Source organism: Capricornis sumatraensis, chromosome 19 (genome assembly GCF_032405125.1).
Source record: "Capricornis sumatraensis isolate serow.1 chromosome 19, serow.2, whole genome shotgun sequence".
Lineage (NCBI taxonomy): Eukaryota > Metazoa > Chordata > Mammalia > Artiodactyla > Bovidae > Capricornis > Capricornis sumatraensis.
In genome coordinates this window covers 32,552,125-32,695,903 of record NC_091087.1, presented here as the reverse complement: position 1 = coordinate 32,695,903, position 143,779 = coordinate 32,552,125, and the positions used below count along the sequence as shown (strand labels likewise).

The following is a 143,779-nucleotide window of genomic DNA, read 5'->3' as shown; positions in this document are numbered from 1 at the left end:
GGTAAGATTGCCATTTCAGGAGACTCGGGTTCCATCCCTGATCTGGGAAGATCCCACATGTCCTACAGCAACTGAGCCCGTGCGCCACAACTACTGAGCCTATGTTCTCGAGCCCATGTACTGCAACTACTGAGGCCTGTGCTCCCTAGAGCCCTTGCTCTGCAACAAGAGAAGCCACTGCAATGAGAAGTTCACGCATCGCTGCTATAGAGTGCAACTAGAAAAGAGCCTGCGCACCAACAAAGACCCAGCAAAGCCAAAAAATAAATAAAATTTTTAAAAGAGAGAGACCAATTTCCCCACCCACCCTTAATCACATTTGGGTGTCTGTCCAAAACAAACATGTTCCTGAGTACCTAGATTAACCATCTTTCTGTTGGGTGGATCTACTCTCATTTGACAGAGAGGTCTGGCAGTTATCTGGTTCTTTTGATCAGCACAGATAGCCATATTGATCAGGGTTCCTGGCTGCAAGCACAGAGACTGTGCATAGCTGATGAAACAGCAAAAGAGTTCATCAAAATGAACAAAGCATTGCTCTCTGCACTGTAGGGAAAGCTGAGCCCAGAGTCAAAAAATTTTAGACTAGGGATGAAAACCACACCACACAACTGTCCTATTGATGAAGCCTCCCTCACGGCTGCCACCTCCACTGTCCCAGGTGGACACTCCACTTTGCAGTCACCCCACCTTCAAAAGCCAGACAGCAGCATCTGCACTACAACGGCTTCCACCCAGAGCCTCCTCCTCACCTTCCTCTCTTTTGAATTAAAGCCTCAAGTAAATGAACCCGATAGGGCTTGCCAGGTGGCACTAGTGGCAAAGAATCCACCTGCCAAGGCAGAAGACACAGGAGATGCAGGTTCAGTCCCTGGATTGGGAAGATCCCCTGCAAAAGGGCGTGGCAACCCACTCTGGTATTCTTGCCTGGAGAATCCCATGGACAGAGGAACCTGGCAGACTACAGTGAAGCAACTTAGCATGCACACATGCAGATGAGCCTGATTAATATATATGAGGTCATGTGTGTGTGTCAGACAGCAACCAAGCCAGGGAAATAAGTTTTCAATGTTCTCCTTTAGGAAAGAAGATGGGACCTGTAAGCCTGGAAATTCTCTGAATGTAGCAAAATGGCTCAGAAGGTTGGAAGCATCCATAGAATCATGGAATATGGTCAATGCCCACTACAATCATCCAAATGCCTTTTTAGCCAAGATAAACACATCTGGAAATTTAAATGGATAGCTGCCAAAATTCTGTATCTATTGGAAGGACTGATGCTAAAGCTGAAGCTTCAATACTTTGGCCACCTGACGCAAGCATTCATGGGAAACGCCCTGATGCTGGGAAAGACTGAACGCAAAAGGAGTATACGGAGACAGAAGATGAGATGGTTGGGTGGCATCACTGATTCAACGGACATGAACTTGGGCAAACTCTGGGAGATAGTGAGGGACAGGAGGCCTGGCATGCTGCCATCCATGGAGTCACAAAGAGTTGGATACAACTTAGCGACTGAACAACAACAAGAGCTATAGAGATCAACTCTAAGAGGCCTATAGGGTATCTCAAGGATAAAAAAATTGAGACTAAGAAATCACTCTTCCTTCTTCCCCCAAATCTTATTAAGTTGACTGTGACTAAACCACCATTGAACGGACTCCATGATGAACAGGTTTTGCTTAGAACGAGTCTCTGCTCTTTACAAGACAATGAGACATCTCTTTCAGGCAGAGGATTTGAAACATTTTTGGCATTCAGGCCTCCATTTACATTTGGTACACCAGGTTGGTTATTTTTTTTAATTAATTAATTTGGCTGCATTGGGTCTTATTGTGGCACACAGAATCTTCACTGTGGTGCACAGAAGTGAATCTTCTCCAGTTGTGGTGCATGGGCTCAATAGTTAAGGCACGGGGGCTTAGTTGCTCTGGAGCATGTGGGATCTTGGTTCCACTGCCAGGGACGGAACCCACGTCCCCTTCATAGCAAGGCACATTCTGAAGCACTGGACAACCAGGGAAATCCAGGTTGGTTATTCTTAATGTGGTTGGTCACCTGACTTTGGATTGACCTCCTCTGGTTAGAGGGGGGGTCCCTTAAAGGCTGCTTTCTTTGTGCCTTCCCCCAACCCCTTATGAATACCAGGAGCTGCAGCTAAATCTCAATTTTGATTCTAGAACTTCATTTGATGAACTGGCTTTTCTTCAGCATATAGACAGGTCTTTCAATGCATTCACCAGGATGGTGGCAGGTGACAGATCAAGACTTCTCTCCTTGGGAGCCACGGTCACAACAGTAGCCACTGTAAGAGGGAACACTGTCTTTTAACCCATCCCACCCCTGACTACTGGCACCTCCACAGCCCTCCCCTGAAGTAGATTAAGTTAGGTTGATAATAGGTAACATTTGTCAATCCTCCTACAGAGACAATATTCAATATGAAAGAACGATGTGATTTGGAAAACGGTGGGTCTTCATTTGCATACCATGAGCCCTGAAGGTTCTTCTGGAGCATTCTAATCCAAGTTTGATAAGTAGGTTGAGCAAGAACAGACCAGATTCTAATTTCTACCTTGCCCTACCTCAATATCGCAAACACAAGATGAGGATGAACGAAGTCGTACATTTGATCATGTGGATCGGGCCTGGGCCACACAAATCTACTTATTTATTTTTCTTTTGCCCTTAAATTACTTTTATTTTTTAATTAATTCTTTTTGAAGTACAATTGCTTTATTTACAGTGTAACTTCCTGCTGTGCAGCAAAGTGAATCAGTTATACATATATATATGTGGTGGTGGTTTAGTTGCTAAGTTGTGTCCAATTCTTGCGACCGCGTGGACTGTAGCCTGCCAGGGTCTCTGTCCATGGGATTTCCCAGGCAAGAATACTGGAGTGGGTTGCCATTTTCCATCTCCAGGGGATCTTCCCAACCCAGGGTTCAAACCTGGGTCTCCAGCATTGCAGGCAGGTTCTTTACCACCTGAGCCACCAGGAAAGCCCTCAATTCATCCCACCCTAATTTGAAAACACAGTTAACAAAGACAGCAATCTCCTGTCTTTCCTCTTTTCTTCTCCATATTTTTAGCTGATCTGGCGTTTACCTCCATATTACAATAGAATAGATTTTCACCACTATTTCTTGATTAATCAGTTTATTGTGTGGTTCAGTCTTTGTTATATTAGATGAGGATGTGGCTGTCTGAAATCTCTCCCTTCCCTTCACCTTCCCCCAACATCCTGAGATAATCATCACACTAGTTCTGTGCGGTCGCACTCAGTTGTGTCGGACTCTTTGTGACCTCATGAACTGCAACCTGCCAGGCTTCTCTGTCTATGAAACTATCCCAGCTAGTATACTGGAGTGGGTTGCCATTTCCTACTCCAACAGTTCCTCTTTTGGTTACTTTTGTAAATGTGAGCAACAAATTAATGCTGTATTTCCTATTCCATCAAGTCCTTTTCCCTTTCCCAGAGCAGAGGCACAGTAACCCTTGCTTGCCTTCAGCTACTTTCCCCTCCCTCTGTATTTCTATTTTCATTTTAATACTGTTTTCTGGAGCATCCCGTTTGGAAACAAAAATTAAGTTGTCTTTGCTTGTCTGTAGGATTCAACTAAACGCTGACATTCAGTAAGCAGTGTTTGTATACTTGTGGTTCTGGGACTATTATTCACTGCTGAGTGAGAATTATTGCTCACTCTTTCACATCTATTTGCTTCTCCTGAAGTTTATAAGTTTATATTATGCTCTAGTCTCTATTACCAATATTTCCATTTTTCCCCCACAGGCTCCATAATATCACCTATTAAGCCACCCTTTTCCCCAGGAACCTCATTCACAGAACAGTCTGCACAACCACCCCCTGGCTTTTTCTTCATTGCTTTTCTGGGTCAATTTCCTAAGTTTCCTGAATCCCAGGCTTTTGCTTTCTTTGGTTTATTCCACATTCTCAAATAGCTTTCCCCACAAAAAAGTGGTGTAGAAGGTAACAGTTCAGGGTCTCTGATTGTCTGAAAATATCTTGATCCTATATTCTAATTTCAGTTTGGCTGGCTATACAATTTTAGGTTAAATTTTTTTTTTCCTTCAGCCAAAACAAGAAATCACAGGCTGAATGCAGAAGCTCATATGAGACTCCAGCTATCTTCTACCAAACTAGTCCTTATAAAGATTTCCCCAAATGTTATTTTTTATGAAAATGTTATTTCTGTGAACATATAATGGGTTTATTATTTGAAATGGATTAATACATTTTTATTCGTGTATAATTGCTTTACAATGTTGTGTTGTTTCTGCTGTACAACCCACAGCGAATCAGCTATATGTATATCTATATCCCCTCCCTCTTGAGCCCCCCCTCCCACCTCAGCCCCCATCCCACCCTCTAGATCAAGACAGCGCACCAAGCTGAGCTCCCTGTGTTACAGGGCAACTTCCCACTAGCTAGCTGTCTTATTCACGGTGGTGTACACATGTCAATGCTATGCTCTCAGTTCATCTTGCCCGCTCCCTCCTCCTCTGTCCACATGTCCATTCTCTGCATCTGTGTCTCTGCTCCTGCCCTGCAAACACATTCATCAGTACCATCTTTCCAAATTCCACATAAACGCATTCATATATGATATTTGTTTTTCTCTTTCTGACTTACTTCACTCTGTGTGACAAACCCTAGGTCCCTCCACATCTCTACAAATGTCCTAGTTTCATTCCTTTTTACGGCTGAGTAATATTCCATTGTGTATATATGTACAATATCTTCTTTATTCTTAAATGAATTAATACATTTAAAAAATTTAATAATAATTTCCCCTCAAAACTTGGAAGGCAGTGTTCCATTTGTCCAGAATCCAATGCTGCAGATGAGAAAGCCACTGTGAATCTAACTCTTGTTTTTCTTGAGATAACATGCATTATTTCCGGAGGTTTTAAGCTCTTCTTAGTGGCTTGATGTGTCGAAACAGTGTGGCTAGCTAGTGGCCTTTTTTCCTTGTTCTTACCACTCGCTGGTCTCTCTAATTAAAATATTTGTGCCCTCAGCTCAGGGAAATAATTCTGCATTACTTTTTATTATTTCTGTCTCTTTTCTCTGTTCTAGCTTCTAGAATTTCAATATTTCAGAATAATGACCCTCCTCAATCGATTCTCTCATTTTTTTTCTATTTGTCTTTTTATTCAGCTTTCTAAAGTATTTCTTCATATTTATCTTCCATCTCTTCTTTTGAACTTTATTTTGGCAATGTCTTTCTTAATTTCTAAGTGCTTTCTTTTTCCCTAGCCATTACTTTTTCATGGGATCCTGTTCTTGGTTAATGAATATGTCTTCTAGAGTCTCTACAGACACTAATTCAAGGCAAGTGGATTTTTTTTTTAATTTCTCTTTTGCCCACCCCCCCAAATTAATCTATTTTTTCCAGCATAATTTTTTCTGTTTATTTTGTCTGTCTCTTTCATGCTGGATGATTTCTTCAAATGCATGATGGTACCTGTTTTTCCTTCGTGTGCAAAGATGAAATAGTAAGAAGGCTGAGAGAGAGAGTTCTCTGTGCGTTCTGGTGGCCTTGTTAGCTTAGGGTAACAAGCAGGGAACCAGCTGGTGATCTACAACTGTGACTCCTACATGCCAGATGGGATGTTCTTGGCTCAGGGCCAGTTTCTTCAGAGAGAGTCCTCCAGTGTATTTTCTTTTTTTATGGTAGAAAGTGAGATTTCTTGAGTACACGGCAAGGGAGCAGTGGGAGAGACCAAGAGGGGGTCTGCTCTCAGGGGAGAGAAACTGCGCTTCTTTAATGGCCCATTCTGGTCATGCCTGGGTTAACGTTCCATCCATATGGTGGTTAGGGCTGGGCGTGTTGCTGTTCAATCTTCCTGGAATGCTGACTACTTCTGACTGCTGGTAATTTTCCATTCGGGAAGGGTGTGATTGTCTTATCTTGAAAGGACCTCCCCAGCCTAAGATGGCTGTTCTATTGTTGCATTCCACATTGCTTCCCTGAGAGATCAGCAAAGTCAAATCATCGACATCTCATGAGGACATCACCTTGGGCTCCCTTCTGCTGAGAAGGGGTGGTGTGGGATCCCAGTTTGCTAATCAACAATAGAACTAAGGGAGTGTGTGTGAATAGAAATTTTAGGAGGCCCGGTCAAGAGTATATTGGTTCCAGAGGTTGGAATCCTTGTTTTGTCATCATTCATAGCTTGATGGAATAAAGTCAGTTTTGTGGCAATTCATTTAAAGTAGCTGGAGATGTTGGCAGATCTGGGAGGACGGTCCTCAAGAGAGAATGGAGAGGGAAAAGGGATCTCACAGCACGCCTGGAATCAGCCAGGATACATTGCCGCTGCTGACTGGCATGGAAGGGAGCAGCCCCAAGGTTAGGGCCAAAGGACATAGCCACCTGATCAGTCAGGGATGGTCAGTGGGTGTTCAACCAGGTTTCAGATCTGCCAAAAGTCGCCTCTGCAAGGGTGTACAATCCCCACCTCCAGGGCTCTCAGACCATCGGCAGTGTTGAAGATGAGGAAAGATCATCTCCACGATGTATGTTAGGGCAACAGTGAGTTGAGTCCCATCCCAGAGGCCTTCGGGTCCCGCTGAGGAGTAGCCTCGACCAGGGACCTTTAATTGCCCTGAGTCTGTAGGCCAACTGATACCAAAAGCTCAGCTTCTCTGTGCATTGGTACAGAATCGAATCTCAGAGATAGAAATAGAAAAGAATAGCTTTGGGTGAAGTAAAAAAGAATAGCTTTATTACTCTGCCAGACAAAGGGGGACACAGTGGGCTCCTGCCTCAAAAAACCATGTGTCCCAACTTGGAGAAGATAGTGAGAAGTTTTATAGTAATTGTCCAAAGAGGGCAAAACTGGCTCGTGGACATTCTTCTGATGGGTTGGTGGTGAAGTAAGAAGGAGTCAGAATCATCAACCTTCAGGTCCGGGGTCTACATGCTTGTGGGCAGCATACCATCACTAATTGTTAACTTCTCCCACCTGGAGGGGTTTCAGTATCTGTAAAACAGCTCAAAGATATCGTTGTGTGTATCCTTTGATGGGAAACCAGGACCTTGCCCCACGGCTGCACTACTGTCTCTCTTGACTGTTTCTCCCTGGTCTTGCATCCCCTCTCTTCCCTGATTAACAGCTGCTTGAATCTGCCCAATGGAACTCAGAGAAGGTCATAGAGGCTGAATGAGGGCTGTTCCCTGTAATCCAAGAAATGGTGGGGGGAGCAGAGAAGGGCTTTGTGCTCTGTGTTGGAAGACAGATCAGAAAGGGAAGAGAGAGGAGAGAGATGCCTCCCATGTGCCACCAAAATGCCCTGGAGTGTGGCAATGGGGCTGGGGATGCAAGTGGTAAAAGAATTTGCCAAGTCAGAAGGAAAGGTAGAAAGCGAAATGTATCAAATACACTGCAAAAGAGAAGTGGGTAAGACAAAAGAAGGGGTCGGCCCCTCTGGTGTATTTCTTTTCCCCTGAAAGACAGACTCCTGGGTGCGTGTATACAGTCTGGGGGTGGGAAAAGGAGGATCAGCTCCTGTAAACAAAGATGTTCGCCCACTGAAGCCTCATCCTCCCTCCGCACCCCTGGTCCTCCTCTGCTCCCCATGAGCTCGGTGTTGACACCTCAGCTCTGAAAAGAGATGATACCAGGAGGTGGCACTCTTAACAGCTGACCGTCTTCATGCAGATTGTCTCTGCTCCATGAAAAATCGAGTCTCTACTTAAAGTAGCTTCTGTTGACGGTATAATGACTTTTATCAAAAGAAAAAAATAGATTCTATTCTGCCCCCTCTCCATCTCATTTTCTTCTCTTTATCCTGTTCCTCCTCCTCCTCATCCTCCTCCTCATTCCCTCTTTCTTCTCTGAGCCATAAGCTGGCCAAGAGCAACCATTGGCACTTGCTTCATTCCCTCTCGGGCCTTCAGAGATTGTTAAAAATAATAAACTCCCAGCTATGCTGAGTGTGGCACTTGTGTGCTCACAATCCATCAGGTGGCATCATTTAACACGGCAACAGCTTCATCATAATTACCAAAACCAAGGATTTTATTATACATCGAGTGTGCTACTGCCATATGGTTCTGAAAGACAAGACATTTCTCAGAAGAAAGACTAGCTCAGGAAATGTGACTGTTTAAAATTCCCCCACAGTATTATAGCTCTTTGAAGTTCCTTTGCTTCTTAACATGAGCTTCTGGCAACTTACTTCTCCTACTTGAGGATACATTTGGAATGCAATCCTTTATGTTCAGAACATTTCAACCTGCTCTCTCCAGTCTCTGGGTAGGCCTGTGACTTGGGGTCTGGGCCATGATCTGACATTAGTTCATTGCACAACCCAGCTTCTGAAATCTCCTTGCCATTTCTTCTCTGCTTTTTGTCTAAATGCCAACATCTCAGGGAAGCTCCTGGTGGCTCTCAGACAATAAAAAATCTGCTTGCCATGCAGGAGACCTGGGTTCAATCCCTGAGTCACGAAGATCCCCTGGAGAAGGGAATAGCTACCCACTCCAGTGTTCTTGCCTGGAGAATCCCATGGACAGAGGAGCCTGGCAGGCTACAGTTGGGTCGCAGAGTCAGACACCACTAAGCAACTAACACTCTTCCTTTCAGGGCAACTCAGTTCTCAATACCTCCCTTAGAAAAGCCTCACTGGCTTAAGTTTCTAGTCCCATGTCACAGAACACCAAGTTTCCCAAAGCTTCAGAAAAGATGCTCCTACCAGGAGACCTCCGGAAAGCTGGCAACTTGAGAAATCTGAAACCCTGAAATCTTGAGACTGTGTTAGATTAGATTTTGTTCAAAGATTTAATGTAATTCTATTCAGTACTTATAAAAGTCAGAATGGACCAACAGCTCAACATGCAAAGACTCTAGCTGAAATATCTGAGGGGCTTGGAGCCTAGGCAGAAAGCTTGAGCTCAGGAATACAGAAGTCTCTTTGAAAACTTTGGGCTCAGTGGTAAAGAATCCACCTACCAGTACAGGAGACACAGGAGACACGGGTTCAATCCCTGGGTCTGGAAGATCCCCTGGAAGAGGAAATGGCAACCCACTCCAGCATTCTTGCCTGGAGAATCCCACAGACAGAGGAGCCTGGCGGGCTACAGTTCATGGGGTCGCAGAGAGTTGGACGCGACTGAGCATACATGCACACTTTGAAAATATTGAGAAGGTAGTGCTAAATGGTGACCAAGGAAACAAGCAAACACATGCACTGGCCTCCCTTGCGAAGAGTCTACCATGTCCCAAGCACTGCTGGGGGTCCAGGAGCAAACAAGAAGATGACGCCGCTGCTCTTAAAGACCTTGCATTCCAATAGAGAGAGGTTAGGAACAGAAAGGAAGGAAAGAAGAGAAGGGAAATATCAGCTGGTGATAAAAGAAGCAGAATGGATTCTTGGGATACCCGAGAGCTTTCTGTCTGGACTTATCCCTGGATCTGTCTCAAGCAGTAGGCTGCTGTAGGTGAACTGAACACAGGTTTTCTGAAGTAACCTCTTTAAGGGACTCAGCCACAATACACAGAGATGCAGGTTGGTGCTGCAGAATGCCGAGGGTGTCACAGGCCACAATGTGAACAGCACCCCCTGGAGTTGTGACAGGTACCAAATGTTCCCTAACTCAAGTAATGTGTTGCAGGAATAGCATCTTAGGTCGAGGTGGAGCCAGAAATACTAGTGGATTCTTTGTTTCTCTAAAAAGGTAAAAGAGGGACTTCCATGATAGCCCAGTGGTGAAAAGTTCACCTTTCAATACAGGGGACGTGGGTTCTATCCCTGGTCAGGGAACTAAGATTTCTGCATGCTTCAGGGTAACTATGTCTGCGCTGCGTGGCAAGTATTGAGCCCATGTGCTCTGGAGCTCATGCTCCACACAACTAGAGAAGCCTGTGCACAGCAACAAAGACCCGGTGCAACCAGAATAAAAGTGTGCATCATTTTTCTAAAAAGGCACAAGAAAAGACCCTCCGTTATCATCTGGCCCAGAATGCAAGCTTCTCCTGAGGCTGATGTCGGAGGACCACTTCCAGGCTTGGCTCTAAGCAGAAGCCTCGTCCTCCCCGGGCAGAGTAAATGAAGGGAAAAAGCTGGATACGGTTTCCTCCTCCTTCTATAATTCCCCAGCACCATCCTCCAGAGCTTTTATCAAAACTTCATAACGATATCCTCCATGAGTGCGGTTTTAAAATGTTTGGTTCTGGTGGGCGTTGGGGAAATACAATTAAAAACAAATCTCCTCCCAACGAAGAAAACCTCTCCACCAAGGTAGCAAAGAAAGGAAACAATTTTATTATTGAATAAGCATGAAACCAGAATATGATGTGCCTCTCAGGCAATCCACTAGGAGATGGCAAAGGCAGAAAGGCATCTCCTGCTTTTATACAGCAGAGAAGATACAACCAATTACATCGATGGTCTCAAGGTAAACCATGACTAATCCACAAGTAAAAAGTCTTGGAAGAACCGTTGGTCACACGTAATTCATCTTAATTTAAGACACATTCACTTGGTAGTTGGGATAACCACTCGTGTTAGTTAACTGGCTTCATCCAAAGGAAAAATCAACTTCTTATACCTTTAGGATTGCTGGCAGTTTTGCAGCTTAGAGGCTCCTGCCCTCCCAGAGAAACAGGCAGATAAAGGCTCCATCTTTCTCAAGGCTGATGATTCAAAGAGATAGTTCCAGGGTCCTCGAGAAAGACACTCCTGGTCATAAAGCTGGCAAGAGGCTTATTTAGCTTTTAAAAAGATTTGCATTTATTTCAAAGAGACAGAGGAACAACTGACAATTACACGTTGATGAAGTCAGTGCCCTAAGAAAAGAGAAGGGGAAAGTCTCCTCTCGTTTTCAACAGAAAGGAGTGAGCCTCTTATTTTTCATTTGTATTTACCTTTACAAGCACAGAAGGAAGCAGCTGGCAAAACTTTGGTTTAAAATGGTTCTCTTATGTCTCTATATGTGGAATAAAAAAAAAGGTACAAAGGAATTTATCCACAAAACAGAAATAGAGTTATAGATGTAACAAATAAACTTATGGTTATGGAGGGGGCATTAAGGGAGGGAGGATAAACTGGAAGATTGGGATTGACATATACACACTACTATATAGAAAACAGATAACTAATAAGGACTTACTGTATAGCACAGGGAACTCTACTCATCACTCTCCAATGGGACTTCCCTGGCAGAACAGTGGCTAAAACTTCAACTTCCAATGCAGGGGGTGTGGGTTTGATCCCTGATCAGGATGCTGAGATCACACATGCCTCACAGCCAAAAAAAAACAAAAAACAAAAAACACCATAAAACAGAAGCAATGTTGTACTACGTTCAAAAAAAAACTTTTAAAATACGCTTAAAAAAAAGGAAAAAATATTCTTTACTGGCCTATATGGAAAAAGAAGCTAAGAAAAGAGTGGATATATGTATGTGTGTAACTGATTCACTTTGTTGAAAACCTGAAACTAACATAACATTATAAAACAATTATACCCTGACAACATTTTTCAAATGATTCTTTTAAAACTAAATTATGAAATGCTTCTAAGGGGGGAAAATCTTAATTTCTTAAAGAAGAATCTCAAGAGGAAAGGAAAGCCACACTCTTGGTGGTGTTAAGTCACTTTATGCAGAATGGTTTGCGCAGTTTTAAGCAACTTCGAAAGTCAGTGATGGCACAACAGCAGTTGCCATGGCAGCAAAAGTTAGTGTTATTCTCATCTACTTGATGATGAATCGTCTGGAGCTGCTTCTCAGTGCAGGAAGCCATGTTCTCTGTGTGGAGTTGTTAGTTTTTGCACCATCTAATGGGCAGGAATAGGCTGAGCGGACAGTATAGAAGTCAGGGTAGAAACTGGAGCAGACATAACATGAGATCTGAGCAGCCCTGAGTCAGAAATGAAAGAAGCTTTGGAAAGCAGAAGGCTTTGGTTTCCATCTCTCCAACCAGCCCTTGCTAAGCACTGGACTTGGGTTGGGATGAGGAGAGTGATGCTTACACAGAAACGTAGTAATTGTGTTAGGCGTACCACTGACTGAAACTGCCCGCCCCAGCCAGGTGCCATAGTAACCACTTGCACGAGTTATCTTACAACAGGACATCCTGGTTATGAATGAGGAATTGACAAGCTACCTATCACCACCCGGAAGAATTTGGGAAAGATCAAAAGGAGAAAGGAGACACCAGTCCATATGTCCTCGTAGAATCCTCCTCACTGGGAGCCATTTTGGCTGAGCGACGCGTGTGCCACCAGTAAGGACCCTGAGTCAGAGTGACTGGCCAGAGACAACCCAGAAACTCACCCCATCACCATAAAAGCCAAGACTGTGAGCCACATGGCAGAGCAGTCCTCCTGGGTCCCCTTACCTGCTGCCCTCCACCCGGGCGCCCCTTCCCGGTAAAGTCTCTTGCTTTGTCAGCAAGTGTCAGGAATTCCAAATCCTTGGGCAATTCATTCCTGAATAAAAGGCAAGAGCCCACTCTTGGGCCCTGGAAGGGGTCCCCCTTTCTGCAACAATCATTCCAATCCCTCAACGACTCAGCATTGTGCCCATTTCCCCTGAGGACATGAGGGTTTATGAAGGCGAAAGAGACAGGTCCAAGGTCACAGAGTTGGTAGCTGAGTGAGGAACAGAATCCAGGGTCTTGCTCTCAAAATGGGAGGAGCTGGCATACTGATGTGAGAGGAAATTCAGAGAAGAAACTTGTTTCCCTGGAGGAGGGAGTGGCTGATCTCAAAGTTAGGAGAAAGAATAGAATCAGTATTGTTGGTGATTTTAGGTTCACGCTACCTAGAGAGAGAAAGAGATGGATGGAAAAAAAGGGAGAAAGCCAAAGGCGTATGTAGGTGCTTCACGAGGATGGGGACTTTGTCGGTTTCATTTACTACTGGCCTTAGAGGAGGGCTGGGCACACAAATCTTCGATAAAAAGTGGCTGAATGAACACTAAAGGAATTCTTGCAACAACTGAAGGCTGAAGGAAGAACACAATAGGAGTTTAACTATGTGGATTTAGGGTCTCAGTGAAGACTAAGACATCACAGAATAAGAGCTATGAAGGACTGCCCAAGATTTATCCAAATAGATCATCTTCATGCAAGCTTTGGGAGGAATTCAGGCTAAGATACTTAAGGTCTGATGCATTTATGAAATAAAACTTACATTGTAAGTCACTTCTATGTTCCTTTCTTTTATTCATAAGAATCTGATTGATGAATGGCTACAACACCAAAACTCAGTATCTTGGTACTTGCCACATGCTCCAGTGGCTCAGACTCTGAGCTCCCAATGCAGGGGGCCTGGGTTTGATCCCTGGTCAGGGAACTAGATCCCATGTGCTGCAACTAAGAATTTGCATGCCGCAACTGAAAGATCCCATGTGCCACAACTAAGACCTGGCACAGCCAAATAAATAAGTTAATTAATATTTAAAACCTCAATATCTTCCCAAACTCCTCCCCAGCCCTGGGGCAAGTTGCTGCCATCCACTTTGCGGCTCTGTCATTGTTTACCCTGACCTGCCTCTGCACAGGGATGTTCTCAGGATCATTACATAGAGCAATGGCCCTGAAGCCAGGCAAGTTAGTGCTAGTTTGTTGCTGACAGATAGTTTTGTGTGGGACTTTGACATGTCTGGCTGTCTTAACAGCTAAGACCTCTCTGCTTGTTCCAGATGGTTGTTTTTCAATGTCTACAAAGTGAACAGCCTTAGAAGATAGAGACTGTGTTTCTCTCTGGAGCAAAGGGCAGGCATGTTTACTGACCATTAAAAGATGCTCAGGTTCCCTAAGTTCAGGGTTCCTGTCCATAAATGCGGGTGTTACTTTCTGTCACCTTGAACTTTTTACATCATCCTGTGGAAGCCAAAAAAAAAACAAAACCCACCCAAAACCAAACAAACAAAAGCCCCCACTGTCTCTCTTGGCTATTGCTAATACCATTAGTCCCCAAGTCCTTTCTCTGACCCAGGAGATTTGTGTCTTCTGCCACCATCTGTAGAACTCTGACAGGATATCATAGTAGCTTGCAAGATTTTGCTGTGTTTGTGCTTGCTTTAAATGAATACAACAGATTTGATTATATATATATATATATATATATATATATATATAATTCACAGGATATTACTGATTAGGAAATAATTTGTTTTTAAAGTGATTTTTTGTGGAAATTCCCTGGTGGTCCAGTGGTTATGACTCAACATGTTTCACTGCCTGGGTGAGGGATCAGTCCCTGGTCATGAAACTAAGATTCCACAAGCCATATGGCATGAGCAAAAAAATTTTTAAATAAATAAATAGATTCTTTGTGCTTTCAAAGTCACAATGTTAATGGCCATTTGAACATTTCTGTTATAAAATAAAGATTTTAAGAAATCTAAATTTAGCTTTATAGATGTGTGTGTTTACTGGAATCTTTTTGTACCTAAATTAAAGGCATGTCAACACATACTTCAGTTTGTGAATAAAATGCATGGACATTTGTTTTATCAAGTCTTTAAGGGACATGAACAAAGATGTTTAGTATGTGTGTGCATGCTCTTTGCTCAGTCATGTCTGACTCTTTTTGACCCCCTAAGACTGTAGCCTGCCAGGCTCCTCTGTCCATGGAGCTTATCAGACAAGAATGTTGGAGTGGGTTGCCATTTCCTTCTTCAGGGAATCTTCCTAACCCAGGGATCCAACCAGCATCTCCTGCATTAACAGGCAGATTCTTTACCTTCTAGCCACCAAGGAAGCCCCAAATGTTTAATACAGTGTTGTTTCAAGTGACCAGGGGTTGGAGAGCATCAAGGCATCCATCCCTGGCAGAATTAAAAGGTGGTAGGGGCAAATGAACATCATGGAATGTGCTATGCTAAGTCACTTCAGTCGTGTCTGACTCTGTGCAACCCCATAGATGGCAGCCTACCAGGCTCCCCCATCCCTGGGATTCTCCAGCAGTTACAATCAAGAGATCAGTGGTTCATATAACTATATAAATAGATCTTAGAAACATAGTGCCGAGTGAAAATAAGCAAGCAACAATGGGATTTATAACATAACACCAATAACAACACTTAAAAATAAATATCTACTGGGACTTCCTTGGTGGCCCAGTGGTTAAGAATCTGCCTTCCAATGCAGGGGATGCAGGTTCAATCCCTGGTTGGGGAACTAAGACTCCATATTCCATGGAGCAACTAGAGAAGCCCTCAAGAGAGCTCTCATGTTGCAACTAAGACCCAATGCAGCCAAATACATAAATATTTTAAAAATTGTTCTGCATCTGGTTTAAAAGCATATCTACCGAACAGTGCACATTTACAGGAACACATACATATAAACCAATACACATTAAATATATTAGAATGATCTTCTGTGGGGAAGAAGGTAATAAGAGTGGAGATGGAATAAAAAGGGGGTAAAAGGAAAAAAAGACTATTTTATAATAATTTTCCCATTTCTTTTTCCTTTATGTGTACTTCATATTTAAATTGTGCTTTTCCCCCTTCTAAATCAGGAAAAAAGCTTCCCACCCACACTATTCTAGGGAGAGAGATGAATATTCACCATCTAACTTTTGAAATTGACATTTATTTTGTGATTCAAGAAGAAAAGGTGGTGGGAATAAATAACTTTGGAATTTAATCCATAAAACTGGGAAAATAGGTTTTATTAATAAAATATGAACTGGGTACATTCATCAGTTAGGGGGATTTATTTTGTTGATGATCTTAATTTGGATGGGGAGAGATTTTCATTAGTAACTTTGCTCACTTTTATGGGAATTAAGATTTTTTTTTCGTGTACTGTGGGCATGCCTTCACCACTGGATGCAAAACCTGTTGCTTAGACATGATATTTGTGTTTGGTGGTGATTTTTGCATGCCAGTAGCAATGGAACCCGAATTTCCCTGGTGGCTCACACTGTAAAGAATCCACCTGCAATACAGGAGACCCGGGTTCGATCCCTGGATTGGGAAGATCCCCTGGAGAAGGGAATGGCAATCCACTCCAGCATTCTTGCCTGGAAAATTCCATGGACAGAGGAGCCTGGCGAGCTACAGTCCATGGGACCGCTAAGAGTTGGACATCACTGAGAGACTAACACTTTCACTTTCACAGCAATGGAACCCATGGAGCAATCCAACAGAACAATGAGCCCTAATACTGTGCCTCCTGAAGAGGTGAGGCCTCTAGCTCAGATGGGTTTGGGGAAAAATCTTGAACTGGCCTAAGACTCAAGGCTCCCTGTGGTCTCTCTAGGCCAGGCTCTCAGAATTGGGCATCCCATTCTCGCCCTCTGGTGAGAGGTCAATAGTCCAGAGTGAGGCAGGGAATTCACCATGAACAGGCTGGGACCTGGGACCCTTCACTGCAATGCTTGTAAACACAAAGAAACTATATTGGACTAAAAATAACTGTGTGCATGAGCAATTGGGGCAGACTCTGGACCTAAAGATACAAAGAGACCAAAAGACCTGACTGTCACTTTTGAAGCATGTATAAAGTCACTTCAGTTGTGTCCGACTCTTTGTGACAACATGGAGTGTAGCCCACCAGACTCCTCTGTACATAGGATTCTCCAGGCAAGAATACTGGAGTGGATTGCCATGCCCTCCTCCAGGGGGATCTTTGAGACCCAGGGATTGAAGAGCCTGGGGCAAAAGCAGGGTGGGCAAAGCACCTAAGCCACCCCTTTGGCCCAACCCCTGGACCCACTCTTACCCTCACTCCATATAAGGAACATGCTCACTGGCTCCTCAGGGAGTGAACAAAGGAACCTACTGTTTGTTCTCGCTCCCCTCTGCTGCGGCAGGGACCCCAGTAAAGTCTCCTCTCCTGACTCTTTTGTCTGACCTCTATCAATCTCTATTGATTGGGGAAGGCCAAGAACCCTGGTGTGTAATGACCACAGCGCCTGCTGAGACCTTCTGTGGCATCTCTGGGCAGCGCTGCAAGGCCACACCATCAGACCTGCTGCTAGAAGGCCTGGGGGGCCTTTCAGCAGGAGGACGCCCTTCCAGAGGGGATGCACTTACTTCTCAGACAGGCAGTGGTGGCTGCCCTAATGCCCCACTTCCTCCAACTAGCAGCTGAGTGTCTCTAGGTAAGCACCCCCTCGACTTACAGAGTCAGTACATTTCAGGAGTTGCAAAGACGCATATGGCAAGTGAGTGTGCAAGGTCTGAAATGCTACTTCAGTTACCTATTGAGGTGTGACTCCCCAAAACTTAGTGGCTTCAAATGACAACCATTTTTGTTTGCTTGAGGTTCTCAGGGTCAAGAATTCAGACAGAGCACAAGTCCTTCTGCTCAGGGACCATCCTGGCATGGGTGACAGGGCTGAATAGGAAGGTCCAAAAGGCCTCACTCCCCCGTCCAGGTGGTTTGTCTCCCTCTCCATGTGTTGGTTTCTTCATCTGACCTCTCTCCAGAGGATGGCTTAGACTTCCGTATGGCACTGCAACTGGGTAAGAAAAAGCGGGAGACAAAAGCATTTATTATCAAGCCTCTGCATCATGCTTGCTAGTGTCCCATTGGCTAAAGCAAGTCATGGAACCAAGCTCAGGATCAATGTGAGAAGAGACCACACCAAGATATGAGTACAGTAAGCCCCCTACATAGGGACCTTCAAGTTGCAGGCTTTCAAGGATGCAAATGCACCCAGAGAAAGGACAAAGAGAGACAAGAGGAAGAGGCAGCTGAAAAACCGAAGAGATTCACGACACAGGACATGGCAGGGGGGTTTTCTTTACTTGAGGAGGCACTGTTAGCTTTTGAGACACTAGACACAAATGTGGAACAGTACATGAAGTTTGCAGCAGCTGTTCAGAATGCAATCCAGCACTACCGTGCCATCTATGATGAGAGAAAAAAAAAAAGAGCTACCACCCAGACATCACTGAATCATTTTTTCAAGGGGGTAGAGAGAATTGTCTCCAATAAGGAACCAGAATCTGTGCCATCAACATCAGGCATGAGTGACACCTCAACTTGTCCTCTGTCTTCTATTGCTGATGATCCCTCAGCTCTACCAACTCCCACCTCCTCCATCAGTAACTCTTCTTGCCTGTTCACTCGATGCCATCCCCTATGTGCCAGTTGTTATACTATGCTATTTTACTTTTCAAAGTTGTACTATAAGATTGAAAATGTTTTATTTATTTTCTGTGTTTGATTCTTGCATATTATTTATGTGAAAAATGCAAGAAGATCAAACCAGTCAACCCTAAAGCAAATAATCCCTGAATATTCATTGGAAGGACTGATGCTGCAGCTGAAACTCCAATACTTTGGCCATCTGGTATGAAGAGCCAACTCACTGGAAAAGACCTTGATGCTAGGAAAGACTGAAGGCAAAAGGAGAAGGAAGCAAAAGAGGGTGAGATGGTTGGATGGCATCACCAACTCAATGGACCTGAGTTTGAGCAAACTCCGAGAGATACTAGAGGACAGAGGAGCCTGGCATGCTGTAGTCCATGGGGTTGCAAACAGTCAGACATGACTTAGTGACTGAACAATATGTGAAAAATATTATAAACCTATTACAGTACAGTACTATATAGCCAGTTGTGTTAATTGGGCACCCAGGTTAACTTTGTTGGACTTAGGAACAAATTGGACTTGTGAAGATGCTCTAGGACTGGAAGCTCTTTGATATTTAGGGGACTTACTATACTAGGAGGCATAGATCTTTGGCAGTCACCAAAGCACCAGTCTACCGCAAGTTCTAATTACAGCTCTTACAGCCAGGCAGGACAGCCTACAGGTACAACCAGAGGGTACTGTTTGTCATTCTAGAAAAGTCTAGAGTTCTATCAGCTGCTAAAGAGCTCAGCCAGGTTGTGGCATGTGGCTGTCAACAAGCCCCCTTGTGGCTGAACAAGCCCCCCAAGGAACTCAGTCACCAGTTCCATGAGTCTGGGATGGGATCTAGGCAGGAGAGTAGGAAATGGGAGGATGAATATACCAGCTTCCTAGCCCCTTCAGGAGAGCACCACGTCACCTCCCAGAAGTCCCTGGCAAGACTGAGCTCTGGTTGCCACAGTGTCATCTGCTCATTTAATAGTTCCCATCTTGTTTTGCTTCTCCACTTATCTATCAGGGCTTCCACCCAAATAAGCCACTGATACTCCAGTGGGGCCTCAGGATCTGCTTCTTGGAAATTCCAGGTTAAGACACTGAGGGTTGTGGACCACTGTGTGATCTCATTTCCAGCTGGAAAAGTCTGCAATGTGATCAGTGAAGTAGAGGTGTGGACTTGGTATCAGACAGGCATGGGTGTAAGCCCCCGCACCCCTGCTCACCAATTCTGTACAGAAAGCTTTCCTTCTCCAAGATGGCCACCAACAAGGCTTCTCGTCCCTGTGTCCACACACCATTCCTCTCATTAAGAGATGAAGTCTGTTTCTCCTCTCCTTGATTCTAGGCAGGCCCTATGACTTGCTTTACCTGGAGGGGGAAAAAAGTGATATTCCAGGACCTCTGAGCCCAGACCTTAAAAAGCCTGTAGCTTCTACTCTTTTGCCCTTTTGGAAGACAGCTGTCATGTAAAAGCCCTGCCACCCTGCTGGAAAAACTGGCCTGGAAAAAGAGGGGCCCGGCCAGTTCCCAGTTATTTCCAGGGGGTGGGTACTGGGAGCTTCTGAGATGTCCAGTTGAAAATGTTAAAAGGACAGTAAGATATAATTAACACTTTTGTATTTCTCTGAAGAACCAGGACCTTGCCTGGCACTTTGGCTTAAAAGCTGCGTTGTGCCATCGGAACAGCTCACAATTGTAAACGGGTAAGGCTGTATGCGTGTACTGGTACGCGCGTGTGTGGTGTGTGGGCTGAGTGTTTGAAACAGGCTGTGCAGTTTCCCGTGCCCTCACGGCCTCCCTCCTACAGACCAGGCCTCAGCCACACCTGCCCCCGCGATGCCCAGACTGCGAAACCATCAAGCCTCCAGCACCACCAGGACCTCCCTCTGCCAGCAGCTAATGTAACACTTGGGACCAACGCGGGAAGCCTTTGGAACCATCCCGGTGCTAGCTTCTCCTCTAATGCGACCGTGGCTCTCTTGGAGGAAGCCCTTCCCCGAGCCCCATGGAGGGGGTCGCTGCTCAACCTTGCATAAACGTCCCTCCACCTCAAGGTCTGGAGCTTGGGTCACTATGCTTCGTGGCTTAGCGTCGTCTGCTTCATCACACCACTGGGCCCAGTACAGACAACCAGAAGTGGTGAGTCTAAGCCAGTCACAGAGTTCCGGGTCTCTTGCTAGTGATTGGTGTAGAAGTGAACATGTGACTCAATTCTGGCCAATGAGATATGAGGGCAGGTCTGCTCAGGAGGTTCTGGGAAAGGATTCTTTGCTCCTTCTGGAAAGGAGACCCTGAAAGCTTTGGCTTATCTCTACTAATGATGGATGGCTGGCCTGGCTGATTTGTGGAGCTTCTTGCTGCCAGCATCTCAGAATTATGAGGGTCAACAATGACTAGAGGAAGCTGAGGCAGAGAGATAGGAGGAACCTTGGTGATATGATTATATTACTGAGTCCTATTAACCTGGAAGTGAAAGACCTTACCTGCCTCCTGAGAAACCTATACTCAGGTGAAGAAGCAACACTTAAAACCAGACATGGAACAACGCTAAGTCGCTTCAGTCATGTCTGACTCTTTGCAGCCTTATGGACTCGGAGTCCACCAGGCTCTTCTGTCCATGGGATTCTCCAGGCAAGGATACTGGAGTGGGTTGTCATGTCCTTCTCCCAACCCGGGGATGGAACCTGTTTCTTATCTCTTATGTCTCCTACATTGGCAGGCGAGTTCTTTACCACACGTTACCAATCAGTTCAGTTCAGTTCTGTCACAAGTCGTGTCCGACTCTTTGCGACCCCATGGACTGCAGCATGCCAGGCTTCCCTGTCCATCACCAACTCCCAAAACTTGCTCAAATTCATGTCCATTGAGTTAGTGATGTCATCCAACCATCTCACACTCTGTTGTCACCTTCTCCCACCTTCAATGTTTCCCAGCATCAGGGTCTTTTCCAGTGAGTCAGTTCTTCTCATCAGGTGACCAAAGTATTGGAGTTTCAGCTCCAGCATCTGTCCTTCCAATGAATATTAAGGACTGATTTCCTTTAAGATGGACTGGCTGGATCTCCTTGCAGTCCAAGGGACTCTCAAGAGTCTTTGCCAACACCACAGTTCAAAAGCATGAATTTTTCTGCACTCAGCTTTCTTTATAGTTCAACTCTCACATCCATACATGACTACTGGAAAAGCCATAGTTTTGACTAGATGGACTTTTGTTGGCAAAGTAATGTCCCTGATTTTTAATATGCTGTCTAGGTTGATCATAGCCATAATTTCATGGCTGCAGTCACCATCTGCAGTGATTTTAGAGCCCCAAAAAATAGTCTCTTGTTGTTTCCATTATTTCCCCATCTATTTGCCACAATGGACTGGTTCAAAATTGGGAAAGAAGTACATCAAGGGTGTATATTGTCACTCTGCTTATTTAACTTTTGCCAGGAGAAGTATCAACAACCTCAGATATGCAGATGATACCACTCTAAGGGCAGAAAGCAAAGAGGAACTAAAGAGCCTTTGATGAGGGTGAAAGAGGAGAGTGACAAGGCTGGCTTATAACTCAACATTAAAAAAAACTAAGACCATGGCATCCAGTCCCATCACATCATGGCAAATAGATGGGAAAATAGTGGAAATGGTGACAGATTTTCTTTTGTTAGGCTCTTGAATCACCGCAGATGGTGACTGCAACCGTGAAATTAAAAAACACTTTCTCCTTGGAAGGAAAGCTATGACAAACCTAGGCAGTATATTAAATAGCAAAGCCATCACTTTGTCGACAAAGGTGTGTATAGCAAAGCTATGTTTTTTCCAGTAGTCATGTATGGATGTGAGAGTTGTACCATAAAGGAAGGCTGAGCACCGAAGAATTGATGCTTTTGAACTGTAGTACTAGAGAAGACTCTTGAGAGTCTCTTGGACAGCTAGGAGATCCAGTTAGTCAATCCTGAAGGAAATCAACCCTGAATATTCATTGGAAGGACTGATGCTGAAGCTGAAACTCCAATACTTTGGCCACCTGATGCAAGGAACCAACTCACTGCTAAAGACCCTGATACTGGGAAAGACTGAAGGCAGGAGGAGAAGGGGCAACAGAGGATGAGATGGTTGGATGGCATCACCAGCTCAATGGACATGAGTTTGAGCAAACTCCAGGAGATGGTGAAGGACAAGGAAGCCTGGTGTGCTGCAGTCCATGGGGTTGCAAAGAGTAAGACAAGACTTAGCAACTGAACAATGAAAAAACAACATTAACCTGAAATCTCTTTTACTTCTGGATGTATAACACGAGGGTGTGTTGTTTGTTACCTCTAGTCACCCTGGTGAGGCAGCCCTAGGCTTCTTTCCCACCTCCAGGGGCGGCTTCCCTGGAGGCCTCCCCTGTGCACTCAGCCACCTGTGTCAATCCAGAGGGTCAGAGTCCCCCTGGGTGGCCTACTGCCAAAATCTGCCTTCCAGGTTGAATACTCACTGCAGAACAGGTGTGGGTTCAGGTTTTTGTGTCACCCCTTCCTCACTGTACTGCCCTGACTTGTCTATCATCATCCTCTCTGAGCTTCAGTTTGTCTGTCTGCAGAATGGGGGCAACACCTCTCCCACAGGGTTGGCAGGAGAATCAAATGCGACAGGCTTATTACACGGTCCAGGGTAGGAGTCTGTGCTCCATTCCTTCCTCGGTTCCTTCGCCATGATAGCTGCAGGCTCTCTCTCATCATTACAGTCCCTATCTTCCTGGAAGTCCCAGCGCCTGACTGTTTCATTGCCCCATGGACACACTGGTGGGCACCGGTGTTTAGAACGTGCACCTCACAGCGCTATGAGATTCCTGCCTAAGCTCGGCTCTGTTGTCCTCTCTGTTCAATTCCAACCTGACAGACCAGTGAGAGTTATCTGTTTGATCCTGTCGACAACCAAAATAGAAACTCCAATCCAGCTACCCTGGATACAGCTTTTCACTGTCTTTAGAAGACACAGGCAGTGATGGGCTCGCTTCAAGTTCTCTCTGGTAAAGGAAGGAGTCTCAGAAGCTAGATGTTGAGTCCCTCCATCCAGGTGTGTGGTGGCAGAAGGAGGCATGATAATAAACTGGGGGATGGGTGGAATGCCCCCCTTTGCCATGCAGAAAGCTGTTTGCTAGTCGCACCTGTACTGCACTCCAGCATATTTTGCTCAGATTAATGGGAGGCATCATTTAAGAAAAATCTACTCAGGGACTTCCCTGGTGGTCCAGTGCTTGGGAGTCCACCTTCCAGTGCAGGGGACATAGGTTCAATCCCTGGTCAGGAAACTAAGATCCCACAAGGGGCAGAGCAACTAGGCCCACTCACTGCAACTGCTGAGCCCACACATTCTAGAAGAACCACAACGAAGACCCTTCGTGCTGCAACTAGGACCTGACGCAGCCAAGGAAGTAATTTTTTTTAAAGTGTTAGGACGGCACATCCAACACTGCCAGAGCTCGAAGCCACTCTGCGAAGCTGAGATTGTTGTGTCCCTTTTGTGAATGAGGACATGGAAGCTGCAGAGAGGGTTAATAGTTTGTCCAAAATCACTCAGCTGCAGAGTGCCCGCCCCAAGCTCTGCTCACAACACCATACTGTCTCCACCTCAGTCACGGACATTTCTCATCCCTGCCTCCTGTCCCTGGCCTCCCTGGGTTCTGGCAGGCACATCTGGTTAAAGTGAAAGTCACTCAGTCATGTCCAGCTCTTTGCAACCTCATGGACTGTAACCTGCCAGGCTCCTCTGTCTATGGAATTCTCCAGGCAAAAATACTGGAGTGTTCTTTCCACTGCCATTCCATTTTCCAGGGGATCTTCCCAACCTAGAGATCAAACCGGCATCTTCTGCATTGCAGGCAGATTGTTGACCATCTGAACCACCAGGAAAGCCCAAGAGTACTGGAGTGGGTAGCCTATCCCTTCTCCAGATCTTCCCGACCCAGGAATCATATCAGGGGCTCCTGCGTTACAGGCAGATTCTTTACCAGTTGAGCTACCAGGGAAGCCCTGACCCCTTTGAGACACATCATTGTTAAACAGACTCAGGGAACAATGTACCAAGTGTTCCCAGGGGCCCCTGTGTCTGTGTTGACTGGGTCCCCACCTTGATGCCTACTTCTTAGTCTGACCTTTGCCCTGCTAAAAAAAAATCAGAAAGCATCTGGGACATACAAGCAGAGTCTTCCCCAGGCTACCTGTTGATCTCCATCAGCCAGTCACCATCCCTCAAGCCTTCTAACTGGCCTGTGCTTCTAACTGGCCTGTGCTTCCAATCACCCTGCCACAAGGATGGCATCCAGCACTGGGGCATGGGCCACTCCACTGTTTGGACCCTGGAGCTCAGGAAACCTTTCTGTCTTGTTTAAAGTCCCAGAATTCTGTTACCAGAGGTCCCCTTGAGAGGATCCTGCCTTTACTGATGTTTCTCTGTCGATATCCAGCCTCCAAATATAAAGGCAGAAACCATCGCTCTGCAAGAAACGATACTCACCTAGATTACTAATGGAAGAACGGTCTTTATCCATCTTGCCCACTCCTACACTGCAGAGAGGAGACCTAGGCCCAGAAAGAAGAGAAAGCACAGGGTCTCCTTGACCCAGAGTAAAATCTTGAACCCAAATCAGGCGGCAGCTATCGATTATCAGGACATCTATTTGTGATTAGCAACTGGAATGGTTTACAGAAGCTAATGCTATAAAAATGTGGGGCTAGAGCACTATGGCCAGACTGGGACTCACCGAGATAGATTTTTCACCACCTAAAAAAAGTACCCCTTCTTCAGGCAGACTTAGCTCCTCGCAAGGCAAAGGCCCAGCAACCAGACCAAGGACCAGATTTCAGGTCCTGCTTGCCCTCTCAGCTGAGCATATTTGTGCAGTGAAGCATCTGAACAACTGTACACGGCAGTCCTGCACATAGAACACTGAAGTTATTTGCTTAAGAGTCTGTTTCTTTTACCAGAATGAGGGCTTGAGAAGGGAGTTCTGTTTCATTAATCTTTGTATTGTTCCCCCTCTTGGCAAAAAGCCTGGCACACAGGGGCTCATGGAAGCTTGCTGAATTAATGAATGCATGAAAAAAAAATGAGTGGATAAATAAATGATTCACTCTCCCAACTTCACTACTTCCCTTTTTAAATATTCACTTAAGAAACTCTCATCTGTATCTTAGTTAACTTTCTATAAGTTTTAATAACATTCTCTGTATCGGGGTACCCATGCAACAGAGAAGCACCAACTTCTGCTTCTGTCCTCCTGACAGGAGCGCTAAGGAGATGGTTGGAAGTAACAACAGTTTTCTTATCTCCTTGGAGAAGGATCCAAGCTATTACTGGGATTTTATAGATGAGATCCCCACTGTTCTCCATAAACTCATGTGTTGGAGCTTCTGTCTCCCTGGTTCTGCATTGCTGACTGGCTGAGGTTATTCTGGGCATTTCTTCAAGTGTCACCGGTAACTTAGAACTCACCAGTGACAAGCTGGCAGATTCACTTACAGAATGCAGCTCTTGAAAACGACTAATGATGCTGCAAAGAGACAGGAGGCAGGAACCAGCAGTATTTGGTCTTCAGTTTAAGGCATAAATATCTGAAAATGAGAAATTCCTTGGAGCCAGCCTCCCAGATGGAACATTTAGTACTTGGGTTACATGAAGAGTCACAGTAGCCGAGAGGTCAGGGCAGAGATGCAGCACAGTGGGGGTGAGGTGTCAGGGGGCGGGGGGTGCTGGGCCCCCGGAAGAGTGAGTATCGCAGGGGGTGGGGTGGAGGGGGTCAAGGGCATGACCCAGTTGACTGTGAGTAGTGAGTGCTGAACTTTCTTCCATGCACTGTCCTGTAACCCTGCTGAGGTCAGAGCACAGTGCCAGGCACTGCAGGGAGGGTAGGGGAGGGTGGAGGGGACTTAGAATGTGGCATAATTTCAAAAATGAGCAAATCAGTGGTACTTTATAATACTGCAGGGCTTCCCTGGTGACTCAGAAGGTAAAGAATCCACCTACAATGCAGGTTCGACACCTGGGTTGGGAAGATTCCCTGGAGAAGGGAATGGCAATCCACCCTAGTATTCTTGCCTGGAGAAACCCATGGATGGAGGACCCTGGCCGACCACAGTCCAAAGGGTCGCAGAGTCAGATTCAACTGAAGTGATTGAGCACCATGATACTGCAGATTCATTTGAAAGAGAAAACCTCATAAAGTAGTATGAGAGGAATCTCCCCTTTCTCCTCTCCCAAGAGCCAGCAGGGCTGTCTTTGAGGTCTGCCCTCGAGCAATGGGGAGAGGCTTTTAATTTTTCAAGACTAGGCTCTGGGCGTGTACAGATGTGAGAGTTGGAGCAGAAAGGAGGCTGCGCACCAAAGAATTGATGCTTTTGAACTGTGATGCTAGAGAAGATTCTTGAGTCCCTTGGACAGCCAGGAGATCAAACCAGTCAATCCTAAAGGAAATCAACCCTTAATATTCATTGGAAAGACTGATGGCTGACGCTGAAGCTCCAGTCCTTTGGCTACCTTATGCGAAGGGCTGACACACTGGAAAAGACCCTGGTGCTGGGAAAGATTGAGGGTAGGAGGGGAAGGGGTCAACAGAGGATAAGATGGTGGGATGGTATCACCGACTCAATGGATATGAGTTTCAGCAGACTCTGGGAGATAGTTAAGGACAGGGAAAGCCTGGTGTGCTGTTGTCCATGGGGTTTCAGAGTCAGACACGACTGAGTGACTGAACAACAACAAAATATTTTGTTAGACTTATATCTAAGTGTATAGGCTTCCCTGATGGCTCCGTGGGTAAAGAATCTGTCAGCAAATGGCTTAGCAGGGAGTGCGCGTGCGTGCGCGGGCCGCGACTTGGGGGCTGCTCGAGCCATCTCTCCCCGCTCTTCCGCCGCATTAAAAAAAAAGAATCTGTCAGCAACGCAGGAGATGCAGGTTTGACCCCTGGGCCGGGAAGATTCCCCTGGAGCAGGAAATGGCAACCCAATCCAGGATTCTTGCCTGGAAAATCCCATGACAGAGGAGCTTGGCTGGCTTCAGTCCAAAGTGTCGCAAAGAGTCGGACACAACTGAGCACAGAGGTGTGTGTGTGTGTGTGTGTGTACACACACCTAAGTGTGACCTGTCTACTCAACTGGGCTAAGGGATGCTCAGATGGCCTGGGTGTGTCTGTGATGTTGTTTCTGGAAGAGATTAGCATTTCAATCAGCAGACTGAGCAAAGAGCATAGATTGCCCTCAGAAATGCTGGTAGGTATCATCCATCTGTGGAAGTCATGAATAGAACAGAAAGGTAGAGGAAAGATGAATTTTCCCTCTGTCTGAGCTTGGACATCTATCTTCTCTGCCCTTGCATACTGGTTCTTAGGCCTTCAGAATCAGACAGGGTCTTACACTGTTGACCACTGTTCCTCAGGGTTTGAATTCAGACTAAATTCTACCACCAGCTTTCTTGGTTCTGCAGACTAATACACTAAGCCTTTCTCTCTCTCTCTCTTTTTTTTTTTTTGCAATAGTAAATGACACTAGTTTTAATCTTGTTTTTCATGTATTTACTGCAATTTTATAGAAATGCAATTGATTTTTGTATATTGATCTTGTAACCTGTGACCTTGATGTACTCATTTATTAGTTCTAAGATTTTTTTCTCTTTGTAGATTCCTTGGGATAGTCCATGAGACCATCAAGTCATCTGCAAATAGGTATAGTTTTATTTTTACCTTTCTGACATATATCCATTCTATTTCCTTTTCTTGCCTTTGAGCTATGTAGGACTTCCAGTACTATGTTGAATTGTTCAAATAAGAGTTACTGCCAGTTCTGCCACTTCCCTGGTGGTCCAGTGATTAAGACTTCATCTTCCAATGCAGGGGGTGTGGGTTTGATCCCTGGTTGGGGAGCTAAGATCCCACATGCCTCTTGGCCAATATACAAAAATAATAAACAGTTTATTCTAGTGATGCAAGGTAGATTCAGTATTTGAAAGTCAATCAACCATATTAACAACCTATCATATCAATAATCCATCATATTAACATGCTAAGGAGAAAAATCAGGAAAAATTCACATTTTAATATCAACCAGTACCCCAAAAGCACTCATTTTAATGTATATTTGCCTTTATGACTTGCCCACCTATTGGAGAATTGTCAATAAAGAAATCCAGAGAGTTTGAATTTGAGATGTCAGAATCCTTTGACCCTCTTAGGTGACCATGGGGAAGGGTAAACGCTCTGCTAAAGACAAGATGGGCGGTGGGAAGATCTTTACATTCTGGACATAAAAACCCAGTGTCATTTTGGACTTGAGTCCCAGTGTCCATAGAGCTTGGAGGAAAGTGTTGGTTCTAAGAAGAAGCACAAAGCTCCCCTCTGCTCCTCAGTGCTCAGAATTGCTGTAATTCAGTCTCCTGCAAGAGAAAGTCCATGCTTTTATTTAGAAAGCCATGTACCAAATTCACAAAATTCCAAGGAAACATCAATAGAATTGGAAGGTTTGGATAGTCTGAAGCAAAAGTCTCTTATTTCCCACATGGACCTGCGACCAATGAACTAGCTGGTTGAAGACCAAGAGGTCCCAAGTCATAGGCAGACATCAACCAACCATGGCTAAGAAAAAACTCCTCACCACCAGATTCAACCTTCTTCTCTGACAGATGGCAGATAGCAACAGTGACCCAGAAAAAAATACGAATAGCCCCAAAGCTCAGACTTTGTTGTGATATGACTCTGGGTTCTGCCCTCAGGTTCATGCACAAAATGGCCTTTTGTGTACCTCTGTCATATCTGTCATCCAGGGCAGACAGAACATCCTTCTGTGAGCCTCAGAAATCCTGTCCCAGGGACCAAGAGTGTTTTTTCACAATATGTCACACCCACTGGATGTGAGGGAGGGACGTAGCAGGACAGCAATCAGCACCTACAGCAGAAACCCTGTGGAAACCCTGAAGTTGCTGTGTTTGGATGTGACCTGCCACACACTGGCATGTCATTCCAGGCAGTCAGTTCCCCTTTCTGAGCCCTAATTTCTTTACCTGTCGAGTAAAGGCTGGCAGGAAGAGGGATTTCCAAGAAACCCTGCATCATCAACAAGGGATGGTTCCAGCTTTGAAAATACTTATTTCTAATTTTTAATATTTATTTTCTTGGCTGTGCCATATCTTAGTCGAGGCATGCAGGATCTAGATCCCTAACCAGGAGTTGAACCCAGGCCCCTGCATTGGGAGCTCGGAGTCTTAGCTGCTGGACCACTAAGGAAGTCCCCAGGGATGGCTCCAGTTTGAGCCACACATGGCACATACAGAAGGCAAAGCCATTCTGTTCACATCCCTGGTACTGAAACAACTCTGGAAATGAGAGACACATGTCTACTGTGTTCTAGCCATAATCTTTTAGATTCATTTGTGATAGAGCTCATTCTATACCAACTTAGACTCTGAAGCTGACCTGGGGATTCATTTTCAGGCTCTGGGCCATGAAAAAAGGCTCCTCCTTCTTGCCCGTGTATTCCAGGAATTGTACAAAGTGTAAGGTTTGATGTATACACTACTATGTGTAAAACAGATAACTTGGGACTTCTCTTGCGGTCCAGTGGCTAAGACTCTGTGTTGCTAATGCAACACATTGGTTCAATCCCTGGGTTCAGTCCTTGGTCAAGGAACTAGATCCCACGTGCCACAACTAAAAGATCCTGCATGCTGCAACTAAGACTCAGTGCTGTCAAAATAAATAAAATATTTTTTTAAAAAACAGATGACTAATAATAGCCTACTGTAGAGCACAGGGAATGCTCAATGATCTACTCAGTGCACTGGGGTGAACTAAATGGGAAGAAAGTCCAAAAAAGAGGGGATATATATATACGTACAGCTGATTCACTTTGCTGTGCAGCAGAAACTAACGCAACATTGTGAAGCAACTATACTCCAATAAAAATTAATTTTAAAAATATTTCTTAAAAGTGTAAGATTTGGAAGGGTGGAGACATCCTAAAAAGTTATCAGGTGATCATCCAATTTGGTTGCCTCAGCTATAATGAGAAATTCCTTCCTTGGTTTTTCTTTCTTTATTTAAAATACGGAAAAGAGTCTGATGATACTAGATTGATTTTTAGATCCATCTGAATTCCACATCTTAAAATCCTCTGTTGGGACCTGACCTGAACCATGACAGGCTCGACAGGCCACACTGGGCCTAGGCCTCATGTTCTTGTAAGCATGAGTCATAATTCTAGGAAGCCCCACCAAGGTCCCTGAAGACACCAAGGTCCCTGATGATGCCAAGGTTAAGTCAATCACCACAATGACCCAAGGTTGAGTCAATCACCACACGCCAACTACACTACTGCTGAGACAAAAGACCACCGGTATATAAGCAGCTGTGATTCAGAGCTCCACTGCACTGGATGAGACTTGAGCCCTAGCTCGAGCTAGCAATAAACCCCTTTATGCTTTTGCATTGCTGTGGACGTCTTATTCTCTCAGTTTTGGGGACTCAGACACTGGGCATAACATTTGGGGGCTCGTCTGGGATTCCTTTTAACTGAGGGGAATAACACCCTCCCGGCAGAAGGGGTTCCTTAGCCTGAAAGAGGTCGACCTAGCCGGCATAAGGCCGAGGCCCAGCATCGTGCTGGGAAGGCAGCTGGCTCTGTAAGGGGATTAAACCTAGCCGGCATAAGGCCAAGGCCCGGCATCATGCTGGGAAGGCGGCTGGCTCTGTGGACACCTTGTTGGTTGACGGCATTGGACCTTGGGTGCACTGTAACCACGTGCGCTGTGCCACTCCGGAAAAACAGGAAAAGGCCCAGAGAGAATGGAAGGTGACATCACATCCCCAACCCTTTAAAGATGAAGCTCACCCGTCAACAGGACTCAGACAAATCACCCTGGACCCTCAGATAGAGGAGGATTCCTCTATATGATCAAAAGACAGGGGGGAATGTTGGGACCTGACCTGAGCCATGACAGGCTCAATGGGCCACACTGGGCCTAGGCCTCAGGTTCTTGTAAGCATGAGTCATAATTCTGGGAAGCCCCACCAAGGTCCCCGATGACACCAAGGTCCCCGATGACGCCAAGGTTAAGTCAATCACCACGATGACCCAAGGTTGACTCAATCACCACACGCCAACTACACTATTGCTGAGACAAAAGACCGCCTGTATATAAGCAGCTGTGATTCAGAGCTCGGGGCTCTCGTCAAGACTCCACTGCACTGGATGAGACTTGAGCCCTAGCTCGAGCTAGCAATAAACCCCTTTATGCTTTCGGATTGCTGTGGACATCTTCTTCTCTCAGTTTTGGGGACTCAGACACTGGGCATAACACTCTCTTATTTTAGACTCTGCACAAAGAGACCCCCCCAAAAATCTATACGGAATCTTGGGACAACAATTCTTCATCTAATAACTCAGTATAATCTCTCCTCCAGAACATTCTAGAACTGTGCCACACAAATAGATAAACTCTCTAAGTTGCTGAAGATTTGTCTCCTCTTTTAAGCACCACATGGTATTGACTGAAGCCATCTCTCAAACTTCTTTGCGTGTCCCTGTCTTATTTCTTTAGTAGAGTAACTTTTTTACTACAAAAAGTAGAAAATTCAGATTTAAGAAAAAAAGAATACTGAAGGGAAATGGAATCAAAATGAGAAGCAGAGCACATATGCCTCTTCCCCTCCCACTCCCCTAAAGTGATTCAAAAGATCAGATTAGCTGGGCCTGATTCCAATGAAGGGGGTGGGAAGTCTTTGACTTACTGTTCCTATTCCTCCACTGTCCATGGAATTCTCCAGGGAACAATGCTGGAGTGGGTCCACCATTCCCTTCTCCAGGGTATCTTCCTGACCTGGTAGCTCAGATAGTAAAGAAACTGCATGCAATGCAGGAGACTTGGGTTCGATTCTTGGGCTGGGAATATCCCCTGTGGAATATTAGAAAGGAATGGCTGGCTACCCACTCCAGTATTCTTGCCTTAGAGAATTTCGTGGATAGAGATACTTGGCAGGATACAGTCCATGCGGTCTCAAAGAGTGGGACACGACTGAGCAACCAGCACTTTCACATTACTTTTACACACTTTCTTATTCCTCTATGGTCATGAGTAAATCCTAGCCCTCTGTATGTCACAAAATTTATCAAGTTGCTAGATATTTGTCAAACTCCATACACTGTGAACAGAGCATGTATCTTCTTTCCCAGAAGCCTCAGAACAATCACCTAATTGACCACATGCAGGGCATGATGATGAGGCCAGATTTCAAAATAGTTGGTAAAGCAGTAAGAAACAGAAATCACTGGGATAAGAACAGACAGGGGAGGGTGGAATGAATTGAGAGGTACCTCATGCGAAGAGTTGACTCATTGGAAAAGACTCTGATGCTGGGAGGGATTGAGGGCAGGAGGAGAAGGGGACAACAGAGGAAGAGATGGCTGGATGGCATCACTGACTCGATGGACGTGAGTCTGAGTGAAGTCCGGGAGTTGGTAATGGACAGGGAGGCCTGGCGTGCTGCGATTCATGGGGTCGCAAAGAGTCGGACACGACTCAGCGACTGAACTGAACTGAACTGAACTGAATGACACACATACACTACCATGTGTAAAAGAGATGGTTAGTGGGAAGCTGCTGTATAGCACAAGGAGCTCAGCTCTGTGCTCTGTGATGACCTAGAGGGGTGGGGCGGGAGGCAAGAAAAGGATGTCCAAAAAGGAGGGGACATACATACATACATACAACTGATTCACTTTGCTGTACAGCAGAACTAATACTATATTGTAAAGCAACTATATCACAATTTAAAAAAAATAACGACAGAACAATAGGACAAAAAGCAGCATCTTGAAATAGTCCTAAGTATTGACAAGAATTTGATCCCTGATAAAGATGCTACTCCTCATCAGTGGTAGAATTTGGATTATTCAATCAAGGGTATTGGGACAACTTGCCAGCTCTTTTGGAAAAATTAATAATAAGCAAGGCCCCCAACCTCACTCTTAATGAATTAAAAGCATAAATAGAAAAAATAAAATTGAAAAAATGAAGGAGAAAATATGGGCACATATGTTTCAATCTTGAAGGAACTGGCACAAGAGGGCAGGAGATCTAAAATAAGAAACCATAAAGAAAAAGATATATTTATCTGCACCCAAGTTTTAAAATTTCTTACAACCCAAATAAAGACATATAAAATATATAGTTGTGAATGGATGCTCAGTCACTTCAGTTGTGTCTGACTCTTTGTGACCCCATGGACTATAACCCCCAGGCTCCTCTGTCCACAGGATTCTCCAGGCAAGAATACTGGAGTGTGTTGCCATGCTCTCCTCCAGGGGATCTTCCAAACCCACATCTCCTGCATTGCAGGCAGATTCTTACCACTGAGCTACTGGGGAAATCCCTGCAATATATAGATACATAGCATTAAAGACAAGCAACAAACTGTGGAGATTATTTGCAACACAGATTAAAACTGATGGTTAGTATCAATATCCAGGACTGACAAATAGATGGAGAAATGGATACTCTCATCTCTGTGGACAGCCATGTCAAGAATAAAAGCTCTCCTTGGAAATCTATTAATAGGTATTAATGTTTCAAATGGATGTTTCATTAACCTAGAAATTTCAGTTTTTAGGTTAAGAGAGGGAAATGTATCTACAAAGATACTAATTATATCATTATTCCAAAAGCTTAGAGAAGGGCATGGCAATCCACTTCAGTAGTCTTGCCTGGAGAATCCCATGGATACAGGAGCCTGGAGGGTTACAGTCCATGGGATTGCAAAAGAGTCAGACACAACTGAAGTGACTTGGCACAGAATGGCACGGCACGGCATTCCAAAACCTGTGATTTGAGACAACCCAAATGCCAAATCAAAGTATCTGTTGATTAAAATCTGTAGTAATATTTGATTAAAATTTGCAGTAATATTGAGACAAACCTGGAACCCTTTGCTGCAGTGCTTGCACCTGGACACACCTCTTCTCCAGCAACAAAATACAAAGAAACTGTATGGAACTAAAAATAACTGCATGCATGTGTAGTTGGGGCAAATTCTGGACCAAAAGAAACCAAAACCCCCAACTACCACTTTTGACGAGCCTGGAGCACAAGCAGGATACTGCATATGCCCCCTGTACATAGCACCACCTAAGGGGTGGGCAAACCACCTAAGCCACCCCTCCAGCCCAGTCCTGGACACAGCCCTACCCTCACCCCATATAAGGAACCAGCTTGTCCCCCAACCCATGCCAAGGAGCAAGCAAGGGAACCTGTTGTTTGTTCTCACCCTGCTCTCTCCCACTGCAGCAGGGACCTCGATAAAGCCTCACCTAAATCGCTTGTCTGGCCTCTAATCAATTTCTATTGATTAAGAAGGCCAAGAACCCTAGTCCATAATGATATGAAAATATGTCCTCACATGCTGTTAAGTAAAGAGAGATGATAAAATAGCATGTGTTTCAGAATCCCATTTTGGTAAATATGTTAGCAATGAGGAAAGTCAAGGACATTAAATAGAAAAGAAGAAAATCAATGGAGGAGTAATCTCTTTACTTTCTATATTGCCTTAATACTTTACAAAACGCCTGCATTACATTTATAGTCCAACAGTATAATAAAGCTATTCTCACTGGTTAGAAAGTAAAGGTATAAACCCCTCACATCTACATGTGGATCCTGGAGCAAAGCTAACAACCGAGCCCAAAGTTGGAGGAATGAATCCCCATTGGCAAAGCCTCTATTTCCAAAAGTCCTCTGACTTCAACATATTAAATTCATTTTTTTAGGTGATGTGAAAAGTACATTTCTTTTTCAGAGTATGTTGCCAAAAGACCAAGGTTTCTCTAAATGTTACACCTACACACCACACATACCTCTCATGTGTACCTCACACCACACTTAAACACACACACCCCAAAGACTCCCTCTCCCCATGGCCGAAAGGCAGGTCAGACCCACACAACTCCCAGGTCAACAAATGCCCACGCTGACCACTCTTCTGAAGCCCCGCAGAAATCTCCTCATGAAGACTTACTAGGATTTTGGACTAAGCAATGTCCATGTCACTAGCTAGTCATTTCTAAATGCAGATCTCAAACCCACCAAAATACTCCTTAATCCTCCTTATTGTTTCCTTATCTGCAGAGACCTCAGCCCAGAGAGCTGGAAGTTGGGAGACCCAGAGAGCAAGTCCTCTGCGATGAGCTGTAGTTGAGCAGTCAGGATCCCCATCATAGCGTCGCCCTACGAGATTCTTTGCAAATATTGCTTCCACTCTCCAGCCTCAGTTTCTCCATCTGTGAAACGGGGTTATTAACCCTTGTCCAAAAGCCTTATGGAGAGGATGGAATGAAACAAGGCAAAGCCCAGATGCACTTGTGAGGTCTTGTGGGCATCTTTTCCACCTATGGGGAAGAGTTGGTCTCTGGCCTGGTAGACAGCACACACCATAGCTAGACATGCTCATCTCTGCCTGCTATGGCAGGACATGCCTACCTGCTCCCGGGCACCCCCACCCCAACCCACACTGCAGCTGATGTTCTCCTTAAGCAGCTCCCCTGAGTGCCTTCCAATGGTCCTGAACTCTGGCTGGAGACCAGGAGGATGACCAGAGGACCCCTTTACAGGCTCTGCTCAGGTTTCTGCCAATGGAGATTAGAGAGAAAGCAGTGTGTTTGCAGCTCAGATGGACATAATTAAAGTGCTAGGGCTGCGGTCACCTACTCTCTCCCACATGACTACTTTGAGCCACATCCAGCCTTCCAGTGTGCCGTCCAGGTTTGGAATTCAGATACTATAGGTCTCTCTGGCCACAGCAGCCTCTAAGCAGACCCAATCTTTTTTTTTTTTTTTAATCAGAGTACAGTTGTTTTTGAATGTTGTGTTAGTTCAAAGTTTCAACGTTAGTTTCACTTTGTGGCTGTACCACAAAGTGAATCAGCCATAGGTATAGGTATACATATATCCCCTCCTCCTTGAACCTCCTTTCTATCCCCTTCCCATCCCACCCCTCTTGATCATCACAGAGCACCTAGCTGAGTTCCCCATGCAGTACAGCAGCTTCCCTCTAGCTATCTGTTTTACACACAGTAGTGTATATATGTCAATTCCAGTCTCCCAGTTAACCCCCCCTCCCCTTCCCCCACTGTCTCCACATGTCAAGCAGACCCAATCTTGGCTCTGGCCCACATGAGAGAGGCCCCCTTTTAGGATAAAGGCCAAACACTCTGCAACACAGCAACCAGTCATTCAACTCTACATAGCCAGTGGGGAGAGACCACCAAGTTCAAATCCTGCCCCTGCCACTATCCAGCTGAGTGACTCTGAACAAGTCACTCAACTACCCCGGGCCTCCATTTCCCTCTTCTGTACCACGGAGCTCATGAGGGGAGAGGGAAGGGGATGGACACTACTCCTAGAGCTGCGTGACAATTAAATGGCTTAGTCAGTCTGAAGCACTTAGAACAGTGCCCCTTCCCTCAAGTTCCCTTGGCCTCTGTATCAGGCTTCCTAAGAGATGAGTTTAGAGGAAGAGAGACTGGATTAAGAAACTCACTTCTGGAAACTCTGCTTTCACAAAGAAGGCAGAAGAGAAATAAAGGTGGTCACAGTGCAGGGACCTTCTTGGAAAAATCGAGACTAAAGGAAGAGTTTTAACCATCACCCTTCTTTGCTTTCATTATTCGTGAAGAAAAACCCTTCGAGTTCCCAAACCCGAGCGTGGGAACTGAGAGGCAAGAGTAAGGCTTACTCGGTCAGTTCCTCCCTCGGAATGGTCCCCATCTTAAAAAGGCAGGCTTTCGCCATTGTGCCCAGGACCGGGGCTGTTCCAATTTAGGTACGGCCGGGTGTCTCTCCGTGGATTTCCCGGGGCCTTCCCAGAGCTTATTCCCAGGCCCTTCCCTCTCTCCAGACCAGGGTGAGTGGGTGTGGGGTGTGTGGGGGGTGTGTGTGTGTGGTATGTGGATGTGTCTGTGTGTTGCGCGTGCAAGGGAGGGAGGTGGGGTGCCAGCAGATTCTCTACTGAAAAATGGTGCCCTTCCTTCCTTCCTCCCGAAGGCTGCGCTCCCGCCTGTCCCCGCTGCAAACAGGCCAGGCCGGGCTGAGGGGAGCCGCCCCCGGCCCTAGCCCGGCGGGTAACCTCTGCGGCAGACGACGGTGCGCGCGATTCCAGCTCCAGCGCCCCGGCTGCCCGGCGGCCGGCGCGCCCTCCCGGTGCAGCAGGCGGGCGCTGTGACGTTCCCGGATAAATGCCGTGTAACTGTGTAGGCGAATGCGAGCTAAAAATAAGAACGGAAAATCTATCATTAAGGTATCATTGCGCCAGCGCAGCTATTTGAAGGCTCCCATGGTCCTTGGCGCCTGCGTTTGAAGCCCGCCTTCAGGCTTTGGAGGGTATTTGCAGAAAACTGCCAACAGCGGCTCGCTAGCCAGACCTCGGGGCGCAGGGGTGGCGCCAGTAATTATGGCAACACTCAAAATAAATTAAAATAAGTGCTCACGTCCCCCCCTCCATATCTCCGCCTGTATTGTCCTCAGGTCGCTGGGGAAGCCACCAGAAGTAGGATTGGATGCTGAATGATGTGACCTGGTCGGTTACGCAAATATTAGAACTGAAAGCTCTTTCAGATCCATTTCGCCATCCACCTTCCTCCATCCACCTCGGAAAAGAAAAATAAAGTACCAGGAAGAAGCCTCTGGAGGAGAAAATGACAAATGGTACTTAACCCCAGGTCTACTGTGCGCTGCGGCGGGGCGCAAAGACGCCAGCTCCCAGGATGGCGAGCCTCTGGTGTTCCTTGGGTTAAACGAAAATTGATCTGATTTGTTAACACCCAAAGAGGAGAAGAGGAGATTGGGGGAGGGAGGACAGGATTTGTGTTTGTGCGTGTGCGCGTGTGTCCGGGGAGAAGGAGGAGGTGCCAAGGTGCAGCCTGCGCGCGGCTCTGCGCCTCGGCGGGCTGCGTGCGTGTGTCCCTGTCCGCGCTGCTGAAACGGGCTCTTCGAGGGATCAGCGTCACATGACTCCGCCTGCCCCTCGCCAGCGCGCAGCTCGCCAGTCCCTCCGTTTGCCCGGCGCCGGGGGAGGGTCGGGAGGCATCTCCAGGGCCTGGGGGCTCTGCGGAGTTGAGAAGAGGTTCTGGAGGGGAATGGTACATCTGGATTCCAGCAGCCGCGGCTCAGCGCCAGATCCTGGACTGTAGAGATTGGAGGGGGGAGGGGAGAGCGCGAAGGAGCGAGCGCCAGAGAGAAGCGGAGCACAGCGCGCACGGACCTGGGCTGCTGGGTTCCGCGCGAAGAAGATGTAAGCGCGTGGAGTCGAGCTGGCCTCCGAGCACCATGCAGAAGGGGATCCGGCTGAACGATGGCCACGTCGCGTCCCTGGGGCTGCTGGCGCGCAAGGATGGAACGCGCAAAGGCTACCTGAGCAAGCGGAGTTCGGACAACACAAAATGGCAAACCAAGTGGTTCGCGCTGCTGCAGAATCTGCTCTTCTACTTCGAGAGCGACTCGAGCTCGCGGCCCTCGGGGCTCTACCTGCTGGAGGGCTGCGTCTGCGATCGCGCGCCCTCCCCCAAGCCTACGCTCTCGGCCAAGGAGCCGCTGGAGAAACAGGTGAGGCCAGCGCCGGGGCCGCGGCCCTTGGGGCTCCGGGCCTTTCGCCGGCCGAAGGCGCCCGAACTTTAGTCCCTGTACTTTCGGCGCCCTCGGAGAGATGGGAGGGTTGGCCTAAGCGGGCTGTAACCCGCGGTGGCCAGAGGGTCCCCGGACTGCAGGCAGGGAGCGGGTGTGGGCTGCGGCTGTCCTGCACCCGGCGAGCTCGGCAGGAGGCGGGCACAGAGCGGGCGAGACGCGGAGATGCGGAGGGAGACGCGGTTTGGAGAGAGATGGGTGCCACAGGACAGACAGAAACAATGAATGTAGAAGCACATCCAGCCAAAAATGGTGCTCCCGCCCCGGAGAGCCCCGGACCAGGTAGCTGAATTTCCCCGCGCTTAGGCACGGAAAGGGTGAGACCGAGGCGTCCGCTCGCCACGGCCCGTACCTCACCGCGGCGGGAGCGAAGACGAGCCAAGTTAGGGACTGCGCGCAGGGGTCGATTCGGTGCCATCGACCGGTGGTGAACTCCCAGCCGTCTCCACGCCCAAGCAACAAACCGAAGGGTTCCGGGGACCCTTCTAACGCGCTGGGGCCGGATCTGGGGCCGGATCTGGGGCCGGGGCCGCTGCGGAGGCCGCGGGACAAGTGGGAGCATCTCTCACCCCCGCCCCCTGCGCCTCCGCCGCCGCCGCCGCCGCCGCAGTCGCGCCTCTAGCGCTGCCCTGGGGTTTCCGGAGTTGCGAGGCTGAAAGCCCAGGCCTGGATGGACCGGGGATCGGGGCGCCGTGGAGGTGAGCCTTTGGCGTGGGGGGATGGAGTAGGACCTGCGGCCGCCAAGTGAAAGCCGCAGACTGCCAGAGAGCGATTTTTATGCTTGCTGCGCTCTCCAAAGGCATCCATCCCGATGCCTCTGGGAAGGTAAAGTCAAAGATAGCGGATGCTAAAATGTCACCGCTGCGAGGGACCTGCGATCCGACGGAACTAACCAGCTGGTTACTGCCTGGATGAAGACTGGAGGCCAAAAGAGAGATTTGCTTGCCCAGTGTCATCTCAGGAGTTAAGGCCACCTTAAGGTTCTGAGAAGAAAACTAAGGGCTCGAAAGCCATTACTGCAGGCAAACTGGCAGTGATTGAATTGAATTAAATAAAAGCATCCTTGAAGTCGCCCTCCTGATGGTCCAAGACAGAGCTCTGAGCTCAGACCCTGCAGCATGTCTCTTCCTCTCCTGCCCACAGCCCATAGGTGTTGGGAGATGAATTGGGAGGCTGGGAAAGGTGGACAGGAATATTTGAGGATAGATCTCTGAGAATGATGTGCCACCTGCAGGTAGAGGCCCTCAGATGGCAAAGTGATGCAAAGAACGGGCAGCTCCTTAAGCTCAAGGCAAAAATGGGGCCTGGAAGACTCCCCTGGGAGAGGCAAACCCAGCCTGGGCCAGAGATGCTGTCTCAGCCCTTGACAACCTGCTCTTTGCCGGCGTTCCAGAACAGTACCAACATTTGCCGGCCAAAGTCCACCCATGGCCTGGAGTCCCAACTGGTGCCCATCCTCAACCTCTCATACCAGAGCACAGAGCTGAGCTCCCAGGCAGGCAGGGAGAAAGGGCTGGAGGAAACTGAGCTGCTATTGGGCTCATAGTGTCTGCTTTCAGCCCCTTGGACCAGAAACAGGCCTGAGATGATTCACAGCTCTGCAACTTCCCGTCTGTGTGACCTCAGTTAACACACTAAACTTCTCTGAGCCTCTGTTTTGTAATCTACAAACTGGAGGTAATAACACCTATCTTTCTGGGGTTTTGAGAACATGTATAATGTGTATGCAAGGATGCTCATGGTCCATTTTAGTTGGTGTTTTAGTTTGAATCTGAATGATACCCACCTGGCCTGGGAGTAGAGGCCTAACATAAAATGCTGAAGCTGAAAGGAACCTTGGAAAGATCGTACGACCCACTCCTCCCGTTTTACAGACAGGGAAACTTGGAGAGCAGATTGGGAAGAGAATTATCTACCTGATTCAGATTCAGTGGCAGAATTAAGACCTAGAATTCATCCAGTGTCTAAGAATTCCTAAAAATGCCCTCTTACATTGATTCTAAATCATTCGCCTTTGGGCTCAGGTGTTGAATCGTGCTAGCAGTGGATTATGGGAGGGATAGGAGTGCAAAGCCAATTGGTGGTGTCCTTGCGTGGTCCAAGCCATTTCCCAGAAGAGCAATGGTCAAGAGACCCTCCAGTATGGTCGTGAGAGTAGCCTTCCTGGCACAGGAGAACCAGAAGAGGGTTGAGAATAGTAGGTGGCCATCTGGTACTGTCCAGCTCAGGTGCAGATTTCTGTTAAAGATGTGTGCTTTGTCTTATACACTTCTATAGATGGTCCATTTGACTCCAGGCCAAGTTTGGCTGCTCCTTTGCACTGCATGTGTCTATAAAAATTTATAGCTCTTTGTTTTCTAAATCTGTGAGTAAAATTGATGGTGCCAGCAGCAAATCAGTGTTTCTCCTTGAATTGTAGTCCCTGTGACACCTACAGTGCACCAGCATGAGAGGCCCAGCTCCAAGCCATTCTGTGACTAGATTTGCCTTGCAAACCACAGGAAACCTTAATTCAAAACCAGCTGGGCATGTGGCAGAGAACCCACATGTGAGGGACCACAAAAAGGCTATCAGTTTGACTGGACTGGCCAGTATCTAGTGAAGGCTCAATTTTAGCAGAATGTCATTTTTATCCAGGTCTAAGCAGGCAGCAGAGAAGGACATGGCAACCCACTCCAGTACTCTTGCCTGGAAAATCCCATGGACGGAGGGGCCTGGTAGGCTACAGTCCATGGCATCTCGAAGAGTTGGACACAACTGAGAGACTTCACTTTCACTTTTCACTTTTATGCATTGGAGCAGGAATTGGCAACCCACTCCAATATTCTTTCCTAGAGAATCTCAGGGACAGAGGAGCCTGGTGGGCTGCCTTCTATGGGGTCCCACAGAGTCAGACACGACTTAGCAGCAGCAGCAGCAAGCAGCCAGCACGTCCACCTGGGAGGATCAGGGTTAGTTTCTCTAGAAATAGAAACCAAGTCATGGCTGGAAACTACCCCAGTGGCAGGGATGCGTGAGGAATGAAGCACACAGTAGGTGCTAAAAAGGTACTTATGATGCTGAACTTATTGGTGTATCCTTGTTAATTCCACACTCCATGCTTCAAGACTGACTGTACAGCAGTCCAGGCCCTGAGCTGTGCTGTAGGCCCAGGAAGCGTGGATGTCATAGTCCCCAACCCCCCAGGAAGATGAACACAGATAAAGATGTGTTAGAGCTGTATAGGCTGTGAAGATGCTCCAGTAGGATATGCAGGGGCTCTGGGAGTCCAGGCCAACCTAACATGATACACTGTCCTCTGGCTGCTTCTGCACTGGTCTGACTGCCTCTGGTGCAGCCCTAATGTCTTGGAGCCCTGACTTGGGATCCCAAAGCCTCATAAAGTCACAGGGGCTTAGCCATGCTCCCCTGCCGACCGGCAATTGCAAGCCCTCCCTACACATTGGCTGAGCCCTGCTTGCTCAGTCCTGACCCCCTTGCCTCTGACCCTATGGCCCACACACTGAAGACCAAGAGGCTCTGAACGTAAAATTTGGGTTCAGAAATTGACCCTGAGTGTTCCTTTTTTTAAGGTATTTTTTGTGTGGACCATTTTTAAAGTCTTCATTGAATTTGTTCCAATACTGCTTCTGTTTTATATTTTGGTCTTATGGCCACAAGCCATGTGGGAATCTTAGTTCCCCAACCAGGGATCGAAACCATACTCTTTGCATTGGAAGGTGAAGTCTTAACCACTGGACCACCTGGGAAGTCCCAACCCTGGGTGTTGTTGCTCTGCTTTGGCATGGAGTCACCCCACACTGGCTTTTTCTACTGTCATTCCCAGCTCTCTGAAACAGAGCTTCCAACCCCAACTTCTCAGGTATGGGCTTGACCAAACCAACCCCAGGACTCCCTTATCACCCAGCCAGGGAGGGTCAAAATGTAGACCCCAGGCTCTTCCTGATCCCTTCATCCAGAACCTCAACACTGATGTAGGCAGAGGGTCCAGAAGCTGGGGGTCCACAGTACCTGTTGTCCACCCGTGGGTGCCTTTCCCTGGAGACCAGATGAAGGCCCTCTCCTGGTCCTCATTTCTGGGTGGCCTGGTGTCTCCATGTTAAAGACAGCTGTAAGTCCATGAGCATGCAATCTCATCCGCACCACCGAGCAAGGTAGTGGCTGAAATGCTCTCTGGCTTTCTCTGCAGCGGCTCTGTCCTCACCACAAAGCCTGCCCTCCAATTGCTGTAGCTCATCCTGCCTCTCGGCCAATCAGAAAAGCACAAACCTGGATGCAGGGAAATACTGCATACTCTAAAAGCAACACCCCTCAGACAGAGGGATGTTACTGCACACACACACACGTGGGGCCAGCAGCTCAGCCTGCCATACTTGCACCTCTGGAAGGACCAGCAGGGCTGTCCCCTTCTCTGGCTCCAGACCAGGGCCGGGCCAGGAGATGTGGGGCCCCAGAGTTCACTGTGGAGGGGACTCATGTCCCCACCCTAGCCCCCAAATATTTCTAGCACTGACACGAGGTTGAAGAGCCTCAATAATTACACCTTTTGTGTGTATGTGTGTGTGTATTTGGTTGTGTCCAACTCTTTGCAACCCCATGGTTTACAGCCCACCAGTCTTCTCTGTCCATGAGATTTACCAGGCAAGAATCTGGAGTGGGTTGCCATTTCCTCCTCCAGGAATCTTCCTGACCCAGGGATCGAAGCTGAGTCTCCTGCACCTCCGGCACTGGCAGGTGGGTTCTTTACGAGTTTAGCCAGTGGGGAAGCCCTAGTGACACTGTAGCTGGGATATTTATTTGTGCAGTACACAATTTGGCTCTCACTGTCAGGCTGATACCCAGTCCTGTGAATACAGAAAAAAATGAAATTGATTCTCTGTCTTTAAAGCTCACCATGGAGTAGAGTGCACCGTAAACACCAAGTGCCAGAATTCTTCATACTCAGGACTCCAGACTCTTCCCATGCCTGCCTTGGGTCAGGAGCTCACAGTGTCAGGCTTGATATGTTAGACTTGCTCACATGGTCCCTCCTTGCCCCACACCAGTCCCTGGCCACATGGCAATCCTTGGGACTGAGCTTCTAGAAGGTAAACCTGACCATGTTCTAGGTCCCTGAGCATGTCACTGTCTTTCATTGCCTTTGGGAAAAAATGCAGGCTCTCCAGCATCACCCAAAGCACCCAGCAGGCTCCAGCCTCCGCCTGCCCTGCCAACCCTGCCCGACCCTCCCCTGCCCCTCGTTCCTCACCTGACCCTGCCTTCTCTTGCCCACCTCAAGGCCTCTGCAGAAGCTGCTCCCTATGCTTGGAATGATTCCCCACCCCCCCCGCCCCCAGGTTTAGTGACCAACTTCTCCTCCTTCAAAGATCTCCTTTTAGGTCTTAGCCTAAAAGTCATCTCCTGAGCCCCCCCACCCCCACCCTGTGGGAGCTAGAGGAGCCCCAGTTTCCCCATCACAGGCTTGCACAGCCCTCTGTCCTTCATCCACATGGCTTATCAGGCTAGGCTTACTTGATGTATTTAGCTGGTGGTTTGTGAAGGGTCTTCCTTCTCCCTATAGAATGTAAAGGCTGGAGGGCATGTCTTATATCCAGTCTCTTCCCCTCATCATCCTGACACCCCATGAGGTTATCCCTGAAAACTATTTTTGAGGTAACAAAACTAAGGCTCAGAGATGGTCAGTAACTTGTCCAAGATTACAGAGCGCATACTTGGCAAAGCTAACCTGTGAACCCAAGTCCATGCATGTGTGCAGTTGTGTCCAATTCTTTGTGACCCCATGCACTGTAGCCCACCAGATTCCTCTGTCCATTGGATTTCTCAGGCAAGAATACTGGACTGAGTTGCCATGCCCTCCTCCAAGGGATCTTGCCAATCAGGAATTGAACCCAAGTCTCCTGCATTGCAGGAGGATTCTTTACAGCTGAGCCTCCGGGGAAGCCCAAACGCAGGTCCATGTGACTCTAAAACCTGCGCTTTCCAACCACAAGCACAGCACAGAGACTGGGGCTGAGGGACTGCTTGAGTTTAGCATCCTCCGCCAAGAGAAATAAAGAACGAGAGAGAGAGAGAGAGAATTAACAGCAAGCAAAAGGATGGTGCTTTCTGGTGACATCTGGGAAGCAGCTTTTGTTTCTGTTGGGGTGGGAGACTTGCACCTTAAGTCCCAGTAGTTGGGAATAAGCCCCCCAAGGCAGGCATCCATACCCCATGGGCTCCCTGGCATCTGTGGGAGCCTGGAGCCAGCATGTGTATGCACAGAGCCAAGAACAGGACTCAGCCCCCTGGTGTTTATGCAGGAGAGTCGGTGACGCGTGCACTTGAGGGGGGCCCAGAACACTGCCAACGCCTAGACGCCTCCGGGAGGGCACCTGTCATGCTGGGAGCAGCTGCGAGCCTCGGACACCCCCGCTGCCCATCCCCTCCCTAGCTCAGAGAGGAAGGCGCAGCCCCCAAGCACATGGCTTCAATTCCCAGCTCATTCACTGAGGGGTTTGTCCACCCCCAGCAGTGACGTGGAATCGGGTAAAAGCCACATGGACTGACTTTGGATTCTGGCTCTGCCAGCTCCCAGCTTGGGAAGGTCTGCAAGCTCTCTGAGCCTCAGCGTCCGCATCCGTGACGTGGAGTCTGTAACTCAGCCTGCCCTGCCACTTGTTCTGAGTGTCATAGTGGGTGCTGTTTGTAAAGCCCTCGCATAGTACAGTTGCTGCTGTTGTTTAGTTGCTCAATCATGTCTGACTCTTTGCAGCCCCATGGACTGTAGCCCACCAGGCTCCTCTGTCTATGGGATTTTTCAGACAAAGGTGCTGGAGTGGGTTGCCATTTCCTTCTGCAGGGAATCTTCCTTATCTAGGGATTGAACCCGGGTCTCCTGCATTGCAGATGGATTCCTTACCACTGAGTCTCCGAGAAGTCCACCCCCACCCCCGCCAATAGCACAGTAGGTCCAATCAATACATTATAACTATTGTGGCTTCCCTGGTGGCTCAGACCATAAAGAATCTGCCTGCAACACAGGAGACCCAGGTTCAATCCCTGGGTTGGGAAGACCCCCTTGCAGAAGGAAATGGCAACCCACTCCAGTATTCCTGCCTGGAGAACCCCATGGACAGAGGACCCTGATGGGCTACAGTCCATGGGGTCACAAAGAGTCAGTCACGACTGAGCGACTAACACTTTTGCTTTCACTGTGGCTTCACCTTTCATGGTTATGACAGGCATTTCCTCCACAAAGCAAGGACCCAGATCTCCTGCGTCTCTGGAAGGTTTAAAGTGAACCAACACAGACCCTTGACCCTGGATATAAAAATAGGATGGTAAATCTTAACTCAGAGAACCTATGGGTTTCTGAGAAGGTCTGAGTGAGCATGCCCCTGAAAGAGGGACAGTGGCTGCAGAAGCCTCCTTCATCCATGATGGCCACACCATCACCCAGCCCTGTGGATTTCACCTCCTAAATCTCTCCCAGACCATCCTCTCTGGTCCCTCTCTTCCTCCAAGGCTCTAGTCCAGGCCACCATCATCCTGTCTGGACTTAGGTGCGGGCCTCCTAATGAGTGTACTAGTCAGCATGGGTGACGTCATGCTGCAGTAACAAACAAGCCCCCAGTTTCCAGGAACACAACAGAGACTTATTTCCTGCTCAGGCTTTAGGTCCCATATGGTTGGCAGGAGGACACTGCTCACTGTGACCGCTCAGGGACACAGCCGGACATAGATTCATCCTGACACCTGCCTCCACGGTCACCTCCACTGAGGGCGGGTATGTGGCCAAGCTCTCCCTGGCTCTTAAAGCTTCCCCCCGACACCCAGAAGTGGACTGCTCTGGCCACAGTTCAGGGTGACAAGGCAGGTCACGTGGCTTCAGTTCAGAGGTGGCAGGGACATGCAGACCTACCATGAAAGCAGGGCTCTAGAGGTTTTGGGAGAACCGTCTCCGTACATTCACTGCATCCCGCCACTTATGTGCCTCTCTGCAGCCAAAGCACTTTCCAAAACGCAGATCTAGTTGTCACACACACACACACACACACACACACACACACACACACACGAGTAGCTGAGAGAAAAGCAGAAGCGCCATCGTGATGGGTGTAATGACAGGAAGCAGAGATTGTGCCCAGCAATGTGTGCTCACACCTACAGGGGCATCTCTTCCCAGCCTGGGGGCGTCGGGGAGACTCCACCCAGAAAGGAGCAAGAAGGACAGTGAATGCGGCTTGCAGGGGAGGCAGAGCTGGCCTCTAAACCCCATGTGCAGGTTACAGAGCACAATGAGGGGCTGGCACAGGTCTCGATGATAGAACGGGCTGCTGTCAGCTCCAGGCTGCAGAGATCGAGGCAGGGGGAGGAGAGACAGGAGGAAAACCCATCGGGAGGCAGGAGGTCAGGTCGGAGAAGGCTGTCGAACGGAGCGGTCACAAAGGCCTGAATTTGGGGAGTGTGAGAACACTGAAGATTCCACCCTCTCTATTATGCGTCACCCTGCACTGTGCCCCTGAAACCATCCCTGGCTCCCACATGCCCTGGCCTGCACAACCTCTGGATCTTCCTACCTCCCAGGCTCGGTAGTGAGCCCGTGAAAGCTCCAGGTGGTCTCCATACCTTATCCTTCAGCCACCGCTCAGATAGAGCACCTTTGCAGCTGACGGCTTACAAAGTCCTTTCCATGCCTAGCGTTTCGTGCAACACCAAGGTAACCCTGCTGTTCCTGCAGTTGTATGTGGGGAAGAGCTCATCCTTGCTTGGATGAAGCTCAGATAGATGGAGCTCATCTCTCCACAAACACCTGAGTGTCTGTGTCATGCAAGACCCCGAGCCCTCACTGCTAATAAATGTCAGGCCTCCTGGTTCTGGGTTGTTAAGATCAGAGGACATCCAGGCCTCTGTTGTTAAATTCAGCAATTTATACTTAAAGACCACGTCTTACTAAACGAGCAAGGCTAATGCAGTTTCTTTCCCCTGAAAAAGAGAGAGAGAGAATTATTTTCAAGAAGATAATTCCCAGTTGAATTTTTATTTATTTTTCAAATTGAAAAATCTAACTGAGACCTTAAAATGAAATTAATTTTAGAAGTGTGAATGAATGAATTTTTAGCCGCTGTAGCTGGCATTCCAAAAACGAGTCTGGAAATTCAGACAGACTTGATTGACTTTTCCTCTGTCGGACTATATAAGTGAAATATAACCAGCTTTGTGGAATTGCCTCTTAGACTATTAGCCAAACTCAAGGAGTTAGTGAAATAGCTTGGAAGCACTAGTCAATCATGCAGCATCCTCTGCGTGCCTGTTAACCTTACCCCTAGCCTGCTGCTGCCCATCTACCCTTTCTCCCACAGTCGGTCTTCCCTGCCCTCCAGCTACACTGGTGGTCGCCTGGACTCCCCTCACCTCTCTGTCAGATCCACAGGCTTTGGGGAGCTTGGGGGAAGACTGGTGATCTGGATGGAGAGCCCATACAGTGTGGGCACAGGTGAGGAGAGGCAGGCATGTAATCACATCTGAGAGCTTCCTGGTAGCCTGGGCACAAAGGGCAACCAGCCAATTATGGAACACCCATTGCCTCCCAGAAAGTCACAGTGCAATTCGTCCAGTAGGAGCACTTGTATACTCCCAGGGGCTTACATATGGGAGACTGCTGAGGAGTGATGAGGACCTCAGGGGCAGAATCACTGCAGAAACAGAGGTTCACCCCACTTCAGTGGCTCCCTCTGGCTCTCAGGGCAGACTGGGCATGCTCACTGAAGATCACAGTCCATGAGGCTACAATGCTGAGGTCCAAAAGATAGTGTCCTGGTGACTAGACAATGCACGGGTCAGCTTGGAGAACCTGGAAAGGGGATGGTCAGTTAGGCACTCTCAAACAGCCACTGACTTTTATTTTAAAATTTTAGAATTGGTAATATATTCTTGACATTTAGAAGTTACAAAGACGTAAACAGTGACAATGCTGCTTCCCACTGCTAACCCTGGCAATCCAGTTCTCCTCCACAGAGAATTTTAATGTTACCGGTTGCTTATGCATTCTTCCAGAGAGATTATACATGCAAATATATGCAAAGGTATATAGATGTATGGCCATATATATGCATGTCTGTATAATTATACAAATGGCAACATACTGCAAGCACTATTCTACACATTTTTTTCAATATATTATGGAGATAGTTCTCTGTATTGATCGTCTTCATCCTTTTTTACAGCTGCATAGAAGGAATTTTTGCTTTGCTGAAAGAAGGAAAAAACTCCAGTCTGGATAGGTCTGTCTTTCACCTTCTGTCAAAAACCCAGTTAGAAATGACCTATGCACAAGGGTGTTTACTAATTTCAGGTCTGTTTATAAGAAAAAAAGACTATAAATTATCCAAAAGTCCCTCAAGAGAAGATTAGCTAAACAAACTGCAGCACATCCACAAAGTGGAATACGATGCAGGTATAAAAAAGGTGAGGACAGTAAATAGAGAGAACTATCTCCACAATATAGTCAGAAAAACACATGTAGAATAGTGTTTGCAGTATGTTACCCTTTGTATAATTATACATACATGCATATATATGGCCATGTATCTATATATCTTTGTGTATATAATCTTTCTGGTGTGGTAACCAGGCCCTAGGAGGACCATGACTTGAGAACTCAGAGACAGAGGTCAGTGAAATGAGGTTACTTAGAGCAGGGTATGTGGGAGGGCAGGTAGGGAGAAGGTCATGAAGTGGCTTCCAGCCTCCAAGTGGAGTCATGTCAAGTGAAGTAGAGGGTGTGAGTAGGCAGGGTCCTTTCTGGGTTGGTGTGAGAGTACCAGTGGCGCTGGTCAAGGCCAGTACTATTGAGTAGGACCATTTGGAACACACTGTACCTAGGGACACCCCTCTGTATGCCCCAGACACAAGGGTGGTACAGTCAGGGCAGGGAGGAAGCAGCCTGAAGAGCCATTCACTGTGCTACAGACATGGTGAGACAGGGCAGTGTGCAAGCCCGGAGGGGGCCTGGCCTGAGTTAGCAGGACCTCTTCTGTGAAAGCCAGAGAGCAGACGGACTTCCCCTGGGATCTCAATGGTGAGAGGTGGAAAGGGACCTCAGATGATGGGGAGCCTGAGTGGGTGGCCCCTTATTGAAGGAGAGGTGGTCTTCAGGCAGAGCACTGCACACACACACACACACACACACACACACACACACACACACGCTGATGAGGCCCCTTCAGGTCCACTCTAACACAGTCCTGTTTGCACTAGGATCTCTGCAGCATCAGGCAGAAAGAGCTGACTGAGGCACAGGGCCAACTGGGACCATGGTCCCAAAGATGGACCAGGAGGGAGGAGCCAGGGCCCATGGGGGAGAAGCTGACCGTACCTAGCCAGACCACTGGAGTGGACCTACCAAGAGGAAGGGATGGGGCTGACCAGGAATGATGGCCTCCATCCTGCCGCTGACTGCAGCCCACCTCCCTGTTGGAGGAGATAGCGAGCAGAGGCCCAGACAGGACAATAGGTCTGGTTTCTGATCAAGGAACATGAATCAGAGGGGATAAGACCAGAGGGAGTGGTTTACAAGTTGGGAGATGAGGAACCTTGGAAGCAGGCACAGCGGTAAGGATGGGAGAATGCACAGTTCCAGAGATATCCAAGGCGGAGAACTTGGTGACCCATTGAGTATCAGAAATGAGGAAGAAACAGGAGCTGAGGGTGTTGGAAACAATGCCCCAAATGGCTGATTGAGAGTAATCCTTTGATCTTAGTACAACTCTGACGCTTCAGTTTCTAAGCCTCTCCCATGCCTCTTGTGTGTGTACGTGTGCATATGCCTTGCTTATACAACAGCAATGTATTCCCTCATAGCTCTAGAGGCTAGAGGTCTGAGACCAAGATGCCTGCGGGGCCCTGGTCCCTCTGCAGTCTCTGGGGAAGAGCCTTTCCTTTCTTCTGCTGGCTCCTGATGGCTGCCAGCAATCCTTGGTGGTCCTTGATGTGTAGAGTCGTCTCTCCAGTCTCTGCCTCCCTCTTCACATGACTTCCTTCCCTGTATGTCTGTCCAGATTTCTCTCTTTTTATTAAAGCCTCTTCTTGTTATGACTTCATCTTCCCTTGCTTATATCTGTAAAGATCCTACTACAAATAAGGTCTTTTTTAAAAAAAAATTATTGGAGTAGAGTTGATTTACAATATTACGTTCGTTTCAGATGTACAGCAAAATGAATCAGCCGTACATATACATATATCCCCTTTCTGAGATTATTTTCCCATATAGGCCATTCCAGAGTATTGAGTAGAGTTCCCTGTGCTATACAGCAGGTTCTCATTAGTCATCTATTTAGACAGAGTAGTGGGTATATATCAATCCCAAACCCCCAATTTATCCCTCCCTCACCTTCCCCTGTTGTAACCGTAAGTTTGTTTTCTACATCTGTGACTCTACTTCTGTTTTGTCCATCCGTTCCTTTGTACCATTTTTTTTTTTTTTTACATAACACATATTCGCAAATAAGTTCTTGGTCACAAATTCTGACAGACATGAATGTTAGGAGGGCATGATTTGTGCCCAGCATGTGTATGCACAAGGTGTGGTTTTTCTAGTAGTTGGCCACTAACTAGTTGTTTTGATGGGGCTTCCCATGTGGCTCAGTGGTAAAAATTCTTCCTGCCAATGCAGAAAACTCTTCCATAGGTCAGGAAGATCCCCTGGAGGAGAAAATGGCAACCCCCTCCAGTATTCTTGCCTGAGAAATCCCATGGACAGAGGAGCCTGGCGGGCTACTGTCCATGGGGTCAGAAAGAGTCAGACATAACTGAGTGACTGAGCACACAGGTTGTTTAGACCCATCACTTGGGCCTGGCAAATGATTCGAGTGGTTTTAAGACCATTATCAAGCACTTCTATGAACCAGGAGCTTTCACAGCATCATATGTTTTGCACAGCCCTGTGAGATTTTTGATATCCTCCCCTTTTTGTGAAAGAGAAAACAGGTCCACAGAAATGAAGAGATATATTGAAGACACCAAGGATAAATAATATATAATAAATTTAAACCCAGGTGACTCTAAAGCCTAGCATGTGCCACAGCTCCAGAGTCCTGGAACACTAGTTTCATGGAATGTTGATCTTCCAAAAAATGAAAAGTGTTCCATGGTAGGATAAGTTCTGGAAGAAGTTCCTTCAGGGACTTCCCTGGTGCTCCAGTGGCTAGGACGCTACACCTCCAATGCAGGAGCCTGGATTTCAACCCCTGGTCAGGGAACTCTATCCTGCATGCCACAACTAAGAACTGATGCAGCCAAATAAATAAATATTTTTAAACAACATGCATCATTAAACATATTTAAGAGAAGTCCCTTCATTGCACGACTGCTCAGTGCCTTTATGAAGTGACCGGGCCTCCTCTCCCTAAAGAGAGATGAGCCTCATTAATGGAAAGCCATGGCCCACACCCTTCCAGACAACTCGCACACCTGAGAAGTGCAATGCCACCTGCTTTGTGGCGTTTGCTGTGCATCGATTAATTAGTGATCTGGGCTCCCATGCCGTGCTGACACATGCATTCAGCCACCCATTCAGCAAACGAAGGCCATTCCAGACCATTCCAAACCCAGGCAGGGACACGGTGCCAGGCTCTGGGGACATTCTTGGTCAGGAATCATTTGTTTGAAAGGAGCAGGAGCCCATTCAAAGCAGCTTAAGCAAAAAGGACTGCTCTTGGAATGGTTACTGTGGTAATTAATGGAACCCACGGAGCAAACCTGTGTCCCGGTCTCCAAGGCCTGGACCAGAACCATCTCTCTTCGCCCTGTCCTCCCCCACCCCCACTCTAGTTTCATGCTCTCCCATCTCCACTTCTCTCTGAGGCAGCTCTGCCTCCTCCTTTGTTGTTGGTACTTCGAGTTCAACACACACTGCTCATTAATTTGGTCTCTCCCTGTCATTGTTCCAAATAACTGAAAATTCCTGGATGGATGGCATGCATCTATGGTTGCTCCAGGGTGAGGGGCCCCAGGAGAATGTGGGGGGGTGAGTAGGGGAAAGAGTTGCTTCTTCTGCAGACACTGCTCCCTATTAGGGGTTCGCTGGGACCAACAGGCGGGCTTTGAAAAATATCGGTGCCTGAAGCCTATCCCCTCCCTGTTCCCTGCTCCCATGTTCTGGTTTAATGTGCCTAAAAACAGGGCTCGAGCATCCGTGTCGGCTTGGGTTCTCAGGTATCTCTATTGGGAGGCCCAGATCGGGACTCTGTGCTGTACAGCAAGTCCCCTACATACCAACTGTCAAGTTGTGAACTTTCAAAGATGTAAACGTGTGTTCGCATGTCCAGTCAATGAGTTAGTTCACGTGTCGGGCGTACCTTGTCACGTACGTGCATCCTCTCCAAACGGTTGTGCTTGTGTGCACTTTACTGTCCAGTACTATGTAGAGTACAGTAGTGCAGTGTCTTTTCTGCAAGCCCAGATGTCTGGAAGCAAGTGTAAAAGCAGCGGTGATGTAGCTGGTACTACTCTGCTTTTCAAGGTACTGCATTGTTAAGACTAAAACTGTTTTCTTTAATTTTTGTTTCTGTTTTTTGTATATTGCTTATGGGAAAAGTATTCTACACCTATTACAGTACAGTACTATGTAGCCGATAATGTTAGTTGGGTACTTAGACTAATTTTGTTCGACTCATGAACAAATTGAACTTATGATCGTGCTCTTGGAACAGGACTTGTTTGTATGTAGGGGACTTACTGTGATAGGAAAGACAATAAAAAGTCATTACAAGAGGATAATGGCTTTGATGGAGAAGCATAGGGCCTGGCACACCTGACAGTCCAGAGGGAGCAAGAAAGAGATCCTTTAAGACCTGAGTGTGAGAAGTGCCCACACCTTGCAGAAAGCACTAGGCATTGCGGGCTTCCGTGTTTGTCACTGATTACTACCATGAGATGGACAGTGTCTGGGTTTACAGTGGGGACGAAAAATACAGGCTGAATTCACAAATGAGAAATCACTCAGGTAGAGAGTTAAAGGTGGAGAGACCTTGATTTTGCATGATTGAGACCATTCATGCATAGTTGACCAAGGCAGGTGTCAGTGTCATGCCCACTTGCCAGGAAGCTTCCCAGCTGGCTCAGATGGTAAAGAATCCACCTGCAATGCAGGAGACCCAGGTTCAATCCCTGGGTCAGGAAGATCCTCTGGACAAGGGAATGGCAACCCAGTCCAGTATTCTTGCCTGGAGAATCCCATGGGTAAAGGAACCTAGCGGCCCTACAGTCCATGGGGTCACAGAGTTGGACCTGACTGAGCAACGAACACTTTCACTTTCCACTTGCCAGGGGGAGAGGCAGAGGCTGCCCAGAGTCCCTGGTTCTGAGCTGCACAGCCAAGCATGGACCCCACTGTTGAGACTTCCACCTGGCCCACCTTTTGTAGGATGACCAAAGGTCCTGGTGTGCTCAGGACTGCCTTGGTTTTAGCTCCAGAGTCCGCTGCTTGCAGAAGCGCCTCAGTTCAGTTCAGTTCAGTCACTCAGTCGTGTCCAACTCTCTGTGACCCCATGGACTGCAGCACACCAGACTTCCCTGTCCATCAGCAACTCCCAGAGCTTGCTCAAATTCATATCCATTGAGTCGGTGATGCCATCCAACCAGCTCATCCTCTGTTGTCCCCTTCTCCTCCTGCTTTCCCAGCATCAGAGTCTTTTCCAATGAGTCAGTTCTTCTCATCAGGTGGCCAAAGTATTGGAGTTTCAGCCTCAGCATCAGTCCTTCCAATGAATATTCAGGACTAATTTCTTTTAGGATGGACTAGTTTGATCTCCTTACATACAGTCCAAGGGATTCTCAAGAGTCTTCTCCAACACCACAATTCAAAAGCATCAGTTCTTTGGTGCTTAGCTTTCTTTGTAGTCCAACTCTCACATCCATACATGACTGCTGAAAAAACCATAGCTTTGACTAGATGGACCTTTGTTGGCAAAGTAATATCTCTGCTTTTTAGTATGCTGTCTATGTTGGTCATAGCTTTTCTTTCAAAGAGCAAGTGTCTTTTAATTTCATGGCTGCAATCACCATCTGCAGTGATTTTGGAACCCAAGAAAGTAAAGTCTGTCACTGTTTCCATTATTTCACCCTGTATTTGCCGTGAAGTGATGGGACTGGATGCCATGATCTTAGTTTTTTTAATGTTGAGTTTTAAGCCAATTTCTTCACTCTCTTCTTTCATCAAGAGGCTCTTTAGTTCCTCTTCACTTTCAGCAATAAGAGTGGTGTCATCTGCGTATCTGAAGTTATTGATATTTCTCCTAGCAATCCTGATTCCAGCTTGTGCTTCATCCAGCCCAGCATTTCGCATGATGTACTCTGCATATAAGTTAAATAAGCAAGGTGACAATATACAGCCTTGACGTACTCATCCCAATTTGGAACCAGTCTGTTGTTCCCTGTCCAGTTCTAACTGTTTCTTCTTGACCTGCATACAGATTTCTCAGGAGCCTGGTAAGGTGGTCTGGTATTCCCATCTCTTGAAGAATTTTCCACAGTTTGTTGTGATCTATAGTCCCAGCTCAACTAGGCTGTTTGGTCATTGCACCTGTCAGTGGTTTCCCCATGTTCTCCACATCCTGTGGAGGTACAGAAGCCCTCCCAGCCAGTTAGGATAGGCAGGAGGTAAGGGGGAGGCTAAGCAGAACCAGGGTCGCTGGTCATCCCTAGAAAATATGGATATTGATAGCATTTACCCAGAATGCCCAGAGACACCCCATCTGCCTTCTGGACTATAAGCCTGTGAGATCCTCAGGTGGTCACTGGCGGTGGAGCACTCTCCGGTTCTCTATGGTGGTTACAGAGCTCCAGGGAGCTTGGCTGGCCCAAACAAGGCCTTGACCCCAAGATCTGGAACCAAAGCAGGCCAGTGGGTCCCCCAATTCTGCCTAAGCCCAGACCCCTGTAGCAGGTCATAATTCTCTGGCATCAAGAAAGTCTGTCCCTAAACACCCAAACCAAGCAGAAAGGAGTTTAGGGAGGGGAGAGTGTGTCAGGGCCCGAGGACGTGTGTCTGGGCTTCCTGGGCAGGGTAGAGAAAGAAAGAGGAGCCCCTAACCCTGGAAGCAGCCAGTCACCAGCCTGAGCAAGAGGAGCGTGAGCAACTCAGGGAAGACAGGGGCTCCATATGTGGGCTGGTTTCTGCAGCTGGTGATGTAGCTGTGGCCAGATGATCTCACTTGCCATGTGGACAGAGGCTGGGAGAAGGGGCAGAGGGACTTGGAGGGGTAGAGAGGAGAGAGGCAGCAAGAGAGACACAGGGAGAAAGGGACAGAGAGGTGCAGAAGTTCAAAAGGAGACAAGAGACAGAAAACAATGGAAATAACAAGATTAGGTGACTTCCTTGGTGGTCCAGTGGTTAAGACTTTGCCCGCCAGTGTAGAGGGCATGGGCTCCATCCCTGGTTAGGGAATTAAGATCCTACTGCCTCGTGATAGTTCAGTTGCTAAGTCATATCTGACTCTTGTGACCTTATGGACTGTAGCCCCCCAGGCTCCTCTGTCCATGGGATTTCCCAGACAAGAATACTGGAGTGGGTTGCCATTTCCTCCTCCAGGGGATTTTCCCAACCCAGGGATTGAACTAGAGTCTCCTGCATCTCTGGCATTGGCAGGCAGGTTCTTTATCGCTGAGCCATAGTGCAGCTGAAAAAAAAAAAAAAAAAAGAACAAGATCAAAGAACCAGAGAGAAGGGGAGATGGTATTTTTCCTACTCCAAGAACCAAGAGGTAAGCTCCTCGGATGAGCCAAGCCAGAGGCAGCCCCACTCCCCATTGAGGATACAGTGATGGGAAACAGCCTCACCCTGGATCCTGAGGGCCATCATCAGGGCAGAGCTTCAGGCATACCAGGCCAGCCACTCTCAACCTGGCATCCTGTCTCTCGTGCACACCTGTGGGCAGCCCAGCCCAAGCGTTGCCATCCAGGGATGGGGGTGGAGTGGGGTGATGGCAACCAGCAGAGGATGGGAGGTCAGTCCTGAGCATCCTTTGAGGAGGAACCAGCCTGTTTCTTGCTATGCGGCAGTGCATCTACCCACGAGATGGGCAGTTGTTCCTTTGATGTTGCCCTGAGCTGCTGAAGTGGCTCAGGGCTGGACAGTCATCACATTTTTGCTCCAAAGTCCACAGCAACCCATACAGGCCAAGAAGTCACCTATTTTGGGAACTGCTTTGGTGGTCCAGTGGTTAAGACTCCACACTCCCAATGCAAGGGGCCTGAGTTCCATCCCTCATTCAGGGAACTAGATCTCACATGCCACAGCTGGAAAAAAAAATACTGTTGTGCTATAAGGAAGATTTGGCACAGTCAAATAAATAAATTGTTTAGTATCTGGCCTTCTCTGGTTTCTCAGATGGTAAAGAATCTGCCTACAATGCAGGAGACCTAGGTTCGATCACTGGATTGGGAAGATCCCCCTGGAGAAGGGAATGGCAACCCACTTCAGTATTCTTGCCTGGAGAATCCCATGAACAGAGGAGCCTGTAGTAAACTACAGTCCATGGGCTTACAAAGAGTTGGATACAACTGAACAACTAACACAACAAAGCATCTAAAACAGCCTTCTTTCTTAGCATCTTCCTGGAGACTCTGGCTCACCCATTCTCTCCCTGCGTGTGGGTTTTGTTCTTGCACAGCCGATTGCACTTCCTTTCTCAGGCTCTGTGTCCCTGTGTGCTTTTCCTTCTGTCTCTCTGTGTGCTTCCCTCCACTCTCCCTGTCCTTTGTCTCCGTTTCTGTGTATAGTCCCTCTTCCCTCATCTCCCAAGTCCAGCGTCCAGCAAAAGCTCATTTATTTGGCTGCCTGAAGTCAGGTGGGGTGATGACTCAGAATTGCCAGGTGGACGTTTTACTTTCCCTTAGTGAACACTTTCTACTAGTCAGTCAGGCAACGTGGTTGTACAGGCCAGCTGTCAGTGAAGAGGTTTACAAGCACAGAGGGAATGCTCCAGTCATCCGAAGCACTTACATTCCAGCCCGGGGCAGCCCCCAGTCCTGGCTCAGCTGGGCCGTTTCCTGGCTGGTGACCTTGGGCAAACCACAGTGCTTGCCTCCACTTCCTCCGGTAAGTGGAGGTGATCCATTTCACACCTGGGGTTGAGGTGATAATGTGTGCTGAGAACCTGGCCTGATGCCCAGGGCCTCCAATTTCCCCTTTATCTACAGCCAAGCGCCACCACCACCCCCAGCTGCCAGCACTGCAGGCCCTTTGGTTTCTGCCCTGAAGATGCTCTGCAAATTCTCCAGAGCTCACCATGGTATCCGTAGCCAGCTTCCTAGGAGATGTAGTGGGTCTTGCCTGCAGTTATGGCCATACGCACGTCCCTCCAGCCAGCGGGCCACTTCACCTGTATTCTAGCCGGTCGGTTATTCAGGGTCTAGGTGCTATCTCTAAGGAAGAGAGATGCAAGATGCTTGTGGGAGAAAGGTCCCTGGACCTGAACTAGAACAGCAGCAATGGGGACAGATGCCAGGCCACACAGTAGTGGGATGGACAGAGGGGTGAACTGGCAGCTCACGGTAGAGGGGGTGTGAGGAGCTGGGGAAGGGGCCTCTGGGAGCCCTGTCTCTGGTCTGAGGGACCGATAACTGAGTATCAGCAGCTGTCGAAAGCCAGAGGACTCTCCTAGAGACTGTCCTATGGAGTGAAGTCAGTCAGGAAGAGAAAAACAAATATCGTATCTTAACGCATATATGTGGAATCTAGAAAAATGGTACTAATGAAGCTATTTGCAGGGCAGAAATAGGCGGACGCAGAGAATGGGCTTGTGGACACAGGAAGGGACGGACAGGTTGCGATGAATTGAGAGAGTAGCCCTGACATGTATACCCTACATGTGTAAAACAGGCAGCTAGTGGGAAGCCGCCGCATAGCACAGGGAACTCAACTCTGTGCTCTGTGATGACCTAGGGGGTGGGATGGGGCGGGGTAGGAGGGAGGCCCAAGAGGGAGGGGACATATGTGTACAGAGAGCCGATTCATGTTGTTGTACAACAGAAACTAACACAACATTGTAAAGCAATTATATTCCAATAATAAATAAAATTTTAGATGTTTTTTCTTAAAAAAAAAACACAAAGCCAGATGTTTCTGAAGGCCAGACTCAACCTAGGGCTGGGGAGGAGAAGGGAGGTGGCCTTCCCAGCTTCCTTCCTCACGGTCAGCTGTCCAGCCGAGGTGAGGTGGCAGGGGCTTACAGTACACAGGGTGGCAGGTAGCCATCTGCTTATCCGTGAAGCAAGACGGGTTAGAAAGAAGGTTCTCTTTAAAAGTATTTATTATTATGTGGAGGATAATTGCTTTACAATATTGTGTTGGTTTCTGCCATCTATCAACATGAATCAGCCATAGGTATACACATGTCCCCTCCCTCTTGCACCTCCCTCCCAGTCCCACCCCATCCCAGCCCTCTAGCTTGTCACAGAGCACTGGGTTGAGCTCCCTGCGTCATACAGCAAATTCCCACCAACTGTCTGTTCTGTGTACGGTGATGCACATGTTCTGGTGCTACTCTCTCAAACTTTCCCACCCTCTCCTTTCCCTCCTCGTGTCCACAGTCTGTTCTCCAGGTGTGCGTCTCCACTGCTGACCTGCAGAAAGGTTCATCAGCACCGTCTTTCTAGATCCCATATATATGCATTAACATACGATATTTGTTTTCCACTTTCTGTCTTCACTCTGTATAACAGGCTCTAGGTTCATTCACTTCAGTAGAACTGACTCGTGTGTGTTCCTTTTTATGGCTGAGTGATATTCCCCTGTGTACATGTACCACAACTAGAAACAAGCTTCTGCTGGGAGGGAGGGGCCTCAGCCAAGCCCACCACCTGCTGCAGCTCTGAGTAGCCAGACTTGGGGGCCTCCACCAAGCCCAGCTGGCTCCTGCCCAGGGCGAGCAGCTCCGGGTCCCCGCATGGCTTCGGGGCGAAGGAAACTACGCCTGCCCTGGGAATTGGCCAGCGCCACGGATGAGTCCAGCCAGCTCTGACCATGCTGAGTTCCCCTGGGGATTCTCTAGGGACCCGGCAGCCCTGCTGAGCCCGTGTGGAGCTGAGAGGGCCTTGTTTCTGAGTTAGGACCCTGAGCCTCCCCTGGCCAGAAGTGCCTTCAGGTAGGGACCCTGCCTTTTCCATCCTTCACCCCAGCATCAAGCCCAAGATCTGAGTGGATGGTAGGTGCCTGGGGAAGGTGTTTTTCTGGCTCCCTTCCTTTCCAGCTATGGGACCTTGGGCAAGTGGCCTGACTTTTCTGCACCTCACATTCATCTGTGGTCAACAGATCACAAGACCTGTTCCACTTGGTGCACCTGGGAATACACAAGATCACAGGGTTCCCAGAGGCCGCTTCCGCAGCCCCTTCCACCCCCTCCATTGGCATTTCATCATATAGCCAGATCTCGAACCTGGAGCCTATTATACAGAGTGAAGTTAAGTCAGGCGTGTGTGAGCTCTCCACCCTGGGGATATGGGCAGCATGCTGGCTTGTCGCCTGCAGCTGCATGTGCCACCCGCTCTCTTCTCCAGGGAGCGCGGAGTGCCCACCGGAGCCTTCCCAATTCAGTAATGTGTGGCTGCAGCTGACATTTCATTCTACAGCCAGATCTGTTTCCTAGGAAACGAGTGAGAGACATTGACTGTGCAGCGCACACACACATGCACACACACACACCCCTGGCTGCCACCAAGAATGACAATGAACAGAAAGACAGTAATGTCAGCAGAAGCAAAAAAATAAGTTTATGCCCTTGTGCTGTTGCTCCCTGCTGCCCGGGCTGCAGGGGAGGGAGGGACGGGGACAGCACTCCTTGACACAAGACCACATCGTGGCCTGCGGGGCATCTTCTGGACAGGCAGGTTTGGGGGGCCCCCTCTGCACCTCGCAGCCTCTATCCTCCAGGGCCAGACCCAGGTGGCCTCTGCAGGTGGGGCCCCGATTCGTTGCTTGTGCGCCTTCTCTCTGGCCGAGTCTGCTCCCAGCTTCCCTCTCCACCCTGAAGCTGGCACCCTAGACGCCTGTCTGCAGCCAGAAAGACATGATCCTCCAGGCACACACAGTCTGCATGTCCACTCCCACCCTTGACTCCCTGACACCTGCCCTTTATCCTGCCGATGCCTCTCCAGTCTCTGGCATCCCACCCTCCTAAGGTGCTCAAGCCGGAGACCTGGGAGTGGTCCTTCCGCTCCGTTCCACCATGCAGGCCCCTCCTGCCACCCAGCCTCAGCTCTGGCATGCCATATTCCCACCCCTGGAACATGTTGTGCACTCTAGATGTCCATGCTCCCTCCATGTTCTTCCATCGACTGAAGTAAAACCTGGACAAACACCTCATCCTCCGGGAAGGCCTCCTGCTTTTCCTGGGCTGAATCAGCAGGTGACTTTCCCTGGACCCTTTTTTCTTACCTCCATGAGGATAATGATCATTGCACCGCATTAATGATATCAAACATGTGGGCTTACTAGATTTCCAGCATTCTAACAGCTTTACAGGCATTCGTTCATAGAATATTACGCTTGTGTGTCTATTGTTGGTGTCCTTGCTGCCCTGGCAGCTTGGAGAGCAGGCCCCCTGTGTGACCCAGCTCTAAGTCGGCCACCAGCTCCCAACATAGAGCTGGCTTCGGGTGAGCTCTGCTAGGGTCTGTCTGTTTCTTGCTCTACAGCCAAGACATAGTAGAATACACAGAATATTTTCGTGGAGTGAATGAAATGAATGCTGCGTTGAGTGGGTACCCAGTTGCCAGAGGGGATGCTCTCTTGGTGTGTTTCCTCTGCCTTTCTCCCAGCATATCTGGTGGTTTAAAACTGGCTTTTGTGCAGTCTGTTGGCAAAGAGGGTTTTGTGGGTTTTGCTTCCTTCTTACAATAACCTAAGCATAGGTTCTGTTACATTGTACAAAGCCTGCCTTAATCAGAGTTTGAAACTGCTGAATAGAATGGCATTCAGATGATCACAGATAATGAGTGCATGCCTAGCAGATGTGGCAGCAGAGTGTTTTGCAAAGCAGCCGGATGGATGACAGGAGACGCTGCTGGTTCCCTGCCCATCACCCTGGTAATCAGGGCTGTCTTCTTTTTCTTTGGGCAGCACTATTTCACGGTTAACTTCAGCCACGAGAACCAGAAAGCCTTGGAGCTGAGGACAGAGGACGCCAAGGACTGCGACGAGTGGGTGGCGGCCATCGCTCATGCCAGGTACACCTCAGCCACCCCAAGGTCCAGGCGGGAGACTGGGCCCCGTCCTGGGAAAACTCAAACCCTGGGAGGGGAAGACATGGAGAGGGAGCACATGGAGGGAACATGAAGCTATAAGAAGGGCATCTTGACAGGTCCACCCTTATAGACCCAGGGCTCTGATGTGCCTCTTGGGGATGCACAGGGAACCAAGCGCCCCGGAGGAACAGGAGGATGCCCTCCTGCCCCCAACCAGATGAGCTTCTTTTGTTATCCCAGGAGAACTGAGTCCAATTTGATTGGATTTAGGGTTTTATTACAGGACTTCCCAGGTGGCTCAGACGGTAAAGAAGCCACCCACAGTGCTGGAGACCCGGGTTCATCCCTGGTTCGGGAAGATCCCCTGGAGAAAGGAATGGCTACCCACTCCAGTATTCTTGCCTGGAGAATCCCATGGACAGAGAAGCCTGGTGGGCTATAGACCATGGGGTCGCAAAGAGTCAGACACAACTGAGTGACTAAGCACAAGGTTTTACGGTCACCAAAAGCTAAGACCACCTGAGTTCTAAACCGGATGCTGCAGGAATGTGCTGGTCCTGTCTTTTCTCTGGGCCTTGGTTTTCTCTATAGACTGAAATTCTCTGTGCTTGGATGTGCAGATTCTTAGCCGGCTCTTTCCCTCCTTCCCATCCATGTGTGCCCCTCTCTGGAAGGATTCACTGGGCCAGGCGGGTAGAAGAGCAGAAGGAGAGTGCATGCAACAGAGAAAACGGGGGCTTCAAACTGAACGGACTCTTCCTAGGTTTGGGGAAAATGATGGGCTTGGGGGCTGGGGTGTGGCCCCAGAGCTAACAATCCCCAGCAGGGCCTAGTACTTTCAGGGAGGATGGACACCCAGACTCACCCTTTCAAGCAGCAGACCTTTCTGGCTCCTCTTTGGAGCAGGGACCAAAAGCCTTATATAGACAAGAGCTCAGCAAATGTTGAGTGCAAGAATGCAAGGATGGATGGACAGAAGTTGGATGTTGAGTGTATGTGTGGGTGGTAAATGATGGATAAGTGGATAAATGAATAATAAATGAAAGATGGAGAAGTGGTGAAAGTGAAAGTCGTTCACTTTTACTTTCAAAAAGTCGTATCTGACTCTTTGAGACTCTATGGAATTCTCCAGGCCAGAATACTAGAGTGGATAGCTGTTCCCTTCTCTAGAGGATTTTCCCAACCCAGGGAACGAGCCCAGGTCTCCCACACTGTAGGCGGATTCTTTACCAGCTGAGCACCAGGGAAGCCCAGATAAGTGTTAGAAGTATATATAAAGGGGACTTCCCTGGTGGTTCGGTGGTTAAGGATCTACCTTGAAATGCAGGGGACATGGGTTTGATCCCCAGTTGGGGAACTAAGATCTCACACACAGAGGGGCAACTAAGCCTGCGAGCCAAACTAGAGAGTCTGTGTGCCACAGTGAAAGATTCCGAATGACCCAACGAAGATTCCTCCTGACACAGCTAAGACCTGACACAGCCAAAGAAATTAAAAAAAAAAAAAGACTGACAGTAGCAAATGGAGAGCGGGTGTGAAAGTGAAAGGGAAGTCGCTCAGTCGTGTCTGACTCTTTGCGACCCCATGGACTGTAGCCTGTCAGGCTCCTCTGTCCATGGGATTTTCCAGGCAAGAGTGCTGGAGTAGATTGCCATTTCCTTCTCCAGGGGATCTTCCCGACCCAGGAATCAAACCCAGGTCTCCCGCATTGGAGAGGGGATAGGGTAACTATAAATCACATGATGCTGGTGGGAGCATAAAAGTGGTTTAACCACTTTGAAAAATTGTTAGGCAGTTCCTTTAAAAGTGAAACATATACCTACTCTGTGACCCGGCAGTTCCACTTCCTAGTATTTATCTCGAGAGAAATAAAAAACATCCACAGAAAGTCTTGCATGCAAATTTCCTTAGCAGCTTTATGCACAATAGCCCCCAAACTAGAAATAGCTGAGGTGTCTATCAACAGGCAGATGTAGGAAAGAACCTTGATACATCCTTGTGATGGAATACCGCTCAACAATAAAAAGGAACCCACTGCAAATATGTGTAACAAAACAGATAGCCAGGATGTGGAGTGAAAGAGCCAGACACAAGATAGTACATGCTGTCTGATTCCTGTTACCTGAAATTCTAATAACACAGGCAGAACTAAGCTGTGGTGACAGAAATCCAGACAGCAGCTACTTCTGGGGTGTGGACTGATGAGGAGGGGCACGGGGGAATTCTGGGATGTTGGGGATTTTCTATATCTCAATCAGGGCATATGCATTTATCCACCTCAATCAAACTGTACATTTATGGTCTGTGCTTCCCATTCCCAAATTCCCCTCAAATTTGTAAAACAAATTATGTCTATTAGCGTGTTTTAGTTCTCTACTGCTGCAGAACAAATGACCACAAACTTAGCAGCTTAAAATCATACCCGTTTCTCTCAGTTCTGTGGTCAGAAGTCTGGACTGAGACTTGGCTGTGGTCTCTGCACAGAGGTCATGGGCTGAAATCAAGGAGTCAAACTTCTGACCTCAAAGTTCTGGAGATGTCTCTGCTTCCAAGCTCACTCCTATTGTTGGCAAGAGTCATTTTCTTATAGGACGCATCCCTGCTGGCTGGTGGGCAGGGAAGGCTCTCAGCTCCATCCTGTAGCACAGCAGTCTGGCATTCCATGCCATGTGGTCCCCTCCATCCTTGAGCCAACAGTGATTCACCAAATCATTCTCCAGCCCCAAATCTCTGACCACTCCTTCTGTGACCAGCCAGAGGAAGCTCTCCATTTTAAGAGGTTCATGTGGGGCCTTCTCCAGTGGTCCAGTGGTTAAGACACTGCCTTCTAATGCAAGGGATGTGGGTTTGATTCCTGGTCGGGGAGCTAAGATCTGACATGCCTCAGGGCTGCAACTAAGACCCAGTGCAGCCAAATAAATATTGCATAAATTAGATGAATAAATAAAATAAAGGCTCATGTGATTAGGTAAGGCCCACCTAGAGAATCTCCCTATCTTAAGGTCAGCTATGCCAAAGAGTGGGTGTCCCAGGTGACTCACTGGTAAAGAATCTGCCTGCTAGTACGGGAGGCATGTTTAGATCCCTGGGTCGGGAAGATCCCCTGGAGAAGGAAATGGCAACCCACTCCAGTATTCTTGCCTGGAGAATCCCATGGACGGAGGAGCCTGGCAGGCTATAGTCCATGGGGTTGCAAAGGGTTGGACACGACTGAGTGAGCAACACATTCACAGAGGAGCACCGTCTGACCCTTTTCTGAGGGAAAGTTTCATTTTCAAAGAGAATGGGAAGAGAGGTTGGAAGAAGAAAAAGGAGAGACCAGAAGTCCCAAACCAATGCTGACTCCTCCTTTCTTGCCAAGGCCACACTGGACTCGGACGCAGGCTTTTTTGCTTTGGGCCAGCACATTTAAGGGGAAGATAAAAACTAGCCGCTGAGGCTACAGTTAGGTTGTCTAAGAGATGTGGTCATTTTGGCCGGTGAGATACCTGCAGAGAGACAGTGAGCTGTCCCTGGCTGGTGTCGACCCAGAAGCTATGGCCACTCAGAAGCTCTTCAAGTCAGATGCTATGTGGATGGACAACCGTAGCACAGACTGAAGGGCTGAGAGAAGCCAGCAGGGTCCAGTCTGGCACTGAGCGTGCAGGTCTAGATGCGTTTGCAGAGGCATCTTTAATTTGTGGACCAGGTTGCCTGGCCCTAGGGTTTCCATGGTGGCCTGGAGGGCTACAGTCCGTGAGACCATAAAAAAGTCGGAGAGGACTGAGCGACTAACACTTTCACTTTGACACAACATGGTAGAAACAAGGTATGTACAAAAATAAGCACATAGTATAGGAACAGGGACAGCCACAATGTCCTCTGCCACTGTATGCATAGTAGCCTAGTATTATGGGATGCCTCTGGGCTATGTGTCTGTACAGCAATGTATAAAGTGCAACACCAAGTGTGGCTTGTGGTCTGGAGCTCAGTAAGGAGAACTAGATGGAAACCAGACGGCCACGTGGAGAGCGCAGACCCGACTCTTCAGGCACTTGGTACGATTCCAGCTCCAGCTTCGACGCTCAGTGACTAACTGTCAATCAGGGGGGCAAGTCACTTCCCCTCTCTGGCCCTCAGTTTCTTTGTTTATAAAATGAGACAGTTGGCCTTTCGTGATTCCTGAGTTTCCTCCCAGCTCTGAGAATCTGTGAGTCTATAAAGACGGTGCTGCACAGAAATGCAGATGGACCTAGAGTGTGTCATACAGAGTCAAGTAAGTCAGAAAGAGAAAAACAAATTTCATATAATATCACTTATGTGTGGAATCTGGGAAAATGGTGCTAATGAACTTATTTGCAAGGCAGAAAGCGAGTCACAGATATAGAGAGCAAACTTACGGACACCGAAGGGGCAGGAGCAGGGGAGGGACTGGGCGATTGGGATAGACACGTACACTCTACTGTGTGTGAGACAGATGACTGACGAGAGCCCGCTGGGCAGCACAGGGAGCTCAGCTCAGTGCTCTGCAGTGGCCTGAGAAGGAAGGGACTCCGAAAAGAGGGGATCTGTGTATACGTGCGGATGAATCACTTTGCTGTACAGCAGGAGCTAACACAACACGGGGAAGCAGCTAAACACCAATAACGCGTTTTTTTAAACAGAAAACTGGGGGAGGAGGAGGCAAGGGAGGCAGGCAGCGAAGACCGGGGAAGGGAAGAAAGGGAGGCAAAAACAGACCAAACCGTCCTGCCAGTAAGACTCCAGATCCCAGTTCTGAAGCACCACTAAGAACAAACTGATGAAGGCTCTGAATGTTCACACTGGTAGAGCAAGGAGGAGAGACCAGCGGTGTGAAAACGGAGTCCTTCCTGTTCTCGACTGCATTTCCTTTGCAAGTCAAGATAATTAAGCCTCTTGGGAAGTTGGGAAAACATTAACACCTGATATTCTAGTTTAAATTCATTATAAGAGATGTACCAAAGCCTTATTTTAACCAAAGAGTTCTCTCTTGTAGCTTGTCATTTACCTCTAGAAGGGGATGGGGGAGCAAGCATGGAGCTTGGATTTGAGGATCAGGTGTTTTCCTCTAGGCACAGGCTCCAGGTCCTCTGCCCACCCTCTGCCCCTGCCACCCCCCTGAGGAGAAGCTGCCAGCTTTTCCCGCCACCCCTCCCCGCCCCTTCAGAGCACCGCTGGGCAGAGCCTCCTTCTCTGACACCATCAAGGGACCAGTCTCTACTGCCCACCGCCTCCGTTACATAGCCCCTCTCCTAGAGCAAAGCTGTTTCCCTGCCCTCAGCCTCCTGGGATCCTCATCTCCATCCTGGGGGCTTGTAGGGAAGCAATTATTGTCCCATTTTGCCATGAGGGTCTCCCCCATAAGTTCTCCTGGACTTAAAGAACTTGTGTGAAGTGGCTTCTGAGTTTGTGACAAAAGCCACTGTCTCTAAGCAGGCACACCACTAACCAGCTGCATCCTGGGAACCTGGTAGGTCATGTCAGTAGATTCCAGACTGAACAGTGTACCCTCAATTTAAGTGGAAGGTCATTGGTGACCCCAGAGAGGCAGCCGGCTCCTGTGGGTGCAGTGCCCTACCTGCCCTCTCCCTCTGTCTGCAGCTACCGGACCCTGGCCACGGAGCACGAGGCGCTGATGCAAAAATACCTGCACCTGCTGCAGATCGTGGAGACCGAGAAGACGGTGGCCAAGCAGCTGCGGCAGCAGATCGAGGACGGGGAGGTGGAGATCGAGCGACTGAAGGCAGAGGTGACCGCAACCCCGGAAGCAGAGGAGGCTGGCCAGGGATCCCGGCCTCCAGCCTCACACCCGTGCTCCCCAGGTTCAGGGAGACACAGGGTGGGCAGGAGGGACCCACTCCCAGAAATAGCTGTGCCAGCCCCAAACTTAAAATCAGTGATGCTGGCCCAGTGGAAAGGTCGGGTGGTCAGATCTGGGTTCAAAGCCCACCTCTGCATCGTAACAGCTGCAACCTGAAGCAAGTCCCCCAGTCTCTCTGCACCTTTGTCTATGTTGTTGTTTAGTTGCTAAGTCGTGTCCAGCTCTTTGTGATCCCATGGACTGCAGCATACCAGGCTTCCCGGTCCTTCACTATCTCCTGGAGTTTGCTTAAACTCATGTCCTTTGAGACAAGGTTGCCATCCAACCATCTCATCCTCTGTCCTCCACCTCTCTTCCTGCCTTCAATCTTTCCCAGCATCAGGACCTTTTCCAGTGAGTCAGCTCTTTACATCAGGTGGCCAAAGTATTGGAGTTTCAGCTTCAGCATCAGTCCTTCCAATGAATATTCAGGGTTGATTTCCTTTAGGATTGACTGGTTTGATCTCCTTGCTGCCCAAGAGACTCTCAAGAGTCTTCTCCAGCACCACAGTTCGAAAGCATCAATTCTTCGGCACTCAACCTTCTTCCTGAAGAATAGGCTTTTTATCACTAGCTGACAAAGTTGTGAAGATCAAGTGATGTCACTGATTGGCACGCTCCTGGTTACTCTGCTGACAACCACATGGACTAAGGGGGCGGGTGTGGGGCCAGAGCGTGGCTGGTAAGTCCTCAGAGCGTGGGCTCAGGCTCAGCTCCAAGACAGTCCCTTCCTTCTGCCTGCCATGGCTGTCTGGAGGCTGATTAAGTCTTCTGAAACTTCTAGAACTAGTCTTCTAGGCTTGCTAGGTTAAGTCTTCTAGACCTTCACCACTCAAAGTGTGATATGGCCCATCAGAAATGCAGAACCTGGGGTCCCACACATATCCCGAGTCAGAACCTGCACTTTAACAGCGTCCCAGCAATTCTCATCTACCTGAGAGATGCTGACTCTCAGCCCTTAGATGCCCCTCGCCAGCTGTTCACACCTCCACACGATGATCTGATCACCTCTCACGGCCTCATCTCACCAGGAGGTCACAATGTGTGTGTTAATTGCTCAGTCATGTATGACTCTTTGTGACCCCCATGGACTGTAACCCACCAGGCTTATCTGTCCATGGGATTCTCTGGGCAAGAATACTGGACTGGGTTGCCATTCCTTTCTCCAGGGGATCCTCCTGACCCAGGGATCAAACCCCGGTCTCCCACATTGTGGGTAGATTCATTACCATCTGAGCCACCAGGGAAGCCCCCCAAAATGCAGGAGCATCAATTCTTCAGTGCTCAGCCTTTTTCATTGTCCAGCTCTCACATCCAAATATGACTACTGTAAAAAATCATAGCTTTGACTATACAGACCTTTGTAGGCTACAGTCCAGAGGGTCCCATAGAGTCGGACAAGACTGAGTGACTAAGCGCACATGCACAGGGAACTAGATCCCACATGTCCTTAGACAAGATCAAAAAACTTAAGAAAAAAAAAGGCAGGAAGAACTGAGCTGTGTGCCAGCTACCTGAAAAACAAGGAATTACAAAGGTCTTAGTAAAACCTTGGCGGGTAACAAAGAGGAAAACACCTGGGTTAATTCCACCATGAATGACTGCTCTGACTAAATGGATTCTGGACTAAAGACACTGCCTCTTGAGAAGGGAGCAGGATGGGGCAGAAGCTGATGCACTGTGTCTCAAAGTTGGGGTGGCAAGCGGGGTTTTCCTCTGATGGATCAAGGAAGCCAGACCACCGGTGGCGAGTGGGCAGGGTCCAGCAGAGACACCTGGCTTTGAGCCTGGTCAGGCAGCCGAAGCTAGACTCTAGTTGGTGAGGTGGGCGTGAGCCAAAGTCCCCACTCTGCGTGGCCTTCATCTACAAGGGTCGACTGAGCAGACCCTGGACGTCTAGCAAGCAAACTGAGGTCCAAAGCAGAACCATCTCCAGAAGAGACCCGCCAGGGTCAGAGAAAGGCTGCCTCCGTGGGCTCACCTGACCCTCGCTCCAGGCAGAGATGGGCCACAGCCCAGGACTTGTGCGGGGTCCCAGGCTTGCAACTCCCGCACTAGAGCTCTGTCCCCCACCCCGGACCTGATGATCCTTGAACAGAGGCTCCGCGGCTGCCAGTGGTGCTGTGCATGCAGCATAGCGCCTGACCTAATTGCATCTATTTTTTGCCCTGGTCCCTGCTGAGTGCATGTCCTGGAATGCCTCTTTCTGAGATAAGTGCCAGGTTTAAATACAGGACAGACACAGACACACACACATACAGCACACGCACACACACAACCCCCCATGCTAAAGAAAAAAAATGGTTCCACATGCAAAGCTCAAAAGTGGCAAAGAAAGCGGAAGGTGATAATAATCAGGTCAAATGTGGGGATTGACTGGGCATTCCTGCATCTCTTGGCTCTCTAAGAGCCTGCCTGTGCGTGTGTGTGTTCACATGTGTTCCTCAGCCCTTTAAAATACAGATCAAAGAACCAGCCTTTATTTCACTGTGCAGATGTTCCCAGAGAATCGAAAGAAAAGGTGGGGGGTGGGGGAGAAAGAAGAAAAGCCTGTGTCGGCGCTGAATATGTCTCAGTTAGATATTTTCAGCCGCTCTTCAAGCATAGGCTGGGGTAATTTTAGCAACCCGCGAGTGGAGAGCGGGTAACTGTTCCATTTTGCTTTCAGAGTGCTCAGTTCGCTCAATTGTGAGAGCCCATTCATTCTGCAGTTCAGCAAGTGGCCTTGAGGGGACAAAGCCATGTGCTCTGAAGAGGAGCGGAGGCTTTGTGGCAGTGTTTGTGGAGTCCCCTGGGCTGTGTGGGGCTCAGTGACTGTGGCATTTTCCTGTGATTGAGGTTTTTGTCGCTGCTGTGGTTCTGACCCTTCTCTAATTGACTTATTTCTGTCGCCAATGAATATCTGTCAGCCACCAACCCCATGCTAGGCACCTGGAACCCACGAATGAATGAAATGGTGTGGTCCTTCCCCCACAGATACCATAGTCATGTTGGAATACACAGGCAGTATCAGCATTTTCGGGCTTCCCACGTGGCACTAGTGGTAAAGAATCCGCCTGCCACTGCAGGAGACCAAGAGACACGGGTTCAATCCCTGGGTCGGGAAGATTCCCTGGAGAAGGAAATGGCAACCCACTCCAGTATTCTTGCCTGGAGAATCCCATTGACAGAGGAGCTTGGCGGGCTACAATCCATAGAGTTGCAAAGAGTTGGATATGACTGAACTGACTTAGTATGCATGCATGCCAGCATTTTCACGGGAAAGTTCAAAGCCCTGGGAACCCTAGTGAGGGATCCCCAGCAGAAACTTGCGGACTCTGGGATGGCATAAAGGAGCCCCACCAGGGAGGGTGCATGGCTAGCCTGTCCACCTGAGGAGTGCCTGAGGCCCCCGGCCACAGTGTGGCTTAAGGCACCTCTTCTGGGCGACACCGTGTTGGCTTTATTCTTGCAGCTGGGCAGACCTGTCTGATCCCAAATCTGGCAAATATAGATTCTTAGATCAGCTCCAACGCTCGTTTAAAGGGCTGTTCCATTTTTCTAGGCCAGCAGTTCCCAGGCTGTGTTCCAAAGAGAGCTCCAAGTCAGAGAAGTCCTTCAGGGTTGTCCCGGGAGGGGACAGGCAAGCCAGCAGTGCTTCCAACTGAAGTCCTGCTGGGGTTCCAGGACAGTTTTGTTTGAAAAACCAAAGGGACTACCCAAGTGTCCATTGATGGATGAATGGATCGCAAAATAGGGTTTGTACATACAATGGATGTCTTCCCTGGTGGCTCAGCAGTAAAAAATCCGCCTGTCAGTGCTTGAGAACAGTTGGATCCCTGGGTCAGAAAGATCCCCTGGAGAAGGAAATGGCAACCCACTCCAGTATTCTTGCCTAGAAAATCCCATGGATAGAGGAGCCTGGCAGACTACGGTCCATGGAGTTGCAAAGAGTCGGACACTACTAAGCAACTAACAACAATACAGTGGATATTACTCAGCCTTACAAAGGAAGGGAAGTCTGACACCTGGTCTGACATAGGGGAACCTTATGCTGGTGAAATAAGGCAGACACAGGTAGACAAATACCATCCGATTCCACTTAGCTAAGGCACCTAGAGACATCAGATTCACAGAAAGTAGAACAGTGGGTGCCAGGGGCTGGGGAGTTAGTGTTTAAATGGGGACAGAGTTGGGGAGGATGAGAAAGTTCTGGAGACAGATGGAGCAGATGGTTGCACAGCAGTGTGAATGAACTTGATGCTACTGAGCTGTGCACTTAAAACCGGTTAAAACAGTAAATTTTATGTTACATCTATTTTACCACAATAGAAATTCGAAGATAAAGGAACTGAAGGTTTAGGAAGTAAGGAAGATGATCACAGATTTGGACCAAAGCTCCCAGATTACAAAGGGATTGCCTGCAGCCCTGAGGGTGCCCCGCCCAGGGTCACTCAGAGTCAGATCCCGGCTGCCCTGGACCCTGGTGGACAGGTACCAGGTCCAGCGCTTACTCACAGATGTCTGGCTTGTAACCTCGGGCGGACAGGAGCTGCAGTACCTCTGGCCTCATGGAGTGTGTGGGAGGGCACCTGCCCACCACGCTCCGCCTGGTGGTACCTGGAGGGGTGGGGCTTCCGCCTGCTGCCGCAGCCCCCCCACCCCAGCAGCTGACCCATGTTTCTGTTGCAGATCGCATCTCTGCTCAAGGACAATGAGCGCATCCAGTCCACCCAAACCGTCACCCCCAACGACGAAGACAGTGACATCAAAAAAATCAAGAAGGTCTGTACCGTCCCTCAGGGCTGGCGAAGCTGCCCCGGTCCTCTTTAGAGAGCCCCACCCCCGGCACAGCCCCATGCCCACCTGCTGTCCCCCTGCTCCCAGTGTGGCCTTCCACTTCCACTCCAAAGGCAGAACCAATAGCCCTCATCTCCGACCGGCACCTCCTCAAGCCTTTTCTTCAGGCTGTCTCTGTGAGGTAGGGTCGTTCAGCCCATTTGATAGATAGGAAAACCCAGGCCCCAAAAGATGAAAGAGTGGATTGAGCCAGGGCAGGAGCCCAGGCTGTGAGACTCATAGCTGAGAGCTTTCCTCACGACGCTGGGCAGCCTCAGGGAGACCCCAGGCCACTCTTCCATCCTCCCAACCTTGCGTGCCTGCCCGTCGCGCCTCACCCCAGCCACTGTCCTGCAAACACTGCCTCTCCCAGCTGTACCCTTCAGTCCCCAGCAGGGGTCAGCGTGGGGAACCGACCTCTGTGACGCACCAGGGTTGGTCCAGCTGGTTTTACTCTGCTGGAGTCCAGGAGGGGTGGACATCTCAGGGGGTACCAGAATGCTGCCCAGTGGCAGGGATACTGACCAGCACCATGGGCCACCCTGTGCAGGGGAAGAACATGGTCTGTGTTTGCAGCTGGCCAGACTTGAAGCAGGGGAGCCTGACTCACCCTAAGAAAAACAAGCCAAACCAGAAAACTCTCCCTGTCAAGAGCATAAAAGGACCCCAGCACCATACAGACCAGAAGCTGCAAACTGGCTTCCCACAGGCCAAGTTCAGCCTCCCAGCGTGTTTGGGGTTTTTAGCCCATATTGTGATTTTCCCCCCTTTTTAATGTGTTGCCGGTGCTATAAACGCTAAACATTTCACATTAAAAAAAAAAAAAAAAGTCTGTATTTCTGGTTACTCAGAAATAGAAAGAGCTAACATCCCTTACGCACTTTCCATGTGCCAGACACTATTCTAGGAGATGTATGCAGATTAATCTCTTCCGAACTGAGAGCCCTCTGGAGTTTGATTATTGTCTGCATTTCACAGATGAGGGTACAGAAGCCCATAAGGGCAAAGTGACTTGCTCAGGTCACACACCCAGGTATTAGCAAAGCGACATTTAAACCCCGGCCACTGAGCTCCAGAGCCTTCATCTTCGGTCACTGGGACAGACCATCTCTTGGAAAAGCAGGAGGTCTCACAGCCCCAGGCCTGCCTCCTGCCCACAGTGTTTGCTGGCTCTAGGCCAGGTGCCTGCCCACCTATGATCCATAGGACCCCCTGGTACCCCATGGACATTGGGACTTGCCACCAGTGCCACCAGGGATCTGAACCAAGCCCTACCCACACAGGGATGCGTTGGCCTGCCTTCTCTTCCGTGGCCCCACTGGACTTCCCGCCCCATTTTGACAGCCATTCTGGTGGGAACATTTTGTTAAGTCCAGCTGAAATGCACTGTCCTCCTTTTATTGTCACCTTTCTGGGGCCTCTGAGCAAGCCCCTCCCACTTTATCCAGAGAGGCTTCCTATCTTCAGAGAGAGCTGTTGTGGCGAGGTCAAGCCGCTCCTCCCCACCTATGATCTACATCCAGGACTGCCCAGGGCAGACGGCCCTGGCCACAGGTCTGCACTCAGAAGGCCGCACTTGCTGTTCATGGACAGTGCCCTTTTCAGCTGAGAGGATTTTGATGAACACCTCAACAGGCAGCCCCTGGATCCCCAGGATCCCCTCTCCGACCCAGCACCATGCAGCACCTTTGTTCCTGGGGCCCTGGGCCCTCCCCGTGCAACCCCTGAGCTTGCCCACAACTCGGCAGCAGGAATGGTGAGGAGCCTTGACTGGAAGCATACAGATCTTCACAAAGTCCTCTGAGTCTGGGAATCAAGGCCCTTCCCAAGTTCTCGCCAAAACGAGGCCAAGCCAAGCAGCCCAACTCAAGTCACCATGTTCATTTCTCCCCGCAGAGGCAGAAGAGAGCCTCTGGCGCCTGCTGATGAGGTCCAAGCATGAGATGAACTCATCTGCCATATTCAGTTCAATGTGATAATCACCCTCTGTCCAGACAAGCTTAAACTGAAACTTCAGGGTTCTCAGGCCAGTCATTAGATGAGAAGTGTGAGCGCCACCTGGCACAGCGTGGCAGCTCTCTCTTCTCGAGGCCCCTCCCATGGTGGGGACTTGGAGCCACATTTTCCCTCCGTCTGGGGATGCTACCAGAGCAACCTGGGGGACCTGGTTTGAACATAGAGGTCTGGGGTGGGGCCTGGGGTCGGCATTTCTAACAGAATCTCAAGAGATGCTGAAGCTGCCTGTCTGGGGACCACACTTTGAGTCCGGCCATCATGTCCTTAGCTTCAGGGCACAGATGGAAAGTGAACATAGAGGGCCCCGAGGTCACGCCCAGCACCACGCAGGCAGGGACACCAGGCCTACCTTTGCCTGAGCTCTTTCCCTAAGCGCAGGGGATGACAGAGCCTTGGTCCTGGAAGGACCCAGGCAGCGGAGGCTGATGGGCGGCTCTCCCCCGGTCTCGGCGCCCAGGTGCAGAGCTTCCTGCGGGGCTGGCTATGCCGGCGCAAGTGGAAGACCATCATCCAGGACTACATCCGGTCGCCGCACGCAGACAGCATGCGCAAGAGGAACCAGGTGGTGTTCAGCATGCTGGAGGCCGAGGCCGAGTACGTGCAGCAGCTGCACATCCTGGTGAACAACTTCCTGCGCCCGCTGCGGATGGCCGCCAGCTCCAAGAAGCCCCCCATCACGCACGACGATGTCAGCAGCATCTTCCTGAACAGGTGAGCACCTGAACCTCAGTCCCTGCCCGCACCCATCCCCACCACCACCACCACCGCTGCCTCGGAGCACTTGGCCAAGGCAGGAGAGGGGAGCTTGGCTAGCAATGAACTTGACTGCAAGCTCTCCTCTAGTTCCCGCCAAGTGCGGAGGAGGAAACAGCCCAGAAAGGAAGGAGGCCGCCCGAGGTCTCGGGCCTAGAAGCCAGTGTTCTGACCCTTACCGGCAGGATACGGACAGAGGCGCACAGAGTAGATGTCTAAACTGAGGGGTTCAGCTGGGGCAATATCGGGAGACGTTTTTGATTGTCAGAACTTGGTGAGGGGGTTGTGGGAGGAGTTTGCAAGTAGCATCTAGTGGGTAGAGGTCAGAGATGATGCTCAACATCCTACAGTGCACAGAGCAGTTCCCCACTCCCCCGACCCCAGCAAAGAATTATTCCACCAGAAATAATGGTGCCAACACCCTGGTGGTCCAGTGGTTAAGACGCCGAGCTCCCACTGCAGGGGGTGCAGGTTTGATCCCCGCTAAGGGAGCTAAGATCCTATGCACCAGAAAAAAAATCAATCAATAAAAATAATCAAGCCAAGGTTAAGAAATCCTGGATTAAATGTTTCCTGTATTGAGAGATGGGTTCATTACCACTGGCACCATGTGGGACAGGAGTTGAATTAAATGTTTACAAGTTATAAATCAAGCTACAAAAAACCAAGCGTGTTCCATTCCTCTATCTTAATAGCATCGTCATAATGATCAAGAAACAGGTCTAAATTTTTAGAATTCTCAGGCTCATTAGAGTTCAGCTTTGTACCACGTTACCCACATACCATATAAAAGTGGTTCAGTTCAGTTCAGTCGCTCAGTCATGTCCAACTCTTTGGGACCCCACGAATTGCAGCACACTAGGCCTCCCTGTGCATCACCAACTCCCGGAGTTCACTCAGACTCACATCCATCGAGTCAATGATGCCATCCAGCCATCTCATCCTCTGTTGTCCCCTTCTCCTCCTGCCCCCAATCCCTCCCAGCATCAGTCTTTTCCAATAGTCAACTCTTTGCATGAGGTGCCCAAAGTACTGGAGTTTCAGCTTTAGCATCATTCCTTCCAAAGAAATCCCAGGACTGATCTTCAGAATGGACTGGTTGGATCTCCTTGCAGTCCAAGGGACTCTCAAGAGTCTTCTCCAACACCACAATTTAAAAGCATCAATTCTTCGGCGCTCAGCCTTCTTCACGGTCCAACTCTCACATCCATACATGACCACAGAAAAAACCATAGCCTTGAGTAGACGGACCTTAGTCGGCAAAGTAATGTCTCTGCTTTTGAATATGCTATCTAGGTTGGTCATAACTTTTGGTCTTTTAATTTCATGGGTGGGATCACCATCTGCAGTGATTTTGGAGCCCAAAAAAATAAAGTCTGGCACTGTTTCCACTCTTTCCCCATCTATTTCCCATGAACTGATGGGACCAGATGCCATGATCTTCATTTTCTGAATGTTGAGCTTTAAACCAACTTTTTCACTCTCCTCTTTCACTTTCATCAAGAGCCTTTTTAGTTCCTCTTCACTTTCTGCCATAAGGGTGGTGTCATCTGCATATCTGAGGTTATTGATATTTCTCCCAGCAATCTTGATTCCAGCTTGTGTTTCTTCCAGTCCAGTGTTTCTCATGATGTACTCTGCATATAAGTTAAATAAGCAGGGTTACTTTCCCAAATGGTGACCTTGGGTGTTTGTGTGAGGTTGGTAGTGCCTCAAAAGGCTGAGCTGACAGTTGCCCTTCTGCTGTCCACCTCTTTTGAAAAGGGCAGTCTTAGGAAGTGGCTTAAAGGAGCTTTGTGGTAGCCAATAAAATGGCGTAAACTAGGTAAAAGCAACAAAGATAAAAACATCAAGAGTGCTATTTACAAACGATTCTCATCTAGGAATTAAAGTAAATTATATGTGCTCCGGGTTATTCATTCGGCTGCACTTCCTTTAGCATAGTCATTGTTCAGTCACTTCACTAGTTCCAGCTAGTGTTCTGCAGAGGTGTTTGGGACCCAGGGTCACCTCCCCTAGGCCCTGCTCTGCCCCTTTACCTGCCAGGGTGCTGTAGCAAGTTTAAGGTCTTGTGTGTCACCCTGGAGGAGATGGGGAAGCCAGTGGACGCTGGTCTGATTCTAAGAGGTTGAGCTGAGATGATGAAAGTGGCTGGGAGAAGGACCAGGCTGACCTCATGGATGTGGAGGAGATGTCAGGGTACAGGGACACAATGGAGGTGGGAGCAGAAGGAGGGGAGTGGCTTCTAGCCTCAGACAACCTTGTAGAAACTGAATCACTGGGCCTTACAAAGTTGCTTTATTTTAATGTATTTGCTCGGCTGTGCCGGGTCTTAGCTGCAGTACGTGGGATCTTCCTCGTGACATTCAGGCCCTTAGCTGCAGCATGTGGGCTCTAGTTCCCCAACCAGGGATCGAACCTGGGCCCCTGAATTGCGAGCACAGAGTCGTAGCCGCTGGACCAGTTGGGAAGTCCTGAACATGACTGCCTTCTTATCGTTCACACCTCACTGCATGATCCTCTGTGTGCATGGGACAGTATAAGTGTCACTGTCTTAACCACTTTGCTTTGTTTGAGCAGAGACCAGTGTGATTGATTTTTTCATTAAAAAATAGCAGCACTTCACAGCTTCTGTGCATGACTGAATGTTCTGGACTGCCCTCACTGCATTAAGCTTTGCAGGGCCGGCTTCATGCCAGGCTCTCTGAGCACTTGGCCCGAGTGATTTCCGATCCTGGGAGATGCCCCATCAGGCTGGCATCAGAGCTCAGAGAGGTGATGGATAGGACGTGCTCAGGGTTCCAGTGGGCTGTGACTTTAATTCAGTTCCGTTTTACATCAAGGCCTCTGCTTGCCCCTGCTGCCCTATTAAATGATGGGCTGGATCTTTGCTTACCCCCATCCTCCTTTTCCCCAACGTGTGCTCATCACAACCCAGGTCTTGGCATGCACCGCCCCCACCCACTTCTGCGCTATTGAGAACTTTCTGTTGCGTGTGAGCCCAGCTCCTCTCTTGCTGGGTAAGTGCTGTGAATCTCTGGGGTCTCCCTGCCTTGGACCACAGCACAGAGGTCTGTGTGTACCACAGGCCAAGGGCAGAGGCTGCCAGCCCACTCACTAGAAGGCGTTTCTACACGTGACTTCCCCCTGGGTTTGCTTTCAGGCCAAAATGAATTCAGTGATTCAGCCACACTAGAAACCTGATGCTACTTTGGTGATTTCATTTGCCGGAGCTCCTTAAAAGAAGTCCTTAAGAAGAAAGAGGCTTCTCTCCAGGCTGGCAGATTCCTGGAGGGTGCTACGGAACGGGGAGGGGGTTAATTGTGTGCTTCTACAATAGCGGAGGGTGGAGGAGAGGGGAGGAGCAATCCTTGAAGTAAACACCTGCAGCAGGTTTTGTTTACCCAAGACAATGAGTGCAGAGACTTGGACTGTTTCCCTTTAATAAAAACATTGCCCAGCAACATGTGCTGGGAACCACAGGCATGGCCCCGTGATGAGAACATCCCGCCAGGGTGACAGATGGTTGGTACCTTGATGCCACTCTGATTGATTGGCAGTGGCTGGGAGTCCCGGGCTGAGAAGGATGGTGAGGCTCCATGGGGGAGTATGCTGCCATCCATTCGTCATGTCTGCATGGGCTGGGGAGTGAGGAGGGATGGGTAGAGGGCAGGGCAAGAGTGAAGAGGCCTGGTTCTGCCCTCCTCCTCCAGCCCAGCCCTGTGGATCTGAGAACGGCTTGGGTGAGTCACACTCCTTTCTGGGCTCAAGAAGGGAACCAGGAAAAATGAGTGCTTCCCAAGTAGACAGGTCGCTTCCTCTCCCTCAAATTCTCCCCACCCTATAACAGCTCTCTCCTACTCTTCCTTCATGTTTTTCTTGGATGTCTCTGACCACCCCATGCCCCTTGTTCCCACTGGCTTCTCTTCCCTAGTTGTGTGTTTCCAGGGCCCTCTTTTGTAGCATTCATCACACTTAAATAATGATTTCTTTTGTGTTAGATTCCCTGCTGCACTCTAAATAAGCTGTGGGGAGGGATACGGCCGTAGAATACAGTTGCCCTCGCTGTGCACTGCACAATTCAGGGACAGCATTCGCATAAACTAGGTCTCAGCAGAGTTCTGTCAAGGGCCAGATGGTAAATATTTTAGACCTTGCGGGTCAGATGGTCTCTGTCCGAAGCATGTGGACTTAGGCAATCCTAATGATCGGTTGAATGGGTGTGGCTATGTTACAGTAAACCTTTATTGATGGACGCTAAAATGGTAATTCCATAGAATTTTTACTTACCATAAAACACACTTTTGATTTTTTTCAACCATTTAAAATTATAAAAGTCCTTCTAAATGTGCAGGCTGTACAAAAACAAAAAGTGGGCCAGCATTCTGGATGGCAAGATTCCATGTCATAAATATGTCATTTCACCCAAGACATGCTATAAAGTTAGTATAATTGCAATTGAAGTTCAGCCTCACAGAGTGATTTTAAAGTCCATCTGAAGGAATAAATACATGTAAATTGATAATCATGTTCTGAAAAAGGAACAATGAAAGTAACATCTCCTACATTAATTAAAATATAGTATAGGCTTATAAATATATTAAAAGTAACAAAAACAGCCTGACACTATTGCCAGAACAGGCCAATAGACCATCAAAGTAAAATAGAAAGTTCAGAAACAGACTTACACATGTCTGAGAATTTAGTAACAATAAAGTCAGCTTTGAAAAGCAGGGGAAACAGCTGGAGTATTGGATAAATAAAATGGGGCAATTGGCTAGCCAAACTGAGAGAAAGATTACATTTATATCTTTTATTCCCACGCTACACCAAAGTAAACTGGAGTTAAGTATTTTTAAAATCATTTATTTATTTATTTTGGCTGCGCTAGGTGATGAGATGGCTGGATGGCACCACGGACTCGATGGACGCGAGTCTGAGTGAACTCCGGGAGATGGTGATGCACAGGGAGGCCTGGCGTGCTGCGATCCATGGGGTCGCAAAGAGTCGGACACGACTGAGCGACTGGACTGAACTGAACTGAGGTCTTCGTTGCTGCGTGGGCTTTCTCTAGTTGCAGCGAGCGGGGGCTGCTCTCTAGCTGTGGTGCTCAGGCTTCTCTTGTGGTGGCTTCTCTTGTTGAGGCTCCTGGGCTCTAGAGCACAGGCTCAGTAGTTGTGGCACATGGGCTTAGTTGCTCTGAAGCATGTGGAATCTTCCAGACCAAGGATCTAACCTGTGTCCCCTGCATGGCAGGTAGATTCTTAACCACTGGACCATGAAGGAAGTCCCCTAGTTAAGTGTTTATATGTAAAAAATAAAATACAGACGAGTGTGTATGCAGTCTAGGAGTGGGAAAAGACGTGCTCAAAGCAGAAAAAAAAAAAAGGATAGAAAGTGGTATACCTCATGGCAAAGTAGAAAAACTTTCAGTTCAGTTCAGTTCAGTCGCTCAGTCCTGTCCAACTCTTTGCGACCCCATGAATCGCAGCATGCCAGGCCTCCCTGTCCATCACCAACTCCTGGAGTTCACTCAGACTCACGTCCATCGAGTCAGTGATGCCATCCAGCCATCTCATCCTCTGTCGTCCCCTTCTACTCCTGCCCCCAATCCCTCCCAGCATCAGAGTCTTTTCCAATGAGTCAACTCTTTGCATGAGGTGGCCAAAGTACTGGAGTTTCAGCTTTAGCATCATTTCTTCCAAAGAAATCCCAGGGCTGATCTCCTTCAGAATGGACTGGTTGGATCTTCTTGCAGTCCAAGGGACTCTCAAGAGTCTTCTCCAACACCACAGTTCAAAAGCATCAATTCTTCAGTGCTCTGCCTTCTTCACAGTCTAACTCTCACAACCATACATGACTACTGGAAAAACCATAGCCTTGACTAGGCAGACCTTAGTTGGCAAAGTAATGTCTCTGCTTTTTAATATGCTACGACTGAATCTACTTAGCAGCAGTAGCAGGTTGGTCATAACTTTTCTTCCAAGGAGTAAGCGTCTTTTAATTTCATGGCTGAAAAACTTTAAAAGACACTAAACACAAAATCAGTGGAAAACAGCTGAGAAGAAAAAAGTCTGCAATGTAGATGTTCGATTTTACACTTAACATGAAGAGTTAGTTTAAATTAATAAAACTGAAAATAGTAAATGGACAGGACTTGGCAGTTCTCAAAAGAAGATGTTCAAATGGCCAATACAAAGGAAAAATGGAGCCTTCATCAACTGTATTTTTATAGTCCCAGTTTATCATATTCCTACTGTGCTACTCTACCAGTCCATGCCCTGTTGGAATCTAAGAGGGTGGGTTTCCTCCCTGGTGTTTCCTGCAGCCGTATAAGGGGGCTCCCTAGCAGTGGGGCCCTGAGTCTTGCTGTCAGTGCTTGGGGTCATTCATCACCGCCTGGCTCCTCAGGAAGCCCTGATAGTCTTTCTACCTCCACCCTCCCCCACCTCAGGGCCCACGTTCACCCCTCTGTGCACTGCCATGCACCCCAGACCCGTATCATTTGAATTTTCCAAAGGATCTTCCCATGTGGATGACTAAAACTCTTCAGATTGGCATAGTGCCTGTTTATCTGTTCAATAACTAGTCCAGGGGCCATGGACAGGCAGAGTTATCCTGGTCACAGGTGCATCTGTTGCAGACCCGCTGCCTGAAAACTGAAAATGACTTCAGCCATCAAATGGGGCCCCCAGTCCAGAAATCACTGTGTCACCACCCCTAGGGGCCTGTTCTCTTGGGACTTCAGGGAAATGACAGTTAATTCACGGTAACAACTGGACCACACTCAGGAATGAGAACTCGGCATGTTTCCACTACCTTGTTGTTCAGTAGCTCGGTGGTATCCCACTCTTTGCGACCCCCATGTACCACAGTAGGCCAGGCTTCCCTACCCTCTACTATCTCCAGGAACTTGCTCAAACTCATGTCCACTGAGTCAGTGATACCATCCAACCATCTCATCCTCTATCATTCTACTTTTGCCTTCAATCTTCCCCAGCATCAGGATCTTTTCCAGTGACACCTGTTAAAGGCCCCCTGGCCCCAGCCCTCCCTTCTGAATGTCCTGGGGTTGTGATCAGTACAGACTGCTCTGCAGAGCCCAGGCACTGTGTTCTGTTCTCTTACCACCACCCCCCTGCTCTCAGTTCCCTCACCCCTTTTTCTCTTGCAGTCTTTCCATCTTTTCTTTCCCTCTTCAGACAGTGTGTTTTCCCTGCAGAGTGGGGGTGCTCAGGGCATTCCAAACCCATCTGGGGTCCAGGAACCCCATGCTGCTCAGGCCTTCCGTGCACGTGAGGTCCAGGCCCTTCACTGGCCTCCTGTGCCTCGCAGCCCAGGGGCGACCCCCCAGCGCCTTCCATCCTTTGCTCTTGTCCTGAGAATGAGACCTCACGGCGGTGGGGGGTTGCCTTCAGGGCACAAACTGCTGAGAGAAGGGACAGCACCCAGTGACAGCACTCCAAGCTGGAAAACACCAGGGCCTCAGTGACCACCCAGGGCACTGGGAGAGCCTGGGGAGGGAGCAGAGAGTGTTGCCATGGAGGGGTGGTGATACGGCAGAGAAAGACAGAGAATGTTCCAGGGAGAGGGGAAGACAGGGCCCAGAGGCACAACTCCTGGGAGCTCACGCTTCCTCTCTGGGACTCATTTTCCCTTTGCATGAGTGGAGCGCACGTTAAAAAAAAAAAAAGAATTTTTTTTGGCTGCACCACAGGTGGGATCTAGTTCCCTGACCCAGGATTGAACCCCATGCCCCCTGCTTTGGAAGTGCGGAATCTTAACCACTGGACCACCAGGGACAAGTCCCCACACTTTGGCCTATTTGGTTCTTTTGCCTTGCCCTGTGATTCAAGGCAAGCCCAGACATGCTGGGGAGACCCCCAGGTCTTCAGGGTGTAGGAGCCAGGGTGATGAGCAGGAGCAAGGGAAGAACAGGAGGAGGGGGGGCCTACAGGATGGAGCAGAAATTGGCCCATCTCTTGGGTTCTCTGTGTTCTCACAGATTGGCTGTTCTCTGGAACCAGCCAGTTGGGGAGCAGTGGGCAGAGAAGAGGGGTACGGGAGTGGGGCCATGGCAAATGTGGCTGTCTGGGGAATGCTCTGAGACCTAATGAAACTATGTGCACCCCCAGCATTCCAGGTGATGACAAGGCAGGCACTTTAGAGACTCTGGGTTTCTGTCCTTTCCTCTTTTTTTTTTTTTTTTTTGCCCTTTTCTAATGTTTACTCAAAAAGGGGCTGGTGGAGAACTAGCATTTGCTGAGCATCACTCTGCTCCAGTAGATGCACAATACTTTCAGAAGAACCACATTTCACCCCCATGTTTTCCGTGGAAGGACCTGTGGTTCAGAGATGCTAGGCATCTTCCTCAGGGTCACACTGGTGGGAAGGGGCAAAAGGGAGCAGATCGAGCCTCCATCTGTGGGTCTCAAGCCCTAGCTCCTGTCATGTCCTCATAACATGAGGACTTTTCTTCTGAGTGGCTTTTCCTCTGAGTTCTTCAAAGCCCTAGCTTCCTCTAGGATCCCTCAGGGGCACCCTCAGCCAGCAGGGACTTGAGGGAGCCAGGGAAGCCAGCAGCCAGAGCACTACCCTTCTCAGCCAGCTTGACCGGCATTTGATTGCATGCTGAGAAGAGCCCTTCTGAATTGTACGCTCTGCCGTCACCATCCTGAAATACACTTTATTTGTTTTTTCAGCTGTGGTGGGTCTTCGTTACTGTACACAGGCTTTCTCTAGTTGCGATGAGTGAGGGCTGCTCTTCACTGAGGGTCACGGGCTTCTCATTGCAGTGGCTTCTATTGTTGTGCAGCACGGGCTGTGTGGCACGAAGGCTTCAGTAGTTGCGGCTCACGGGCTCTAGAGCACAGGCTCAGCAGTCGTGGTGCTCCGTGGCATGTGGAATCTTCCCCGACCTGGTGTCCCTTGCATTGCAAGGCGAATTCTTAACCACTGGACCACCAGGGAAGCCCCATCCTGAAATTTTTAACCATTTTGTTAACAAGGGGCTCGCTTATTTGTTTTGCATTATTCCCCACAAATTACATAGTCCATCCCACTGAACTGGTTTTCAGGTTAAGTCACCTGAGAAGATTTCCTTAACTTGTGGGAGGGGACGCTTGGAGGGACAGGATGTCCTGGCCTGAGCTTAACCCTGTGCTTTTTCTTGCAGCGAGACCATCATGTTTTTGCACCAGATCTTTTACCAAGGCCTGAAGGCCCGCATCTCCAGCTGGCCCACGCTGGTCTTGGGTGAGTAGCAGCCCTGGCAGGGGTCCTCTGTCCCTCCATCCCCACCCCACCTGGGAAGTCCATCTACAGTGGTCACCCCCCTCCAACCCCAGCTGGCAACACTTTTGTCCTTGCAGAATGTACCACAGGGGCCCTTTAAAAACTCCCAGAAACCCGCAGAGGGCTGAGAGGAGGAAAAACAAATTGGCAAAAGCTACATTTCTGGGAGGAAGTGATATATTTTTAGTTTATCTGTTTTTCCTTTTTAAAAATAAAATATATGTACCCGTTTGAGAAAATTCGAGAATCCAGAAAAGAAGGAAATGGTTAAAAATATCAGCCATAGTTCTGCTTCCCAAAGATAACTACTGTAAACACTTGGGTTTGTTTCCTTCCAATTCTTTTTTCTATGCATAGATCTTGGTGTTTTTTTCCCCATTTTACATAATTGCAAACATACTGAATATAGAATTTGAATCTTACTGTGGGGTTTTTTTTCTACTTAACATTATTGCATAAGCACTTTCTCAAGCTGAAGAATGCTTTTTGATGACTGTGTAGTGCTCCAGGGCCCTGTGAATCTGCCACCGTCTACTCAGACATCTCCCCCTTCTTGGCTCTTAAAGATGCTCTGCCTTTCTGCTGTTACTAGAAACAATCGTGTCTACGTGTGAGGTGGTCTCCATATTAGAGAGCAGTTCCCTGAGATAGGTGTCCAGAGGCTGAATGGCTGAAACAAGGGCGGTGGACTCCCCACTCTGTACTCACCATCACATTTCTCTCCAAGTCCTCACTCCTGAGAGTGATGTTTAGGAGTGCCTCTCGCATCTTGTCTCTCCCACCCTGGGTAGCATTTTCCTTCCACCTAATTCAACAGGAAAAGGTGAGTGTTGTGTCACTTCTGCTGTGGAGTCAAGGGAAAAGGCTCAGGAAGGTGAAGGGACCACTGAGAGAGGAGAGGCTTCCCTGCCCACAGGCCAGGAGACTTCCATGGGGAGTGAACACTATTTCTATTTTTCTCAGGTCAAATAGACCCATTTTCTCCAAGGTCAAAAGAAGAAGCAGGTGACTCAGTGGTAAAGAACAGGCCTGCCAATGCAGGAGACACAAGAGCCGTGGTTTGATCCTTGGGTCAGGAAGATCCCCTGGAAGAGGAAATGGCAACCTGCTCCTGTATTCTTGCCCGAAAAACTCCATGAACAGAGGAGCCTGGCAGGCTACAGCCCATAGGGTCACAAAGAGTTGGACACGACTTAACAACTAAGCAAACACACACACATACACTAGAAAGAAGAAAAAGGCTGTGCTTTCTGTCCTCGTAAGGATTGATGAGGTGATCCACTGGACAGGTGGATGCCTTGCATGAGAGCTCCCACTTAGAGTTTGTTACAAGGAAATTTTTTCCTTTTATTGAAGTATAGTTGACTTACAATATTGTCTTCATTTCAACTGTATAGCAAAGTGATTCAGTTATACCTGTATATATGTTCTTTTTGTAATATTCTTTTCCATTATGGTTATTACGGGTTATTGAATGTAGTTCATCATGCTATACACTGGATGTGTGCGTGCTCAGACTCTTGGCAACCCCATGGACTGTAGCCCTCCAGGCTCCTGTGTCCATGGGATTTTCCCAAGAAGAATACTGGAGTGGGTACCCATTTCCTCCTCCAGGGGATCTTCCCTACTCAAGGATCAGACCTGAGTCTCCTGTGTCTCCTGCCTTGGCAGGCAGCTTGTTTACCACTGAGCCACCAGGGAAGCCCTGTGCTATACAGTACCACCTTCTCGTTTATCCGTTCTACACGTAAAAACTTACAAATGCTAAACCCAAGCTCACACTCCATCCATCCCCCATCCCCCTCCCCCTTGGCAACCACAAATCTGTTCCCTAAGTCTGTGAGTCTGTTTCTGTTTTGTATATAAGTTCGTGTCATATTTAGATTCCACATATAAGTGATATCATATGGAGTTTGTCTTTCTCTGTCTGACTTACTTCACTTAGTATAATCATCACTAGCTGCATGGTCTTTCTCTTTAATGGGGTTAGTAAGCTGATGTTTGGAGAAGGCAATGGCACCCCACTCCAGTACTCTTGCCTGGAAAATCCCATGGACGGAGGAGCCTGGTGGGCAGCAGTCCATGGGGTTGCTAGGAGTCAGACACAACTGAGCAAATTCACTTTCACTTTTCACTTTCATGCACTGGAGAAGGAAATGGCAACCCACTTCAGTGTTCTTGCCTGGAGAATCCCAGGGACGGGGGAACCTGGTGGGCTGCCATCTCTGGGGTCGTATAGAGTCGGACACGACTGAAGCAACTTAGCAGCAGCAGCAGCAAGCTGATGTTTTAGAGCAATGGTCCCCAACCTTTTGGGTACCAGGGACTGATTTCATAGAAGGCAGTTTTTCCACGGACCAGGACTGGGGGAATGATTTCAAGATGTTTCAAGCACAGTACATTTATTGTGCACTTTATTTCTAATCTAACACTGCTACTGATCTGATAGGAGGTGCTGACCCGGAGGTTGGGGGACACCTGTTTTAAAGGTTCCATCCCATCCTATCAAGTGTTGAAGGGCAGGTTTGGGCTTTCGAGAGCTGGAAGGACGATGCTAGACACCCAGGAGGTTGAGACTGATGGGCCAGCAGGGGCTGCAGAGCTGGGAGGGCAGGGACAGGGGACCCACAGGTTAGGGGACAGAGACTCAGGAAAGCATGTCATGGGGTGGAAAGCCCTGGAACAAGGGAGTTGGGAAACCTGGTTCCAAGCCAGCTGCTGACTCACCCTGTGGCCTCTGACAGGTCCCAGTCACAGATGGGACACTCTGGGAGGGAGGCCACCTGGAGGAAGGAGGGCATTGGGGGGATGTAATTACAACAGAGGCCAAGGGCAACCCCACAGGCACTCTGGGACCCAGGTGGCCCCTCAGAGAGGTCCCCAGTCAAGGCAGGGGCTGGCCTTCATACCGCCTTCCCGTACTGTCATGGGCCCAGCTTGTGCAGGGCAGCTTCCTACAGTGGAGAGCAGTTCCCACGCAGGGAGGACCCAGCTGACAGCCACTGGGACTAGTGACAACCAGGGAAGAAGCACCTGTGTCCTAAAAGGTGCCCAGGGGGCACCCCACAGCACCCTCCACACCTGCTTTCTCTGGCCCTCTAGGTGTCAGACTAGATAGGGCTCTAAACCCTGTGGTTCTGATGTGATTGATCCCAGTGCCTGAGCCCTGCCTGTCTCTCCTAGGAGAGGGCGGTGGGGCCAGGGTCGGCTCCAAAGGCAGGGGGTTTCTCTGGGACCTCCCGGGCGGGGCTGGGGAGGCCGAGGGCCTGGGGGAGGGCGTCAGCCCCTCACCCCACACCGAGGGTGCCCCCGCTGCCCACTGAGCCCCGCCTCCTTGCAGCCGACCTGTTCGACATCCTGCTGCCCATGCTCAACATCTACCAGGAGTTCGTGCGCAACCACCAGTACAGCCTGCAGATCCTGGCGCACTGCAAGCAAAACCGCGACTTTGACAAGCTGCTCAAGCACTACGAGGCCAAGCCCGATTGCGAGGAGAGGACGCTGGAGACCTTCCTCACCTATCCCATGTTCCAGGTGCGCCACCCTGCCTGCCGCCCTACCAGGGTGCATGCGCACGTGGGTGGCTGGGCGGTGGGATCAGGAGGGGTGCGACCCGCAGAGAGCCAGGCCTGCAGGGCAAGCCAAGGGTGGGGGTGGAGGGGCTCGTCCCACCCAAGACCCTGGCTCCAAGTCTGAGATCAGAAGAGTCTGAGATCAGAAGTGCAATGGAGGTCCTTGGTGCTGAGAACCCCTGTCTCTGCTCCCCCATCCCTCTCCGGGGCTCTGTCTCTCCCCTGTCTCTCATTTCATCGCCACCTCTCTCCTGCCTTGCCTCCCTCCCCCCGCAGATCCCCAGGTACATCCTGACGCTGCACGAGCTCCTGGCGCACACCCCTCATGAGCACGTGGAACGCAACAGCCTGGACTATGCCAAGTCCAAACTGGAGGAGCTGTCCAGGTAAACCCTGCAGCGGGTCCCCACACCAGGGAACCCAGGTCCCCATATCATAGGGCAGACCCAGGCTTGAGGGTGCCCCCACCAGGAGTTCACTGAGCCCAAATGGCCAAAACTCACGTTTCTGCTTAAGATTTCGAGGGGTGGGGACCCACAGCCTGTCCCACCTGGAGGCAGAATCCCCAGGAGCAGTCTGAGGGGTTTACAGCTCCAGTCCAGGTGGGCACCGGCGAGATGGGATGGGTGGCTTGCTGTCCCTGGCACAGGTGGGGCCCAGCAAGGGCCTGGGCGGTCAGTGGGCCCATCTCCAGGACTTGCAGACACTCTCTGCCCATTTCCTTGGTTCTCCAGCACCGATGTGTCAACGCTTGTGGCTTTAGGAGCTCCATGGGGTCCCGAGTGTTGGGCCTTCATGTATCCCAGGCTCTGTTCAGCAGCAGGCAATGTCCGTGGGTGGACAGGCCATGGTTGGGTCATTGTCACAGGCCGAAGCCCCATAGTCAGGGCCTCCCCTGCTCTCCCTCAGTCCCTGGAGTGCAGTCTCTGCCCAGGCAGAAGCAGAGGGACCAGGGAGGAGGGATGCCACACCCAGGCAGTGGGGGAGGGATTCCCCATCTGTGGGGGCGGGGCGGCATGGAGGGGAGGAGCTTCAGACTCTAGCGTTTCCTGAAGAGGGAACCCACTAGAGTTTCTGATGGATGAGGTAAGAGGACAGAGAGAGAAAATGGGAGTCGAAAGGGAGTCTGAGCCTGAGCAGCCTAAAGGATGGCACTGCCACGATGCAAGGTGTAGAAGCCTCTGGAGGGGCAGGGTTGAAGGGGTCTGCTTCGCTTCATGGGAGCTTTATTTGTGGGGTGTTGGGCCTGAGACGGACGACAGCAGTGGAGATGACAAGGAGGGAGAGTCGGTGTTTGAGTCTGGAATTTAGGGAGGCGAGATGGAACAGGTCATCAGCTCAGACATGGTATTTAAAGTCACCAGCTGGGACTTCCCTGGCGGTCCAGAGATTAAGACTCTGCACTTCCACTGCAGGAGGTGTGGGTTCGATCCCTAGTCAAGGAACTAAGATCCTGCATACCAGGTGGTGCAGCCAAAATTTTTTTTTATTAAAGTCACAAGATTGATGAGATCACCAAGGGAGTGTGTTTAAGCAGGAATGAGGTATGAACCAAAGGCTGAGCCCTGGGGCATCCACCAGTGGAGGCCAAGAGGTGAGGAGGGGCCTTATAGTCAGAGACGGATGGGTCTGCAGGGTGTAGGGCTCAGCCACTAGCCCCGCTGGAGACCCGCCTACCACCCAGAGCCCTAAACAGCTTCCCGAGTTCAACAAGTGGAACTTGTTGGGCAGCTGAGCAGAGGGAGGACCAGTCTGGACTGGGCAGGGCACAGACCCCACAGTGAAGAATTCGGGAGAAGGTGTAAGCAGGGCGTGACTGCAGACTAACAGAACCGTTGTGGGGTGTGGACCCCAGTTCTCTTGGGCCCCAGGGAGTCAGTACAGTGTACTCTTCCCCGGGGAGAAGATGTGTACCCCCCACCCTGTGACTTCCTGGACCCTGCGGGATGCCCTGGCCCAGTGCAGGCAGGGGTACAGGAGGCACATGGGTGCTAGGGAACTTGGCCCAAGACCCCAGTCCCCTTTCCCCCCTGGTGCTGGGTGTACTGACTGCTCTTCCTTTGTCCCCCTGCCCGTCACCTGCACCTGGTCCTGAGCCCAGCCTGAGCAGCACAGAAGAGGGTTTTCCCAAGTGAGAGCAGCCCTTTCATCCTCCTCCCACCTTCCCTGGGGCCTGAGGAAAGCTGCAGCCTGACTAGAAGCCAGAAGATAACCAGCCTCTCCCTGGCCAGCCTCAGAGCCCTGCACCCCTCACCTCTGGGGGCCATTGTCCCACTTCCTCTCCTGAACCCCCTCACTCCTAGGCTCCAGGATAACCCAGCTCATCACTTCCAGTTCCCCCAGGAGCCACAGGCCCTGGAAACCCTAGGCCTCCTTCCCAGAGTCCACCATCTTCCCTAACCTAGGCACCCCCATCACAGACTGCAGCCTGCTGCTGCTGCTACTGCTAAGTCACTTCAGTCATGTCCGACTCTGTGCAACCCCATAGACGGCAGCCCACCAGGCTCCCCCGTCCCTGGGATTCTCCAGGCAAGAACACTGGAGTGGGTTGCCACTTCCTTCTCCAATGCATGAAAGTGAAAAGTGAAAGGGAAGTCGCTCAGTTGTGTCCGACTCTTAGCGACCCCATGGACTGCAAGCTACCAGGCTCTTCCGTCCATGGGATTTCCCAGGCAGGAGTACTGAAGTGGGGTGCCATTGCCTTCTCCAGACTGCAGCCTGAGTCTGCCATTTACCCTGAGCTGCTGCAATTTATACATGTCTAACAGCCATCCCCAGGTGGCTCAGGGGTAAAACAGCCCGCCTGCCAGGGCCAGAGACTTAGGAGACCCAAGTTCGATCCCTGGGTCCAGAAGACCCTTTGGATGAGAAAATGGCAACCGACTGCAGTATTCTTACCTGGAGATTTTCATGGACACAGGAGGCTGGCTTGCTACAGTTCACGGGGTCCCAAAGAGTCGGACACGACTTGTCAACTAAACAACAAAGATTTTTTTTTTTAATGTGGACCATTTTTTAAAGTCTTTATTGAATTTGTTACACTATTGCTTCTGTTTTATGTTTGGGTTTTTTATGCCGAGTCTGGCGGCACCTGGGATCTTAGCTCCCTGACCAGGGATCAAACCTGCATCCCCTGCATTGGATTGTGAAGTTTCAGCCATGGGACCACCAGGGAGTCCACCCCCTCACTTTGAGCACCTCTAGCCTCTTCAGCCAATCCCCCACCCTCTGCAAGAGAGAGGGTTCTGATTGCCTTGGGCTGCTTCCAAAAGTGAAGTACTTTTAGAGGCTGGAGGAAGGATGGCTACTTCCATCCACAGAACTTCCTGAAAGGTCCCTCCCTGGCCCATGCCCATGTGTTTTTCTGAAGAAAGCTAAGGCCTGGAAAGAGAAGGGTGTTGCTGGGAAGGTAGGGGTGGGATGGGTAGAAAACCAAAGTTTCTAAGGCAGAGACCGCATCTCGATGCCCCAGTCTGATAGCCGGCAAAAATGACGAGTTTTTATCATATATCACCTTTTTTTCACAATAACATTTTTGCAGCCCTGATAAGGGCAATGGTCACCACCTTTTATTCAAGCACCTGTCATTGCATAAGGTCAGCCCATGCAGTGCATTATTTTCCGTCCTCACCCCAACAGTTACAAATGGGAAGCTAAGTATTCCAGGAGTTGAGTAATGCGTTCAGTATCAATCACACTGATTCCCTGTTCACAGCTCCAGCTCCACCCATGTCATCTCTCATTGTTATGGGGTTTGAATTGGATCATGTCTACGAGAGAACTCTGTTAACCACTGAATACTCATCAGCTCTCTGAGTAGTTTTACTTGTGGAATTTCAGGCATCAACAAACAAAGAGGAGGCTTTGTGCTTTCCTTAGAGTAGGTGAGGTACTTTTTCCAGACCTCCTTCAAAATATATATATATATATATATATTCACTACTTTCCTAAGACTCCTGGAAACACATGGAGGGTCTTAGCAAAGTTGTTAACTCACTCCTACCTTTTCCCACCAATGCTGTTTTTAAAAAGCAGTTAAGTATTACCACCTCGTGGAGAGGAGCAGTGTTGCAGCTGTCAGAACCAGAACAGAAAGTTGCAAGTGTTCTTGGATGAAGGGGCAAACTGTCTTGCTTAAACCTCCTAGTCGTGCTGGAGCCTATAGAAATAAACTGCAGTCAGTCTTTCCTTGAGCCAACTGGATTGCCAGGTGCTCCAAAAATAAGTCATTCTGGAACCCAAACATTAAGGAAACCACCATATAAAGAGTGTGCAAGAGGGGAGAAGGAGGTGTGACAAATTGAGATAGTAGCATTGGCATATACACACTAGCACATCAGATAGCTAGTGGGAAGCTGCTGAATAGCACAGGGAGCTTAGCTCAGCGCTCTGTGATAATCTAGAGTGTGGGCTGGGGCAGTGGGAGAGAGGATCTAGAGGGAAGGGACATATATGTATGTGTATAGCTGATTCATCCAAATATTACTACTGGAAAAACCATAGCTTTGACTATACAGACCTTTGTCAGCAAAGTGATGTCTTTGCTTTTTCATATGCTGTTTAGGTTGGCCGTAGCTTTCCTTACAAGGAGCAAGTGTCTTTTCATTTCATGGCTGCAGTCACTGTCTGCAGTGATTTTGGAGCCTAAGAAAATAGTCTGTCACTGTTTCCACATTTTCGCCCTTCTATTTGGCATGACTCATTGGAAAAGACCCTGATGCTGAAAAGATTGAGGGCAGGATAAGAAGGGGGCAACAGAGGATGAGACAGTTGGATGGCATCATCGACTCAACGAACATGAGTTTGAGCAAACTCTGGGAGATAGAGGAGGACAGGGAAGCCTGGTGTTCTGCAGTCCATGGAATCTCAAAGAGTCGCATACAACTGAGCGACTGAACAACAACGACAAATAGCTGATTCAGATTATTATATCGCTAAAGCGACCGTACTCCAACTTCAAATTTTAATTAATCTTTTTAAAAGAACGTGCAGAGGGGAGAAACAAGCACATTTCCCCGAGGCAGGAGCTCTGCTGACTCTTCTCCATGTGGGTCAGACCATCTTCTCAGCCTCCCAGAGCTGTCGGAGAGTTAGAGGAGCCCGCCCCTGTAAAGTGCACACACACAGCGGGCTCTCCGTGTGTGTAGGCTCTCTCACCTTTGGTGACCACAAATTCTACCCAAGAATCTCTTCCCAGGTCCAGCCAGAGACCCAGCATTGCATCCTCCCTGGGAGGTGGGGGCCGCTGGTCTCTGACTGTTCATCCTCACAGGATAATGCACGATGAAGTCAGTGAGACCGAGAACATCCGGAAAAACCTGGCCATTGAACGCATGATCATTGAAGGCTGCGAGATCCTTCTGGATACCAGCCAGACCTTTGTGAGACAAGGTATGGCCTCTGCACCCTGCGTCCCCCACCCATTCCCAGCCAGGTAGGCCCCGGCAGCGGGAGTCAGGCCACACTTCGGGACACCACCAGTTGGCTCGGCTGCCACGTGCTAAAGCCTGCCGGCACGACTGCGGCATTTTCCGGGCCTGCCGGGGGAAATGCGACAGCTATATGTAGACGGCGGTGTCTATACATATAGATGCTGATATTGTCAGTTTTCACAGTTTCCTTGTCTCCAGGTGTAAACACAGTTTTTCCCAGATGGCCTTGGTTTGTCTACTGTATACCATCGTAAACACCGACATGTCCTTTGAGGGAGAGAATACCGGCTGGAGGATGAGGCCAGGCTCTGACTGGCCCCGTGAGTCACAAGCAGTTGCAGTGTCGAGGTGGCATCGGCGAGGGTCAGTCCCTCTGTCCTGTGCTTGGCCTCCTCGGCCTCTTGGGGAGGCCGTGATCACAGTGGTTCTGGGCGTGGTCCCCTCACTCTTGGGCTTCAGCTGACCTTGGGAACACTGTTGAGAGGCTCAGCCCTAGTGAGAAGGAGGGGTGAAGCTCTCTGGGGCCCAAGGGACTGACTTCCAACTTGGGGATGTTAGAGCCACAATGCCTTTAAGGTCAGCTGGTTCAGATTCGACAGCGTGTGGGAAATTCAGTGTCTGCTCTCATGCCCAGAGGTGATGCCTCAGGATGAACCTCAGCCTTCCTTCCTTCCTTCCTTCCTTCCTTCTAGTCCTGGAGGTCTCTGACTACATGAAAGGCTGGCCTGAGCAGCTGTCACTGGTCCCCTCTGCCCTTGGCCTGAACCCCCTCTACTGGGAGTTTGTTCTGAGCCCCTGGGTCCACCCTGGGACCTGCTGAGCCCAGAGCCAGCCTAGCCTGTGACCCACTCCCCTGAGCTGTGCTGTGCCCAAATTGAGGGGCTGAGCTGGACCTGGAGACCAGACGGGGAGCCTAGCAAGCCCTTTCTCATTTATTCTGTCTCACCACCCCCATGGATGCCGGCCCTATTCATGCCAGTCCAACTCAGGTCTCCAGGGATGCCCAGAGAGTAGAACCTGCCCCTCCCTCCAGAGCTGAATGTGCAAAGGAAAGGGGCTGAGGATACAGGGAAGGGGGTCCTTGCAGTGATGAATGTGGGCAGGAGGCAGAATGGTGGCCCAGAGCGGGACTAGGGAGAGTCCGGGAGGGCTTCCGGAGGAGGTGGGACGGGACTCTGCAGCAGAAGACGCTGTGATCAGTTGGTCACGTCTGCAGTGGCTGCATGCGGCAGCAGGGACTTAGTCTTATCAGTCTCTCTAGGCCACAGCCAGCTCCCCACTTCCTCAGTCTCCTGCCACCCCCAGGCCCCAGCCTAGCGCTGCATTCTCATCCTAGGGGCCATGTCCTTCAGGGATCCTTTTCTTTCTAAGGCCCTGGCCCTGGCTGGGTGGGTCAAAGTTCTGGCATGGAGCTTCTTTCGTCATCCCCTGCCCCCCCGAACCCCACCATGTGGCCCCGAGGAGGGGCTGGGGGGGTGTCTGAGTCAACTGTCTGCTACCCGGAGCCAGGGTCACCTTGTCCCACTGCCATGGCCACTGGCATCGCCACCCATGTGCAGCTTCAAAGCTGGCTCAGAGGCACAGTTCGTCCTGGGAGCTGGACTCTGGGTCTCTCCTCCGTCCACAGGGTCCCTCATCCAGGTGCCCATGTCTGAGAAGGGCAAGATCACCAGGGGGCGCCTGGGGTCCCTGTCCCTGAAGAAGGAGGGCGAGAGGCAGTGCTTCCTGTTTTCTAAGCACCTGATCATCTGCACCAGAGGCTCTGGCGGAAAGCTTCACCTGACCAAGGTAGGGATGCCCAGCGCTGGGGCGCTGCCGGGGCTGGAGATCAGACACTGCACTGACCGGGGGGCCCTGACCGACCCCGACCAGGGCCCAGACAGTGGGCAGGGGTGTCAGAGACGCTCAAGTGTACACACACACACGCTGACTGGTCCAACTGGAAGCTTGGAATGAGCAAACCATTCATGGGTTTTCTACTGGAGAAGTCATGGGAAACGGGAAAGTGAGTTCGAAGATGCCCAAAGGCGCCCCCACAGCTGGGAGCTGGGACAGCGGAGCCAGGGGGTTCAGAGAAGCTCTTTCTTAAATTTTTATTTCTTTATTTTTAATTTATGTATTTTTGACTGTGCTGGGTCTTCGTTGTTGAGAATGGGCTTTTCTCTAGTTTTGGTAAGTCGGGGCTGCTCTCTGGTTGCAGTGCCTGGGTTTCTCCTGCTGCAGAGCACAAACTCCAGGGCCCACAGGCTTCAGTAACTGCAGCATACGGGCTCAGCAGTTGTGACTTCTGGGGTCTAGAGCACAGGCTTAGTAGCTTTGGTGCACGGGCTTTATTGCTCCAAAGCACATACGATCTTCCTGGACCGGGGATTGAACCCGTGTCTCCTGCATTGGCAGGCAGGATTCTTTACCACTGGACTACCAGGAAAGTCCCCAGATAAGCCCTTAAAAGTCCCATGTGTGTATGTGAGGGGCCAGTGGAGGATGGTCACATCTGGCTGAGGCAGAGCAGCACCCAGAGCCTTTTTCTCATTTCCAACCAAAAAGGAGTTCAGACAGCCGTTCCTAACGCCTCTGGGCACTCACCGCCCCCCACCAGCACCCCAGGCAGAAGCTACCACTCCCCAACACAGCACATGGCTATCCCACTGCTGAGAGCTCAGAATTTGATCCCACTTCTGTCTCTTACACTGTGTGAGCCCAGACACTTCCCGTGCCGGTCCATACCTCACTTCCTCATCTGCTTTGAAATAAGGGTGGCTGTCCTCACCAGAGGCATGCACAGATGCAGGGAGGTGCCCACAGACCTGCTCTGGGAGCTGTGATGCCCCTGCCTCTGTAGCGACGGCCTCCCCAAACTGTGTTCATCCCCATGAAGGCTCGCTTCAGCAGATTTCAAGTCTGAACACGCTGTGGCCTGGAGAGGGCCAGAAGGAGCCCTTAATTAAAGTAGAACATCAGGGAAACCATTCTTCCAGACCCTGGATGCCTGGCCCGTAGCCTCCTGCAGCGCTAATAGATCAAGCAATGGCTTCAGGGAACCTACTGCTTATGTTAACATGTCGACAAATTAGTTGGTCGGCTGCATGGGGGGAAATTAATTTACAAACATGGAATACTCCAGTTTCAACCAAATTGTGTGTCGAGGAAAGCATTCATTATTTATTAGCTCTGGAATTTCTTTTAGGAAGATCTCTGTCCAGACTGGAGGAATGGTTCCTCCAGCAGGTGGGAGTCAGTAGGGGTGGTTTGGACCAGAGACTTGAAGGCAGCTTTTCAGTATGAAAGCACATGCCTTTGTGTTTGTTCATTTTATCTTATTTTGGTTTGAGGGGTTGTTTATTTATTTGTTTGAGTTTTAAAAGTCTCTTAGCATACTGGTAAAGGTGGAATCTGAGCACTACTCAAATTCTAGGCCTGCTCCTTACCCGTGGGTGACCTTACTAGGCCCCAGTTTGCATGCATACTCAGTCACTAAGTCATGTCTAATTCTTTGTAACCCCATGGACTGCAGCATACCAGGCTTCCCTGTCTTTCACTATCTCCTGGAGTTTGCTCAAACTCCTGTCCATTGGGTTGGTGATGCCATCCAACCATCTCAGCCTCTGTTGCCCCCTTCTCCTCCTGCCCTCAGTCCTTCCCAACATCGTGGTCTTTTCCGATGAGTTGGCTCTTCGCATCAGGTGGCCAAAATATTGGAACTTCAGCTTCAGCATCTGTCCTTCCAATGAATAGTCAGAGTTGATTTCCTTTAGGATTAACTTGTTTGATCTCCTTGCTGTCCAAGGGACTTTCAAGAGTCTTCTCCAGCACCACAGTTTGAAAGCATCAGTTCTTTGGCGCTCAGCCTTCTTCATGTCCAACTCTCACATCCCTGCATGACTATTGGAAAAACCATAGTTTTGACTAGATGGACGTTTATTAGCCTAGGATGAGGGATTTCAAACTTCTGCAGACTTGGGACTACCAGGTCGTGCCTCGGAGCTGCTGTGAGACAAGAAGCGAACATGCAAGCTCTCCATCCCCAGCCCAACCTTTACCCTTCTTCAAGGAAGGCATCTCTGAGCCAATCCCAATTGAGCTACTTCATTGGGCTTCTTTTTAACATTTAATTTTCTTTTAAGATTTTTTTTTATGTGGACCATTTTTAAAATCTTTACTGAATTTGTTACAGTATTGCTTCTGTCATGTACTAAGTCACTTCAGTTATGTCCAACTGTTTATGACCCCATGAACTGTAGCCTGCCACGTTCCTCTTTTCGTGGGGATTCTCCAGGCAAGACCACTGGAGTGGGTTGCCATTTCCTTCTCCAAGGGATCTTCCCAACCCAGGGTTTGAACCTGTGTCTCTTACGACTCCTGCATTGGCAGGCGGGTTCTTTACCATTAGCGCCACCTGTGTTTTGGTTTTTTGGCCAAGAGACATGTGGGATCTTAGCTCTCCGACCAGGGATTAACCCATACCCGCTGCATTGGAAGGTGAAGTCTTAACCACTGGACCACCAGAGAAGTCCCTGGGCTCCTTACATGAAGATAAAATTCTTCAACTTTAAAACCAGAATACCCACTTGGCTATGATGTGCACATACACGTGTCGCATGTCTGTCGCTTTTAGAGTCCCTCCTCACACTGACATTCTGGAACTCTGAACCTAGAGCATCTCCCCCGCCAATTCAAGGTGGCCCCGCTCTTTTCAGAATGGAGTCATATCCCTCATTGACTGCACCTTGCTGGAGGAGCCGGAGAGCACGGAGGAAGAAGGTGAGTGTGAGGCTGCCTGCAGGCCAGTGTGTCCACACACAGATCACACACTCTCACCCCGAGAGGTAGAGCCCAGGCTGTGGGAGGAGAGGAGGGTGCTGAAGTTCAGGGGTCATTGTCCTGGATCTGGAGAGGCTAGTCTAGGTCTTTAGAGAAGGAGCTCCCTGGCCCAGTGGGTGACCACCTCCACCCCCTTCCTGGTTCCTTCCAAGCTCCTTGGGCCCCTGGACTTGGTGCCCTTGGGTTTGGGGGTCCCACATGTCAGAGAGCACCCCTCATTAATGCATCCATATGGTGCATGCACCGTTGCTCATTGGACAGCCAGAAGATGCCAGGGAGGTGCCAGGCCCAGCCCTGTCCTCCAGTGCAAACAGATGGGGTGTTCAGGGACACACGTGCTTCCACCAGAGGGAGCGTAGGGAACCATCCCCTGCAGTGAGGCTGGAGGGACCAGGACCCAGGATGGGAAACAAGACTCAGGGAGAAGGGAGCATGTGAGAGGGACCTCAGCACACCAGAAGGGCCAGGTAGGGGGGCCCCAAGTGCCTGGAAAGCCTTGGCATGGGGCTGTCTGTGGATTTCTGTCTCCCGGGGAATCAGAATTGGGGGGTGGGCCTGTTATAAAGGGTTAAGGGGTGGGGTCACTGCTCTCTCTCGATTGGACCCAAGTTGCTCCTCGTCTCCCTGCTTCATGACTCCCCAGCGAGGCTCCGGATCCCTGCCCTGGGGGTACACCAGCTGGATGGGCCATCTCTGCCCTTCTCCAGATCAGGGCTCCATGGGCGGGGCTGTGTCTGAGGACCTCAGATTCTAGTCCTGGCTTGGTCTTAGGCTCAGGGTTTGCTGGGAGCTGGGAGCCTCATCCACACACACATACACACACGCATGCCGTGGTCAGCCCCAGGGAGCTGATCTCTGCACCCTTCATGACCCTCCACCCAGGGCAGAGCCAAGCAGCCCCCGCAAGGCAAGAATAAACCTATAGCAGTTCACCCGAGGCTCTTACCAGCATGATCGTCTTCAGTCTTGGCCACAGCCAGTCCAGACCCGAGTAGAAACATCAGTCCCCAAGCCCTTTTCCCTCCAAGTCCAGGAAAGGTAGAGACACAGCCCCAAGAACTTGACATGCAGACACCCCACTTCCGAGCAGCTGAACCCATCACATCCCCGGGTCACCACATGGAGTGGCAAGTAGAGCCCAGAGCTGTAGCAGGCCCTCCGTAACACTCAGGCCAGTGAATGCAGAGGCATTGGAAGGAGTCCCTGAACTGTGATCTTAGTCTTTCCAAATAAAGAGAGTTCAAGGAGCCCTACAGATTAAGAGCAGAAATAAAAATACCCAGGATTTACTTTGGCTTTGCGAACCTGTCAGCTGAGATAAATGTCCAGCCCAGTCCCTAACAGCTCAAGATCTAAGGTTCTGCACCTGGCCCCTGGATCACCTTGGCAGAGCAGGAAGTGAAGTGAAGTGAAAGTCACTCAGTCGTGTCCGACTCTTTGCGACCCCATGGACTATACAGTTCATGGAATTCTCCAGGCCAGAATACTGGAGTGGGTAGCCTTTCCCTTCTCCAGGGGATCTTCCTAACCCAGGGATGGAACCCAGGTCTCCCGCTTTGCAGACAGATTCTTTTCCAGCTGAGCCACAAGGGCAGCCCAGGATGCAGAGCAGAAGGCCTTGGCTTAACCCCTGCCCAGAAGTGGGGTGGGGTTGTCTTACGAAAGTCCTCCCTGGGGACCTCAGCCCCTCACTGGGGTTAGGAGAGCAGAGTCAACTGGGGAATCCTAAAAGCTATTCCGACACGGAATCAGAGCTGTCCCTGTGTGGCTGGAAGCTACTCTGTACTCTAGGTCTCAGTCCTACCATCTTTGAAATGGGGATTCCTCACCTTAAAAAAGAAAAAAAGAGTTCTGACTTAGAATATGAACTTACGGTCTCTGGGAGGAACAGGATTGTTAGGGACTTTGGGAAGGTCATGTACACACTGTTATATTTAAATGAATAACCAACAAGGACTTCCTGTATAGCACAGGGAACTCTGCTCAATGTTATGTGGCAGCCTGGATGGGAGGGGAGTTTGGGGGAAAATGGATATATGTATATGGATGGCTGAGTCCCTTTGCTAGTCACCTGTTGTTCATCGGCTATACTCCAATACAAAATAAAAAGCTTGAAGTTTGGGAAAAAATAAAAAGATACCAAGGCATGAATCCAGAAAAGACAAAAATATAGTTCTGAAGCTAGCAAGAGCCCGATGCCCTAGCGATGCCATGCCTTCACCACCAGGTGAGGCAGGCATCATGCAGTTGTTTTCCAACTCAAAAAAGGCCCGCACTCATCCTGCTAACTCTGTGTTTTGCAACTGGAAGCCAAAGGGTCCAGCCAAGATGTAGACCACTTGGATTTCAAGATCGGGGTGGAGCCAAAGGATTCACCACCCTTCACGGTCATCCTCGTGGCCTCGTCCAGACAGGAGAAGGCGGCGTGGACTAGTGACATCAGCCAGGTGAGCGGTATCACCTCTGCCTGAGGGCAGGTGGTCCCTTCCTTCGTGCCTGCGCTGTTTGGAGGAAGGGGCAGCTGCAGGGTCCTAATGGGAAAGATGCAGGTATCAACAGGGACAGCCCCATCCAAGGCTGAGCCCTGCTAGCTGTCTACTCCCCCTAGGCCTCTAGGCCTCCTGTCAGTGTGGGAGCCCGTTGCATCCAGAACATCCATAGGGCAGGTTTGAGAACCCCACGTTCCTGGGCTCCCTGTTGGTTCCCTGCATTTACTACATTCACGTCTCTGGTACAAGGCCTGGAACCTACACAAGAGCCCTGCAGTGGGCAGAGGACAGAGGAGGCTGGAGGCCCCACGGAGCTGGCCTTCAGGGAGAGAGAACCCAGATCACTGTGATCTGATCCTATCCTTGACGTTGGACCTCAGAGGTCACCCCGAGAATGGCCAGACTGAGACACTTTCACTTTCACAAACACCCCAGGGGAGTGGGTGTAGGAATCATTATCCCCATTTTGTAGATAGGGAGACTGAGGCCCAAGTAGCTCAAGTAAAGTCCCCAAAAGTTACTGAGCTGGGGACTTGACTTCTGGCCAGAATCCACAGGATGCTCTGTGTTGACCCTGCCCTTGCCTGGATGGTGCCCTTCGACCCTGTGTCAGGTGGGGGCATATGAACCCTCACTGAGCAGAGCCCCTGCCAGGCCTGGGTCTCAGCATGGAGACTGAGGCTCTGACTGAGAGCCCTCTCTCTGACTCCAGTGTGTGGATAACATCCGGTGCAACGGGCTGATGATGAACGCCTTTGAGGAGAACTCCAAGGTCACGGTGCCACAGATGATCAAGTAAGTGCCCGAGCCCCACGTGATCTGGGCCGAGCTCCAGAGACCGAAGGTCACACGGTGACCTCAGGGGGCTCGGGAGATGCTGAGTGGCACCTCTGGGGTGCTCTAGGCGTGTGTTTGTTCTGAGTTTACGTCTGTTTGGTTGATGGCTTTGGTCTAGTTTTTGTAGTTGTTTTTGTCTTGAAAATGTGTATTTTTGTATTGTTGTTCAGTCTTCCAACTCTTTGCAACCTTTATGGACTGCGGCACAGCAAGCTTCCCTGTCCTTCACCATCTCCCCAGGTTTGCTCAAACTCGTGTCGGTAATGCCATCCAACTATCTGATCCTCTGTCACCCTCTTCTCCTCCTGCCTCCAATCCTTCCCAGCATCAGGGTCTTTTCTAATGAGTCGGTTCTTCACATCACCTTGCCAAAGTATTGCAGCTTCAGCATCAGTCCTTCCAATGAATATGTAAGGTTGATCTCCTTGCAGTCCAAGGGACTCTCAAGAGTCTTCTCTAGCACCACAATTCAAAAACATCAATTCTTTGGCGCTCAGCCTTCTTTATAGTTCAACTCTAACATTCAATTAGGCTGTTTAAAATAGAATATCAGGAATGACACTTTATGCATTCTTTTTTTGTTTTTTTATGAAATGGCTTTTTTCTTTAATTATTTTTTTTTTATTTGGCTGCACCGGGTCTTAGTTGTGGCATGTGGAATCTAGTTCCCTGACTAGGGATTGAACCCAGGCCCCCTGCATTGGAAGTGAATAGTCTTAGCCACAGGACCACCAAGGAAGTCCTTATTTTTTTCTTGTTTTAATTTTTTCCCCAAACTTCTTTATTTTTTAATTGAAGGAAAATTGCTTCACAATATTATGTTGGCTTCTGCCATGCATCAAGTTCCCTATTTTTTAAATAGCTATTTTTCTTTGGTTTGAGCACCCCAGGGAGGAGGGACGAGGGGGTGTCCTCCTGCTGAACTCAGCTTCCTGAGCCCCGCTGGGCAGTGCAGCCCTAACCTGCACCAGGCCTGCTTCTCCTCCAGTGTCTGCTCACCTGACCCCACATGGCTTGCCCCACCACGGGTGGCCTGCTGGCCCTCTCACCTCCATCTGAATCTCTGAATCCCCAACCTGCTCTGTCTGCCTTACAGACACCAGGAGCCAGCTGACCCACCCCGGGGACAGTGTCCTGCCCAAAGCAAGCATCGGGGACCCACTGCCTCTTTGCCTCTTGAAGTATACACTCTGGGGAGCTGCAGACCATTGTGGAGCCAGTGTGTGAAAGGGACCCCCACATCCCCAGTTTCCACGGCAGGCCTGATGGAGCGAGCGTGCCAGCAGCTGGGGGCTAGCCAAGGCGGTGTGGTGTACACCAGGTGTTCTAAGCATCTGCATGACTTTATGAGGAGTTCTCCCCACCCCAGTGGGTTTCAGTGTATTCACAGTGTCGTGCTGCTGTCACCGCTAATTCCAGAATATTCCCATCATCCCCAAAAGAAACCCCATGGGTATTTGTAGTCATTCCAGTTCCCCCCTGTTTCTATCCCCTAGCAACCACTAACCTACTTTCTGTGTCTGTAGATTTGGCCATTCTGGACAGCTCATAGAAATGAAATCTTGCAACATGTGGACTTTTGTGACAGGGTTCTTTCACCTGGCATGTTTTCAGAAGTCATCCATGTTGCAGTGTAGAGCAGCATTTCATTCCTTTTGATGGCTGAATAATATTCCATTGTATGGACAAACCACATTCTGTGCATCCTTTCATCAGTTGATGGACATTTGGGTTGTTTCCACTTTTCCACAATTATGAGTAATGTTGCTCTGAATATTCGTGTCCAAATCTGCTTTGTGAACAGATTTTCTTCATAGCTTTTGAACTTGGTAGCACATTATTCACTAATTTATTTATTTATATTTCGTTTTGGCTACACTGGGCCTTCACTGCTGCACTCCGGCTTTTTCTAGTTGCAGCGAGCAGGGGCTACTCTCTAGTTGGGGTGTGCAAGCGTCTCATTGCGATGGCTTCTCTTGTTGCAAAGCACAGACTCTAGGTACTTATGGGGTCAGCAGTTGTGGCGCACAGGCTCAGTTGCCCCATGGCATGAAAGACCTTCCCGGACCAGGGATCAAACCTGTGTCCCCTGCATTGGCACGCAGATCCTTAACCACTGGACCACCAGGAAAGTGCAAGCAGTATATTATTTTTAAGTTTGTTGTATTTTATCTAGTGCTTCTAGGAGTTTTATAATGTCAGGTCATCAGGCATGATTGGGAAAAAGAAGTTGTAGCCCATTCTTTCACAACTTCAGTCTTCCAAAGCTTTCCTTGTTCTCATCATAAGCCACTGCATCCTTGATTACCGGTGTGTTGGGGAGACAGTGATGGGTGGGCTGTGGCCCAGCCCTCAGGGAGCGCGTGGCCTGGCTGGGGAGACAGCCATTGACTCAGGCACCTTCAGACCCAAGTCCCTCCTCTCTCCTCCCTCCTCAGGTCCGACGCTTCCTTGTATTGCGACGACGTGGACATTCGCTTCAGCAAAACCATGAACTCCTGCAAAGTGCTGCAGATCCGGTACGCCAGCGTGGAGCGGCTCCTGGAGCGACTGACCGACCTGCGCTTCCTGAGCATCGACTTCCTCAACACCTTCCTACACTCTTACCGGGTCTTCACCACCGCCGTTGTGGTCCTGGACAAGCTCATCACCATCTACAGAAAGCCCATCAGTGCCATCCCCGCCAGGTGGGCAGGCTCCTCCGCACCCCCCACCTGACCCCCCCACCTCAGGCTGATCCACAGACCTCCTGGGCCCTGGGGGAAACTGAGCTCAGCCTCAGGCTGGAACCTGAGGGGCAGATATGAGCACTGTCCCAGGAACGAGCCTGCCCTCTGCAAAGACGTGGGAGAGGGCTGGCCTGCCTGACGCTGCTGCTCGGCCCCAGCTTTCTCCTCCTGCCCTCTGAGCTCCAGAGGTGGGGTAGAGTTTGGGGGTCACCATGTTGAATCCTCCCTAACCTCGCCCCTTGGCCACCTCCTTGAACCTAGGGCCCTCCCTTCTCCCCACCTTCCCCACTGAAGAAAGGAAAAAAAACAAAGGGTGGACTCAAGGAAAGAAGGGGGGAGGGTGGGAGGAAAGTCCGAGAAAGGCAGAATCTTATCCCTTTTCTGCTTAGACCTACGGCATCTTGCTGTAAAGAGAGGCTGTAGCCCCTTTTTGCACACTTGGGGTGGTTCCGCCTTTGGAGGGCACGCACCCAAGTGGATGGAAAGGACACTGGGTTTAGAGTCAGGAGACATCAGAGGAGTCATTTCTTGTCTCTGAGCCCCAGCTTCCTTGTCCATAAACTGTGTGGACCTGGGTGAGTTCAGAGCGTGTAGGTGACACCAGGCCCCTGCGGGGGACAAAGGGAACTTTCTTAGAAGCCTGCAGGTCAGGGGGATCCACAGGATGTCAGGTCAGCTGCTGCTGCTGACCAGAGGGAGGTGAAGAGGGAGCTTCAGGCAGACCCTCTGCCCCACCAAAGCCCATGCCCCAGCCCCAGAGCAGGACACTTGGGCCTATAGAAACCTGGCTGCTGGCCATTGAACCACATGGCCCCTCTGGCATGGCCTCCTCTCAGACCCGCCTGCTCAGAGGACCCACCCAGAATCAAGGATCATGAAGATGAAGGAGCCACCACTGCCCTGTTGAGCCCCACCAGAGACAGAGGACTTCTGCGGCCTGGGCAGGCAGTCAGGCTCCACTGAGCTGACCGTCTGTTTTCATCCCCCACCCCACCCCACCCCTGCAGGTCACTGGAGCTCTTGTTTGCCAGCGGCCAGAACAACAAGCTCCTGTACGGGGACCCCCCCAAGTCCCCGCGTGCCACTCGCAAGTTCTCCTCGCCGCCACCCCTGTCCATCACCAAGACGTCATCGCCCAGCCGCCGGCGGAAGCTCTCCCTGAACATCCCCATCATCACGGGTGGCAAGGCCCTTGACCTGGCCGCGCTCAGCTGCAGCTCCAACGGCTACACCAGCATGTACTCAGCCATGTCGCCCTTTGGCAAAGCCACACTGGACACCAGCAAGCTCTACGTGTCCAGCAGCTTTGCCAACAAGATCCCAGATGAGGCTGACACTGCCACCGAGAAGTCCGAAGAGCCCTTTGCCCTCAGCAAGCAGAGTGAGTGGATGCCCCCAGGCTCAACGGCCACGGAGGCTGGCTAGCCCCGCCAGGCTCCCTCGGAGCAGGAGGGGCAGGCTGAGGGGGTCCATCCAGATTACGGTGGTCATGCAGAAGCTGGGTTGGGGAGAGGCAGACAGAGACACCAAGGAAGGTGGCTGACTGTCCCCCCCATCATCAGGTGTCCCATCGCCCTGGTAACCGCTCCCTCCTGCATCCTTGTATCTGTCCACCTCTGCAGCAGACATGCCCTGGGCCGGGCCTCGGTCAGGGCCTGCGAGAAAAGAGGGCAGCAGACCTGGCTCCCGCCCCCAGGATTCACAGTGTGGCTGAGGAGCAGGGCTAGACACGGAAACAGGACTCTTGATACGTGTTGTGTTGGAGGGATGCTCAAGAGACCCTGGGGAGAGTCAGAGAAGGCCTCCTGGAGGGCCTGTCAGACCTAGCTGTGTCTAGAGGAAGGGAGAACATTCTAGACCAGCGGAATGGAGTGGGCGAGACTAAGGGGCGAGGAGGGGTGTCATGTGTTCAGGGAACAGCGTGAAGCGCAGCACACCTGCGACGCTGGGTGTGGAGACGACAGCTACAGGTGATGGCGGCCAGGCTGGGCCCTCCCTGCTCTCAGAAACCCGACCATCCCAGGACGGTGTCCCTTTGGAGGGTTGTCTGGCTCTGTCTGGGGTTAGGTCAGCCCACATCCTGGGTGACACCAGCCTTGCAGTGGTTAGCATACATATGCCTGCACATGCGCACACGCGCACATACTCAACCCTGGGCTGGACAGAAGCCCCAGCCTTCAAGGAGCAGGCCTGGGAAAAAAACTTACGATGGCTGGAATTTCTCTCCTCTGAGTTGAGAAGCGGGGGAGGCAGGGGAACCTCCAACAGAGGGCATGGCTGGGAAGGGGTGAAGCCCTCAGGACCTTCATACCAGGTGACATTTACTGTGGCACGTGCAGTAAACGGGATGCACACGGCTGAAAGTCAGCTACCAAAGTGACAGCCTACCACAGAGCCCCAGAGGCCATCCTGCAGGAGCAAAGGGCAGAGTCCTAGCCAGGAAACACGGCAAGTAAACGTCATTTGGTTTCTGAGGTGGAATCCTAGAATACAAAGGGGACATTGGGTAGAAACTAAGGAAATCTGAATAAAGCATGGATTTTAGCTGGAAAAAATGACTAGGGACTTCCCTAGGGGTCCAGGGATTAAGACTCTGTGCTTCCAATGCAGAGGACCTGGTTTTGATCCCTGGTTGGGAAACTAGGACCTCGAGTGCCACATGGTGAGGCCAAAAATATTAAATCTTTTTTAAAAAGTCAGTGATTATTTGAGAAGTATCAAATTGTTTCCTTCTTTCCTTCCAGGCTCAGAAGTCTCCATGAGGGAAGAGTCAGACAATGATCAAAACCAGAGTGACGATGGTGACACTGAGACATCCCCCACCAAATCTCCAACAACACCAAAATCAGTCAAAAGCAAAAACTCCTCAGGTACGGCTCACCAGCCCAGAACTGCAAATAGATTCCAGATGTTGTGTGAGATGCAGGTCGGGGAGGGCGGCAGGTGAGGCTAAGGGAGACCAGTGGATGTCACGCCTTGTGTTTTATGAGGGACTCCTCAGTGCAGGAACCCGGCTGCACTTCCCAGGCCAGGGGCGACTCTGGGAGCTACAGCGCTGGCTGGGAAATCCTGCTCTTCCTCTTGGAGTCCCTCCACTGACCTCAGACAAGGCTGTGTAACCCACCGCGCCCAGGTGGGCAGGAAGGCCTGTCTTTTGGCTTCATTTATGGAAGTTCCTGGTTTCCCTGGTGACTCAAGACGGTAAAGAATCCTCCTGCAATGCAAGAGACCTGGGTTCAATCCCTGGGTCAGGAAGATCCCCTGGAGAAGGGAATGGCTACCCACTCCAGTATTCTCGCCTGGAGAGAATTCCATGGACAGAGGAGCCTGACAGGTTGCAGTCCACGGGGTCGTAAAGAGTCAGGCACGACTGAGTGACTCTCACTCATTCCCTCATTAGGGTCGTAAAGAGTCAGGCACGACTGAGTGACTCTCACTCATTCCCTCATTAAATTTGTTGCAATATTTCTTCTATGTTTTGGTTTTTTGGCCCTGAGGCATGTGGGAGCTTAGCTCTCTGACCAAGGATCAAACCAGCACCCCCTGCACTGGACGGTGAAGTCCTAACCAACTGGACACCAGGGAAGACCCAGAAGGTGTTTCTTGAGCTGCTGCTACACGTCAGGCTCTGTGTTGGCTCTTTAATCATGTGACACCTTGCAACGGGGCCAGGTCCTTCCTGTTTTTCATTTAAGGGTAGAGTCTCTGGGAGGTTGTGATGATGCTGGGCCCAAGTCTCAGACTCAAGATCCAGGAGGGCTCTCAGGGGGCCATCTGGGTCTCTGATTCCCGTAAAGCACCTCCCCACACATGAGAGATGGCGGGGGGGGGGTGGGGGGGGGCTCTGAGGAACCCAGAGGTGAGGCATGAGCTCAAAGAAGCTCCTTGTGTCTCCAGCTGTCTCCTCGAGCCCCCTGCTCCCACATGTAAAGTGCAGCCTGAACCCCAAACTCCCCAATTTCCCAGGAGACCCAGTAAGTCTCAGGGTCACCCACCAGCAGAGAGAGACTGCCAGGATATCACACGGAAGCAGAACTCACAGACAGCCAAGTTCCAGAAATAAGCCTTGAGTTTTAAAATCAATCATTTGCTCCTCAATGCATAAGGACTCGTACTTTGTCCTAAGAATGGATTGCTCTCCAGAGATTTCTCCAAGATGAAGCTAAAGGTTTCTGGAGTGAGATTCTACTAATATTATTGCTAAAAAAAATAATGATTGTAATTGCACTGATATTCCATGGCATATATGTGTTGTTGTTCAGTCACTAAGTCTTGCCTGACTCCTTGCGACCCATGGACTGTACCCCACTGGGCTTCTCTGTCCCTGGGATTTCCCAGGCAAGAATATTGGAGTGAGTTACCATTTCCTCCTCCAGGACATCTTCCTGACCCAGGGATCAAACTTGCGTTTGCTACATTGGCAGGCAGATTGTTTACCACTGAGCCAACAGGGAAGTCTATGGGCATATACATATATATATATATATGTATCTTTTCACATATATATATCTTTTCATGTATATATATATATATCTTTTCACACGATGCTAAATACTTTCATCTGTGTTAACTCCTTTAATCTTTACATCCACCTTTTGAAGCAGGTATTATCCCGAGATTACATAGACTCAGAGAGGTTAGGTAATTTGCCCAAGGCTACACAGCTAGCAAGTGGGATGAGGACTTGGACTGCGGTGCTCTTTCCACCCCCACCATGATGCCAGGGAGCCCGTCAGTGTGAGTTAACCACGTCAGACTTTGCACAGGTTATGTGTTCATTCCAAATAGACAAAAAGGGTAAGAAAATACACGAAGCTGTCCCTAAGTAGACCTTGGCCCAGCGGGGCCTACAAGGTAAAAGGTTTGGGGCTGCAAAGAGATGCAAAGGGTGGCTGGACTTTCTCCAGAAGCAGGAGGGCTGGTGGGACCTTCTCATCTCAGCAGGAGAAGCAGAAAGAGGCAGACAGAGGCTTTCTCTGCCCTGAGGCAGCCCTGGGGTGACACAGGGTGGCATGGGTGTGTCCCTCCTCGGGGACCAGAGCAGGAGACCAGACCTTATGCCCACCGCCTGACCAGCCCTGGTTGCAGTGAATGCAGCCTGCCTGTCCAGAGGCCTTTCTAGCCTTGAGATCCATGGTTTCCTGAGCCGAAGGCTGGACCAGTGAAGGCTGAGGCTTGATCCCCTGCTCCCCACAGAGTTCCCCCTCTTCTCCTACAATAATGGAGTGGTCATGACCTCCTGCCGCGAGCTGGACAGTAACCGCAGCGCCCTGTCAGCAGCCTCTGCCTTCGCGATAGCCACTGCGGGTGCCAACGAGGGCACCCCGAACAAGGAGAAGTACCGGAGGATGTCCTTGGCCAGTGCAGGTACCGGGTTGGCTCACCAGCTTGATGATAGCACCACCCCAGGGGCTTGTCCCCCTTCTGATATGGAGTGCCTGCTGCCCCAGGCTCTGGCAGTGCTGAGCCTCCTGCCTGGGGGCCCCTTCCTCCCCACCCACCTGCTCTGCGACTTGGCAGACCTCTGCTTGGAGTCAAGCCCACTGCCTGACGGATGCTTGGCCACCTGCTCTGCCTCCCACTTTCATGGTGGAGTAGAGGCCACCAGAATCCTCCAGCGGCCCCTGAAAGCTGCAGAGGTCCGGGAGAAGCGGGCCTGTGAGGACTGTGTCCACAGGAAGTTGAGCCATCCAGACTCCTTGGTCAGAACCTGGGCTGGTTGTCAGATATTTCCTCACCCCCCACCCAGAGCACCCCCGTCCTTCCCCTGGCTCCCCCAGATCTGGGGTTTCTTATCCTCACTACCCTTTCCCCTCTCTGTCACCTGTGTGCCAGGCTTCCCCCCTGACCAGAGGAACGGAGACAAAGAATTTGTGATTCGCAGAGCAGCCACCAACCGCGTCCTGAACGTGCTCCGACACTGGGTGTCCAAGCATTCTCAGGTAGGTGGGACCCCCAGGGACGCCCCGCAATCCAGGCGAGCTGCTGGGGACCCAAGATCACTGACCCAGACTAGCTGCCCTGATATTCTCAGGAGGGCCCGCTCAGATCCCCTACAAGGGGACCTAGGACGTTCTAGGGGATAAGGGGCCTCTGTTCTCCACCTCTGTCTACATCAAGGCTACCTCCCAGGGCCTGGCCTAGGGCTGCAGCAATCAAGGGATGCTCCTTGACCTTGCAGCACCTTTCACCTCCAGGTCAGTCGGCTCCACTGGTGCCTGGCAGGCAGCTGGGGAAGAGGGAGATGAGGCAGGAAGACTGAGTGGGCAGAGCCTGCATCCTCCTGCCCAGCACCTCAGGGCAGCTGGAACAGTAGCCAGAGCCACCCTCCTGTCTTCCCTGCAGGACTTTGAGACCAACGATGAGCTCAAATGCAAGGTCATCAGCTTCCTGGAGGAGGTCATGCATGACCCAGAGCTCCTGACCCAGGAGCGGAAGGCTGCGGCCAACATCATCAGGTGGGGGCTGGGGAAGGCCTGCTGGACGAGGGCCCTCCCCAGACCAGAGGACCGCCTCAGGCGGTTGCTCTGGGAGGATCTCAGAGCCCTGGGCAGCCTGGGGGCTGGTCAACACCCCTTCAACCAGGATCTGGAGTGGCTTGTCCATGTGTGTCCTTCTCTCCACCTGCCCACCTCAGACCTAGAGACAAAAAGGGTGCCTGCTTCCCCATCCACACTCACTGCTGATACCCATTTACTCCACGCCAACCTGTGTGATAGCCACTAGTGATGTATGGGTGTTAAATCTAAATTAATTAAATAGGGACTTCCTTGGTGGTCCAGTGGCTAAGACTGGGGGGTGGCCAATGCAGGGGGCCCAAGTTTGATCCCTAGTCGGGGAACTAGATCCCACATGCCAAAACTAAAGATCCCACATGCCTCAACTAAGACCTGGCTCAGCCAAATAAATAAAAGTAAATATTTAAGATTAAATACAATTTAAACTCTAGTTCCTGAGTCACATGAGCCACAGGGAGCTGGTGCCTCCACAGGGAGCAGCTTAAAGAACACTCCAGATTCCACTAAATGGGAAGTAAATCCCGAAAAGGGGGGATATATGTATGCATATAGCAGATTCACTTTGCTGTACAGCAGAAAGTAACACAACTGTATCCCAATAAAATTTTTAAATTAAAAAAAAATCTAAAATACAAATTTTTTTTTAAAGAACATTACTGTCACGGAGGAGGGCTTTGTCCAATTGCACTGGCGAGCCTGTCTCGTGCTCCAGGGAATATGGTCGAATTGAATTAAATTGTCCCCAGACCTATCCTATTTCCTCCTGTCCCAGACTGGGCCTCTCCTGGCAGAGGTCAGAGGTCAGGTGGCACATATCCAAGCCCTGCTGGCTGAGTGATGTTCTGTGTGACCTCGGGCAAGTCCTGTCTGTGAACCTCATTTTTCCTCCTCTGTAAAATGGGTGAACAACACCCACTTCCAGGGCTGTGGTGAGATCACCTCTGCAGGTCTCAGGGGTGTCAGATGCAGGCCCTGGTCCACCCACCGCTCACCCCTGCTGACTCAGGCTGCCCTCTGGCCCTGCCCAGGTGCCTGGATTCAGGGTCAGGCCACCCGACCTCACTTCCTGTCCAGCTTCAGCTTTCCCTCTCTGCCCCGTGGTCACAGTCTCTGACCCAGACTTGCATCTACTTTCTGGCCGACAACCCAGTCTCCAGGCTTCCTCCAGCCAGACCATCCAATTTGCTTTCCTGAGGCCTGGGCTACAGGCCCATAATTCCTGCAGGCTCCACATCCTAGCATCGCTTCCAGACCACCCTCCCTGCTGTACCCACTGCCTAGACACACACACACACACATACACACACACAGTCGGCCCCCAGGTCCTCTGTGCCTTTCCTCCTCGTCCCAGGAGACATGCAGGACTATGCCAGGACCCTAGGCCTATGGGTCAAGTCAGGTCAAATGACCTTCGGACAGGGAGCTTGTTCAGACTGCTGCTGGATGCAGGGAGTCAAGCGGGCTCTGGTGTGGATGGTGGACCCGGAGAGCCCCAGCTGTGGGTCTACTTCCTTGGAGGGAGAGTGTGGGTGGCTCAGGCAGGCCCTATGGCCTCCGGACTGTCCCCCAGCCCCGGTCTGGCTCTTTGGCCCCGTCCTCAGAACTCACGATCGCTGTCAGAATGAGGGCTCAGCATGTTGGCCTGACGCAGGAGCTCTGCCCTCATCCCCACCGCTGCTTAGGACCCACTGCTCAGGACCCACTACTCAGTCGCTGTGAATAGCCTCCCACCTCTGGGTCTTTGACCACCACCTTGCTGCTTTCCCCTGTTCCCCCTGTCTGGAAAGCTCCCCAGCACCTCTGGCTTCTCTGATGCTCCAGCCTAAAGCTCCTTCCACTCATTCGTCCCATCACCCCACCGGCTGGTGCATCGGCCACATGCCAAGCCCAGCCCCAGGTACCTGAGCTACAGGGACAGAAGGGACATCAGCCTGTTTTCAGAGGCTCCTGGTGGATCTGGAGGAGTGGACCAGGCACAGACATGGCTGTTCCCAGCTGGGGAGCCTGGGGCTGAGACCACAGGAAGCCTAGGGACTGAGGGAGCCCCAGGGGGGGGCCTCACCCAGCCAGGAGGGTCAGGGAGCTGAATCATTGAAGACATCAATGACAAGAAAGGGGCAAGGGGGCTCCTGGCCCCGGAAATGGCAGAGCAGAGACAGAGAGCAAGGTGGGTTGTGTGCGGCGGTGGGGAGGGGACTGCCCGAAGGCAAGGGGTGTCACCAGCTGCTCGGGGCTCATCACTCCCTCTCACCCCCCAGGACTCTGACCCAGGACGACCCAGGTGACAACCAGATCACACTGGAGGAGATCACACAGATGGTGAGCCGGGCCTGCCCTCTCGCTCGCTGGCCAAGTCTGTCCTTCCCTGGCCACCTGGCTCCCAGGATCCCACTCCCAAGACCCCCCAGTGGAGCTCAGTCATCCCCTGTATTGGTTCTTGGAGCTCCCCTAACAAAGAGCCCCAGAATGGGGCACTTAAAACAGCAGAGTTTTAATCTCGCACAGTTCTGGAGGCCGGAAGTCTGGAATTGAGGTGTTGCTGGGCCCATGCTCCGTCCAGAGGTTCCATGGGAGGGTCTTCCTGGGCCTCTTCCGCGTCTGGTGGCCCTGGGCATTCCCGGGCTCATAACAGAGGATCTCCAGTCTCTGCCTCGGTTGTCACATGGCCATCTCCTCCCCGGCTATCTCCACGTCCTCTTCCCTCTGTGTGTGTTGGCCCTATGTCCAAATTTCCCCTTCTTAGAAAGACACCGAGATGGTTAGATAGCATCACCAACTCAACGGACATGAACTTAAGCAAAGTTCAAGTTCATGGAGATAGTAGCAGACTGGGAAGCCTGGTGTGCTGCATACAGTTCATGGGGTCTTAAAGAGTCAGGCTTCCCTGGTGGCTCAGACAGTAAAGCGTCTGTCTGCAATTCAGGAGTCCCGGGTTCAATCCCTGGTTTGGGAAGATCCCCTGGAGAAAGAAATGGCAGCCCACTCCAGTATTCTTGCCTGGAAAATCCCATGGACGGCGGAGCCTGGTAGGCTACCGTCCATGGGGTGGCAAAGAGTCGGACAGGACTGAGCGACTACACTTTCACTTTCAAAGAGTCAGACATGACTGAGCAACTGAACGACAACAATAACAACATACTGGATGAGGGCCCACTCTAGTGACCCCGTCTTACCTGAGTACATCTCTGAAGGCCTTATATCCAATAAGTTCACGGTCACAGGTCCCAGGGTTGAGGACTTCAGCATACAGTATGTCCCCTACATACAAACGAGTTCTGTGAGCATGCTCGTAAGTCCAACTTGTTCGTGAATCCAACGAAGTCAGCCTAGGTACCCAACTAACACAGTCAGCTATATAGTACTGTACCGTCATAGGTTTATAATACTTTTCACACAAATGATACCTAAGAAACAAATTCAAAATTAAAGAAAACCATTTTAATCTTACAGTATAGTACCTTGACGAGTACAGTAGTACCAGCTTCCTCACCTCTGCTTCTTCAGTTGCTTCTGGACATCCTGGACTTGAAATAAAGACACTGCACTGCTATCCTCTATATAGGACTGTACGGTAAATACAGCACAAGCACTTGTAGAGGATGCGTGCACGTGACAGTACACGCCAGACACGTGAACTCACTCACACGACCGGACACGCGAACACATGTTCACCTTTGAAAGTTCACAGCTTGAAGGTTCATATGTAGGGGACTTACCATATCTTTTGGGGAGGGAGATTCAACTGATAACACCAACTCTTCTGTTTTCTTCATCTTCTGCTTTCACATCTCCGCTAACCAGCCCCTACTGTCTCTGCTCACACTGTCCCCGGAAGGAGGAGGGTAAGAAGTCAGGCCTGGGGTGGACAGGCTCCGCACTGTGTGCTAGAGTCTTAAGAACTCTTCTCAACAGTGCTGTGGATCTGTATCTTTATCCCCATCTTCCAGAAGAGGCAGCTGAGGCAGGGGGAGGTGGAGTGACCTAAGCCGGGGCACGGTAGGTGGCCACCTGCCTGGCAGTGAGGGGACCCCGGGCAGAGCTCGAGGCAGGGTTCCTTGCAGTGGAAGGGATGATGGTCTGTGTGCTTCCAGGGCCTGGCTGGGCCCCCTCTGGGCCCCTGTTGCCCATCGCTGTGACCAAGGAAGCTCAGGGCCACCTTTGACCTCCCCGGAGGTGGAGGCCCGCTCGTCAGACTGAGTGATATCCAGCCTGTTCAGAGCAGCCAGTGGGAAGGCTCAGGCCTCTGAGTCCTGGACCCACGGCTTCCCTCCCGTCCCCGCTCCGACTCTTAGAGCGGGTTCTCCTGGCCCTGGGGGTGGGGGCAGCCATCCGTGGGGCAGCTGGCGCCCTGCCTGCACCCCAACCCCAAGAGCAGTGCTGCAGGGCTGTGCCCCAGGCACCCGCCCAGGGATCCCAGCCAGGCCGCTCAGGGAAGCAGCCACACTGCTCGTGTTTCCCAATAGGGGCCTGACCGGAACGTTCACCCGTCAAGAGCCTGAGGGCCCTCGTTCCAACTTCATGTGTAGCCAAGTCTGTTCTAGAACAAAGGGCTGCCCCCCCACCCAGCTGTGCCCCCAGCTCCCCGCCCAACCCTGACATGGTTCCCAGAATCTGAGGGCCTGCGTGGGGCACGTCTAGTCTGGAGGAGGCCCCAGGGCCCTCCAGAGAGCAGAGGGGCTTCTTGTGACGATGCGCACAGGCCTCTGCTCCAGGCCTCGCCCCTCCCCGGGGCTGGCCAGCTCCTCCTAGGCAGCGCGCCTCCCAGCCAGGCCCCTTCCTCAGGTGTCCATGCCCTGGGCACCCACCCCAGCTCACGGCCTCACCCCAGGACAGGCCTGGGCCTTCAGGGTGGGCTGTGCTGGTTGCCTGTCGCCTCTGCTTCAGAGGCTGCAGGCTCCTCATCATGAGGGTCCTGAGCATCCAAGGTGGCCCATGCCACTTTCATCCCCATGTCTCCACTGCCTTCCTGAGAACTGTCATTCCTGATAGCATTGTGTCCTCACACCCAGTCTCCTGTATCTGGACTTCTGCACAGACCGTGCCTGGCCCAGGGCAACTCTGTTGGGGGCAGTACATTGATGCCCACCACCTGCACACACCCCACACACATATGTACACATCCACACCACACACGCATGTACACACCACACACATGTACACAGCACTCATGGCACACGCACACACACACCATGCACACATACACATCACACACGTGTACACACCACACCATGTACATTCCACACACACCATGCACACACACGTACACACCACACACATATACATACAACATCACACACACCACACACAGGCTGCAGTAGGAGCTCTTTCCTCCGCTTACCCACATTCTGTGCCTGCTCTGAGCCTGTGCCTGGAGCTCCTGAAGCCTGGACTGTGTTTTCTGGTCTTTTCATCTCACAAGGATCTACCTGGGCGGTTCTCAATGACCATTTGCTGAGAAGTAGGCGAGAAGACTCCATCCAGGATGGAGGCTTGTTCCCCTGACACGGGGTCACCCCCACTTTCCTTGTCATTAGTGCAACTGGCTGGGCCCTCTGGGTGAGATAGCTAGCTGTCTCCTCCTATACAGCCCAGTCAGCACCCAGGAGGGGAGCAGGGGCATCCGTGTTCCTGACTCTCCTCCCATGAGAGCCCAGTTACCCTTTCCGGATCCAGATTTTCCCAGAGGCCTCTGGGCTGCAGGCCTTCTCTTGTCTGATCCCAGCCATGGGGACATTGCTTCCTGAGAGTGCTTCCTGAAGATTTCCCCGGTCAAGGGCTTGAGGAGTGGTCACCTTTAAATGTGGTGTCCATGGTGGCCCTAGGGCAGGGACTTGTACCTGGGATGACGGCAAACAGCTGTGTTGCAGACACGGGTCAGAGGTACAGGAGGTCATTGCACCTGTGAGTCCTCCCCTAAAGAAATTTAAAAGGAAGTTCTGTGAAGCAGGTGTGGAAAGGCAGGACCCGAAGGGAGAAACAGGTTCCAGCCTGAATCAGACGGCCCGGGCTCTGTCCCCATCAACCTGGCTGAGTGCCTTGGGCTAGTCATTAACCTCCAGACACCTCTGTGGTCTCACCCGTGTGTTGGCGTAAGGATGACCTCATGAGTGACTGAAGTGCAGCACAGGCCTGCAGACACACACACACACACACACACACACACGCACATACACACACACACACACACACACACACACACACACACACACGGGGCACAGCAGATGATGGTTCCCAGCTCCCACCGTCCCTTGCTGGCCAGTCTCCCAGGGTGGTGGGGGGCCCTCCCCAGTCACGCCTCACCCTCCCACTTACCAGAATCGAGAAGGATGTTCCCTCTAGGAAGGGGCCCCAAAGCCAGAAGGGGCCCCTCGCGGGCCTGACTGGGACCTTGCTCCTCTCAGGCTGAAGGCGTGAAGGCTGAGCCCTTTGAAAACCACTCGGCCCTGGAGATTGCAGAGCAACTGACCCTGCTGGACCACCTCGTCTTCAAGAAGATCCCTTATGAGTGAGTGGGCATGGGTTCCAGCCCCCACCTTCCTCCTCAGGCACCATCACAGCTGAGTCCCCCTCCTGAAGCATGTGCATTATATTTCCAGAGCTGCATGGTTGATGCTCCACAGAGAGAAGCATAAGTGCATGTGCCGGCAGGGATGATGAAGGATTCCTGTCCCTTCCTGTCCCCAGGCTCCCTCCTTCCCTACCAGCTGCACCTGTGCACGCACGCACACATGCACACACGCACAGACACACATGCACATGCACACGCACACACACACTTGGATACACACACAATTTTCCAGAAGCATCTCTAGCTCTGTGCTCCTTTTCTGGAGGTCTAGAAAGAGTATGTGTTCACATACGTGCACGTATGTACATAGGAGCAAATGCGTGCACATGCATGTGTATGTGTGTATCCATGTGCAGGAATGGACTCTGGGGACAGCTCTGGCCTTTGAAGAAGCCCCAAGGCCTGATCAATACCTCCTCTGGCCTGTAGTCAGTCACCCCCAGGTAGACTGTACCACCTACATAATTTGTATCTCCTTTTCTTCATCTGACCCTATGCCAAAATGGTATCTGCGAACACCATTTTTAATAAGTACACTGTATTCCCTGGCAGTGCACCAAGCCATGAGGCTGTTTTCAGATTTCACTTTTTTTTTTTTTAGATTTCACTTTTATACTTACAGGTGGGGGTCAGAAAGCCTCCTCATAACTAAATATGTCTCTGGGTTTCTGACAAGTGTCCCAGAATAGTTTCTAAAATTGGAGTCACCAATTCTGAGGTCATAAATCATCTCAGGACTCCGGATCTCTGCCTTCTAGAAAGGTAGCCCCACCGGACACACACGGAGGCCCCCACTGACACAGATGCTGCCCCAGCTGGTTGTGGAGTGTCAGCCTTTTATACAGCTGCCACATCTCCCAGGTGTAGAGACAGTAGTTATTCTGGGTAGTAGTTACTGCTCACTCTTGCCCATGGAACTCTTTCACGGTCACTGTCAAATAAGAAGCTTGTCCTGGAGGCCTGGACAGCCTGTGGTCCTGTGAAGTCGCCATTCCCAGAACACGCTGTGGCATGGCTTGCAGGCACCTTTATCCATCTGTCTGGCCCTTTCTGTGGCCTTCTGTCCTTCCTGTTCTGCAGACCAACTTCTGCAATGTGACTCTAAAATGGAGGATTTCTCAGCACCAAATCTCAGTTTGGCCTCTCCTTGACCCTGTAAGAAGAGTATTGTCATTGTTCCCATTTCACAGATGAGGAAACTGAGGCCCCAAGGGCTTACCCAAAGCCACACAGCTGGTACGGGGCACAGCTAGACCTGACCCCAGGTCCCCTCCTCTCAAAGGCTTTGCAGAAAGTTACTCCCCAGTAATGACCACTTCAAAAAGCAGAGAACTCAGAAGAGAAATCAGTAGGAACAAACCTAACCCCACCCACTCTGGGTTTCTCCCTTACTTCCTACAGGGAGTTCTTCGGACAAGGGTGGATGAAACTGGAAAAGAATGAGAGGACCCCTTATATCATGAAAACCACTAAGCATTTCAATGATGTGAGTATAGGGGTGGGGGATGCAGTGCCTTTTTCTGCAGGTTTCTCTTTGGTGGGACCCTCAGAACAGTCTGTACACCTGCTAGATCCATAGCACCTGGTTCCTCTCTGGGCCTGTGAATTATATGCAAAATAATTTCTTTCAAAGTTCACACCCATTCTAAAAGATGGGGTTGTCATCGCACTTTAGATATGAAGACACCAAGACTCTGAAGGGCAAATGCCTGAGGTCTCTGACCCGTGTCTGGTAGCTCATGGCCTTCCTCCACTGCAAAGCCCCAGTTCTGGGGAAAATATCCCTTCCTGATTTCCCCACATCTGCACTAGTTCCAGCGCTTGCAACCATAGGGACTCGTCCACTCCTGGCCTCGTGACAACCTCAAGGGTGTTTGCACTTAGCTTCTTCATTCCTTTGCATTTAATCATCAACACAAGAGTCTTTGATAGCTGGAAGTGGGAGCACATGATCCCACTTGTCCTGACTGCCTGGTCAAAGCCACATGACGCCAACCACAGCCAGGGGCGGACCCTCATCCTGGGAGGAAACAGACAATGCAGGCTTCGGAGCTTGGAGAAGGAGCCCTGTCAGGAACACAGCTGCAGAGTGGAGAACAGCATGTGCAGCAGGAGAGAGGACGTGATGAAGTGGGCGGGGCCCTCAGGAAACACATACAAGGCCTGAGTCTGACCACACCTGACCCACAACTCTAACCACAGCAGGAGGCAGCAAAAAAGTCCCTCTCCACCCCCCACCCTCCCCCGCTGTGTGCCCAGGACTCAAGTAAGTAAAGGATGAGACTATGGAGTGAGCATTTATTACATGTTGACCACGTGCCAGGACTGTGCTCAGGGTTTCATCAGCCTCATCTTCTTATTCTCTGTTATGGATGAAGAAACCAAGGCTTGAGGAGGTTAAATTTCATCCCCAGTCATCAGCAGGAGAGCCCACTTTGAACCCACACAATCCACCTCCGGAGGACTGCCCTCATCACTACCTGGCGTGTGGCCATCTCTGTTAAAAATTCACCTTTTTTTCAGGTGCACAGAATGGGCGCCCCTTTGGTGGTGATAATCATGGCCTGAAACTCTGTTTCTTAATCTCTCCCTGACACAGGGTTTGGTTTGCTTTTGTCTTTGCTGGGTTCCAGCCCTATTGGCTTTAATTCTTTGTCTTACCTTTTAAAACAAATCTTCCTTTAAATTTTTTAAATTTTAATTGATTTATTTGTTTTGGCCTCATTGGGTCTTGGTTGCTGCACCCTGGCTTTCTCTAGTTGCAGTGAGAATGAGGGCTACTCTTTGTAGCGGTGCGCAGGCTTCTCTTGTTGCAGAGCACCAGCTCTAGAGCTTGGACTCAGTAGTTGTGGCGCATGGCCTTCTTTGCCCAGTGGCATGTGGGCTCTTTCCAGACCAGAGATCAAACCTGTGTCCCCTGCATTGGCAGCCAGATTCTCAACCACTGGACCACCAGGGAAGTCTTCTTGGTCTTGGTGAATGGTACTGGCTGGGATCTCCAAGATCAGGGCTGAAACTGGTGTGAGTCAAATGAAGTGCTCAGCGACAAATTTAAGGAACTGCTCACCTTCAGGTGCATGCACTTGCACTCTGGGTACCTCTAGACCTGACCCCCAGACCACAGTATTCAACAGAAATGGTGATAGTGAATCTTGTTCTTGGTTTTAATCTCTATCAGTGTTAGTCATCCAGTCATGTCCAACTCTTTGCCACCCCATGGACTGTAGCCCGCCAGGCTCCTCCATCCACGGAATTCTCCAGGCAAGAATACTGGAGTGGGTAGCCATTTCCTTCTCCAGGAGATCTTCCTGACCCAGGGATTGAACCCGGGTCTGCCACATTCTTTACTGTCTGAACCACCTTAAAGAGTGCTTCTAACATTTCTCCACTTAGGATAGAATTTGTTTGTTTTTCAAGTTAAGGAAATTCTTTTTCTTATTCCTTGTTTGCTAATAATGGTTTTTACCATAAATAAGTATTGCATTTTATCAACTTTCTTCTGCATCTATTGAGATGGTCATATGGCTTTTCTCCTTTCAATCTATTGATGTGATGAATGACAGTTATAGATTTTTCTCTAATAGTCAACATCCTTGCATTCCATGGACAAATCTAACATATTCATGTTATATTAAACAAAAGGATGTGTACTTTTTCCTTCTTCTAAAATTATCTGTATCTGGTGTTGGTATCAAGATTATACTAGCTTCATAGAATAAACTAGCAAGTTTTCCTTCATTCTCTCTTCTCTGGAAAATTTGACTAATCTATTCCTTTTTAAAAAAATTGTATAATGTGTAAAACTGTTTTGAATTCAGTATTTTCTTTATGGAAAAAAATTTCCATTTAATTAAGGCTCATATGTGTGCTATTTTGTGCTATCATTCCTTCCTGATTCATTTCAGTAGTTTTCCATTCTTACATCATTTGATAACTCATTCTTCTTTATGTACATCCTTTAAAAATTTTTCTAAAGAAGACTATTTCTGGGTGGTAAAGCCCTATAATTTATACTCATCTGTAAGTGTCCTCTTTATTTTTTAATAACAAGTCGTGTTTTTTGTCCTTTTTATTTTGAAATGATGGTAGACTCAAAGGAAATGCAGAGAAATGTACAGGCAAGGCTAGTATTTCCTGCTGCCCCAGTTCCTTGCAGTTCTAGTTCTCTGATGTTTGAGCTCCAGCTTCCACTACCTCCCCAACCCCTGGCTGCTCCAAGTCCAGCCCGCATTTAGTTTGTTTGTGTATATGTGATTATTTGCTTTGTAGGCAGGGTAGAGGAGTCCTTGGATATGTGAATGAGACAAGGGTTGCCCCAAAGTGTTGTCTTCTCCAAGCTTCAGTTGTATGGTGGGAGATTCCCTGAGACCTTCACTCTTCTTAACTGTTCTTCCAGATAAACTTTAGAATCACTTTGTCAGACTTTCAAGATAACTCCCATTGCATGTTTTATTAGATTGCATTGAACATGCTTGTTAGTTTTGAAAAAAGGCATATTTACATTCCCATTTTGAACTCTAATCCTTTTCTTTCTTAATCCTCTTATTACCTTTGATGATTTTATTTTTCATGGAGCATCCTACATAGTTCCCATTAAAGTTTCCAGGTAATTTATAGATTCCCAGTGGTATTTTGAAGGTGATATCTTTTTCATTGTATTTTCTAATTAATACTGATGTTCAGTCACTCAGTGGTGTCCAACTCTTTGTGACACCAAGGACTGCTGCACTTCAGGCTTCCCTGACCTCTACTCTCCCAGAGTTTGCTCAAACTCATGTCCATTGTGTCAGTGATACCATCCAAACATCTCATCCTCTGCTGGCCCTTTCTCCTTCTGCTGTCAATCTTTTCCCCATATCAGGGTCTTTTCTAGTAAGTCAGTTCTTCACATAAGGTGGCCAAAGTGTTGGAGTTTCAGCTTCAGCATCAGTCCTTCCAATGTCAGGGTTGATTTTCTTTGGGATTGACTGGTTTGATCTCCTTTCTGTCCAAGGGACTCTCAAGAGTCTTCTCCAGCACAATTTGAAATCATCAGTTCTTCAGCACTCAGCCTTCTTTATGGTCCAACTCTCATGACTACTGGAAAAACCATAGCTTTGACTATACAGACCTTTGTCCGCAAAGTGATATCTCTGCTTTTTAATATGCTGTCTAGGTTTGTCATAGCTTTATTTACAAGAAGCAAGCATCTATTAATCTCATGACTGCAGTCACCATCTGCAGTGATTTTGGAGCCCAATTTGGTATTGCTACTATATTTTTAAAAGTTATATTTGTATACTGAATCTTTAACCAGCTACGCTGATGAGCTCTGTTGGTTATTCTAGCAGTTTTCCAATTCATTCTTCTGGGAATTTTCAAATGATCATTTCATCTGCAGATAATGGTGATTTATCATCTTTACAGTACTTATTCCCTTTACTTTTTTTTCTTGTCCTATTGCACGGACTTAAAGATCAGTAACTTGATCGCTTCAGAAATCGTCCGCAACGAGGACATCAATGCGAGGGTGAGCACCATCGAGAAGTGGGTGGCCGTGGCCGACATATGCCGATGCTTACACAACTACAACGCTGTTTTGGAGATCACCTCGTCCATGAACCGGAGCGCAATCTTCCGGCTGAAAAAGACGTGGCTCAAAGTCTCTAAGCAGGTACCAGCAGGAAGCTAGGCTGGGCTGGGGCTGGGGCAGGGAGACCAGAGGGCCACCATCCATAGGTGGATGAAGGACAGGGTGAGGGCCAACACTTCAGGTAAACTAGAGGACCTCTTCTCCTGTTTCACCTGAGACCAGATATCAGGCCCACAGTGTGGCACCAGCACCCTGTGGGACACCAGTACCTCAGAGTGGGACATATGACAGTAATTGTTGCTCCCAACACTCTTCTCCTTGAGTTGGGACAAAGGAGTGGTGCCTTTTGGGGGATCTCAGTCCAAACCTGCAGGTTACCAACATGGTAATCAGATGATCCTACAAGTCCTCTCCTCAGACTTTGATTTTGCAGCCCTTCTGGCCCCCAGAGAGTTAACTTGTCCCTGTTACCATTAGACAGTTGCTGATCTTATATATGAACTTAACAGTTATTCACTCAGAACCTGATTCTGAAAAGCCATAAGGCAGAGTCTTCCTCAGGAATAGAGCTCTATGCCCTGGGGTCATGAGGAGACAGCTCTCCTGAGAGGAGGCATTTGGGCCACCTCCTGGGTGCACTGGATGTCCCTGAAAGCTAGACAGGGACCACCAGGGGTCAGGGGATGCCTCCAAAGGCATCAGTAATATAGTGTCTGGTCTTATAGCCAGCTGAGCTGTGTGGGGCCCAGGGTCTCCAAGGAGCCTGCTTCATCTGGGCCATTCTGAACTGGCATGCTGTGTCCCCTCTTGGTTCTGTTCATCACCCACTCCTCACTACTCTTCTCATGCCAATGACAGCTCATGATTCCATGCCCCAGGGAGGCAGCAGGTCCATAAATCCCTCTTCTTTGGATAAACAGCCAGACTCAGGGTATCCTGGGACATCTCTGCTGCCTTTCCACTGCCAACCAGTCAGTCCACCTCCAGATGACAGCAGGACAGCAGAGCACCCCTACCATCTGCACCGCACCCAGTGAGACTGGGCCACTTGCTTCTTAGCACACAGGGATGCCGGGCTCAGGACAAAAGCTAGAAGATGCCTCTCTTGCGAGTGGAAGCGCAGGGGCTGGCAGTGCAGGAGCTCAGGGCAGCAGGCCACATCAGCCCACATGTGGCACATGACCTCGTGATTTCTTGGAGTCTGAGGTTGAGCGAGGCTACTGTAGAACCCGCGGGTCACTTAGGCTGTTCAGTCTGTCAAGGGTCAAACATGGCTATGGGCAGAGTCCGAGTGACCTATTTCAGGTCAGCATCTTTCTTCTTCTTCCCTGTTCCATCAGAATGATGTCATCTTTTCCAGAGGCCCTCTGACCAGGTTTTGTTTTCCCATCCCACTGGGGGTTTGGGAATTTTTTGGCTTTATTCTCTACATCACCCTTGTCATAGAGCTGGGAGGGAATTGCCTAGACCATCCTAAAGTCTTCCATTCTCTTAGGAGAGTGCAACTTGAGGGCAGTCAGAGGGCAAGGTGTGTGATCTGGCCTGCCTCCAGGATGTCATTCAAGACCTAGGGCCAGCCAGTGTGTGTAAGTGCTCAATTGTGTCCGACTCTTTGAGACCCGTGGACTGTAGCCCACCAGGCTCCTATGTCCATGAAATTCTTCAGGCAAGAATTCTGGAGTGTGTTGCCATGCCCTCCTCCAAGGCATCTTCCCAACCCAGGGATCAAACCTGCATCTCTTACATCCCCTGCTTTGGCAGGTGCGTTCTTTACCACTAGCACCAAAAAGGGCTGAGCACCATAAAACTGATGCTTTCAAATTGTGGTGCTGGAGAAGACTCTTGAGAGTCCCTTGGACAGCAAAGAGATCAAACCAGTCAATCTTAAAGGAAATCAACCCTGAATATTCATTGGGAGGACTGATGCTGAAGCTGAAGTTCCAATACTTTGGCCACCTGATGTGAAGAGCTCACTTATTGGAGAAGCCTCTGATGCTGGGAGAGACTGAGGGCAGGAGAAGGGGGCAGCAGAGGATGAGATGATTAGGTAGCATCAATGACTCAATGGACGTGAGAAACTCCAGGAGATAGTGGAGGACACAGGAGCCTGGCATGCTGCAGTCCATGGGGTTGCAAAGAGTCAGACACAGCTTAGCAACTGAAAAAGAATGAAAATGAGCATGGTGATGCCTCACCTGGAGCTATGTGTGTGTGTAACTGCTGTGTCACCCACAATTCTAGACTATCTGAATGAGCATTGCCCTTAAGGAACATCTGGACCCACCCTTCCATTTTCTGGATGTGCATTGAGTGTGAACTTGCCTATGGATGTATTGAGTATGAAGGCAACAGAGCCCACCAAGGGCTCTGACCCTCAGTCCCCACATCTGGCCTCAGCTGCAGCATCTCATTTCTCTGCAGGTGGAGGGGAAAGAAGAGGAAGTGAGGGCACAGCTCTGGAAAGAGGCCAAGTGGAGGAGGGTAGCTGGGAGCCTGGGGTGGAGGTTGGCCTGGGCATCTGAGAGCAGCCATCTGGAAAGCAGAATCATCCACCCTTGGCCTGGTGGGGCTTCTTCCTATGCTAGGAAGCATGTGGCTCTTTCATCAGACCCAGAATACATTTTTGCTTTGAGCAGGGTTGGTCCAAACCAGGCGACCACATTTATAATTGACATGGAGGGACCAGCATGGAGGGACTGTGTTTTGCCATTCTTTCTCCTTGAAGAGCACACACTGATCTCTTCTTCCATCCGAATGAAGACTTGGCTTGTTGTTTTCTGTGGGTAGGTTTCTCATATAAAAATTAATCCTATGGTGCATGGCAGGTCTCTGGCCCGATTTCTCAACCATGTTCTGGATCTTGAGGCTTGGTGCTGGAAAGGAAGTCACTACTCATCTCATCATTTTATAAATGAGGGTGCTGAGGAGCTCTGAAGTGAGGGACTTTCCCCAGGTCGTGCGGGGGGGAAGCAGCACAAAGCCAGGCTCAACCCAGGACACGCTCCGCAGCACCCACCTGGACCCTTAAGACAAACACCAGCCACCTGAGTGGCTCCACCTAATGTGTGGGTGGGGCCTGCCTTGGTCGTTTGGCAGAGAGGACCCTCTGCTGCAGACTTTACTCTTTTCCATCAAGGTCTTTTCTTCTTTGATGATAAGTTTATTCACCATTTTTTTTCTTGATTCTTAAATTCATGCACTAAGTCATTTCACTCATCTGACTCTGCAACCCTATAGACTGTAGCCCACCAGGCTCCTCTGTCCATGGGATTCTCCAGGCAAGAATACTGGAGTGGGTTGCCATGCCCTTCTCCAGGGGATCTTCCCTACCCAGGAACCGAACCCAAGTTTCTTATGTCTCCTGCATTGGCAGGCAGGTTCTTTACCACTAGTGCCACCTGGGAAGCCCATTAAATTTGGGTGGTGCCCCTGATATATAAAAGTGAAGGTGTGAGGAGATGGTCACATCATTTGGGTACAGTGATGAGAAAGGTCATGATGGTGAAACATCAGTGATGCCCTGTTCTGGGTCCAACTCTCTGGAGTTACCCATCACATCGTTCCCAACAGCCCAGGTCTCAGGACCCCAGTGTTTGGACCCTCCTGGCCCCACCCACAGTTTCTGAAAGATGTATGAGCATGGGCACACAAAGCAAAGATCCTTGTCCACCTCCTCACAAGTTCAGGGTCAAGTTGCTAGACCCAGGAAGTCCCCGAACCCACCTGCCCCATTTCAAGATGGAACAAGGCCCCGGAGTGTGGGCCAGAGCCGTGGGCTTTGACCTGTGCTGTGTGCTAGTAAATGCTTCTAATTCCTTCCAGACTAAAGCTTTGATTGACAAGCTCCAAAAGCTTGTGTCATCAGAGGGCAGATTTAAGAATCTGAGAGAAGCTCTGAAAAAGTAAGTTGTGTGTCATTTTGTCACCATTCTTTTTTAAATCATAGAATTGCATTGCAGAGGCTTTCATGTGCCTCACGTGGCCGGAGCAGGAGGCCTGTCTGTCTGTCTGTCCATCTGTCTGCCCACAAGACCAATCCCTACGCATCCCCAGACCCCCAGGGCAGGTCAGCTTTGTCCTCCATCATCTCCCAAAGAAAATTCATGGTGTTGGGGCATTTCCAGAGAGAGACCCAGGAATAGTCTTGAGAAGTGTGGTAGGTGTGATGGCAATTATAGAGGTGCAGGATTCCTTGATTCCAAAATGCACGTTTTATTTTATATTTTACTATTTCTGATGTCAGGCTACATCTCATAGTCAATGCGTTTATTTCATATGGTTGCATTTTCTTTTTGTACTTGGTAATTAGTCATCAAAACAAGAGTGCATTTTACAGATAACGGCATCTTGGAATCAAACAAATACGATTTTACCAGTAATTGACACTTGACAGTTTGCAAAGTTGGTGACTTCCCTGGCCCCGTTAACACTGCCCAGGAGGTGAACCTTCTCAGCCTCGGTCCTCTTGTCCTTTTGTTGTTTTTAAGTCGCTCAGGCATGTCTGACTCTTTTTGACCCCGTGGACTGTAGCCCACTAGTCTCCTCTGTTCATGAGATTTCCCAGGCAAGAATACTGGGTTTCTGTTTCCTTCTCCAGGGGATCTTCCCGACCCAGGTACTAAACCCCCATCTCCTGCATTGACAGGCAGGTTCTTTTACTTTTTTCCCCCAGTCTTGGGGCATGTGGAATATTAGTTTCCTGACCAGGAATCAAACCCACACCACCTGCAGTGGAAGCGTGGATTCTTAACCACTTGACCACCAAGGAAGTCCCTAGACCAGGATAGTTTTTGTGGTGAGGGCTGTCCTGTGCATGAAAGAATGCAAACATCCCTGGCCTCTACGCATGGGACCAGTGCCCCCGTCCCCCCCACCCCCACCGAGTTATGAGGACCAGGAAGGTCTCCAGACATGGCCAGATACCCTCAGGGAGGCATAATTGCCCCCACTGAGAACCACATTGTGAGACAAAATCTCCCATGATGTTTCTCCAAACGAGGACACTGAGGGGCTAGTGGCTGGCCAAAGGATTGGGGGAAATGGTGATAGAGCCGGGCCTTGACCCAAGCCAGTGCCCTGTGGTTTGCCTGAGAGGCCAGGCCGGCTGTCCTTGGGCAGCAGTGACTCAGCCCCTTGTCACATGCTGAGGCTGCACACTCACCTGAAACATGGGTTTGCCGTCACTCTCGTTAGATGCTCACTTGGGGTTCCTCCACTAGTCTCTGCCTCCGTGTTCCTCTCGGGCACTCGAGCACATGGCCTATTGGGCTGGCCCTCGCCCTTGCTCTCCGTTCCTAGGTGGCCACTTGCTGGACCTCCCAGTGCCTGGGAGACCCCAGGGCCCTGGCTCCAATGGAGCCCAGGAGCACCTCCCCTCCTTTCCAAGATGGACCCCATGACCGCTGCCCACACCAGCCCACTAAAGCCCCCAGCACCTGAGGATGGAACCCTTCGCACCTCTAGCCCCTCTGGTGACTTCAGCACCCCACGCCCCCTCCCTGCCAGCCCCGTCCACCTTTCTCATTTCTCTCCTGTCATCCCTGGTGTTCGTGCTGGCTCTGTGTCCCATCACCTTGACCATCATCTTCACTTTGTTTGTGTCCTCAGACAGATGTTCTACCCATCTGTGCTGTCCGGCCGTGTCTCCTCCGCCAGGGCTCTGCGAGCCCCCGTGGACTGTGCTTGTGGGCCCGTGGACTGTGCTTGTGGGGAGCTGCCCCCGCATTCACCAACCTGTCCGTCCGTCCGTCCGTCCGTCCGTCCGCCCCCAGGTGCTGCTCCATCCGCCTCCTTCACATGGCTTCCTCGCCCAGCACCGCCACAGCCTCACCGCCTCCGTGGCCCCCATTCTGTCTGCGTCCCCATCCTGACTGTCTCCCCTCTTGCAGGTTCCCCGTGGGCTTGTGTAAGTGCCTCTCCTAGACGCCTCTTCACCCAGCCATGCAGGGCACAGGTGGCCTTCAGGCGTTCTGGCCGCTGAGAACTTTATGCAAACCAGGTTCCTGCCTTATGGAGATGCAGGCCAGGCCAGGCAGGAGAAGGACAGATTAGGACATGTGTTTATCCCCCTTTACTCTGGAAGCACCAAGATTTACGCATAAAGCAGCAGTATGTGACGACTTGGGGGTCATGTCACCAGGCGCAGGGCAGAGGTCAGAGGGCATGAAGTGGTAGGTGGGCACAGTTGGTGAGTTGCCCAGACAAGGAGCTCATGATGGGCCTCACTGTGTGGGTCCGTGGGTCCTCAGACCTGTTCTGATGTCCCGGGTGTCCTTTTTAGTCTATCATCATAATATGCAGCCTTGTGCAGCACCCAGGCCAGCACATGGCCTTTTAGCTTTACCAGCCAAGACTGCACCCCCAAATCCTACCTCCTGTCCCCAGCTACTCTTAAATATCTCCTGGGCCAGCTACAAGGCTTGCTGTGTGCACCCCGTCAGTCCGCTGCCCTGATGCCCCCACATGGATGTGATCTCCCCCTTCTCCTTCCTCAAACCACACCCTGGTGAAACCCACAAGACTGTCCCCTCCTATCATCTACTGAGTGACCAGAAGCTGCCCACAGCTCCACTCAACAACATTTTGCTGTAAAATTTGGTCACAAGCTCTTGAGGGGCCAGTTCCAGCTTTGCCCATCTGTGTAATCTTAACCCAGCAGATGCTTGTCTGTCTTTAGTTTGAATAGGATGCCAGTGGAGGGCATGCAGGAGCCAGGCTCTCACTGCTCCTGTCACAGCCCTTCCCCTCTGTTCCCCTAAGTGGAGGATGGGAACAGCTCTGGGGGACGTCTGCTGGCCGAGCATCAGGCCACCTCATACGACCTCCTATGGTGTGGACATCCATCTATGTACGTGGATATGATGGATCCACAGTCCTGGAGTTTCAGGGGCTCCAACAAGAGCAAATATCTGTTTGCATCTTTATTTTCAGCCTGTGGCCACAGAGCAAAGCCTAGTCTCTTGCTCATGAAACTACAGAGCAGGTAGAATCCACGTGGCAAAAACCAACGTTGGATTCTGAGCTCCACCCCACTCCCAATCCATTACCAAAAAAAAAAAATTTCCCCCAAATCTGAGGACCTGATTTCCCTGCACCACATACCAGAACTGTTGGTGCTGACCCCTGGGATTCTAGCCCAGCTCCTGGTGGCCCTCATCCCCTCCCTGAGAAAGAGAGGAGATCCCAGACCAGAGCTTGTAAGAGAGGGCAGTCCAGCCCACAGCCAGGGATGGGGTTGGAGGGGCGAAGCAGCGGGTGACCCCTGCTTGTCACCATCCCTTTCCTGGGGTTCGGTGGAGAACCCCATCAGGCAGCTGCATCTTACTTTCAGTCGCTGATGCCAGCTCACTTCTTTCATCCCCTTTGACATCATCAGGAATTTCGTGGCAGAAACATCAGGCTTGGGGGCCCCAAACGCTCATAGATAAGATCCAGGTGCCAGGAGTCACCAGGTGTTGGCATGCATGTTTAGGTGCTGCCTGGGAAACCAGAAGCAGCTTTTAGACTAGGGGGTGGGCACTTTCTTTCTGCTCCCTAGAACGTCAGGTACAGGCATGCGAGGCCTCTGCCTCCGTCCATAACAGCCCTGTTGGCCAGGCCCTGATGCAAGGCAAGGCTGAACCCCACCCAACAGGCCAGATGCCCACGTGGAGAGTTCAGAGCTAGCCACACATCGGGTGTTTTGCCCACACAAAGCCCCAGCTGCACTTCCCTGTACACTCAGATGCTCAGCACAGTCTGTGTCCACACAGTACTGCCCTTCGGGGGCCCTCCTCCAGCCTTCTCTGCCCCCACCGCCCCTTACTCTAGCCACTCTGAAAACACCATATATTTCCCACATGGCTCTGGACTCTGGGGTGTGTGTACACGACTGAATGAAGTGTGCTGTTCCCTAAAGCCCCTCACTATGTAGGTGATGAACAAGAATAGAGTCCGGGACTGGTGGTGCCACATGCAAGTGACTAAATTGCCCACCCATCATCTTTCCACACCTGGATCATAACCCCCAGTAAATCATTCAGGGAAATCACCGAGTGGCCCGAGGACCCCAGATATTTTTTCACTGGTCTGGGTGGTCAGCACCCCATGAGGCATTCAGAAACATCCTGCTTCCTTCAGTCTTTCACAGTCAGCGAGCAGTCACTCAGCCTTCCCTCTGCCTCTGTCCAAGATAAGAGGTCCTCCAAGCTCTCCAGGCTGCCTGGTGCCCGCCATGGGCAGGAGGAGTGGGGCACCCCCAGAACCCACCAGTCAGCCCTCCAGCCCCAGAGTGTCTTCTAAGACCTTTGAACTCTTTTCTCCATCAGATCCACCAGCCTGTGCTTCAGATTTGGAGTTTGATGGAAAACCAGGCATGTATTGGGCTGGCCAAAAAGATGATTCTGGTTTTTCCATAAGATGTTAAAAATCGGAACAAACTTTCTGGCCCACCTGATAACAATCATGACCTATTAATGGCTGGAAGGACTCAGAGAGGTCTGCCAGTGGCAACATGATTCTTGCTTCCCCCCACCCCAATTTTTCAAAACCTGCAGTAAAAATAAAATTATATTTGACAGTGTTACCCTGTATACAAACGCATATATGCCTAACAGGGACAAAAATGTCTCAAAGCAATTTTAGACCATGCAGTGAACTCAGATATTTCCCTATTCTCTCTTTTTTAAAACTTTTTTAAAAAAATCTGATCAACGCTCTCCAAATTGATTTTAACATCCATGAAAGAGTCAAGACTGACAGTTCAAATAATATTTCTCCTCTCCACTATTTCTCAAACTCCAAAAATCCACCTCCTTTAAGACTTTGTCATACCCATGTGTCAGCTGTATTTGCATGTACTTAATAGTCTCCTTTAAATTAACTATTTCCCAGAAATAAGTATTTAAATTTATTTTCTTTATTTAAAGAAGAAAAACTATCATAACAGCAAGTGGGAAACCAGCATATTTGCCATAAGTATATATGGTTACCATAAAAAATAAATACAGTGAAAACAGAACAATGTTATTAAATTCTTACCAGATCCTGATGTATGCCAAGGCTCTGATCCTTAGTGAGTCCTGTTACTATTTGTTCAAAAAAGAAAAAAAGAGTGAGGAAAATGGCAAGTGTTAGGAAGTGTCAAAACCATGATGCTGACACTCATGATGCTGGGTGGTGGGCGTGAAAATCAAATGTTTATCATCATATGAATCAATTTATTTAAACAGTGTCCGAGCATCACCTAAAATCAACTCTCAAATCACCTAGAATTTTCTCAGCTAACATGAGCTCTGTTGTACAAGGGGAGCCTGAGGACCAGAGGGAAAGATATGGCTCAGGGTCACACAGCAAGCAAACAGGGGACTGAGACCAGGTTTCTATCCTTGCTCTACCATCCTCCCTGTCTTGATCCCCTCTGGAGAGGCAGAGTTGCCACCAGGAGACAGAGGTGAGATGGGCTAGAAAGGAGGATCGCTGCGGCTGTGTGCTGAGCTGAGAGGAGTCTGTAGAGCACTTTGTGGGGAGTCCCTCGAGGGAGCTGTAAGGAGCTCTTCCAGGGCAGAGTGACCACCAGAGCCATCACAGCATCATCCCCAGACCCAGCACCCCATAAGAGGCACCAGACGGGGTGTGAAGGACCAGTGACTGGAACCCCTGCTTCAGAGCCACCGATCAGAGAGGCCTGGCCCATCCCCAACAAAGGCTACCAACCCCCGCCCAGACCACATCCAGGATGGTGGTCTCAGAGAACAGGGCTTTCTGTACTGGTAGCTCAGTGCCTGGGTGGGCAGAGGTCCCAGTGGGGCAAGAAACATAGGCAGAGACATCTCCGGGAGAGTGTCTGGGGGTGACTGGCGGGAATGGGGGTGGCACTACAAGGCACCCTCAGGACATGATTCTGGGATGAGGTTGCGAAGGAAGGTTTCAGGGGAGAGACGGAAAGGAAAGGAGAGCCTGGTGGGGGCTGGCGGCCAAGGCCCAGGACTCTGGGAGGGGGAGCAGCCAGGTAGAAGGGGACCTTCCGGCTTGGGGTGGGAGGGGACGGTCCACTGAGAAGCCCCAGCTGGCACCATGTCACCTCCACCATCCAGAGGACTGACCCTCTCGCCCAGCTGGCAATTCAGGCCCAAGTGCTACTGTTAACTCTTGGCAAATAGAAACCCCTTCCCGTTCAGCAAAGCGAGCAACCCAAGGGGTGTGTCTGTTCTTGGGAGAGGCGCCAGCGTTTTAAGTGAAAAACCTCTGTCAATGCCGTTTGCTTCAAAGTTGTGACCCGCCCTGTGTCCCTTACCTGGGAATGTACCTCACTGACCTGGCCTTCATCGAAGAGGGTACGCCCAACTACACGGAGGACGGCCTGGTCAACTTCTCCAAGATGAGAATGGTGAGTTCCCCGCAACAGAGGGGACAGGGGCAGGGGGACATCAAAACCCGAGCCCGGGCCCACCAGAGCTCTGCCTCCAGGCCTGGCCGACTGGGGGGAGCCTGAGCCCAGCTCCGCCTGTAAGAACAGTCACCCCCTTAAGCGGCGATTAGCATTGGCCTGCCCTGAGCCAGCTATACCTCCATTCCCTGCTCTAACGCCTACAGGCTGAGGAGTGGGGTTGTCCACCTTACAGGGGAGCAAGCTGAGGCTGGGAGAGATCCAGGACCAGCCCAAAATCACCCCTAAGTAAAGGGCAGAACCGGGTCTGGAGCTCTGTCTGACTCCAAAAGGTGTATCTTTATTCCAAGCCCATCCAGTGTTGTTCAGATAAGCACTTGCTTTTTTTTTTTTTTTAACCTTTATTTTCTTTATTTTTGACTGTGTTGGGTCTTCATTGCTACACATGGGTTTTCTCTAGTTGCGGTGCCATTGCAGCGGCTTCTCTCATTGCAGAGCACAGGTTCTCAGGCACACGGGCTTCAGCAGTCGCAGCTCACAGGCTCTAAGCACAGGCTCAGTAGTTGTGGTGCATGGGCATACTTGCCCCAAGGCATGTGGGATCTTTCCGGACCAGGGATCAAACCTGTGTCCCCTGCATGGACAGGCGGATTCTTAACCACTGAGACCATGAGGGAAGTCCTAGATAAGCCCTTGCTTTATGTGGCCACAGCCGAATCATTTCTAAGCAAGTAGATTTCCAATTTCCCCAGAGAAATCTAGGACCTGGGAGGGGAGATGAAGACCCCCTTCCAGCAGGGAGCCGTGTTTATACCCATCCTTCTCCCCTGTTGCCTCCAGCCAGGGAGCCTCCATTTGTATTGGTTCTGTGTCATGGGCTTCCTCCTAAGGTTTTGTTTAATTGGTAAGATTTCTCTGTCAAGGGCAAGTTGGCAGCACTGCCCTAGTGGCAGGACGGGGAGACTTTGTGTGGTCTTGCACACCGTGGGCACGTGGAAAGTGGCCTTTAGCTGTTGCTGGAGTTGAGGGGACTGTTTTAGGATGTTGGATAAGCTGGCACCACTGATCAAGTGATGTCTTTCTCTCTCAGTCACATACTGTAATTTTTGTTGTTTTTCAGTCCATAAGTCGTGTCTGACTCTTTCTGACCCCATGGACTGCAGCACACCAGGCTTCCCTGTCCTTCACCATCTCCTGGAGTTCACTCAAACTCAAGTCCATTGAGACAGTGCTGCTATCTAACCATCTCATCCTCTGCCACCCCCATCTCTTCCTGCCCTCAATCTTTCCGAGCATCAGGGTCATCAGGATTTTTTTTTTTTAGCGACAAAATCACTCATTTATTTTCACTACTCAAAGAAAATGATTGGTAATTTTCTCTTACTATATTACCTGTGAGTCTTTAAAATAATTTTCATCATCTTTAGTGTAATCTGACTGAATATATGTTTTACATTTCAGAATATGCATCTTTTTACTGAAGTATAGGGATTTACAATACTGTGATAGTTTCATGTATATGACATAATGATTCAGTGTTTTTTATAGATTTTTTAATATATGAATGGATAAAGAAGATGTGGTGGTGGTGGTTTAATCACTAAGTCGTTTCTGCCTCTTGTGACCCCATGGACTATATAGCCCACCAGGCTCCTCTGTCCATAGAATTTTCAAGAATTCTGGAGTGGGTTGCCATTTCCTTCTCCAAAAGAAGATGTGGTGTGTATATGTATATATACACATGCACACACACACACTGAAATATTATTCAGCCCTAAAAAAGAATGAAGTGCTAAGAGGTACAAAATGTTATGTATAAAATAAGCTATAAGGATATATTGTACAATACAGGGAATGTAACAAGTATTTCATAATAACTACAAATGGAGTATAACCTTTAAAAATTGTAAATCACTGTATTGTGCACCTGTAACATATAATAATGTGCATCACCTATACTTCAATAAATAAATAAATTGAGTGAGGTTCCACCATTTGCAGGAACGTGGATGGACCTTGAGGATATTGAGCTTGGTGAAATAAGTCAGAGAAGGACAGATAGTCTGTGTTGCTCCTTATAACCTATAGATTTATCGATTCTTACCAAGGATCAGCCTTTGAAGCAGGTTGCTGCAATAAGGAACATCATGATGCTTCAGTAGCATCTACCAGGAGGTAAATTAACAGGCTGAGTTGATGGCTATTGCTGTCCCTTCTGTTCTGCAGGGGGAGGGGGTCCAGGGGTGATACTAAGAGCAAATTGTTTCTAAAACTCGCCTTCCAGGGACTTCTCTGGTGGCCCAGTGGCTAAGACTCCATGCTCCCAATGCAAGAGACATAGGTTTGATTCCTGGTCAGGGAACTAGATCCCACATGTGGCAACTGAGACATGTCTCAGCCAAATAAATAATAAATATAGGTTAAAATAAATATTTAAAACTCTCCTTCCTTCCCACAGATATCCCATATCATCCGAGAGATCCGCCAGTTTCAACAAACTGCCTACAAGATCGAGCACCAAGCAAAGGTGAGCTGGTAGCATTTGCAGTCACTTCTGATTTCTCACGAGTGCTGTGGCGGCCCCCCCACCTCTTCCTGCCTCTTCCCCTCCCCTCCAAACCCAAACATTTTCTGCCTTGAATTCCCTGGGCCCCACTCTTCCAGGAAGCCCTCCTCCCTGTGTCCTGTCCCCTGACCCACCACGAGTTCCCCCTCCTTCAGACAGAGCTTGTGGTCATCCCATCGCTCCTGTCTGATCTTTACCTGCCACAGGATGACTTAGAATCATGCTTGGTCTCCTCTGAGGCAAGAGAGGCCATGTTTATCACATCTTTTCGATATGCTCACAAGTTTCAAAATTCACAACTAGAAAGGGCACCCAGCAAAAATTCCCCCAGCCTCCAAGTAAGTTCCCCTCCCAATGCCAATTGCATCACTCATTCTTTGCGTGTGTTTGCAAGCACAGCAAAACTTTTTTTTTTCACTCTGTTAGCAGACCATACACAAGCACATATTTCTTTGAGGCTTCCCACATGGCTCAGTGGTAAAGAATCTGCCCCCCAATGCAGGAGACGTAAGAGATTTGGGTTCAATCCCTGGGTTGGGAAGATCCCCTGGAGGAGGAACCCAATCCAGTTTTCTTGCCTGGAAAATCCCATGGACAGAGGAGTCTGGTGGGCTGCAGTCCATGAGGTCACAAAGAGTCGGACACGACTGAACATGCATGCACTCCTTTATGATAGACTTGCCCTGTCTCCTGCCAGGTTCCATGAACTCACTCTGTCTTTAGCTGATTACCGCAGGGAGAAGAGAAACCTTAATCAAGTGTGCCGCTTTTTCCTTGTCATTCACTCATTCTTTCATTTGGCAAGTGCTTATTGAGCACATACCAGGTACCAGGCACTGTATTAGGCCTCTGCTCCCTTCTTAAACTTGCCCTTGAGCTCCAAGGTGCAACACAAATAAATGTTACTGCCCTTTAGACTTGGAGAAGGAAATGACAGCCCACTCCAGTATTCTTGCCTGGGAAATCCCATGGACAGAAGAGCCTGACGGGCTACAATCCATGGGTCGCAAAGAATGGGACACAACTGAAGAGACTTAAGGATACTAAGCATGCCCTTCAGGCTCCTTCTGTTAACAGCTTTGCAGTGATGGTGTTTGCTTCCAGTCTCAACAGAAGCAACACTCAGGGAAACAAATGCTCATGATGGAGAAAACTGACCAGTCTGCTGATTTCCAGAATGTTTGGAGGGTTGAGATTTTGTGCTCTACAAAGAACTGTTCGTATGAAGCTACTGCTGCTGCTGCTAAGTCACTTCAGTCGTGTCTGACTCTGTGCGACCCCATAGACAGCAGCCCACCAGGCTTCCCCTATAAAAGTCTGGACCTGGGACTTCCCTGGTGGTCCAGTGGTTAAGACTCTGCCCTTCTACTTCAGGAGGCATGGGTTCAATCCCTGGTTGGGCTACTAAGATCCCACATGCTACATGGCATGGCTAAGAAATAAAAATAAGTAATTTTTTAAAAGACAGAAAAAAATAAAAGTCTGGTCTACTTCCCATAGCTGTAAGATTGCCGCGTCTTTATCAGAGTTCGTCTAGACGTGAAATCTGAGGTCATCTTCGTGGAGGTGCTGATTGAGAGCCATTATTCAGACACAGTAACCTTTTCATCGGTGACTAATGGTCAGCATCCTAGACAGCCAGATCTGTCTCTCACAGTAGCAGAGGGTCAACTAGCAAAGAAGCTCACAGGACTTGATTTTTCTCCAGCAGCTATCAGAAGGTTCCCAATTACATACTAAGAAATGTAATTGTTTTCTTCCTCCTGATCTAAGTGTCTATGGAAAAACATGAACCTTCAGCTCCAAACAACTGACAAGTCACTGAACCTTGGAAACATGAAAGTGTTTAGTTGTTCAGTCCTGTCCGACTCTTTGTGACCCCATGGACTGTAGCCTGCCAGGCTACTCTGTCCATGGAATTCTCCAGGCAAGAATACTGGAGGGGGTTGCCATTCTCTTCTCCAGGGGATCTTTCTGACCCAGGGATGGAACCCAGATCTCCCATATTGCAGACAGATTCTTTACCATCTGAGCCACCACTGAGCCTTGGAGAGATTCTTTATGAAGGGTGGGGGTCTGACTGTGAGATGTGGGCTTTGATCTCTCATCGTACACTTAACACACAGGAGTCCAGCAAAGCACTCGGGAGCTGGGTGAAGTGGGGCACATGGAGGAAGGAAAACAGTTTAATCCATGTGGTGACTCTTCCTGATTTTCCACTCTGAGATTTTGCCCTGGAGTGAGCCTCATGAGGGGAAGAACAGGGAGCCTCCTTTCTTACACAGCCTCAGCTTCCACGGTCGGCTCCTGGGGGATTCTCTCTCATGCTACACAATCCCGATGTTTAAGAACATTTTTTCAACATATGGAAACACTGAAAGAACTGTCTCTGGAGTAGGAAATGGTAACCCATTCCAGTATTCTTGCCTACAGAATCCCACGGACAGAGGAGCCTGGTGGACTACAGTCCATAGGGTCACAAAGAGTCAGACACAACTGAAGCAACTGAGCACACACGCACGAAGGAACTGTGAACACCCCTACATGCACAGCCTAGATGCTACAATTGACATTTTAGATATATAGATACAGATGTGAATGTGAAAGTTGCTCCTTCATGTCCAACTCTGAGAGCGTGTAAGTCCATGGAATTCTCCAGGCCAGAATATAGGACTGGATAGCCGTTCCCTTCTCCAGGGGATCTTCCCAGGTCTCCCACATTGCAGGCGGATTCTTTACCAGCTGAGCCACCAGGGAAGCCCATAGATAGAGATGATTATATTTTGAAATATCTATTTATTTGGCTGCACCAGGTCTTCGTTGCACCAGCAGCACCTGGACTCTGAGTTGCAGCATGTAGGGATCTAGTTCCCCAGCAGGGATGGAACCCTGGCCCCTTGCACTGGGGGTGTGAAGTCTTAGCCACTGGACCACCAGTCAAGTCCCATAGATATAGACGATTTTTTTATATGAGCCTAAAATATGTCTTCCAACACATAGGAATGGTGGTCAAGAGTAATTTTGACCATATGTGATTTTCTATTACTGTGAAGACAAAAAATTAAGACAATACTAAAAAATAGTATTAAGACACAACAGGGACTTCAATGGTGGTCCAGTGGTTAAGAGTCCGCCTTCCAAGCAGGGGACACGGGTTCAATCCTGGTTGACGAATTAAGATCCCACATGTTTTGCAGTGCAGCCAAAACATAATAATAATAAAGAAGCAAAATCATAAACATTAAAAAAGAGACACATTGTTTTTAATGCATCTCTGCCTCATGTGCAAGCCTGATGCCCCTCTCCCCATGATGCTGCCTGATTCCTGGGAGACACTCAGTGACCACCTAGTATATTATGGAGATTGCATCACCTTGCATTCCTTCTTCTCTTTTCCTTTTCTCAGGTAACCCAGTATTTACTGGACCAATCTTTTGTAATGGATGAAGAAAGCCTCTACGAGTCGTCTCTCCGAATAGAACCAAAACTCCCCACCTGAATCCGGTACCCAGCCCAGATCCAGCCGCTCCCATGGACACGTGCTATATGATACTGTACATAGTCGTTTGGTTTCTCTGGGTTTTCTTCTTTAGTATGTGCTTCTCCAAGAATACAAATCCGTTCTTGTTCTTAGATCCCCATAGAACCAGAATATGAATTTCTGCACCGTTTAATACTTGGTCTGCCCACCCCACCCCTCGTCTCCTGCAGTGCCTGGTTCTTTTCATCAACCATCCTCTCAGTCTGTCCTTCCCGGCCCCTTACTCTTCTCCGAAGGGAAAACAGACCCCGCGCATACACGACTCTTAGGCACCTGTCCTGCTTCTGTCCGTCCCCAGCCCAGGCCCCTGGGCTGAGTTGGCCAGGCAACATCCTCCGGCATGTTCCATGTAGTTGTGATAACTGGGTGGGGGGTGGGGGTGGGGGGAGGCGGGAGGGGGAACCATACCCCAGAGTCTGGTCATCGACAAATCTTCCTGCTGATGGTGACGCCGATTTCCAGAGCAGCTTTTCCAGCCCAAATCGCAGGTCTCCAAACTCCGCACCTCCCAGTGACCCGGAGGGAAGAGGGTCCTGTTCGCTGAGAACCACGCCCCGCGACAGCCCTCGAGGCCGCCGCCTCGGTGCCATGCCGCTCCCGGCTCTGGAAATAGCACCAGGGGCATGACCATAGGTCTCTGTAACCCTGGACAAGGCCCCAGAACTTCCTGAGGAAAACAGAATCACAACACCAAGTCATGTCAACTTTGCCAAAGGCGGCCAGCATCCACTGCAAGTCGAGAACACATGAAAAATGTCACTTTTCCTCTGAGCCGCCTAATGGTCACTACAAAGCTTACGTTGAGATGCTCCCAGTCTGTATGCCTTGTGAAAAATAGTACCACACTGTAGAGTTAGAAACTCAATAACCAAGTGTTTTTATTGCATATACTGTAGTCCTGTCTAAATGCCTTCTAGCAGGAATATAGTACTGTAGTGCTTATTCTGTGAATACTACCATCTATTTTTTAAATTGTACAGTATAGAAAACACAGGTCAACTCTGAAGTGGCAGGCATGCTCCACTCCGACAAACAGACAACTTTTGCTGTAAGCAATACCTAGTGGTATGAGAATTCTATTTCAAGTCCTATAATATTTCAACTTACAGCTTGTTTGGAAAACAATTTCCATTTTTGTAAAAATATATGTTTCCTGATTACCTCTTGCTAATAAATCTATTCTATCTCAGGGTGAACGGTGGAATTTTGATGGGTTTCATTTATTCATTCAAGGAGTGTTTTGATGAACACTTGGTCCTTCTCAGGCTCTGCACTCGGACCAGAGGTCTGGAGTGGTCAGGGCACCCACTCCTGCTTCCTGGGGGAACTCATAGTCTGATGTCAAAGAGCATAAATTCGAGCAAACTCTGGGGAAGAGTCGAAGACAAGAGGAGCCTGGTGTGCTACAATCCATGGGGTTTCAAAGAGTCAAACACAACTAAGCTACTGAATAACAACAACAGCATAGTCTGATGAGGGGGACTGTTGCAGTTTTCTATTGTATCAGGGACAAATAGCTCCAAAACTTAATGGCTGAAAACAGTTTTGCACAATTCTATGGGTTGTCTGAGTCCAGCTGGTGGTCCTTGCTTAGGGTCCTTTGTGAGGTGAGGATCTTAGTTCCCTGACCAGGGATGGAACCTGCACCCCCTGCATCAGCTGCTGGGGAAGGAGTGTTTGGAGAGGTGGGTTGTAGTTGTCTCAGGAGTATGGCCATACCACCCAGGTGCACCCACCACCCCCCAAGAATTTATATCTAGCCTCTGGGCATGCATACCTCAGTAACTATAAGCCTGCCCTGATCCTGACCTCCTAGAGCTGGTGACCTGGCTAAAGAGAAGAAACACAAAGCAAATAACCCTCATGTTCCTAACTGCAGCTCACATCTCCTCCAGGCTCCTCAAAACAAGATACCTAGAGGGCTTCCCCTGTGGCTCAGTGGTGAAGAATTTGCCTGCCAATGCAGGAGATGCAGGTTCAATCCCTGATCTGGGAAAACCCCACATGCCATGGGGCAACTAAGCCCGTGCGCCACAACTACCTGTGCTGTAGAGACTGGTAGCTGCAACTCCTGAAGCCCGTGCTCTCCCTAGAGCCTGTGCTCTGCAACAGGAGAAGCCACTGCAACGAGAAGCCCATGCATCACAGCTGGAGAATAGCCACCGCTCGCAGCAACAAAGACAGTGCAGCCAAATAAATAAATAAACTACATAGAAACTGCCGCCACCTGGTGCCCTACGGCCCCCTCACTCTACTGGACCAACCTGACCTCATCAACTCCCCCACTGCCCCTGGGTCTCCTTAACACTCCTCCCTGTGGTACGAGCTAGAAAGCGAGAGGTCACCCTGACTCTCACTTTAAAGGGTCACCTGATCCGGGCACTGTTAACCCCTAACTACTTCTCTACACTGGCCACAGCTCTTCATCTCCTCTGCCACCACCTTGGATGAGCAGTCCCCAATTTTTTTTATCTAAGGGACCCCTCTATACTCACAAAAACTATCAAGGACCCCTCCCAGAAGAAGACCATATAAGTGGGTTACATCAGTAGGTATAATTGTATTACTGATTATTTTATTTGAAAAACTTCAGGAAAGTTTTAAAATAATTATTTATTAATTCATTTAAAAATAGCAATCCCACTTGTAGGTATTTGCCCAAAAGAATTGAAAACAAGGTCTCAAAGACATAATTGTACACTCATTTTCATAGTAACTTATTCACAATAACTGAAAGGTATAATCAATCCAAGTGTCCATCAACAGATGAATAAACAACCAGTGGTAAACAACAGAATGGGATTCAACCTTTGAAAGGAAAGAATTTCTAGGACTTCCTTGCTGGTCCAGTGGTTAAGACTCTGAGCTTGCAATGCAGGGGGCTCAGTTAGTTCAATCCCTGGTTGGGGAACTAAGATCCCACATGCCGCACCATGTGCCCCCCCAAAAATAAAAATGAATAAAAGGACACAAACTACTGTTGTAGAATCTGAAGTCACAAAACACACCTCAGAGGACACTCAAGACAATGGAGAACAGTTTATTACACCAGCAGGTCCAAGGGGAATCGGTTCCCAACAAGGCCTATGATGATTTCGGGGGACTCGGTTTTATACCCTCTGCTACATGACTGCTTACACATTAGTAATTAGTTTTACAACATGCAGGCATGGAAGAATTAACAATTACAACATGCAGGTGCAGACGTTATCGTTAATCTGAGACAACCTGACCCTTACTTCCAGTCGTTGTTTGCCACCTGTGAGAAGGGGGTTTCCTGGTTTTTCTTTAACGATGGTTAACAAGGTTCATGGAGAAGGCAATGGCAACCGACTCCAGTACTCTTGCCTGGAAAATCCATGGATGGAGGAGCCTGGTGAGCTGCAGTCCATGGGGTCGCTAGGAGTCAGACACAACTGAGTGACTTCACTTTCACTTTTCACTTTCATGCATTGGAGAAGGAAATGACAACCCACTCCAGTGTTCTTGCCTGGAGAATCCCAGGGACGGGGGAGCCTGGTGGGCTGCCATCTCTGGGGTCGCACAGAGTCAGACACGCCTGAAGCAACTTACCAGCAGCAGCAGCAACAGGCTTCAGACTCAGTTCACATCCTGCCTTAAGTCTTCAAGATGGAATCCCTCTTGCCCTCCTCCCAGCGACCCCAACTCTACCACTTGGATAAAACTTGAAGACATTATGCTAAGTGAAATACACCAATCACAAAAAGGCAAACATTGTACAATTCCACATGTATGAGGTCCCTAGAGCAGTCAGATTCATAGAGACAGAAAACAGAATGGTGCTTACTAGCATTTTGTTGTTGTTGAAATTTTTAATATTTTAAAAAAGACATTTACTATCTGATAGCTCTCTTCCAGTATTTTTTAACCATTCAGATGTATTTCGTGGGAATATTTATTCACATAATTTTCCTTAATACATTTCTTTCTACACAAGACTGAATTTAAAAGTCTCTGTAACATTTTCAATTATAGCAATAACACTTTAATAAATTATAAATTAACAGAATCTTCATGTTTGCTT

General features: G+C 49.6%; 1 protein-coding gene across 1 annotated transcript; it reads left to right on the top strand.

Moving 5' to 3' along the window:
* The first annotated feature begins 38,405 nt into the window (after positions 1–38,405).
* On the top strand, positions 38,406–139,692 carry RASGRF1 (Ras protein specific guanine nucleotide releasing factor 1). The gene is made up of 27 exons (XM_068991320.1): positions 38,406–38,681; positions 61,858–61,964; positions 67,584–67,731; positions 72,514–72,606; positions 75,134–75,387; positions 84,605–84,684; positions 88,064–88,257; positions 88,572–88,681; positions 93,568–93,686; positions 95,355–95,515; positions 98,425–98,488; positions 100,859–100,995; positions 101,750–101,832; positions 104,313–104,561; positions 105,611–105,984; positions 107,348–107,473; positions 109,800–109,970; positions 110,439–110,545; positions 110,949–111,061; positions 113,380–113,440; positions 117,523–117,626; positions 119,091–119,175; positions 123,145–123,342; positions 127,084–127,163; positions 133,510–133,627; positions 136,086–136,154; positions 139,600–139,692. The coding sequence occupies exons 1-27, from the start codon at positions 38,406–38,408 to the stop codon at positions 139,690–139,692; spliced, it is 3,774 nt and encodes a 1,257-aa protein (XP_068847421.1).
* Positions 139,693–143,779: the final 4,087 nt, after the last annotated feature.

Bases quoted from the DNA above. Each gene is read 5' to 3' on its own strand.
- RASGRF1 (XM_068991320.1), top strand. From the start codon at position 38,406: ATGCAGAAGGGGATCCGGCTGAACGATGGCCACGTCGCGTCCCTGGGG. The intron at 104,562-105,610 runs GTGGGCAGGCTC...CCACCCCTGCAG, and splicing joins ATCAGTGCCATCCCCGCCAG to GTCACTGGAGCTCTTGTTTG. The intron at 117,627-119,090 runs GTGAGTGGGCAT...TACTTCCTACAG, and splicing joins TTCAAGAAGATCCCTTATGA to GGAGTTCTTCGGACAAGGGT.